A 144179-nucleotide genomic window follows, 5' to 3' on the forward strand; every position below is an offset into this window, starting at 1 on the left:
GGTGACAGACACACCCACGAGTACATTAAGGGCGTGCATGAGTTTCTCGATGCGGCTGAGGCAAACAAGCAGAATGGTTTTATGTGTTGTCCATGCACTGAATGTGGGAATACGAGGTCTTACTCTAACCGGAAAATCCTTCATTCCCACCTGCTTTACAAGGGTTTCATGCCACACTATAATGTTTGGACGAGGCATGGAGAAATAGGGGTTATGATGGAAGACGTCGAAGAAGAAGAGTACGATTACAACTATGTGCCCCCTGAATACGGTGATGCTGCAACGGGGGGAGCTGGTGAAGATCAAGAGGAACCAGACGATGTGCCCAATGATGCTGCCACGGGTGAAGCTGCTGAAGATCAAGAGGAACCAGATGATGCGCCCGATGATGATGATCTCCGCCGGGTCATTGTCGATGCAAGGACGCAATGCATTAGTCAAAAGGAGAAGCTGAAGTTCGATCGCATGTTAGAGGATCACAAAAAAGGGTTATACCCCAATTGCGAAGATGGCAACACAAAGCTCGGTACCGTACTGGAATTGCTGCAGTGGAAGACAGAGAATGCTGTGGCTGACAAAGGATTTGAGAAACTACTGAAAATATTGAAGAAGAAGCTTCCAAAGGATAACGAATTGCCCGACAGTACATACGCAGCAAAGAAGGTCGTATGCCCTCTAGGATTGGAGGTGGAGAAGATACATGCATGCCCTAATGACTGCATCCTCTACCACGGTGCATACAAGGATCTGAACGCATGCCCGGTATGCGGTGCGTTGCGGTATAAGATCATACGAGATGACCCTGGTGATGTTGACGGCGAGCCCCTCAGGAAGAGGGTTCCTGCGAAGGTGATGTGGTATGCTCCTATAATACCATGGTTGAAACGTCTGTTCAGAAACGAAGAGCATGCCAAGTTGATGCGATGGCACAGTGAGAACTGAAAGAAAGATGGGAAGTTGAGAGCACCCGCTGACGGGTCGCAGTGGAGAAAAATCGAGAGAAAGTACTGGGATGAGTTTGCAAAGGACCCAAGGAATGTATGGTTTGCTTTAAGCGCGGATGGCATTAATCCTTTCGGGGAACAGAGCAGCAATCACAGCACCTGGCCCGTGACTCTATGTATGTATAACCTTCCTCCTTGGATGTGCATGAAGCGGAAGTTCATTATGATGCCAGTTCTCATCCAAGGCCCTAAGCAACCCGGCAACGAAATTGATGTGTACCTAAGGCCATTCGTTGAAGAACTTTTACAGCTGTGGAATGGAAACGGTGTACGTACGTGGGATGAGCACAGACATGAGGAATTTAACCTTAAGGCGTTGCTGTTCGTGACCATCAACGATTGGCCCGCTCTCAGTAACCTTTCAGGACAGACAAACAAAGGATACCACGCATGCACGCACTGTTTAGATGACACTGAAAGTATATACCTGGACAAATGCAGGAAGAATGTGTACCTGGGCCATCGTCGATTTCTTCCGACCAACCATCAATGTCGAAATAAAGGCAAGCATTTCAAAGGCGAGGCAGATCACCGGAAGAAGCCCGCCATGCGCACCGGTGATCACGTGCTTGCTATGGTCAATGATTTACACTACGTAATCTTTGGAAAGGGTCCCGGTGGACTAGCTGTTCCGAATGACGCTGAGGGACACGCACCCATGTGGAAGAAGAAATCTATATTTTGGGACCTACCCTACTGGAAAGACCTAGAGGTCCGCTCCTCAATCGACGTGATGCATGTGACGAAGAACCTTTGCGTGAACGTGCTAGGCTTCTTGGGCATGTATGGGAAGACAAAAGATACACCTGAGGCACGAGAGAACCTGCAACATTTGCACGAAAAAGACGGCATGCCTCCGAAGCAGTATAAAGGTCCTGCCAGCTATGCTCTTACGAAAGAAGAGAAAGAAATCTTCTTTGAATGCCTGCCCAGTATGAAGGTCACGACTGGCTTCTCGTCGAATATAAAGGGAATAATAAATATGCCAGAGAAAAAGTTTCAGAACCTTAAGTCTCATGACTGCCACGTGATTATGACGCAACTGCTTTCGGTTGCATTGAGGGGGCTTCTACCGGAAAACGTTCGATTAGCCATTGTGAAGCTATGTGCATTCCTCAATGCAATCTCCCAGAAGGTGATCGATCCAGAAATCGTACCAAGGCTAAGGAGTGATGTGGCGCAATGTCTTGTCAGTTTTGAGCTGGTGTTCCCACCATCCTTCTTCAATATCATGACGCACGTCCTAGTTCATCTAGTCGACGAGATTGTCATCCCGGGGCCCGTATTTCTACACAATATGTTCCCCTTTGAGAGGTTCATGGGAGTCCTAAAGAAATATGTCCGTAACCGCGCTAGGCCAGAAGGAAGCATCTCCATGGGCCATCAAACAGAGGATGTTATCGGGTTTTGTGTTGACTTCATTCCTGGCCTTAACAAGATAGGTCTCCTTAAATCGCGGTATGAGGGGAGACTGACTGGAAAAGGCATTCTTGGAAGAGACTCAATAATATGCAGGGACGGATATTCTTGGTCTCAAGCACACTACACAGTTCTACAGAACTCTACCTTGGTGACCCCGTATGTCGATGAACACAAGAACAGTCTGTGCTCCAAACACCCGGAGCAGTGCGACGACTGGATTACATGTGAACACATCAGGACTTCCAGCAGTTGGTTGGAAACACGTCTCAGAGGTGACGACACTGTTTGTGATGAGTTGTACTTGTTGTCCAGGGGACCATCTTTGACTGTATTGACTTACAAAGGATACGAGATAAATGGGAATACATTTTACATGGTCGCCCAAGATCAAAAGAGCACCAACCAAAACAGCAGTGTCCGCTTTGATGCAGCAACCGAGAGCGGAAAGGACACATATTATGGTTACATAGTGGACATATGGGAACTTGACTACGGACCTGATTTTAAGGTCCCTTTGTTTAAGTGCAAATGGGTCAATCTGTTAGGCGGCGGGGTACAGGTAGACCCACAGTACGGAATGACAACAGTGGATCTGAAAAATCTTGGGTACACTGACGAACCGTTCGTCCTAGCCAATGATGTGGCACAGGTTATCTATGTGAAGGACATGTCTACCAAATCGAGAAAAAGAAAAGATAAGGAAGCGAATACATCATACGATGAGCCAAAGCGCCACATAGTTCTTTCAGGAAAAAGGGACATCCTGGGAGTGGACGGCAAGACAGACATGTCTGAAGATTATGAAAAGTTTCATGAAATTCCTCCCTTCAATGTCAAGGCTGACCCAAGCATCCTGATAAACAATGAAGATTATCCATGGTTACGGCGCAATAAGCAAATGACACAAGCGAAGAAAAAGTGAAGACTTTCTCCCGCAACTATTATGATGATACCATGCCAAATTTGTAACAGACGAACATGCTACCATTGTCCGTTTTGTACATGCACATGCTATGTGGGTGAAATTATGATACCATCCCAACTTCCAACTTTTTCAGAGTTCATTTGAAATGCTTTCATGTCTTATGGTTCGAAACTTTGATACTTCAAAAGTGATTGTCCATTTTGTACACGAAGTGCATCAAGTTTTTTTCGTAACCCTCTCTACTTTTTGGAACATGCTATGTGGGTGAAATGATGATACCATGCCAACTTTCAACCTTTTCAGAGTTCATTTTGAAATGCTTTCCAATTTCAGAGTCATTTAGCTCAAAGAATGAATTAATAGCAAACAGAATGAACTACAAAACTTTTATGAAAATAAAACAATCAATTAAAATATTATGTTATGATTAACTAAAATAAAACTATAATATTCTTCAATAGCAAAAAGAATATAATTTTTGTGACCTAAAATCAAACTATAAGTATTTAATTGTAAGTATAAATAAAAAATAAATAGCAAAGAAGAAAAAAAAAATTCTATTTTTATAGTAAAGTTATTCATAAACTAGTGATTCCAACAAATTTTTAAAAATTCAAATTTAAACTATTCAAAATTTAAAACTAATGGCACTAACAGAAAGTTTATAATTTTTGTGACCTAAAAGCAAAAAGAAATCACTAAAAAACTATAAGTATTTAGTTGTAAGTTGAAATAAAAAATAAATAGAAAAAAATTCTATTTTTATAGTAAAGTTATTCATAAACTAGTGATTCACACAAATTTTTAAAAATTCAAATTTAAACTATTCAAAATTTAAAACTAATGGCACTAACAGAAAGTTTATAATTTTTGTGACCTAAAAGCAAAAAGAAATCACTAAAAAACTGTAAGTATTTAGTTGTAAGTAGAAATAAAAAAATAAAAAACCAAAAAATGTAGAAATAAAAAAGAAAAACCAAAAAAAATGCCTCCTACTGGGCCTCCACGGCCTGAATACGACTAGAAACCCTACATGGGCCAGAATTCAGGCCCGCAGAAGGCCCAATAGGCCCACGGGCAGTAGCAAGTTTAGGCCCGAAAGCCTGCATTAGAGAGGAGCTCGAATGGGGAGGCACACCAGCGCTTATAAACCAGTGCCGGCGCCCTTCAGCTAGCGATGTGGGACTAAACTTTTGGGCGCGGGGCAGCACAAGGCCATTGGTCCCGGTTGGTGCCAGCAACCGGGACTAAAGGGGGCATTGGTCACGGTTCGTGGCACCAACCGTGACCATTGCCCCCCTTTAGTCCCGGTTGGTGCCACCAACCGGGACCAAAGGCCAATTTTTGGCAGCCCAAAGGGCGAGAAGCGGCGGCCTTTGGTCCCGGTTGGTGGCACCAACCGGGACTAAAGGGGGGCACTGGTCCCGGTTTGTGCCACGAACCGGGACCAATGCTCTTGCTATATATACAGCACTTGTCAAAAATTTCATTCAGTTCCTCATTCTCGTCCTCGTCGCCCGCGCACGTCGTCGCAGCCCCCGTCGTCGCCCGCGCCCCGCGCCGCCCCGTCGTCGCCCGCGCCGCCCCGACGTCGCCCGCGCCGCCCCCGCCGTCACCCGCCCCCGTCGTCGCCCGCGCCGCCCCCGCCGTCGCCCGAGCCCCGCGCTGCCCCGAGCCCGCCGTCCTCGTCGCCCCTGCCCCGTCGCCGCCAGGCGCTGCCCCGACGCCGCCCGCCCCCGCCAACGCCGTGGTCGTCGCCGCCGCCGCCGCTGTCGCCCTCGCCGGCCGCCCCCGTTGTGAGCCGCCGCCGTCGAGGCTCTGTTTATATATGCAAAAATTTATACATATATGCAAGTATATATGTATTTTATATATGCAAAAATTTATATATCTAGCTAGGAAGAAGGAAGAAAGGAAGAAGAAAAAAACTTATATATGAGAAATGTATGTATTTATATATGAGAAATGTATGTATGTATAGATGTATGTATGTGGATACATGAGGGGGGTCGATATACCCCCTCTTCGATAGCATTTTTGTGCATTTTAGGTTAGTGCATATATATATATGTTGATGTATATATGCAAAAGTTTTTCATATATGCATTTTTTCATATATGTATTAATTTTTTTAAGTTGTTAGTAGATATCGATTTTAGGTTAGTGCATTTTATCACTGATTTTAGGTTAGTTGAGCCTCTTTAGTGCATTTTATGTTTGTTGCATTTTAGGTTAGTGCATTTTATGTTAGTGGAGAGGAAAAAGTAAAATAAGGAAAAGGAAAATAAGTAGAGAAAGAAGGAGAAGAAGAAGGAGATGACAAGGAGAGGAAGAAAAGGAAGAGGAGAAGAAGAAAGGAATAGAGGAGGAGAAGAAAAAATAGAAAAAAAATTCTATTTTTTCTTCTCCTCCTCTATTCCTTTCTTCTTCTCCTCTTTTTTTTTCTTCTTTTTTTTCTTCGATCTTCTCCCCCTCCCGATAGGAAAGTTTTATATAGAAAGTTACAATTTTAGAAAAGTTTTATATATGCAAAAATTACAATTTTAGAAAAAGAAGGATAGGAAAGAAGAAAATAAGAAGAGGAAAGAAAGAAGAAGAGGAGAGGAAAAGAAGAGGAGAAATAAATAAGAAGAAGAAAAAAGAAGAAAAAGAAGAGGAGAAGGAAGAAAGGAATAGTGGAGAAGTCCCTAAACCCTAAACCCTAAACCCTAAACCCTAAACCCTAAAACCTCCTGATTTTCTCTACTTCTCCACTATTCCTTTCTTCCTTCTCCTCTTCTTTTTCTTCTTTTTTCTTCTTCTTATTTATTTCTCCTCTTCGAGGGGTCGAGGGTCGTCGAGGGTTCAAGGGGTCGAGGATCGCCGAGGGGTCGAGAGAGGTTTCCTAGTGTCAAAGTATTGAAGAAATCCATGCCTTCATCATTAGCCGGAAGTAACCAGGGCATGTTGGTACGAAGTTCTGCAAAGTTGTTCTGGAATGGAGTCCCGGATAGAATAATCCGCCTTTTGATACGAATTCAGCAAAGGCCTTCCAAATAGCGATATTCGGAAGGCTCTTGCTGAACTTTGTACCAAAAAGCGAATTATCCTATCTGGGACTCCGTTCCAGAACAACTTTGAAGAGCTTCGTACCATCATGCACATGTTACTAGGCAACCTCCCGACCCCTCGGCGATCCTCTCGAACATGAGAGGAAGAAGAGGGTCGTCTAGGGGTCGAGGGTTCGAGGGTTCTTCTCCTCTATTCTTTCTTCTCCTCTTTTTTTCTTCTTCTTCCTCTTTTTTTATCGGGAACGAGGGTCGTCGAGGGACATAGATGTAGTGTCATCGTTGTCGATATATACCCCCTCCCGATAGCTTACTATGATTAGGTAGCTAGTTCTACGTTTGGCACTAATATATCCATCTGTCATGTTTGAATAATAATTGCCATGTTGTAAATATTTGTAGAAACTATGGACACCGCCCTAAACGAAGCAACAAAAGAAGCGTTGTTGAGGGACATAATCGCAGAAGGAAGTGATGCCATCTCGTTGTTTCTCAACGAAACCGATGGTCTGGAAGGAGAGGGTGAACAAGCTGGCTACGGTGACCTAATGCCGGTGCAAGAAGAAGAACATGAGGACGGCTCCGGTGACCCAATGCCGGTGCAAGAAGGAGACCGTGATGACGGCTCCGGTGACCGAACCGAGTCCGGCCAGGTATATATATTAGTTAAGCCTATGCTGACTAGCTGATTGATGCATTCATTGTTTTGGTATGCACACATATTAATTAAGTCTTTGTTCTTTTTTCTAGCCCTCCGGATCGAGCACAACTTCGGTAAAGAGACGAGGCCCGAAGAAAAAGTTGAGCTCGGATGAAAAGTTTGAGATCATAGCAATCGCGCCCGACGGCCAACCTATTGAACCCCTCCGGACAAAGAGCGCATTTGTTGCTCAGTGCGGGGTTCTGGTTAGGGACAAGATCCCGATAAGCATCCAGCAATGGTTTAAGCCGGCTACAGAAGACCCTGAGGTCTCTTATGTCAATGATATGCAGAAAAATGATCTTTGGACTGAGCTGAAGTCAAATTTCACCCTACCGCCTGAGGATAATCTAGAGAACCCAGTTAAAGAGAAATTAATCAAGTCTTTTGCTGTGAAGAGGATGGTAGAACTATTCAGGAGGTGGAAGAAAGAGCTGAATAAGTTTGTCGAAAATAATGAGACACTAGAATTCAAGGGCAGATATGAGAAGATCAGAGATCACTGGCCCGCATTTGTGGCCCACAAGACATCGGAAAAGAGTCAGAAGATGTCGGCGACAAACAAGCAAAATGCTGCGAAGAAGAAGCTTCACCATCGCATGGGGTCAGGTGGCTACCTCGTAGCCCGGCCTAAGTGGTCCAAGACTGAGAATGATCTGGTTCATAAAGGGATCGAACCAGAGACAAATAACTGGCCAGACCGTTGCCGGACTTGGTTCTTCGGGGCTGGCGGAACCCTGGACCCTGAAACAGGGAAGTGCATTTGGACGAACGATCAAACGGACATACCAGTCAGTAAGCTTAAGTAGTATATCGAAGCAGCGCAGGAAGGGACGTTCTTTCCAGACAGAGAGAACGACGAGCTCACAATGGCCCTCGGGAATCCTGAGCACCCTGGACAGACACGAGGCACGCCAGGCTCCATTCCGTGGAAGGTTGGGTTTCCGGACGCAGGCGGTTACAAATCCCATGAGAGGAGGAAAAAAGTGCAGCAGACCCAAATGCAGGCGCTGCAAGCAAGGGTAGACGCGATAGAGGAACGAGAAGCAAATCGCAGCAAACGTACTGCCGAAGCCTCCCCCGAAACTACCCCACCATCTCAGCGCAGAAGCAGCGTGGCTTCCACCGAGCTACTTCAGCCGGAGCATGCCTTGACGGCTCCTGCCAGCTATCCCGTGGATGCTATAACGGAGTCTCAGAATTGTCACCTTATGATGCAATGGATGAATTTGAAGGTCAAGGCGGCTGTTGGCTCTGTTTATCCTACTGAACCCGGCGCAACTTTTCACTGCTGGCCGATTCCAGAAGGATATGCTAGGGTGATGGTGGATGAGATAACGGAGGGATTTGAGGACCTCCAGCTTGACCACCCTACCGGTGAAGGGGAGACTCGGCTGGGGTCTGCTCTGAAGACTCCATGCCTATGGCGGAAGGAGCTCATCAACCTTCCGAACTGGACGCCACCGCCTCCTCCTCCTCCTCCGGTGAGTCAGGGCACTCCGCCTCCACCGCCTCCTCCTCCGGCGAGTGACGATCAGGGCCCTCGGCCGGCTCCTTCTCCGGCGCGTGGCGGCACTCCGCCTCCTTCTCCGCCTGCGCCGACGCGCCCGAGCAGCCAGCCTCCTCCTTCTCCGCCTCGTCAGCAAGGGCGGAAGAGACCTGCTGCCGCTCTAGCTGCTCCGGCGCGTCGTAGTCCTTCTCCTCCGCCTCTTAAGCAAGTAAAGAAGACAACCGCTACGTCTGCTCGGTCGGCGTCTAGCAGTACAACCAGAGGCGGGAGGACATACAGATTCGGTCCTTCTCTGAAGACTCCAGAGAAGTTACCATATGAGAGGACCCTGGAGGAGAACGCCGAGATCGCGCGAGAAGAAGTGAGGAACTTCTTTGAAGGGGTGAAAGCAAAGAAACATCCACCTCCAGAGGAGAAGGTAGATCGGGTGAAAGTGAAGCGCACTCTGGCTGCCCTGACAAAACCACCGAAGTCTGATCCGCCGAAAGGAAACTATGACCGCATTATTGGAAAGGAATTTGCCGAAGCGGAGCGGTCGGGAAGTACTGTCAGTGATCAAAGGCTGAAAGAACGACGAGCTGGGAAACAAATTGCCCAGCTCGGCGAACAAGCGAAGCAATCGTGCCCCCCGCTCAAGGTGCCTAGCCACAACGTTGCTAATGATCCGAGGATGGTGCCCGGTTATAGCAATCTTGCAGATTACCTGCCCGACGAAGTACATTATGAACCCATGGACGTGCAGATACAAAGATACGAGTACGGGAAGCCTCTCGTCAAAGATGAAAGATCTCTATCAACGATGATGCGAAGATTGCATGATTGGTACTTGAAAATCTGCAGAGACTCTGGGGGGAGGAGTACTTTGTATGTGAAAGTTAAAAAGGAGCATGACCTCGTTGGAATTGATCTGTTGCCTGTTCCATTTGAGGAGTTCTATCAGTTTTTCAATCAATTGGCCCTCGATAAAACAACGGTCGCCTGCTACTGTATGTAAGTAGTACTACTTCTATCATTAAGTTTCTCTATATAGCTTAGCTCTTTCATTGCATGTATTTATAATCATCCTCACTATATTATGCAGATTGAAGATCGCCGAATTGAAGAAAAGACAAGTCGGTGATATTGGGTTCATTAACACATATCTCATAGATGCAACTGAGGTTAAACTTCATGCCGCAGCTACCGAGGCCAACTTGCTACGATCGTTCGTAATAAATCAAAACAAAGATATAATACTCTTTCCTTACAACTTCAGGTGAGTGTTACTGTCTTGTGCGTATTCGGTTTCCCTTATATATGTCAAGGTTATAGTAATGTAATTGATGAGTTATGCATGTGTGTGCAGTTTTCACTATATTCTCCTAGAGATTAAGCTTGAGCAGGGAGTAGTAACCGTCTTAGACTCTAAACGAAAAGATCCCCAGGACTATGCAGACATGACTCAAATACTCCAGAAGTAAGTTAAATCGATCATTATCCACCATATCAGCAACTTTGTTCATTTCCTGATATCAAGTAATTGTTTTCTTTGTCCGGTAGGGTTTGGAGAAAATTCACCAAAACGGTTCCGGGACTGCCGAAGGAGCTGGAATTTAGACACCCGAAAGTAAGTACTATAGTAGCATGTTCCGCGCATCTCCTAGTGATTCAAGCGCTAGTTTCATCAATACCATTTAGCATTCTTGCTTATCAGTTTGATTGACCTCTATTTCTTGTAAAGTGGTTGTGGCAGGAACAAGGGAATGATTTCTGTGGATACTACATCTGCGAGTCCATCCGCCACACGACCTGTGAGCGGGGCGGGTACTCTAACGAACAATATGAAGTACGTAAATAACAACATTCACAATTTTATTTTATTACCATTATTTGTGTTGAGTTTCATTCATTTATATATATATATATATATGTATAATGACCCCCTTCTTCAAATTAGATGTTTCGGAAGCGGGATGAACTCCTAGCACCAGCTCGCATGCGAGCAATTCAAGAGGAATTGGCGGCATTCTTTCTTGACCACGTGATCCCTGAAGACGGAGAATTCTATGTGGACCCTGAGTCCATATGATTATATTTGTAAGAGATAATTATTGTATATATGTAGCCGGTAGTGTCAGATAGATATACGAGAACTTGTTGTTCGACCAATCTCTCGGAGAAGGAGAGGTGGTCGATATCACTTCTCTCTGTATGCATATATGTTCATGACGATCTTCTGTTTCCTTCGTTTGCTTACTAGCTAGCCAGCGTGTCTAGTCCTCTCTATACGTATGTATAGTACGTAGCGTCGACCAAGCACGGACATAAGAGAGGACACTTCTCTCTATTAATTATAGCTAGCTAACACAATATATGAAACACCTAAATTAACCCCCCAAAACCCCCAACCCCCCCCCCTTTCAAAAAAAAAAACAAAAACCCCAGCCACAGAAATGCTGACGCGTGGATGCCTATTGGTCCCGGTTGTTGCCACCAACCGGGACCAAAGGGTCTCCTGACTGGGCTCGGCGCACTGCCCACGTGGAGGGCCTTTAGTCCCGGTTCTGGATTGAACCGGGACTAATGGGGGAGGTATTAGTACCGACACTTTAGTCCCGGTTCCCGAACCGGGACTAAAGGCCCTTACGAACCGGGACTATAGGCCCTTTTTCTACCAGTGGTAGCACATAGGATTGAGAGAGCAGTTTCCATCACTTGAAAATCAAAGAAATGAAATGTTAATGCGCTCAAACGCACATGATGACATCACACACAGGAAATGTTGTAGTACAATGTGGTTTAATACAGTAGAGTACATGTGAATGAACAGACGCAAATCCATATATCAAAAGAAAAAAGCCTGACACAAATCCATGGCAAATAATCTAGCTTGTTTGCACTGAGAGAGCTAGTTATCTGGCTCTATCTCTGAGTCTTGGTGCTTCATTTCTCTGTGGAGTTGCCGTGCTTTCTTCACGAGGGAATCAAGGGTGTCGGCAGTGGCAGGTACCGCCATCGTGATCTCAGTGGCGAAAACCATGCTGCCCTCGAGATCCAGCATGGTCTCTGAAGCGCTGGACAGCGAGTCCATGAGGCTCTCGAGATTAATTCGGGCGCCATGGCCCCTGAGTTTCTGCATTTCTGCTATCACCATCCTAGTGGTAAGCCTCATCGCTGTCAGGCTATCGGTGGTGATGATACCCCTGTTTAACTGCACCATCTTTGTCGCAAGGCTGAACATGGTATATTCTTCTGGATCTGTAGCTTGGTCTCTTACCTCTCTCAAAATTGTGTCGAGATCAAGGTGATATTTGTTACATGCCGTCACACAGAGGGATAGCAGGGCAGGATGCAACTTGTGATGTTGGTTTTGGCCAGGAGAGGATGAAGTCTTCTTGCTCGTTGTCTTCTTCTTCTTCTTCTTCTTCTTCTTCTTCCTCCTCTTCTTCATTTTGCTTTGGCTTTCGACGTCAGTATCTAATTTGGCATACCCGGGAATTCCTTCTCCTATTGACGCATGGTGATAGAGTATTTCTTTGAGCACCTACAACGGTAATAACCAGAGAGAGAGAGAGAGAGAGAGAGTTGTTGCGACTACTTTATAATTGGAAAAGAATGAAATGTTCTAGAAACGCAAAGAAGGAAATGTGGCAATTGTCATCAAAGGGGAATGAATGAATGGCTTAGCTGGAGGAATATTCACCTTGCATGCTTGAAGAAAGAAAGACAAAAAGGAAGAAATAACAGACATATAATAAAGAAACAATTATCTATGTATGTACCTGTGGCATAATATCTATAATGTATTCCTTGAGTGTACTATTATCCTCAGTGTTCTCAGTGTAATGAACACATAGATGCTCCAGAATTTCTGCTGCAATTTTTCTGCATATGTTGTCGTCCTGTACAAGTATCTTCGCGAGTTGACCAACAAACACATCGTTTTCTTTCTTGGGGAGGAGGGTGGCAGTACTTTTGCTGCCGAGAAACAACGCCAACAGTGTTTTCCCTGCAGTCTTTCTGATGGAGCCATTGTCACCACGAATGAAGACGTTTATGAGCGTCTTAGTTAGATTATCTCTGCTGGCATTTTCGTCCATCGATAGTTGCGAGAGTATCTGCATGCCCTTCATCTTCAGCTCATATTTACATTCTTCGCAGGTAACAATTCTTTCAATGGTGGCGACTGCTCCCTCATTCTTTGACAACCGTTGACGCAAGTCTTACCTTGTGTTTTCCTTGCTAGTCACAATCAGCTGAAGCATCACCCCCAGAGATCTCTCTACTGCCATAGTCGACCATGCACTATGACCTGAGCGGTGCACTAGGTCGTAGCTGACAGGTGCCATGATCTTGTAGACAACATGTTTGGCGTTGATTATGATTTCACAGTTGACCTCATTGCCCGCAAGGCTCCAAAGGAGACTCAGTCCAGTCAGTACCAGCTCTTTGTAGCAAGCGAGCACCTTAGATGATGGTTGCTGATCAACATCGCTGTCCGACTCCGAGTCCAACTCCAGTGGTGAAGTGTTGTGTGCCTGGAGTAGGTGATATTCTTCGAAAGTGTTGATGAGTGAAGATATGCATTGGATCCATCGTGGGAACTGCTCCAAACGGATCTCGCCAGCAAGCTGCTCCAATATCCTCATAGCAGCCTCTCTCATCTTTCTGTTGTATGAGTCTCTGGAATCTAACGTCTGAAGGAGTTTCTCTAGAATGTGGGAGGAGGATGCAGACCCAAATATGAGCCGCTTGATCAGCCTACTTTGCTGTATAATAATCCTCTCCTCCTTTTGCTGATGCTGCGGCCTCTTCTTCCACTCCTCCCTCTTCCTCTTCATTTCTTCTCTCTTATTCTTCTCATCCATTCTAACCAATGGAGCTCCAGTCCTGTTCTCTAATTCTAATTGCTGCTTGTGCTCTTCTTGTTGGACCAAATGCTGCCGGGTGAGTAGTCTCTCCAGTATCAGTGTCCCAGAAAGGAAGTTACGAGGCGAGTTGGACTCCATGAGTTGTACAGCATATGTGATGAGGTTCCTTCGTCTGACGGAGGATGCCTTCTGGAAGCATTCCTTCCTGATTTCATTCAAGTAGCCTGAAACTGCAGGGTCCCCATCTTGGAAGCCGTATGATTGGCTCACTTGTTTCACTATCCTCTTCTCCGTAAGCAGCAAGATGATTCTATAAAGGAACAATGCACCTTGGACCATACACATAACGTACAAGAGATTATGCGCCGGATCCATGTTTGTTCTGCCCTCGACCGTGTCGCCATAGTAGTCGTGCTCCAATAGACCGAATATCGAGATCCAAGCGGTGATGATCATCCCAAAGAGCACGAGACACGGCGCAGAGACAACACAAAGGTACACCATCACACTGTGAAGCTGCACTAGAACCCATCCAGCCACCACAAACACGACTGCAAAAACTCTCTTAACCACTGCCAGTTCCTGGTGATCATTTCGTGTATTATCAGCCAACTCCCAGTTGGTGGTCAATAGATTCTTCACCGTCCTCAAGCTCGAGATCAGATCACCAGCAGAGCCTATCCTTTCAATGAAAGAGGCATTGATGCTGTTGTATATAGAGTCAAGTTAGATACATGCTGGCTCTATATATAAGCGTGCGGCAAGAAACAATATTAAGCAACAAGAAATATCTCAGATATACTCTCTCCGTCCGGGCTTACAAGACCCGTACGTATTTTAAGATTTATGTTGTTCATCATCCATGAATTACACCAATAATGTACACATTGTGTACCATACAAGTACTACTATGAAGTTTGCTCGAATGGGAATCCAATCCTATACTCTTTGTGCATCTGTCATATATTTTGTTGCACAAATAAATGGTCAATGCTGTTAGAATTTACATGTGGCAAGTAGAATACGGCCTAAAGCCTCCCCTTTATGCCTTGCAGTAATGATTTGCCTGGAATTACGATTTACGACCTTTACCACAACGGTGCCATCCAGGCATCAAACTATTTTCTGGATTAGGTTTGATTGCTACTTATGCGAGCCCTTTTAGATTAGGAAGTCCTCAGAGAGGGCTACTTTACTAAATTAACATTTCAAATAGTGTACAAAGGAGATCTTTCTGAACGAAAGGGCCTAAGATTATAATGAGAAGCTTTGTTGCAGAGATAAGAGCAGCTAGAGGAAAATCTGGACAAGAACGCTCTCTTGAAGAATGAGCTTTTGACGGAGTAACATATTTTGGGTTGAAGCTAAAGCAAACATGATTTGAGCAGCTGTGAGGCCACGACCCGAAACAGTTTATTGTGTAACGTGCTGAAGCGGTGAGCAACTTTTCCGCCAAAGCTGTCGTGCATGATCACACTGCTCCGGGAACTTTATGGGAGAATCCTCTATTTCTAAATAGCTAGAACCAACCATTTAATTTTTCCTCTACGTGCAACACTTTCAAATCAACATGTCATGCATGTCTCCCATGTCACCAGCAAGCAGAAAGTCCACCGGTGAGCATTAATAATTTTTTTTGCGCAATTTTTTTTATTCACACAATGACGATAATTCTCATGTATCCTCGGGAGTGCTTTACTTTATATAAGAGTTTGTCTAGACTTGTCCTTTGCTACCAAAAGGATTGGGCCATCTTGCTGCACCTTATTTACTTTTATTACTTGCTACTCGTTACAATTTACCTTATCACAAAACTATCTGTTACCGATAATTTCAGTGCTTGCAGAGAATACCTTACTGAAAACTGCTTATCATTTCCTTCTGCTCTTCGTTGGGTTCGACACTCTTACTTATCGAAAGGACTAGGATAGATCCTCTATACTTGTGGGTCATCGGGGTCATAAGAGTCATCAAAGTCCTAGTAGTAGTAGGACTCCCTCTTTCCTAGTCCAACTAGGAGGAGGAAGGGGGAAGGAAGGAGAGGGAGAGAAGAGAAGGAAAGGGGGGCGCTGCCCGCCCTTCCCTAGTCCAATTCCCTGGCCCTCTCTCTCTCCACTAAGGCCCATGTTGGGCCATTAGTTTCCCCGGGGGTTTCGATAACCCCCCGGCACTCCAATAATTATCCGGTGACCCCCGGAACTCATCCGGTGTCTGAATATAGTCATCCAATATATTAATCTTTATGTCTCGACCATTTCGAGACTCCTCGTCATGTCCGTGATCATATCCGGCACTCCGAACTACCTTCGGTACATCAAAACACATAAACTCATAATACTGATCGTCACCAAACGTTAAGTGTGCGGACCCTACGGGTTCAAGAACTATGTAGACATGACCGAGACACGACTCCGGTCAATAACCAATAGCGGAACCTGGATGTTCATATTGGCTCCCACATATTCTACGAAGATCTTTATCGGTCAAACCGCATAACGATATACGTTGTTCCCTTTGTCATCGGTATGTTAGTTGCCTGAGATTCGGTTGTCGGTATCTCAATACCTAGTTCAATCTCGTTACCGGCAAGTCTCTTTACTCATTCCGTAATGCATCATCCCGTAACTAACTCATTATTCACATTCCTTGCAAGGCTTATAGTGATGTGCATTACCGAGAGGGCGCAGAGATACCTCTACGATACTCGGAGTGACAAATCCTAATATCGATCTATTCCAACTCAAGAAACACCATCGGAGACACCTGTAGAGCATCTTTATAGTTACCCAGTTACGTTGTGATGTTTGATAGCACACTAAGTGTTCCTTCGGTATTCGGGAGTTGCATGATCTCATAGTCATAGGAATATGTATAAGTTATGAAGAAAGCAATAGCAATAAACTAAACGATCATAATGCTAAGCTAACGGATGGGTCAAGTCAATCACATCATTCTCTAATGATGTGATCCCATTCATCAAATGACAACTCATGTCTATGGCTAGGAAACTTAACCATATTTGATTAGCGAGCTAGTCAAGTAGAGGCATACTAGTGACACTCTGTTTGTCTATGTATTCACACATGTACTAAGTTTCCGGTTAATATAATTCTAGCATGAATAATAAATATTTATCACGATATAAGGAAATATAAATAACAACTTTATTATTGCCTTGAGGGCATATTTTCTTCAGCAGCGGCTGAGTGCCGGACAGTGCAACCGCGGGGACGGCCTCGGGGCGGCGGCGGGGACTATGTTGATCCAAAGTATGTAAAGATGCAAGAGGTTATGATTCTTATCATTGTAGTTTTCTGTATGATGTGCTAATAAACTATTTGTGTTAAACAAAGCACCCCATCTTATTTCATAGAACTAATGATGTGGTTATGCACACCTTTTAAAACCTACACACGTGGTCCCCAAATTATACCATATTTTTCGTGAAGATCTTTGGTTTATGTTCTTTGCTTCATCTTCTCACATCTCCATTTAGAGCTCCTTTCTCTACTTCTAATCAATCTGCATAGATACTACTTTGTTAGGCTTCTGTGCAATAACATAATTAATTGTTGGCTGCTCTGTTATGTCGTTTTTATCTTTATGATGATCTGATCGATCAGAGCAACAGAGAATCATGAATTTTTTTATCATACTTTGCACCGAAGAGTTCAAGGTGTTTCTACTATGTTTTATGATTTACGGCAAATACATGTTAGTCTAAAATATGTTATTTAGTGTTGATGGGAAATGTTTATATTTTACAAAAAAAATGTGTGCTCGTTGACTATCGCCTTCTTCTTGCAGCGACTTGGGAAGGAGGAGCACGATCGTGCTTGTGGGGTAAAATTCTTCTCCTCTAAATTTTTTGATCAAATTCATCCACAAATGACCGAAGCACTCCCTCTGCTCAGCATGTGGGAAAATATTTTTCACTGAATTTTCAAGCCCCTTACATGCATATGTATGTATAGCCAAAGGTGACACTGCCCTAGGCATCTTTTCAACTGGATCATGAACCATGTTCATGAAGCCTCTGTTTCTGACTGAAACAAGCCAACAACAATAGGAAACATCCAGTTGTGTCCATCTAGAGCATTGCATGCTGTCAACTGACCATTCCACTTGCCTGTCAAAAATGATGAGTCTATGCTCAAATATGGACGACACCCTGCTTTGAACCCATCGATGCAAGGCTTCAAAGCTATAAAAAACTTGGAGAACTTGACTTCACCTTCGGCTGATACCTCTGTATCTATCTCCACAACACTGCCAGGTGACCTCTTTTCCACCTATGCTTTGAAATTGTAAAGCATCCTAAATGTATTTGCCCAATCACCATATAAATTTTTCATTGCCCTTTGTTTTGCCTTCCACACTATGGTATATTTCAGTTTAATGGGGTACATATTTTCCAAGTCTACTTTGAGTTTCTTCGCAGTAGTGTTTGGTGTTTTGGCTAAAATTGGGGTGCTCTTTTCTGCAACCCAAAGTTGTGATGTCATGGTTGATACTCTCTGTGAACTTGTAATACAAGTATGTTGATTGGGGATTTGGTTAACCCTGACAGTACTACCATCAGGTTGTAGTCTAGCAGATATGTACCACTTGCAAGGCTTCACACTACCATCAAATCCTCTGCACCTCGCATAAAAATTATTTCTATCAGTCCAAACAGTCTTGGCATCAAACTCATGTTTCACTGCATAAGTCTTGAAACACATCCTAAACTCCTTCATGCTTGGGAACAATTTGCCTACTTCAATGACAGGGTTTTCTTTGTCATACACATGCACCAGCTCATCATCATGTGCATCATCTACTTCATCTGCAGCTTGTTCCATCAACTGTCCATCTACTTCTTCATTAGCATTAGCAGGCAAACTAGATTCGCCCCTCTCCTGCTTATCTCTGTCATCGACTGGAATGCCAAAAAGTTTGGCCATCTCAATGTCAGGCATTGGTGCAATGACCAAATCAGTAGGCTCATCTAATTCAACTACATTCCAATCAACAGTTGTTGCAGTTTCAGTTTTAGTTCCAGTCACCTGTCCCTCTTCGGCTATTACTGTAAGTTCAGTACACATGGGAATCAATGGCCTCTGTGTAGCCCAATCATCATCTACCATCTGCGCAACCAATTGTGATGGCACATATCCAACCTTCGAAAAAATGTTCAGATCAACGAGCTTAGCAAAAAAATTAGCCCGTTTGCTTGTCCAACCGTTTTGCCGATCGATTTCTTCAACAATTTGTTCACCATCTTCTATTCCCACATACTCTCCTTTCCAATCATCAAACCGCAACAGTGATACTTCTTGCTCTGGACCCCAAACAATATTCTCCCCAATTTTTCCACCCATGCCGTCTCTCCCATGTTTTGTAGAACTTGTGGATCAATCTCTGTAAACTCAACCTCCCATTTAACAATTGTCTCTCTCAATGTTCTGTATGCTACCATCAACTAATTTTTCCTTTGATGGAAAGAAATTGACTGTCAATTCGAAGGTCCGAGCGGCAGCATCCCCTCTGTCAGTGGCGGACAGTGTGAGCCCGTGAGAAAGAGCAGACGAGGCCCTAATTGCATGCAAATTGGATCGGAGAGAGGCGCATTACCTATTCGAAGTTGAATCTGGCGGCTCCATCTCAGTATGCCCACGGGCTCCCCTCACAACCTATCGATTCAACAAGCGAAAACAGAGGAAACAAGCTGAGATCTACGGGTCCGAGAGAGGAACGGGAGGGCGACTAGGGTTCAAATTCACTCACCATTTTCTGAGGACGAAGGCTCCGTCGCCGTTGAGAACGAGGGCTCCGCCGCCGCCATTGAGAATGCAAGATCCGCCGCCGCCGGAGAAGAGGGGGCGGGGGGCAGAGTGGCGAGCCCGGCACGGTCGGGCGGCAGGGCACGGTCAGCTGTTTTGAGGAACAATTAAGTTGGACCCACATGTCCTAACATATAAACGGACGGGCTTGGTTGACGACCAATTTAACCACATTTAACACCCCATGTGGCCAGTGGCGTAGCCAGCCCAATAAATCAGGGTGGTCCATCAATAGAAATATTTACATAAGTTTATTTATTTTCAAAGAAATATTTTTTACTACACTATATACAAGCTATGGGGAAATTCCAGGGTGGTCCATGGACCACCCTGGCCACCCGCTAGCTACGCCACTGCATGTGGCCCTGGGCTATTTACACGCTCAAATGTGTCGCATCACAGCCATTCATTCCAACAACGTCGCACTCCTTCCAATTCGCATCAAAAATGTCGCACAGGAGCTATTGGCCCATATCAACTCATTGCTAGTCATCCAGGCGTACCCTCATGGAGATCACATCAAAGGAAAAATGGTGGCTGCGCCTTTGTACAACAGGAAATTGTTATCACATGTAGAGCGTGAGAAGCCATCAGCACTTGGATGGGTGACACCACCGGCCGGCTGGGCTGCGCTCAACATCGATGGGTCCTTTTCTACCAAGGACGGAACTGCAGGAGCTGGCATGGTCCTTCGGGATGAACATGGAGATATTATTTTTTTCGTCTTGTCGTGAGTTAAGGCAGTGTGCATCACCACTAGAATCTGAACTTGCTGCATGTTCAGAAGGCATCTCCCTGGCTACCCAGTGGTCTGAGCTGCCTTTTGTGATTCAAACGGACTGCGCAGAAGTGGTAAAACTAATTGAAGGAGGTATTGGCGACCGATCGGAGCATATGATGTTGATCCGCGAGATTACTTCACGTTTTCGGGAATATGGTGAATTCTTAGTTAAGCTTGTGAGGCGTGAACGAAACGTTGTTAGTCATTTTTTAGCGAACTTTGGTTGAATAAAAAAGCGCACTGCGGTGTGGCTTCATTCTGGGCCGGACGAGATTCCGGACCTATGTAATGCAAACATGGCTGCCACTTAATTAGTGAATTCCCCTTTTTCCTCGCAAAAAATGTTCACAATAGCGTATTTGTATAAGGAGCCCCTTAGTTGACGAGCATTCACCAATTGCCAGGAGGGGGTGGCATTTGTGACCAATTTCACTGGCATTTTTATTTGTGAAGGGACAATTTATTTAGAGCTGAGATGACAGTTTCTATGAGAGAAGACACCTTTTCATTTAAAACTGCCACCGTTTGATCTCGTTTTAGAACTAAAATTGCCATTAGTAGAGGTTTGTTTGCCACCCCTCTTCCGGTCGCCAGATAGGATTTCCATTATAAAATGTCTGTTTGCATGTACTTCCTCCGTTGGGCCATCTTCTATTTTGAAACGGAGGAAGTATTTTATACGGGTGTTCACACTTTTTTTTGGTACATGAAAAGCTAAAGAAAACTGAATCATTTTTTTTTGAAAGACAAAGAAAACTGAACCATAAAAAATGAAACTGAAGGGGAAAAAGAGAGCACAAGAAAACAAGAAAACGAGGGAAACCGCGTCTGTTCCGCGCGTTGGACGCGGAACAGAGAATCTGCCAGGAACGCGGCCGCAGGTCGTCACCCCGACGACCCAGTTCAGGTCAAGCCACTGCTCCGTCGCCGTCGGTCACTCCAACCAAGAAACCATCCCCAAATCTACAAAGCTCCGCTCCGCCCATGGATCCACCTCCACCCCTCCACCCCTCCCCCGCTCGCCGTTCCTCTGCCTCGTGCAGTCCTGCCTTCTTCCCCCTAGTCACCACTCCCTGCCGCCCAGGCGACCAGACCGGCGACGGTCTGGCGGCGGCGGCGGCTACAGTTGAACCGAGAAGGTGGCCGCGGCGACTGCAGCTGAAGCAGAGGGTGGCCGGCGGCTTGACGGCCGGGAGGCAGACCGCGGGCGGACTCCGACGGAGCTCGGTTCAGAACTGCAGAGCAGATTGCGTGGTAACCAGCCTCCATCAACTGCTCCTCATATATGTCGTCGTTGCTGCAGCCTTGCACGCTGATTTGGGTCCATCAACCATCGGATGGTGGTGAACCATCAGAGGACAGGTTTTCCACCAATCTGTGCCAAGCACTAGTAGTCTAGTGACTAATATAGATGATGTTTCTTCACTCATTTTTGTGTGTGTGTTACTGAGTGGAATTGCTATGCCCTGTAGAACCGTAAGGTGGCTTTATGCTCTCCTTGAATTTTGGGGTCTTTCTTTAGTGGTTATCCTGTGATCTGATGGAAAGAGATCTCGCACAATCTAGTATCATGGTTGTGTGCAACACCGCATGGTCCATCTAGTAATGAAAGAATAATTATTGTATAAAGATTTAGATCATAAAACTCATGATGAGTAGTAACCTCATTGAAATGAGGCAACTTCTGTATATTGCAGTTGTGATATTAAATTTAAAGCATGCCTACTATCATCAGAGATTTCAGTTTTTCTGGATAAGGTTACTGTGTGTACTCTGTACTGTGCCCACTGGTCACATGGAGGATGGCGTGATGTGTAAAAAGCTATGTTCTTTGTGTGGAAAGGAAATCACATCCATCTTTCGGTTTGTCCCTCTATGGTTAGCATGGTTAAACAAAAGCACAGTGGAGGAGAATAATTCTGTTGGCTGTATGACCATATTGGTTTTCAGTGAAATGAAAGCTGGGAGCCATGCTCTTTTTTGTCGAGAATAAAAGAGAGTACAATAGAGGTTGTTGCCGGACATGTTATGAGCAGAAGATAATTAAGCTCAGTTCATCAAATTGGCTAAAACGATTTAAATACTAAGCAACAATATTGTGGTGTTTAGCCTTCTTTATAAACACAATCTGACACGTTTTGTCCAATATGCCACATTATGCCCAAGCTGAAACTGATATTACTTGTTTGGTGTTGCTGTTTTTTCAGAACTGAATGGCTGAGGCTATACTTCTCGCTGTGTCAAAGATTGGGACAGTCGTTTTGAATGAAGCTGTCTTGGCTGTCATTGACAAGCTGTCGACGAAGGTTGATAATCTGAAGGAATTGCCAGCAAAGATTAAAAGAATCGACATAGAACTGAAGACGATGAATGATGTAATTCAAGATTTGGGTACAACACATCTCAGCAACAATGTCGTCAGGGGTTGGATTGGACATGTGAGGAAGCTGGCCTACCATGTCGAGGATGTGATTGACAAGTACTCTTATGAGGCTCTTAAGCTCAAGGATGAAGGCTTCCTACATCGGTACATCTTCAGAGGTTCACGCCATATAAAGGTCTTCAGTAAAATTGCTGAGGAAGTTATACGGATAGAGGATGAGATCAGGCAGGTCAAAGGACTGCCTACTTATTGGAGCTACACAGTCCAACCCATAAGAAATGAGCATGTAGAGATTGATAGGCAGAGATGTGGAGGCTGCTTCCCGGAACGTGTTAGTGATGAGGATCTTGTCGGAATTGATGAAAACAGGAGCAAGTTGACCGAATGGCTGGCCACCGATGAGAAAGAAAACACAGTGATTACAGTTTCTGGTATGGGAGGCTTGGGGAAAACAACTCTTGTGAAAAATGTGTATGATCGGGAGAAAGCCAACTTCCCTGATGCTCATGCTTGGATTGTGGTGTCACGGGCATATAATGTAGGTGATTTGTTGAAGACATTGCTCACGAAGATACAACAACACACACAAGAGTCACCGCCGCCGTCACCTCTTAGGACGGACGCCAAACCTGATGTTTTTGAGCTAAAAGAGGCGATAAAGAAGATACTGCAAGATAGGAAGTGCTTGATCGTGCTTGATGATGTGTGGAATCCAGAAGCATATAGTCTGATGTGCAGTGCATTTCAGGGTCTCCAAGGAAGCCGTGTTATGATCACGACACGGAGGGAAGATGTTGCGGCTCTTGCTCTAGTGAGCCGTCGCCTACAACTCCAGCCATTGGGTAGAGACGAGTCATTTAAGCTATTCTGCTCAAGGGCTTTCCACAACACCCCAGACCGCAAGTGCCCTCCGGAACTTGAGAAGGTGGCTGGTAATGTAGTTAAGAGGTGTCATGGCCTGCCATTGACCATTGTATCTTCTGGCAGCCTATTGTCCACGAAGCAGCCGACACAGCATGCCTGGAATCACATGTACAATCATCTCCGGAGCGAACTACAGGCAAATAACCATGTCCAAGCTATACTTAATCTGAGCTACCATGACTTGCCAGGTGATCTCAGGAACTGCTTCCTGTACTGCAGCTTGTTCCCTGAAGACTATGCAATGTCACGGGAGAACCTTGTGCGGTTGTGGGTTGCTGAAGGGTTTGCGATGAAGAAAGATAACAGCACGCCGGAGGAAGTGGCTGAGGGGAATCTCATGGAACTCATCGGTCGGAATATGTTGGAAGTTGTGGAGAGGGATGAGCTCTTCAGGGTTAGTAAATGTAAGATGCATGACATTGTCCGAGACCTGGCCCTGGTTATTGCTAAAGAGGAGAGGTTTGGTTCCGCGAATGATCAAGGCGAAATGATGCGTGTGGATAAAGAAGTTCGCCGGTTTTCAACATGTGGTTGGAGAGACAGTAACACAGTTGCTACAGAAGTGGAATTTCCACGACTCCGGACCGTCATCTCGCTTGGGGCAACTTCATCCTCCACCAGCATGATTTCCTCAGTTTTGTCTGGATCCAGCTACCTTACTGTTCTCGAGCTTCAAGACTCTGCAATCAACCAACTGCCAGTATCCATTGGGAATCTGTTCAATCTCCGCTACATTGGCTTAAGGCGCACAAATGTTCAGTCACTGCCAGACACTATTGAAAAACTCTCAAACCTGGAGACATTGGACGTCAAGCAAACAAGAATAGAAAAGCTACCACCTGGAATTGTGAAGGTTGCCAAGCTACAGCACCTTTTAGCTGACAGATTTGCTGATGAGAAGCAGGCGCAGTTCAGGTACTTTGTTGGAGTGGAAGCACCGAAAATGATTTCCAACTTTAAAGAACTGCAAACTCTTGAGACCGTCCATGCCAGCAAAGACTTGTCGCTAGAGCTGAAGAAAATGAGCAAGTTGCAGACTGTTTGGATTGATGACATCAATGCATCTAACTGTGATGACCTTTTCAAGACCCTCTCAGATATGCCTCTACTTTCCAGCTTACTTCTCTGTGCATGTGATGAGAAGGAGACACTTTCTTTCCAAGCACTCAAGCCAACGTCTGAAAAGCTTCATAGACTGATCATCAGAGGCGGCTGGGCTGCTGGGACACTCAAGTGCCCAATATTTAAGGACCATGGAAAGAATCTCAAGTATCTGGCTCTAAGCTGGTGCAATCTGGGGACGGAAGACCCGCTGCAGCTGTTGTCATCTCATCTGTCAGCGCTCACTTATCTCAGTCTTAACAGGGTGAGCAGTGCAGGTACATTGGTCCTTTCTGCTGGGTGCTTCTCTGAGCTGAAGACACTTGTCTTGAAGAACATGCCTGATGTCAAGCAACTGGAGATTAAAGAGGGCGCCATTCCATGCATTGATGGGATCTACATCGTGTCACTCTCGGAGCTGAGTATGGTCCCTCGTGGCATCGAAGCCCTTGGATCTCTCAAGAAGCTCTGGATGTTGTACCTCCACAAGGGCTTCAAGGATGACTGGGATCAGAAGGAGATGCACAACAAGATGAAGCATGTCCTAGAGCTCCGTGCCTAGTCTTGCTCTTTTCGTGTCCTCCCGTTGTCTTCTGCTGCTGGAGGTCTGTACTTTGTTGTAATCTTTAATTTTTCTGTCATGCTGCTCTAGACTCTTTTGGGTAGTGCTAATAGGTTTTTGCCCCGTAGTGGGTGCTCGAGAGCAGCACTCAGCAGCGGGTTTCCTATTAGTGCCCAAACTTGCTATCTTCATTTCCATTCCCTCTATTGTTGTATTGTAAATTTGTAATGAACTGGTTATTTTGATCAATTAATGAAAACGGGCTTAGCCCAGTTGGCAAAAGTATCGGCAACCTCCTTCGGTAATTAAATATCATATTAATTTCTTATACATTGTAAGTGTGCACGCTTCTAATTATTTGTAGTGAGTCCTATGGTACTGTGATGGTATCAGCAGCTCTTAATTTCTTTGCAACTGCATCTTATCATTCATTGTTTGTTGTTTCTGTAATAACTCGTGAAAAACACCAATTCCTTGCTGCCAGGAACTAAAATGATTGAGTTTGCTTGATGTTTCATACTCCCTCCGTTCCAAAATACTTGTCGTGGTTTTAGTTCAAACCCACGACAAGTATTTTCAGTGAGGGAGTAGTATGTATGTACTCTGCCATCTCTCTGTTTCCTAGATACTGCAATGCATTACTCACTACAAGAAATTAGCCACGCAGCATTTTGCCACCAAGCGTTGGCTGCGGCGTCTACAGCTGGGCAGCGTTGCAGCACCTGCAGCGGTGGTTGTGGCCCGATTTGGTTGGTTTTCTACCAAATTTGGTTTGCAGGCAGGCAGGGCTGTTTCGTCCAGGGCTATAGTTATGTGTAACTAGTTCAGTTCAGTTCAGCAGCTCTGTCTGTTTATGATAAACTGATAATGGATTCGATCTATGCAAAATTGTTTCAAAATCATTTGTTCAGTAATTCTATAGACAAGATAACCACATTATTATCTAAAAAGAATATAGACAAGGTGACCAGCAAGCTGATCTGAATTTCATTTTCTTTTGTAAAGCAACCTGTAAACGCGTGTTCTTACTATCGTGCAAATTATTTATTGGTATTTATGCACATATAGTTCCCCATTTCAGTACTTCAGTCTTGAACCCTGCTTTACTATGTGATTTTTTTGGGTGTAACCAAGTACATTATCATGATACTCAAGTCTTGAAACCTTATCTAGTTTAGTTCCTTACTCTTTTACAGTATAGTCTTATCTCCTTTATCATTGATACTATGTCTCTTCCTGGTTTGCTCCTAGTAAAAAGAGATGTTAGAAACTAGCACTATGATTCCTTCCTTTAATCTGGTCTGCTGCAACCACTTTCTGTCAGAGATGGTATGATCAGTTTACCTCAGATGGAAACAGTAAATATTCTGTTTGATTTGATACATTTATTCATGAGATTCAACTTGATGGTTCAAATTTACAGATCATAGGCCCTCCTGGCCTCAGATGGAGAAGCAATTTTGAGAGGTACACTCTGCTTCTGCTCTGTTATTACGTGTTCTTGTCCATTCTTGTCTGTCTGAAATTGTTCCTGGTTCATTCGATGCATTTAAAATTCAGTTTACGGACAGAAGTAAGTAGAGACTCGGCCGGGGGAACAGGGAGCTGTTGCTCGAGACGAATTCCTGGAAATCTGTATGAGGAAAATACACTAAAATTGTAGTGGACAGCATAAAAAGTAGTCTGGGAACTAGATTGATTCGGCACACGGAGCGGTGGTTGTGGTTTACATAGCACTCCCTCTCTTCATTAAAACCATTAAGCTACGCGTGAAGGGCGGCCAACCAGCTATGCTATGTGGCCACGGTGAGAAATCTTTTGCAAATCTTTGTATTTTTGTTACCAATTTGGTTCACTTTCTGAATATGCATATGCCTTCTTTTAATGTTTTCCGGTGCCAGCCTTCCTGCACCTTTGGTTCATCAAACGAAAGGTGGAAGATCTGAAGCCAAAGGTAGAACATGGGAAGGTAAAGGCAGGCCCATAAAAATTGGTTGGCTCAGGCATCTTGCGCCATTCTGAAGATGGAAACAGATAGAGCTGCTGAACTGAACTAGTTAACATGTGCATATGACTACATATTGATAGTGCAGTTTTTGAGAAAAGACATATAGTGCTGTTAATGGATATTGTTCATGATAAATTGGTGATGGATTCGGTCTGTACAAAATTGTTTTGAAATAATTTGTTCAGTAATTTTATATACAAGATAATCACACTATTATCTAAAAAAGTACATAGACAAGGTGACCAGCAAGCTCACCTTGAGTTCGTTTTAATTTGTAAAGGTATTGTAACGCCCCGGATGTAACTTACCCAATTTGTATTCCAACTCTTACAGTTTCCGGCGTTAAGTTATTTTATTTTCTCGGGTTCGGGTTTTTGTCTCCGTGTGTTGTTATCGTTGTCATGCATCTCATATCATGTCATCATGTGCATTTCATTTGCATACGTGTTCATCTCATGCATTCGAGCATTTTCCCCGTAGTCCGTTTTGCATTTCGGCAATTCGTTCTCCTCCGATAGTCATTTCTAGATTTCTTTCGTGTGTGGGGATTAAACATTTTCGGATTGGACCGAGACTTGCCAAGCGGCCTTGGTTTACTATCGGTAGACCGCCTGTCAAGTTTCGTATCATTTGGACTTCGTTTGATACTCCAACGGTTAACCAAGGGACCGAAAAGGCCTCGTGTGTGTTGCAACCCAACACCCCCCAATTTGGCCCAAAACCCACCTAAACCTGCTCCATCATCTAGAGCGTTCGATAACGATCGCGTGGCCGAAAACCGCACCTCATTTGGACTCTTCTACCTCCTTCTACCTATAAAAAGGCATCCCCTCCCGAAATTCCGGATCAAATCCACCCTAACCTAGCCCCCTTTGTCTCTCCGCGCTCCGGACGTGTCCAGACGCGCCGGACATCGCCGCCGCCCCAACCGGGAGCTGCCATGTGGCGCCCCCGGACCACATCATCGCCCCGCGCCGCCAGGCCCGCTCGGGCCCGTCCCCGGCCCTCCCCGGCCCAGACTGCCGCCGACCGCCGCCCGCGCCCGCTCCGCTTCTCCTCCCGAGCCGGCGCCGCGCTCCGCCGCCTCCGCCGCGGCTCCGCCACTCCGGCCGCCACCACCATCGCCGTGGCCGCCCCGCCCGACCACCGCTCCGGTCCCGCGCCGCCCGCCACCACCGGCGCCGCCCCGGCCTCTCCTCCCCGCGGCCTCCTCTTCCTCCCTCTACTCCGGCCGCCGCACGGCCATCGACGCCGGCAAGACCCCGACGAACCTCGGGGCACGTGCAAACCCTAGATCTGGGAGGTGGTTTTTCTTCTAAGTCCTAAAAATCCTAGATCTGTGTGCTCCTGTTCATCATGCTATATCTCCGTATCCGTAGCTCCGATTTGGGCATATAGCATATCAAATTGTTCGTCTCAGAGAGCACATCATTTCATTCCATTGCATCATTTTCATTTGAGTTCATCTTGATGCCCGAAATGCTGTTAGAAGAGGGCTACTTGAGTTATTTGTCAGATCTGCTACTCCATTTAGACATTTGTCATTTTTGCCATGATTATTGTGTGCATGATATGCCCTGATTCTCTACATATGTTTTGTTAAGGGTTTTGTCATCTTTCCAGAGGTGCAACCCATGTATTTTTGTGATGTGTGTGGTGACTAGCACAAGCTTGCCAAGTGAGGCACTTGGTAATTCTGATTTCAGGGACTTAGCATTTCCACTAAGTCCTTGAGTTGTTTACCTCATGTTGTCATATGTTTATGTTGTTTCCTAGAGATCCGTGCCTCTTTTGAGGATGATCAGTAAGGATGTTTTGTTAATCTTGTAGTGCTCTATCCATCCATGTCTTTGCTTTCAATTATGGAGCACCCTAGCTTGAGTCAATCGAGCTCTACTTTTGCTACTTCGTGAATCTGGGCAGATTGTCAACTTGTTTACAATTTTGCCGATAATGTTGTAGCTGATCCGTGCATGCTATGCTATTGTTCTTGCTATGTCTAGCTTGCATTTTGTGTGTTCTTGATAGATGTATGCTTAGCTTTTCATGACTTGCACCGTAGTGAGTGCATCGAGCTCGTTAACATGCCTACTTGAGTTATGTTTCAGCATGTGCCAGTTTTCACTATAGTCTGAAAACTGATTATGCTTTTGCTATGTTCACATGCTTGCAAATGTGTTTTCTTATCCCTTTTGGCTCAAGGTCACTAAGGGACTTTTGTTAAGCTTTTTGAGTAGCTCCATGCCATGTCTTACTTTGCCTTGTTCAGGTCCTGTAGCATGTAGTTTCGTTGCTCCGAAGAGTGCTACCTGATCTGAAATTCCAGACAAGTGTTAATTTCACTAAGTCTGAGATCTGTTTACCATATGCATTTTTGCCATGCTTGTTTGAACCTGTTAATGGATGAATTGGCCGTAGCTCAGTGCTAGACTTTTGTTAAGCATCTTGTATGCATCCCTGCCATGTATTTTGTTGCCATGTTTGGGTGCTGTAGCATGTTCATCTCATTGCATTTAGATGGCTACTTGCTGTAAATCGCAGACCGGTGTCATATTTGAATCGCTTGCCATTTCCAAACCGTAACTCTGATTCCGGCGTTCTTTATATCGTTTTCAAGAGATTTCATCTCATCTTTCTAGTGGCACACTTGGATTCCCAATTTGAGGCCAGGTTCATGTATTCCTTGTCAAATCTTGCATATGCATCCCGCATCGCATCCCGCATAGCATATCATCTTTGCATCATATTGTTTGATCTTTGCACGTGGTTGATTGTGTCCTTGTTGCTTGTTGTCTTGTTTGGGTAGAGCCGGGAGACGAGTTCGCTAACGAGGAGCCCGTTGAGTTTGCTTTCGAGGATCCAGTCAACTCTGACAACTTTGCAAGCAAGATGATCATACCCTCGAAATCACTACTATCTTTGCTATGCTAGATTGCTCGCTCTTTTGCTATGCCAATGCTACGATGCCTACCATTTGCTTTCAAGCCTCCCAAATTGCCATGTCAAACCTCTAACCCACCATGTCCTAGCAAACCGTTGATTGGCTATGTTACCGCTTTGTTCAGCCCCTCTTATAGCGTTGCTAGTTGCAGGTGAAGATTGGAGACCGTTCCTTGTTGGAACATTATTTTACTTGTTGGGATATCATTATATTGTCATGTTATCTTAATGCATCTATATACTTGGTAAAGGGTGGAAGGCTCGGCCTCTCGCCTAGTGTTTTGTTCCACTCTTGCCGCCCTAGTTTCCGTCATATCGGTGTTATGTTCCCGTTTTTTTGCGTTCCTTACGTGGTTGGGTTATAATGGGAACCCTTGATAGTTCGCCTTGATTAAAGCTTTTCCAGCAATGCCCAACCTTGGTTTTACCATTTGCCACCTAGCCTCTTTTTCCCTTGGGTTTCCGGAGCCCGAGGGTCATCTTATTTAAACCCCCCCGGGCCAGTGCTCCTCAGAGTGTTGGTCCAACTGAGCGATGTCCGGGGCTACCAGGGGCAACTCTGGGCTGGCCTACCCGACGTCTGGCTCATCTGAGTGTGCCCTGAGAACGAGATATGTGCAGCTCCTATCGGGATTTGTCGGCACATTCGGGAGGTGTTGCTGGTCTTGTTTTAACCTGTCGAAGTGTCTTGAAGAACCGAAATACCGAGTCTGATTGAAACGTCTCGGGAGGAGGTCTATTCCTTCGTTGACCGTGAGAGCTTGTCATGGGCTAAGTTGGGACTCCCCTGCAGGGATTTGAACTTTCGAAAGCCGTGCCCGTGGTTATGGGCAGATGGGAATTTGTTAATGTCCGGTTGTAGATAACTTGAACCGTAACTTAATTAAAATGAATCAACCGAGTGTGTTACCGTGATGGCCTCTTCTCGGCGGAGTCCGGGAAGTGGACACGGTGTTGGAGTAATGCTTGCGCAGGTTGTCCTCTAGTTTCTCGCTCGCGCTTTGCCTCCTCTTCTCGCTCTCTTTTGCGAATAGGTTAGCCACCATATATGCTAGTCGCTTGCTGCAGCTCCACTTATATTTACCTTACCTTACCTATAAGCTTAAATAGTATTGATCGCGAGGGTGCGAGATTGCTGAGTCCCTATGGCTCATAGATTACTATTACACCAGATGCAGGGCCTGATGATTCCGCTCCAGGTGACGCGCTTGAGCTCAAGTGGGAGTTCGACGAGGACTCTCAACATTACTATGTTTCCTTTCCTGATGATCAGTAGTGGTGCCCTGTTGGGGGTGATCGGGACCGTGTCGCATGTTGGGTTATCTTTTATTTTGGCGTCGTAGTCGGGCCATGAGTGTTTGGATGATGTAATGTTATTTATGTACTTGATTGACGTGGCGAGTGTAAGCCAACTATGTTATCCCTTTTATTATCTATATTACATGGGATGTTTGTGATGATTGCCTGACTTGCGACATATGCCTTCAATGCGATTATGCCTCTAAGTCGTGCCTCGACACGTGGGAGATATAGTCGCATCGAGGGTGTTACAAGTTGGTAATCAGAGCCTTCCCCGACCTTAGGAGCCCCATTGCTTGATCGTTTTTAGCAGCCGAGTTGTGTCTAGAAAAATGTTTTGAGTCATTTAGGAATTATATATCGGAGAGTTTAGGAATTCTTTTTACTTCCCAGTCTCCTCATCGCTCCGGTAAGGCATCCTGACGTAGAGTTTTGACTCTTCTCTTCTCAAATTTCACTAAAAATTTTTTTAGGATCACGCGGGTATCTTGGAATCGTTCCGATGGTTTTATGATGAGAACATTGTCTTGGTGCCTCCTGTCAGGGGTTTAGTGGAAGTGTCCCGGGGAGTTGAGCTCTGAGGTGTTGTCGTCATAATTTTATCGTTGCAGTTCTAGAATACCTGAGTTTAGTACGCCGACATCGAAAATCTCTTTTATGCAGTTCGTTGGTGAGATAACCTCGACGCCACCCAGTACAGGGGCGGGAGTTCGGGAGTATCGCCATAACTTGTATAACGGATGCTTTTCGAAGGTTGAGGTAGATGGTTTCCGAAGTTTTTTCTCGGTTATGTGTTGAAGGATGGATACAGCTGGATGTAGGATTTGCTAGATTTGGGTGAGATATTATGCTTCCCCTGTATCCCCAACACCTGATTGCATAACCGGAAAGGTTCAGGAGTTTCATAGGTGGGAATTCTTGTAGCTCTAGTTCTTCTTCCACGGATATTGGTTTGAGATTGGGATTTCTTACTGATTATTCGTTCTTGATCCGTACCTTGTTGATTTATTTCTCTACCGTAATTCTACGTGGCTTCTCAATTTATGGATATGTGACCATTTCAAGAGGAATGCATTCGTTCATTTTGTTCGGATGTGGAGACTATTTGTTGCAATTTTCATTCCGTTGGATTCAGCTTCAATATTTGTCTACCAATGTGCTAATGGATGTCAACCTCTTCAGGATGGCTCCTCCAACGCGCATGACTCCGAATCCTGATCCGCCACCACCTCCACCTCCTCCGGAGGCATGGCAAGCTGTGATGGCCGCAACCAATGCAAACACACAGTTGATCATGCAAATTCTTCAAGAGCGCAATCAAGGCAACAATCAGAATCACTTTGCTACACTCAACCAGTTCCTTGCTAACGGGCCAAAGACTTTCAGCAATTGTGTTGAGGCAACCGATGCTGACGATTGGCTCGTGGATCTGTGCAAGCATTTCGAGTGCAGTAACGTCAGGCCTGAGGATTTCGTCAAGTTCGCTTCTTTCCAACTCAAAGATCAAGCTGCAGAATGGTTCCAGCAGTGTAAGGATTCCAGAGGTGGACGTGTGATCTCTTGGGATGAATTCCGTCAAGATTTCCGAGCTCATCATATTCCTCAGAGCGTGGTTGAAAGCAAGCGTGAGGAATTCCGCAACCTGAAGCAAGGCTCTTTGTCTGTCTATGACTACAACAAGTTGTTTCAGAAGCTCGCCCGCTTTGCCAAGCAGGACGTCCCTGATGAGAAGAGCATGATATACCAGTTCAGGGGTGGTCTCAGAGAAGAAATTCAGCTAGCTCTTGTCCTTTTTGAGCCCTTGAGGTACGATGAGTTCTACAACATGGCACTGAAGCAAGAGGCCGCCCAATTGAGGTGTGATGCTTCCAAGAAGCAAGTCAGAGATGTTACTCCTTCTTCCTCTACTCAAGTGGCCAAGCAGTAGAAGTATTGGCTTCCTCCTTATCTGCCAATGTTATGTTCACTTTGCTATAAACACTAGTAAAGTACACATCAATAACATGTATATCAAATATACTTATGTTCACTTTGCCATCCTTCTTATCTGCCAATCACTTGGGGTAGTTCCGCTTCCAGTGACCAGTCCCTTTGCAGTAGAAACACTTAGTCTCAGGCTTAGGACCAGACTTGGGCTTCTTCACTTGAGCATCAACTTGCTTGCCGTTCTTCTTGAAGTTCCCCTTCTTCCCTTTGTCCTTTTATTGAAACTAGTGGTCTTGTCTACCATTAACACTTGATGCTCTTTCTTGATTTCTACCTTCGTCGATTTCAACATCACGAAGAGCTTGGGAATTACTTTAGTCATCCCTTGCATATTATAGTTCATCACGAAGTTCTACTAACTTGGTGATGGTGACTAGAGAATTCTGTCAATCACTATCTTATCTGGAAGATTAACTCCCACTTGATTCAAGCGATTGTAGTACCCAGACAATCTGAGCACATGCTCACTAGTTGAGCGATTCTCCTCCATCTTTTAGCTATAGAACTTGTTGGAGACCTCATATCTCTCAACTCGGGTATTTGCTTGAAATATTAACTTCAACTCCAGGAACATCTCATATGGTCCATGACGTTCAAAACGTCTTTGAAGTCCCGATTCTAAGCCGTTAAGCATGGTGCACTAAACTATCAAGTAGTCATCATATTGAGCCAGCCAAACGTTCATAACGTCTGCATCTGCTCCTGCAATAGGTCTGTCACCTAGCGGTGCATCAAGGACATAATTCTTCTGTGCAGCAATGAGGATAAACCTCAGATCACGGATCCAATCCGCATCATTGCTAGTAACATCTTTCAACACAATTTTCTCTAGGAACATATCAAAATAAACACAGGGAAGCAACAACGCGAGCTATTGATCTACAACATAATTTGCAAAATACTATCAGGACTAAGTTCATGATAAATTAAAGTTCAATTAATCATATTACTTAAAGAACTCCCACTTAGATAGACATCCCTCTAATCCTCTAAGTGATTACGTGATCCAAATCAACTAAACCATGTCCGATCATCACGTGAGATGGAGTAGTTTCAATGGTGAACATCACTATGTTGATCATATCTACTATATGATTCACTCTCGACCTTTCGGTCTCCGTGTTCCGAGGCCATATCTGTATATGCTTGGCTCGTCAAGTATAACCTGAGTATTCCACGTGTGCAACTGTTTTGCACCCGTTGTATTTGAACGTAGAGCCTATCACACCCGATCATCACGTGGTGTCTCAGCACGAAGAACTTTGGCAACGGTGCATACTCAGGGAGAACACTTCTTGATAATTAGTGAGAGATCATCTTATAATGCTACCGTCAATCAAAGCAAGATAAGATGCATAAAAGATAAACATCACATGCAATCAATATAAGTGATATGATATGGCCATCATCATCTTGTGCTTGTGATCTCCATCTCCGAAGCACCGTCATGATCACCATTGTCACCGGCGCGACACCTTGATCTCCATCGTAGCATCGTTGTCGTCTCGCCAATCTTATGCTTCTACGACTATCACTACCGCTTAGTAATAAAGTAAAGCATTACATCGCGATTGCATTGCATACAATAAAGCGACAACCATATGGCTCCTGCCAGTTGCCGATAACTCGGTTACAAAACATGATCATCTCATACAATAAAATTTAGCATCATGCCTTGACCATATCACATCACAACATGCCCTGCAAAAACAAGTTAGACGTCCTCTACTTTGTTGTTGCAAGTTTTATGTGGCTGCTACAGGCTTAAGTAAGAACCAATCTCACCTACGCATCAAAACCACAACGATAGTTTATCAAATAGACTCCGTTTTAACCTTCGCAAGGACCGGGCGTAGCCATACTCGGTTCAACTAAAGTTGGAGAGACAGTCGCCCGCAAGCCACCTATGTGCAAAGCACGTCGGGGGAACCGGTCTCGCGTAAGCGTATGCGTAATGTTGGTCCGGGTCGTCTCGTCCAACAATGCCGCCAAACCGAAGTATGACATGCTGGTAGGCAGTAAGACTTATATCGCCCAATACTCACTTCTGTTCTACTCGTGCATATAACATCAACATAAATAACCTAGGCTCGGATGCCACTGTTGGGTTTCGTAGTAATTTCAAAAAAAAATTCCTATGCACACGCAAGATCATGTGATGCATAGCAACGAGAGGGGAGAGTGTTGTCTACGTACCCACGCAGACCGACTGCGGAAGCGTTGACGCAACGTAGATGAAGTAGTCGTACGTCTTCACGATCCAACCGATCAAGTACCGAAACTACAGCACCTCCGAGTTCGAGCACACGTTCAGCTCGATGACGATCCCCGGACTCCGATCCAGCAAAGTGTCGGGGAAGAGTTCCGTCAGCACGACGGCGTGGTGACGGTCTTGATGCACTACAGCAGCAGGGCTTCGCCTAAACTCCGCTACAGTATTATCGAGGAATATGGTGGCTGGGGGCCCCGCACACGGCTAAGGAATAGATCACGTGGATCAACTTGTGTGTTCTAGGATGCCTCTACCTCAGTATATAAAGGACTAGTGGGGGGGGAGGCTGGCCGGCCAAGCTTGGCGCGCCAGGAGAGTCCTACTCCCTCTGGGAGTAGGATTCCCCCCCCCCCCCCCCAATCCTAGTTGGAATAGGATTCGCGGAGGGGGAAAAGAGGAGGAGGGGGCCGGCCACCTCTCCTAGTCCTAATAGGACTAGGGGAAGGGGGAGGCGCGCAGCCCATCTAGGGCAGCCCCTTCTATTTTCCACTAAGGCCCACTATGGCCCATATAGCTCCCGGGGGGTTCCGGTAACCCTCCCGGTACTCCGGTAAAATCCCGATTTCACCCGGAACACTTCCGATATCCATACATAGGCTTCCAATATATCAATCTTTATGTCTCGACCATTTCGAGACTCCTCGTCATGTCCGTGATCACATCCGGGACTCCGAACAACCTTCGGTACATCAAAATGCATAAACTCATAATATAACTGTCATCGTAACCTTAAGCGTGCGGACCCTACGGGTTCGAGAACAATGTAGACATGACCGAGACATGTCTCCGGTCAATAACCAATAGCGGGACCTGGATGCCCATATTGGCTCCTACATATTCTACGAAGATCTTTGTCGGTTAGACCGCATAACAACATACGTTGTTCCCTTTGTCATCGGTATGTTACTTGCCCGAGATTCGATCGTCGGTATTCCTATACCTAGTTCAATCTCGTTACCGGCAAGTCTCTTTACTCGTTCTGTAATACATCATCCCGCAACTAACTCATTTAGTTGCAATGCTTGCAAGGCTTAAGTGATGTGCATTACCGAGAGGGCCCAGAGATACCTCTCCGACAATCGGAGTGACAAATCCTAATCTCAAAATACGCCAACCCAACATCTACCTTTGGAGACACCTGTAATGCTCCTTTATAATCGCCCAGTTACGTTGTGATGTTTGGTAGCACCCAAAGTGTTCCTCTGGCAAACGGGAGTTGCATAATCTCATAGTCATAGGAACATGTATAAGTCATGAAGAAAGCAATAGCAACATACTAAACGATCGGGTGCTAATCTAATGGAATGGGTCATGTCAATCAGATCATTCAACTAATGATGTGACCTCGTTAATCAAATAACAACTCATTGTTCATGGTTAGGAAACATAACCATCTTTGATTAACGAGCTAGTCCAGTAGAGGCATACTAGTGACACTTTGTTTGTCTATGTATTCACACATGTATTATGTTTCCGGTTAATACAATTCTAGCATGAATAATAAACATTTATCATGATTATAAGGAAATAAATAATAACTTTATTATTGCCTCTAGGGCATATTTCCTTCAGTCTCCCACTTGCACTAGAGTCAATAATCTAGTTCACATCGCCATGTGATTTATTAGCAATAGTTCACATCACCATGTGATTAACACCCATAGTCCACATCGATATGTGACCAACACCCAAAGGGTTTACTAGAGTCAGTAATCTAGTTCACATCGCTATGTGATTAACACCCAAAGAGCACTAAGGTGTGATCATGTTTTGCTTGTGAGATAATTTTAGTCACCGGGTCTGTTATATTCAGATCCGTAAGTATTTTGCAAATCTTTATGTCAACAATGCTCTGCACGGAGCTAATCTAGCTAATTGCTCCCACTTTCAATATGTATCTAGATTGAGACTTAGATTCATCTAGATTAGTGTCAAAACTTGTATCGGCGTAACTTTTTACGACGAACCTTTTTGTCACGTCCATAATCAAGAAACATATCCTTATTTCACTAAGGATAATTCTGACTGCTGTCCAGTGATCTACTCCTAGATCACTATTGTACTCCCTTGCCAAATCAGTGCAGGGTATACAATAGATCTGGTATACAGCATGACATACTTTATAGAACCTATGGCCAAGGCATAGGGAATGACTTTCATTCTCTTTCTATCTTCTGCTGTGGTCGGGCTTTGAGTCTTACTCAACTTCACACCTTGTAATACAGGCAAGAACTCTTTCTTTGACTGCTCCATTTTGAACTATTTCAAAATTTTGTCAAGGTATGTACTTATTGAAAAAACTTATCAAGTGTCTTGATCTATCTCTATAGATCTTGAAGCTCAATATGTAAGCATATTTACCGAAGTCTTTCTTTGAAAAACTCCTTTCAAACACTCCTTTAGGCTTTACAGAATAATTCTACATTATTTCCGATCAACAATATGTCATTCACATATACTTATCAGAAATGCTGTAGTGCTCCCACTCACTTTCTCGTAAATACAGGCTTCACCGCAAGTCTGTATGAAACTATATGCTTTGATCAACTCATCAAAGCGTATATTCCAACTCCGAGATGCTTGCACCAGTCCACAGATGGATCGCTGGAGCTTGCACATTTTGTTAGCACCTTTCGGATTGACAAAACCTTCTGGTTGCATCATATACAACTCTTCTTTAGTAAATCCATTAAGGAATGCAGTTTTGTTTATCCATTTGCCAGATTTAATAAAAATGCGGCAATTGCTAACATGATTCGGACAGACTTAAGCATAGGTACGAGTGAGAAAATCTCATCGTAGTCAACACCTTGAACTTGTCGAAAACCTTTTGCGACAATTCTAGCTTTGTAGATAGTAACACTACTATCAGCGTCCGTCTTCCTCTTGAAGATCCATTTATTTTCTATGGCTTGCCGATCATCGGGCAAGTCAACCAAAGTCCATACTTTGTTCTCATACATGGATCATCTCTCAGATTTCATGGCCTCAAACCATTTCGTGGAATCTGGGCTCATCATCGCTTCCTCATGGTTCGCAAGTTCGTCATGGTCTAGTAACATGACTTCCAGAACAGGATTACCGTACCACTCTGGTGCGGATCTCACTCGGGTTTACCTACGAGATTTGGTAGTAACTTGATCTGAAGTTACATGATCATTATCATTAGCTTCCTCACTAATTGGTGTAGTAGTCACAGGAACAGATTTCTGTGATGAACTACTTCCAAAATCTGGAAGTCACAATTACCTTATCAAGTTCTACTTTCCTCCCACTCACTTCTTTCGAGAGAAACTCCTTCTCTAGAAAAACTCTGAATTTAGCAACAAAAGTCTTGCCTTCGGATTTGTGATAGAAGGTGTACCCAACAGTCTCCTTTGGGTATCCTATGAAGACATATTTCTCCGATTTGGGTTTGAGCTTATTAGGATGAAACTTTTTCATATAAGCATCACAACCCCAAACTTTAAGAAACAACAACTTTGGTTTCTTGCCAAACCACATTTCAGATTGTGTCGTCTCAACGGACTTAGATGATGCCCTATTTAACGTGAATGCAGCTGTCTCTAATGCATAACCCCAAAACGATAGTGGTAGATCGGTAAGAGACATCATAGATCACACCATATCTAATAAAGTACGGTTATGATATTCGGACACACCATTATGCTGTGGTGTTCCAGGTGGCATGAGTTTGTGAAACTATTCCACATTGTTTTAATTGAAGACCAAACTCGTAACTCAAATATTTTACTTCTGCGATCATATCGTAGAAATTTTTCATTTTGTTACGATGATTTTCCACTTCACTCTGAAATTCTTTAAACTTTTCAAATGTTTTAGACCTTTGTTTCATCAAGTAGATATACTCATATCTGCTCAAATCATCTGTGAAGATCAGAAAATAATGATACCTATCGCGAGCCTCAATATTCATCGGACCACATACATCAGTATGTATGATTTCCAACAAATCTGTTGCTCACTCCATTGTTCCGGAGAACGGCGTTTTAGTCATCTTGCCCATAAGGCATGGTTCGCAAGCATCAAGTGATTCATAATCAAGTGATTCCAAAATCCCATCAGCATGGAGTTTCTTCATGCGCTTTACACCAATATGACCTAAACGGCAGTGCCACAAATAAGTTGCACTATCATTATTAACTTCGCATCTTTTGGTTTCAATATTATAAATATGTGTATCATTAAGATCGAGATCCAATGAACTATTTTCATTTGGTGTGTAACCATATAAGGTTTTATTCATGTAAACAGAACAACAATTTATTCTTTTACTTAAATGAATAACCGTATTACAATAAATATGATCAAATCATATTCATGCTCAACGCAAACACCAAATAACACTTATTTAGGTTCAACACTAATCCCGAAAGTATAGGGAGTGTGCGATGATGATCATATCAATCTTGGAACCACTTCCAACACACATCGTCACTTCACCCTTAACTAGTCTCTGTTCATTCTGCAACTCCCGTTTCGAGTTACTACTCTTAGCAACTGATCGAGTATCAAATACTGAGGGGTTGCTATAAACACTAGTAAAGTACACATCAATAACATGTATATCAAATATACTTATGTTCACTTTGCCATCCTTCTTATCCGCCAATCACTTGGGATAGTTCCGCTTCCAGTGACCAGTCCCTTTGCAGTAGAAGCACTTAGTCTCAGGCTTAGGATCAGACTTGGGCTTCTTCACTTGAGCAGCAACATGCTTGCCGTTCTTCTTGAAGTTCCCCTTCTTCCCTTTGCCCTTTTATTGAAACTAGTGGTCTTGTCAACCATCAACACTTGATGTTTTTCTTGATTTCTACCTTTGTTAGTCTCAGCATCACGAAGAGCTTGGGAGTTGTTTCCGTTATCCCTTGCATATTATAGTTCATCACAAAGTTCTACTAACTTGGTGATGGTGACTAGAGAATTCTGTCAATCACTATCTTATCTGGAAGATTAACTCCCACTTGATTCAAGCGATTGTAGTACCCAGACAATCTGAGCACATGCTCACTAGTTGAGCGATTCTCCTCCATCTTTTAGCTATAGAACTTGTTGGAGACTTCATATCTCTCAACTCGGGTATTTGCTTGAAATATTAACTTCAACTCCAGGAACATCTCATATGGTCCATGACGTTCAAAACGTCTTTGAAGTCCCGATTCTAAGCCGTTAAGCATGGTGCACTAAACTATCAAGTAGTCATCATATTGAGCCAGCCAAACGTTCATAACGTCTGCATCTGCTCCTGCAATAGGTCTGTCACCTAGCGGTGCATCAAGGACATAATTCTTCTGTGCAGCAATGAGGATAAACCTCAGATCACGGATCCAATCCGCATCATTGCTACTAACATCTTTCAACACAATTTTCTCTAGGAACATATCAAAATAAACACAGGGAAGCAATAACGCGAGCTATTGATCTACAACATAATTTGCAAAATACTATCAGGACTAAGTTCATGATAAATTAAAGTTCAATTAATCATATTACTTAAAGAACTCCCACTTAGATAGACATCCCTCTAATCCTCTAAGTGATTACGTGATCCAAATCAACTAAACCATGTCCGATCATCACGTGAGATGGAGTAGTTTCATTGGTGAACATCACTATGTTGATCAGATCTACTATATGATTCACGCTCGACCTTTCGGTCTCCGTGTTCCGAGGCCATATCTGCATATGCTAGGCTCGTCAAGTATAACCCGAGTATTCTGCGTGTGCAAAACTGGCTTGCACCCGTTGTAGATGGACGTAGAGCTTATCACACCCAATCATCACGTGGTGTCTGGGCACGACGAACTTTGGCAACGGTGCATACTCAGGGAGAACACTTCTTGATAATTTAGTGAGAGATCATCTTATAATGCTACCGTCAATCAAAGCAAGATAAGATGCATAAAAGATAAACATCACATGCAATCAATATAAGTGATATGATATGGCCATCATCATCTTGTGCTTGTGATCTCCATCTCCGAAGCACCGTCATGATCACCATTGTCACCGGCGCGACACCTTGATCTCCATCGTAGCATCGTTGTCGTCTCGCCAATCTTATGCTTCTACGACTATCACTACCGCTTAGTAATAAAGTAAAGCATTACATCGCGATTGCATTGCATACAATAAAGCGACAACCATATGGCTCCTGCCAGTTGCCGATAACTCGGTTACAAAACATGATCATCTCATACAATAAAATTTAGCATCATGCCTTGACCATATCACATCACAACATGCCCTGCAAAAACAAGTTAGACGTCCTCTACTTTGTTGTTGCAAGTTTTACGTGGCTGCTACGGGCTTAAGTAAGAACCAATCTCACCTACGCATCAAAACCACAACGATAGTTTGTCAAATAGACTCCGTTTTAACCTTCGCAAGGACCGGGCGTAGCCATACTCGGTTCAACTAAAGTTGGAGAGACAGTCGCCCGCAAGCCACCTATGTGCAAAGCACGTCGGGGGAACCGGTCTCGCGTAAGCGTACGCGTAATGTTGGTCCGGGTCGTCTCGTCCAACAATGCCGCCAAACCGAAGTATGACATGCTGGTAGGCAGTAAGACTTATATCGCCCACAACTCACTTGTGTTCTTCTCGTGCATATAACATCAACATAAATAACCTAGGCTCGGATGCCACTGTTGGGTTTCGTAGTCATTTCAAAAAAAATTCCTACGCACACGCAAGATCATGTGATGCATAGCAATGAGAGGGGAGAGTGTTGTCTACGTACCCACGCAGACCGACTGCGGAAGCGTTGACGCAACGTAGATGAAGTAGTCGTACGTCTTCACGATCCAACCGATCAAGTACCGAAACTACGGCACCTCCGAGTTCGAGCACACGTTCAGCTCGATGACGATCCCCGGACTCCGATCCAGCAAAGTGTCGGGGAAGAGTTCCGTCAGCACGACGGCGTGGTGCGATCTTGATGCACTACAGCAGCAGGGCTTCGCCTAAACTCCGCTATAGTATTATCGAGGAATATGGTGGCTGGGGGCACCGCACACGGCTAAGGAATAGATCACGTGGATCAACTTGTGTGTTCTAGGGTGCCTCTACCTCAGTATATAAAGGACTAGAGGGGGGAGGCTGGCCGGCCAATCTTGGCGCGCCAGGAGAGTCCTACTCTCTCTGGGAGTAGGATCCCCCCCCCCCCAATCCTAGTTGGAATAGGATTCGCGGAGGGGAAAAGAGGAGGAGGGGGCCGGCCACCTCTCCTAGTCCTAATAGGACTAGGGGAAGGGGGAGGCGCGCAGCCCATCTAGGGCAGCCCCTTCTCTTTCCACTAAGGCCCACTATGGCCCATATAGCTCCCGGGGGGTTCCGGTAACCCTCCCGGTACTCCGGTAAAATCCCGATTCACCCGGAACACTTCCGATATCCATACATAGGCTTCGAATATATCAATCTTTATGTCTCGACCATTTCGAGACTCCTCGTCATGTCCGTGATCACATCCGGGACTCCGAACAACCTTCGGGTACATCAAAATGCATAAACTCATAATATAACTGTCATCGTAACCTTAAGCGTGCGGACCCTACGGGTTCGAGAACAATGTAGACATGACCGAGACATGTCTCCGATCAATAACCAATAGCGGGACCTGGATGCCCATATTGGCTCCTACATATTCTACGAAGATCTTTATCGGTCAGACCGCATAACAACATACGTTGTTCCCTTTGTCATCGGTATGTTACTTGCCCGAGATTCGATCGTCGGTATTCCTATACCTAGTTCAATCTCGTTACCGGCAAGTCTCTTTACTCGTTCTGTAATAAATCATCCCGCAACTAACTCATTTAGTTGCAATGCTTGCAAGGCTTAAGTGATGTGCATTACCGAGAGGGCCCAGAGATACCTCTCCGACAATCGGAGTGACAAATCCTAATCTCGAAATACGCCAACCCAACATCTACCTTTGGAGACACCTGTAATGCTCCTTTATAATCACCCAGTTACGTTGTGACGTTTGGTAGCACCCAAAGTGTTCCTCTGGCAAACGGGAGTTGCATAATCTCATAGTCATAGGAACATGTATAAGTCATGAAGAAAGCAATAGCAACATACTAAACGATCGGGTGCTAAGCTAATGGAATGGGTCATGTCAACTAGATCATTCAACTAATGATGTGACCTCGTTAATCAAATAACAACTCATTGTTCATGGTTAGGAAACATAACCATCTTTGATTAACGAGCTAGTCCAGTAGAGGCATACTAGTGACACTTTGTTTGTCTATGTATTCACACATGTATTATGTTTCCGGTTAATACAATTCTAGCATGAATAATAAACATTTATCATGATTATAAGGAAATAAATAATAACTTTATTGTTGCCTCTAGGGCATATTTCCTTCACTCGACTCGTACCGCTACGCACCATAGCTGCGGGGTGTCTCTTCTGTGATTGCTGAGGCGGCGGAGACGGCTGACGGGGCTGAGTTGGACGAGGAGGAGTGGCCTGAAGCTGTGCCGGACTTGGAGGAGGAGTGGCCTGAGGTTGTGCCGGACTTGGAGGAGGAGTGGACGTCTGACGCTGTGTCGGACTTGGAGGAGGAGTGGCCTGACACTTTGCCGGACTTGGAGGAGGAGGAGTGGCCTCACGCGTTGGTGGACTTGGAGGAGCGGGAGTCTGCTGAATCAGTGGCGGACTTCGACGAGGAGTCGGGTGACGCGGTGTTGGTGGCCTTCGAAAGATGATGCAATCCTTTCTCCATAGGATGATACGATGTTTGGCCTCTCCGAGTGTGTGGTCCTTGTCACCTCCAGGAATGTCAAGCTCTAGCCCCGAATATTGGTCCACCACCTCATCAACCACGACACGAACATAGCTTGCTGGAATCGAGTTGCAATGGAAGGTTGCATCGGGGGAATTTGTATAAGCAACGCCGTCCGCCACCTTCAAGGATATGTTCTTAATTTTGAAGTGTAGCTCGCAGTTAGTGTTCTCCGTGATGTCATCCACGGGGTATCTATCCAGCATTGCGTCAAATGGGGCGGAACCCACGCTACTTCTCGGCATGGATGGGGCGGTAGTATCCAATGCTGGATCATCCGCTAGCTGCTGCAGCTGTTGAGACCCCCTTTGCTGGCTAAGTGAGTCGATCTGCTCCTGCTGCCGCTGGAATTTGACTGCCAAGTCCGCATGTGCTGATTCTAGGCCTTGAAGGCGTTCATAGTCCAGCTTCCTCTTCTCCTCCTCCATCTTCCTCTGCTTCTCCTCCGCAATCTTCCTTCTCGCACGGGTTCTGTAGTCGGCGTTCCAGTCCGAAAACCCCTCATACCACGGAATAGCGCCCTTGCCTCATGTTCTTCCCGGGTGTTCAGGATTTCCCAGGGCACGCGTAAGCTCATCGTTCTCTCTGTTGGGCTGGAACACCCCCGTTCGAGCCTCTTCTATTGCAGCAAGTATATTATCGTCGGCTCCGTTCAGACATGCCTTCGTCGAAACTTTGCCTGTCTTTGGGTCCAACTCCCCCCCATGCGCATAGAACCAACTCCTGCACCTGGGGGGCCAGCTCTTAGTAACCGGAGTGACACCTGCATCCTCCATCACTTTCTCAGACTTATCCCACTTAGGCATTGCCACCGCGTAGCCACCTGGCCCCAGCTTATGGAACTTATCCTTTTTTCGACATTCTTCTTGTTTATTCTCGACCGTTCCTTAGCTAATTCTGAATCCTTGAATTTCACGAAATCGTCCCAATGAGCACTTTGATTCTCTAGTGTTCCCTCGAATACTGGAGTCTTCCTTCGATCCTTGATGTACTTGTCCCATACTTTGTTCTTGTGGTTCTTGAATGCAACCGCCATCTTCCTAAGAGCGGCGTCCTTGACTTTCTCCACATCTGCATCTGTGAAATGATCTGGTAGGGTGAAATGTTCCATGAGAGTATCCCAAAGCAGTTTTTTTTGTCTGTCGTCGACAAAAGTAACATTTGGACGTGGCTTTGCTGGCTCTCTCCATTCTTGAAGGGAGATCGGGAGTTGGTCCTTCACAAGAACTCCGCACTGACGAACGAACTTGTTCGCAATCTTCTTAGGCGCTAATGGTTCGCCATTAGGTCTGATTGCCTCGATATTGTACTTTACGCCCTCCTTCAACTTTTTGTTCGTGCCTCGTTTCGTCCTGTTGTCTGAAGATTTGCTTGATCCGGATGGCTGAAAGAAGAAAGATTGATTCGTTAATATATCTTCAACTCATTTAAAACATGTGATGATCACCAGATGCTTGCTTATATAAATATATATACCTCGCCGGTCTTTGTTGTTTCAGGATCAACATGTTCTTCGTCATCGTCATAATCGTAGTTCATGACTTCATCAATTCGGTCGTCGCGATTGAATATCATATCACCCTCTCCGGTGTTGTTTAGAAATTCGGAGCCGTCATAATCTTCTTCATTCTGATCATCATCTGGCCCGCGTATCATATCGAACATGGTCTGTTCTCCCTCTCTGTCGGTATTGTCCGCCATAGATTTTATTTAACTAATCCAAAAGAAATATAAAACAATTTAGTATTCAAATTACATCGTCTCGAATAATAGATATAATCTCGAATACATCGTCTCGAATAATAGATATAATCTCGAATACATCGTCTTGAATAATATATAATATTGAATAGTACATCACTGGCTTGGTAGCTAATTAAAGATCGAATACTACAGAAGAATCTAGGACACTTGCAATTCCTGCGGCGCGGGCGGTGGACACCCAAAGAGAAGGAACCCTCACAGGATCATAGCTGAAGTGAGATCCCTGAAGAAACTGCCAGGTATTGGAGAACCTGCCGCCCTCTAACGCAACCATGTAGCGATGGACGTGCTCGTCCTCCTCCCTGACACGGCGATGTACCACCTCCGGCAGGGCCGGCTCCCTCCACACCGAAACTGGCCCACGCGAACGCCACCAAACTAGATCAGGGTCGACGACGGGACCCGGGGCCAGGTTCCTCATCAAGCGGCGCGCCCCTCCAGGCAGCACCTTCCAGTGCCAGCCCGGCGGAGCCCAGTCCCGGACATGGGTCAGCAGGACGTCGTCGCAAACGGGTCGACGGCGAGGATGCGGGCCGGGCATCGTTGAGAACAAATACTAGCTATATGCCCGCAAAAAGTAACATTTTTTTAATGATTGGATTTTGATAACTAAAATTTCTAACATTTCTATATAACTAACATTTTTATAACATTTCTAACAATGCTATATATAACTAACATTTCTATAACATTTCTAATATTTCTATAACTAAAAAAAGACAAATTTCTAACTTTTTTATAACTTTTTCTATAACTAAAAAACAGAAAAAATTTCTAACAGTTCTAACTTTTTTATAACTATTTCTATAACTAAAAAACAGAAAAATTTCTAACAATTCTAACATTTCTAACTATTCTAACAATTCTAACATTTCTAACTATTTCTAAAAAACAGAAAAATTTCTAACAATTTCTAAAAACCAGAAATGTATGTGTGTGTGTGCGCGCGCTCACCGGCGAGGCGAGAGGCGATGGGGGGTGGCGACGGGGGGCGCGCGGCGACGGGGACGGCGACGGGCGCGGCGATGACAGGGATGACGACGACGGGGTGGCGACGATGGGGACGGGAACGTACGGGCCGGGGCGGCGACGACGACGGGAACGGGGACGACGCGGGACGGGCCGGGACGGGGCGGCGGTGACGACGGGGACAACAGGGACGGGGACGACGGGGCGGCGACGACGGGGACGGGGCGGCGACAGGGGCGGCGACGAGGGATCGATGGAGTACGGGGGCGGCGGGCGTCGACGGTGAAGAGGAGAAGAACCAGATGAGAAACTGAAATTTTTGTAAGTGTTGCTTATATAGGAGGCACCTTTAGTACCGGTTGGAGCCACCAACCGGTACTAAAGGCCTGTTTTGGCCAGGCCAAGCGGCGGGAAGCGACCCCCTTTAGTACCGGTTGGTGGCTCCAACCGGTACTAAGGGCCCCCCCTTTAGTACCGGTTGGTGCCACGAACCGGTACTAAAGGGGGTGCGCTGGCACAGGTGCGGTGCGGCAAGTTTAGTCCCACCTCGCTAGCCGAGGGGCGACCGCATTGGTTTATAAACCCCCGTGCGGTAGCCCTCTCGAGCTCCTCTCCAAAGCAGGCCTACTAGGCCTACATGTTCTGTCTTGCCCTGTGGGCCTACTCGGCCTTTGCGGGCCTGCATCCTGGCCCAACAACAGGTTGGGTTTCTAGTCGTACGCAGTCCGCTCTGGCCTAGTAGGCGGGCTTTTTTTAATTTTTTTGCTTTATTTATTTTTGAGTTGTTTTTTTTGTGTATTTAGAGTTTCTTTGTGAATATTTTTGCTTTAGGTACAAAAAATTACAAACTTTCTGTTAGTGCCCGTAGTTTTCAAATTTGAATAGTTTAAATTTTGAATTATTTGAAATCAGTAAAGGCATGAAAGAATTTGTTTGCACATAAAATTTCTTCGCGTTTCAAATGCCAAAACACATAATTAACTACCCTAACTATTACAGAGATTCCCTTTTGGGTGTGAAACACAGAAGAAAGTGATGATAGTGAAGCCGATCACATCCCAGATCTTTGGGTGTGAAACTTTTTCTTCGCGTGTGTCCCTTTGCGCCGTAACCATGGAAAATCTTCATCATTTAACGGGATGCTCGGGTCAATATTCACTGTGAATGGAGCAATTTCATCAAACTTTTCATAATCTTCTGACTTGTCTGTCTTGTCATCCACTCCCACGATGTTTCTCTTCCCAGAAAGAACTATGTGCCGCTTTGGCTCATCGTACGATGCATTCGCTTCCTTATCTTTTCTTTTTCTTGGCTTGGTAGACATGTCCTTCACATAGAAAACCTGTGCCACATCATTGGCTAGGACGAATGGTTCGTCTGCATACGCAAGATTGTTGAGATCCACTGTTGTCATTCCGTACTGCGGGTCTTCCGTTACCCAGCCTCGTGTCATATTGACCCATTTGCACCGAAACAAAGGGACCTTCAAACCACGTCGATAGTCAAGTTCCCATATGTCCTGTATATAACCATAATATGTTTCCTTTCCCGTCTTGGTTTCTGCATCAAAGCGGACACCACTGTTTTGGTTGGTGCTCTTCTTATCTTGGGCGATCATGTAAAATGTATTACCATTTATCTCGTACCCTTTGAAAGTCATTATATTCGAAGATGGTAACTGGGACAGCAAGTACAGGTCATCTTCAATAGAGGTGTCATGCATGGTACGTGTCTGCAACCAGCTGGTGAAACTCCTGGTTTGTTCACGTGTAATCCAGTCATCAGACCGCTCCGGGTGTTTGGAGCGTAGCAAATTCTTGTGTGCATCAATATACGGAGCCACCAAGGCGGAATTCTGTAGAACTGTGTAGTGTGCTTCAGTGAGAGAATGTCCGTCCATACATATTATTTGTTCCCCTCCTAGCGTGCCTTTTCCATCCAGTCTGCCCTTATGCCGCGATTCAGGAACACCAATCGGCTTAAGGTCAGGAATAAAGTCAATACAAAACTCAATGACCTCCTCATTTTGACGACCCTTGGAGATGCTTCCTTCTGGCCTAGCACGGTTATGAACATATTTCTTTAAGACTCCCATGAACCTCTCAAAGGGAACATATTGTGTAGAAATACAGGACCCAAAACGTTAATCTCTTCGCATAGGTGAACTAGGACGTGTGTCATGATGTTGAAGAAGGATGGTGGGAACACCAACTCGAAACTGACAAGCATTGCACCAAATCATTCTCTAACCTTGGTATGATTTCTGGATCGATTACCTTCTGAGAGATTGCATTGAGAAATGCACATAGCTTCACAATGGCTAATCGAACGTTTTCCGGTAGAAGCCCCCTCAATGCAACCGGAAGCAGTTGCGTCATAATCACGTGGCAGTCATGAGACTTTAGGTTTTGGAACTTTTTCTCTGCCATGTTTATTATTCCCTTTATATTAGACGAGAAGCCAGACGGTACCTTAATACTGAGCAGGCATTCAAAGAAGATTTCCTTCTCTTCTTTGGTAAGAGCGTAGCTTGCATGACCCTGATGTATGCCGTCTTTTCCGTGCATACATTGCTGGTCCTCCCGTGCCTCAGGTGTATCTTTTGTCTTCCCATACACGCCCAAGAAGCCAAGCAGGGTCACACAAAGATTCTTCATCACGTGCATCACGTCGATTGCGGAGCGGACCTCTAGGTCTTTCCAATAGGGAAGGTCCCAAAATATAGATTTCTTCTTCCACATGGGTGCGCGTCCGTCAGCGTCATTCGGAACAGGTTGTCCACCAGGACCCTTTCCAAAGACCACCTTCAAATCCTTGACCATATCATGTACATCAGCACCAGTACGGTGGCGAGGCTTCGTCCGGTGATCCGCCTCACCTTTGAAATGCTTGCCTTTCTTTCTTACGGGATGCCTGCTCGGAACAAATTGGCAATGTCCTAGGTACACATTCTTCTTACAATTAGCCAAATATATACTGTCGGTATCGTCCAAACAGTGCGTGCATGCGCGGTATCCCTTGTTTGTCTGTCCTGAAAGGTTACTGAGAGCAGGCCAATCATTGATGGTCACAAACAACAACGCCTTTAGGTCAAATTCTTCCCCATGTGCTCATCCCACACACGTACACCTGTTCCATTCCACAGTTGTAAGAGTTCTTCAACTAATGGCCTTAGGTACACATCAATGTCGTTGCCGGGTTGCTTAGGGCCTTGGATGAGCACTGGCATCATAATGAACTTCCGCTTCATGCACAACCAAGGAGGAAGGTTATACAAACATAGAGTCACAGGCCAGGTGCTATGGTTGCTGCTCTACTCCCCAAAAGGATTAATGCCATCTGCGCTTAGACCAAACCATACGCTCCTTGCGTCATCTGCAAACTCCTTCCCGTACTTTCTTTCGATTTTTCTCCACTGTGACCCGTCAGTGGGTACTCTCAACTTTCCGTCTTTCTTACGGTCTTCTTTGTGCCATCGCATCGCCTTGGCATGCTCTTTGTTTTGGAACAAACGTTTCAACCGTGGTATTATAGGAGCATACCACATCACCTTGGCAGGAATCTTCTTCCTGGGGCGCTCGCCCTCGACATCACCAGGGTCATAGCGGCTGATCTTATAGCGCAATGCACCACATACCGGGCAAGCGTTCAAATCCTCGTACTCACCGTGGTAGAGGATGCAATCATTAGGGCATGCATGTATCTTCTGCACCTCTAACCCTAGAGGGCAGACAGCCTTCTTTGCTTCGTACGTACTCTCGGGCAATTCATTGTCCTTTGGAAGCATATCCTTTATCATTACCAGCAACTTTCCAAATCCCTTGTCAGATACACCATTCTCTGCCTTCCATTGCAGCAATTCCAGTGTGGTGCCCAGCTTTTTCTTGTCACCTACGCAATTCGGGTACAACAATTTTTTGTGATCCTCTAACATGCACTGCAACTTCTTCTTCTCCAAATCACTTGCGTAGTTTCTCTTTGCATCGGCAATGGCCCGACCTAGATCATCAACGGGCTCATCTGATGCATCTTCTTCAGCTTCTTCCCGCATTGCCGGCTCAGCTTCTTCCCGCATTACCGGCTCAGCTTCTTCCCCCATTGTTGTATCATCGTATTCAGGGAACCCATGGCCAGGATAGCTATCGTCGTCCTCTTCTTCCTTATTGTCTTCCATCATAACCCCTCTTTCTCCGTGCTTGGTCCAAACATTATAGTGGGGCATGAAACCGGACTTAAACAGGTGGACGTGAATGGTTCTTGACGTAGAGTAATTGTGACCATTCTTACAGCCAGCACATGGACAAGGCATAAAACCATCCGCCCACTTGTTTGCCTCAGCCGCAAGCAGAAAAGTATGCACGCCCTCAACGAACTGGGGAGAGCATCGGTCATCGTACATCCATTGCCGGCTCATCTTCATTACACAACACCGAATAGACCAAATTAATACAAGTTCATACATAAAGTTCATACAACACTTAAATGCAACAAACAAATAACTCTCTAGCTAAAGCATTTAAATGCAACAACAAATGCGATCAAGATCGCAACTAAGGTAACAATTGATCCAACAACATAATGATACCAAGCCTCACTATCGATGGCATATTTTCTAATCTTTCTAATCTTCAAGCGCATTTTCTCCATCTTGATCTTGTGATCATCGACGACATCGGCAACATGAAACTCCAATTCCATCTTCTCCCCCTCAATTCTTTTCAATTTTTCTTTCAAGTACTCGTTTTCTCTTTCAACTAAATTTAACCTCTCGACAATAGGGTCGGTTGGAATTTCCGGTTCACATACCTCCTAGAAAAAATTTCTATGTCAACTTGATGGGCATAATTTGTCATAAACATGAAATGCAACTAGTTTTAAAATAGAATACATATACCACATCCGAATAATAACAAGGACGAGGGCCGACGGGGACGGATATCAAAACCATGGCACTATATGTATAACAAACAACGTACGGGTAAGATTATTATACGAGTAACTACATATCCAAATCACACAAACATCAATTTTTATATAAAATTTCATGAACAAGAGGCTCACCACAAGGTGGTGCCGGCGACGGGACGGTGCGGGCGATCGACGGTGGTTACGACGGAGATTTAGAAGGCACTAAGTAAACCACACCTACATATGCAAACTAAGTGTTATTTTTGACCTCAAATTGCATATAAATCAAATACTAGCACATGGACAAGGCACTAAGTAAACTCACAAATTAATCACTATATAAAGCATTGCAAGAGCTAATCTAGCAATGAGAGATGAAAGGACAAAGTTGCTAACCTTTGTGATCATTTGAATGGATGGGGGCCTTGAAATCTTGACAAATTTTGGGCAAAATGTGTGATGAGCTCAAGAGGAATAGGGGAAGAACAGAGAGGAGAGGGGAAAGGGGAAGAACAGAGCGAGCTCGGGTGGACGAAGGGTTTATGTAGGATGACCTTTAGTACTGGTTCGTGCCAAGAACCGGTACTAAAGGGGCTGGAGGGGCCCCAGTCTGACAACATCCTGCCACCACTCTCATTAGTACCGGTTTGTGGCACGAACCGGTGCTAAAGGTTCGCCACGAACCAGTACTAATGAAAGCGGCCCGGCTAGCCGTTGGAACCTGCACTAATGTATACATTAGTGCCGGCTCAAATACAAACCGGCACTAATGTGCTTCACATTTGACCCTTTTTCTACTAGTGGTCACCGCTTCTCCCCGCGCTGCCAGGTGCGGGATCTACAACAGGCGTCGCCGCTGGCGAGAGCCTCATCTTCTTGGCGCTGGGGTCAGCCGACTCCATTTTCCTCGAGGGCGTCGCGTCGCGCTCATGGATTTGTGTAGAGTAACGAATGACGAGCCTAGTTGTAGTGCGAGCGAAGAAGAAGGGGAGCTGGGGGTTTTCTGTAGGAGTGAGGAAGAAGGGGAGCTGGGGTTTTCTCTAGGAGTGAGGTGAGGAATTTGGGGGTACGAGTGGAGCGAGCTGACGTGAGGTGGGTGGGAGCGAGGAGGAAGAAGAGCACCCAGGTTTTTTTTTGGTTGGGGGGGAGGGGGCGGTGTGCTGGGTGTGGGTAGCGCATCTCATTCAGTAAATATATGGGCTTTTGAATTGATTTTACTATTTATTAGTGTGGATGGGCTATTTTGTCTTGGGACCCGAGAAACAATTACTACTAGTACAGTGGAGACACTGTACAGCTACCCAGAAAAACAATTACTACTAGTACAGTGGAGACACTTTACCGCTTCTGGCTCCTCCTAGGTCATTGAAACGTCTCCCTCTACTAAATGCCATTATACTTTTGTTCACCGACATGCGGGCCATGCAGCGCGCGGGCCCAAATTCCATCCACCAAATTAGAAGGTAGTATGCAGGCGGAGAGTCACCCCGGTCGTAGCACGACAGTAACGAGCCGTCGTATCACAAAACCCCACCTCCCCGCAGTCTAAGTTTGACGGACGAAGCAACCATCATTTCACTCTTCGTTGAATCCCCTTCTCCCTCACCGTCTTCAAGAAAGGCAACACTTGCATCTGCCACTGTTCTTCTCTCCGAACGAAGGGAAGGTAAGCGGATCCGTGATGTTGGTATATTTTCATTCAGAGGAAAAAAAGAACTTTTGCAAAGCAGTAACCGATCCTCACTCTCTTTTTTGTTTCATTGTCATTGCGATTGTGTTTTCCTTTCAGTGGTCTCCTAGTATTCGTCAGTTTCATGATGGACCAAGGAGAACCAGGCAAAGATCTGCCGATATTGGAGCAGACGCGGGAGGCTGATCCCCACGAGACAGAGAGCTCCAAGAAGATGGAGGCAACCACCGAGGCGACCCCAGATACTGAGATGGTCAATGCCCCGTTTGAGGTTACAGCCCCCGTGGCACTGCAGGAGCAGTTTTCCCCTTCGAGGATGTGTTCCCCCCGCTGAGCTGCCCAAGGTGATTTCCTTCTTTGCCGATCTTGATTGTGGTTTTTCATCTAAGTATGTGGTGATTTTTTTTAGAAAAGGAAGTATGTGGTGATTAATAATGCAAAATTTTATTAGCTTCGATGCCATGGTATACGTAGTAGTTTAAATAACTTGTGTTTCTTATACTGAAAAGTAATTCAGAACTTGTTTCTGTTTCAATTAGAGCCCTGATGCAGACAAGGATTGTGTGGTTGTACATGTCACTCGCTATGAGGCGGACGACCTGAATATACGCACTGGGAAAATAGAGTTCTTAGGTTGTTGGATCCTGGAAGCCATTTGCGGTTATACCAATGAAGAGTTGTATTCCAGCCTCACTGTTGTCAGGCGTGTTGTCCAGGGTGTACTGAAGCACAAGAAGTTGAAAGCTACTCCTTCATTTGTGAGGAATACTGTTCTTGTCAAGCTTACGCAGGAAGATGACATGGCATGCCTCCACAAACAAGTTTATCAGTGGCAAGGCCACAAGGTTGTCTTCATGAAGGTTCACAGGATTGAGCTGCTGCGGGACGTCCTCGATGATGTTCATGGCAAGGTCCGTCTTGTGTCCAGCCCAAATTAGATCGAGGCATGAAATAGTTGCCCCAGCTAGTGTTTAATAGTAGTTTGGATTGTGTCTAATTATCCGAACCTTGCCTGTTATCGAACCCTCTGGGGCTAGTACTCTGTTTGAATCCGTCTATGGGAACTGCTGCTACTTTTGTGTGCTCGTGAATCATGTGAGAACCATCGTAATTGTTGCCGAAACAGATGTTCCTCACTAGTTTTTTCATGAATATGGCATGGTAAGGCATAAGTTGTCACGGTTTATCATACGAGCAGTGTGTGTTTTGATGAAATAGAGCACTCGTTCAAGAACCGTGTGCCGACTTATACATAAGTACACGTAAACACTGTTGGTGCTACCCCACTTGTAAGCAGTTGTGCAAAACACGGCACATTGGCTCAGCTCGCTTCAACACTAGGCTATCGACCAGCTAACAATCAACAATCTGTTGTCTGACATATAAGCAACTATGTATCTTGTTACAGTGGTTCATGCAGTTAATTGAAGCCACAATGAAATAAATTCCAAACGTTCACACGCTAGTCCAGCGCTCATGTGGAACACTCACATTAAACTCGTCTTCATAAAAAACTTGAAAAGCATAATCTAAGCAATTTTATACATCTCAATGATTCATAGAACATATCAAACATATACTAGTTCACAACAAAAGACAAAGTTGTGAGAAGGTTTACAAATCAGGAAAAAACAAGCAAGGCTTCTCTCTGAGCAAAGGGCCTCCCGGCAGGCTTAAATTTCTTGGAGTTCACTTTGGTTTTTTCTTGTTGCCACCATTCAGGGTTAGGTTCTCTCATTCCAGAATAACCAATTATAATTGTGGTCTCAGCTGGAATGCTGAACTGAACCATGCAGTGTACTGACCAGGTGAAATTCTTGTGCATTCCACTAAATTTAAGCACCGCTATTTGTAGAAATAAGCAGACCACAATGCATCTTGTCCGCGCACCTGTCCAAAAAACCGCCGTGCAGCCGTGCCAGCTAGTCCTCGGTCTGTGGATGAACTGGTAGAAAGTGCATTCCGGACTAGGATGCAGTTGTTTTCGCTCGTCCCTGCACTGCAATCAGGAAGTAAAACGTACGAATCAACTTCTTTTAGATTGCGTTGGTCATTCTACCTTAGTTACTACCAATGTAGGGATACCTGGAAGACGGGAGGTTAGACGAGGCAACGAGGGATAGCCATCTCATTTTGCGTAGTTGTACTAAAACTGAGGTGTGTGTTTTGATTGCGCGGATAGAAACGATACGGAGACAGACATCCCTGTTTGCGCAAATAAGAAATACGGTTATTTAAACAGTGACAGATATTACTACTTTCCCCCGTTTCCTCTTAGAACCAAGTCCTAGATTCATGCTACAACTTTCCCAGTTTCTTCCCTGTTTGAACCAACGCTTTGAGTCGACTATATGAAATAGCTTTACTTCTAATAATAGTAGAAGTCTAGGTGGCTTTGGAACAGCAGACGGAAGTAGAAAAGGAACCACACGAAGGGAGCTGGGGCAGTAGAGCAAGGCAGGTTTCGAAGGAATATATACCTGAGGGTCGTCGGCATGTCGCAAAGACGGCGTCGGGAGGCCACATCTTGGCCACTATACCGCAGGGAGGAAGAAGGGGTCGGAGGCCCTCCCGATCCGGCGCTCTCTCGGAGAGAACGGCACGGCCGCCGATCGGGACGCGCGGGCAGCCGTTGGTCTCCTCCCTCGCCGCCGACGACAGCGTGAACGATGCACCTACACCCCTGCCCCGGTCGAGGTTGTCCGGCCGGATTTGTGACCAGCCGTGAGCTGAGAGAGTGTGTGGCCAGCTATGTGTTGCTTAGAGCTGGAGAGCATGAGAGAGTGAATGAGAGGAACCCTAGTAAAGCAAGCGCTAAGGCTCCTGCTTTTATATATAGTGGAGTGATTTTGTTGTACCAACTTCAAAAAAATGCGCTCCTACGTGTACCCGCGAGTGGGTGTGAGAGAACTAGTGTGTGCGTGCACCGCTTCTCTTCGTGAGAGTACAATATACTATGCCCAAAGAACGTTCGCCGCAAGAGTAATAGTACAGGTGTGTGACGTGTGAGCTAAAATAAAATGTGCACGCCGTCTTTTGTTTTTTAGAAGTTCTGAGGGTAGGGTGTGAAGAGCACATATGTGCGTGACGTCTACCTGCAGATAGACGGTGGGTGCGACGTGCGAGTCTGCGAGAGGACTCGGGAGAGTCGTGACTCGTGAGGGTGCGTGTGCGTGAGAGAGAGGGGGCACGTATCAATGCAATGCATGTGTCCGTAAATCATTATCCGACAACCGTTCGCCACAAGCCTTTTCCTAATGAACACCGTAAGAACCGTTAGATCGGCATCCGACAGTGTCAGTTTTGCCATGTCATTTAACAGAACAGCCACTCCTCCTACACACAAATCTTTCACGTGAGTGTTAGCAACTGACGTATGCTCCCTCCGTTCCGAAATGCAGTGCATATAGCTTTATTGAAAATTCGAACCTCGCAAACTTTTACCGAGTTTTCGTGTACCAAATTGCACATGTAGAATACCATGTATATGTCATTTCATTCATCTTCGAGAGGTAACTATAAAGTTGGGTGAGGAGTCTACAAAGAAAGACCATCGTATCACCTGCAGCAATTTCAAGCATCCTTTAGTGTCGAGGAATATCATAGGAACTCTATATGATATGATTTTTATAGGATTTTTTCCTTTAGAGCCAATTGGTTCATAGGAATAGATTCATATACTCCACATTTCAAAGGAAATAAACATGATATCATTTCTATAGCTTTAGAGCCACTTGGTTCATATGAATGGATTCCTATACTCCCTTAATTTCAAAGAAAAATAAACATTAGCGTATATTCAATAGAAAAGTGCCTATGATATGAACCAAATTACATCTCTTTTCTAATCCCTCCTCATAGGAATTGAGATACATGTCATCTCTAGATTCAATAGAAAAGTTTCTATGATGTGAACCAAATGACATCTCTTTTCCAATCCCTACTCATAGGAATTGAGATGCTCCATGTCATCTCTTTTCCTACAACTTCCATGTATACATCTTCTATTCCTAAATAGATAGTACAACCCACTAGTAGCTTTTTTTCCAAAACATGCAACTATGGCACAAGAACTATATAGTGTGCCAATAACTTTGAAAGATGGTCGCTGGATGAAGCTAACCTGACAGTGCAGAGATAGGCAAATCCGAGCACTACTGGCCATTGGATATCATCAACATTCCACCAGATCTGCCACATGTACAATCTAGAAGACTCCATGGTTGAACTTAAGCATAATGCACAAACCTCAAAACACAAGCACTTCTCCTTTGTTCTAGAATCTTCTATATCATAATTGATTTTTTTTCTAAATGAATTGCCATTATTTGTTTTTTACTTTATGATTTACTCCCTCCGTTCCAAAATAGATGACCCAACTTTGCACTAACTTTGTACAAAGGTAGTGCAAAGTTGGGTCATCTATTTTGGAACGGAGGGAGTACAATGCACAACCCTATGAATCTTAACATGTTTATAAAACTTATTGATTTAGAATGAGATGAACTATAAGAACTAAACGAACATCTACATCATGCATATATGACTCAAAGCTTTACATGCTATAGTGTGTATTTATTCATAATTTGGTTTCGAAATCTCATGCGTTCAATACATGTGTACCATACTAGTTTTGAGTAGAGTAGCAAATTTCACGCGGCCCCGGGTATATCAAAATGCAGGGCCCATGCATCATTGCCTTTCGGTCGAACCTATGTCCACAATTTTTTGTACGTGCTATATCTCCACTGGTCCCCGAACCCAAAATGCTGCCTCATTCCCGTAAAACCAAGCGGCCCACACATATTTAAGGCGTCGGCTCGAACCCGTTTACTATGACATGGCCCCGCACACCGTAGTACTCCTACAAACCCTACCGCCGCACTCATCATCGGTTTTCTTCAAGAGGACGAGGGAGAAGCCGATTTGTAGTGGAGGCGCTTTTAAAAAAAGGATCTGTAGTGGAGACCCCTACCCTAGGGTGCCCTAGGTAGCTGCCGCACGCATCATTGTTTTCTCTTTTCTTTATGCTCTTGCGCCCTAGAGTGAAATGATGGTTGCTTCGTCCATGCAGCTTAATGCGGGAAAGGTGGAGCTTTGTGATTTGACCCCTCGTCGCTCATTTTCTACTACTGCGGCGCTACGACCGGGGTGCCTCCAATTCCAACCGCTGCTCCGAACTGTAATTTGGTGCATCGCACGTGGAACAAGACGGTGGACGAGCCACATGTCGGCCAAAGGGGTCCTGTTAAGTGTGTCGCCATTTCGTGTGCGGACTAACCCTACTTGAGTTGCTACGCCAACACGACAGGAGCAGCCTACCACTTGGTTTTGCTCCTTGGTGAATCCCGACTATATTGATCTAAAAAGATACGTGCTGAACTACCTTCTCCGTCTCGGTTTTTTTATTTTTAGGCGTCTCGGTTTATAGGGCCTGCACATAGTTCTAGGTCATCCATTTGACTAACTAAATATGAGTTACTATGTCACAAAAAGTATATCATATCATATTCTTAAGCGGATGTAGTTGTATTTAAAAGTCGAGGGCGGGGCTTTTCCTGCGCGGTAGGCGACGGGGCAGTTCCGCCTAGTCGGTTCGACAGAGACGCGAGAAGACGAGGGAGTAGCTGCTGCAAACGTAGGGCTGTGTGATTTGACAGCGAGTTACTGCTGGACAGGTGGGGCCCCGTGATTTGACTTTTTTTGCGGGGTCCCGTGATTTGACTTGCCATTATCATTTTAACTGCGGCGCTACGACCGGCGTGAGTCTCCCAGATTCCTGACCACCTCCATACTGGTGACTCTCCCAATGCTCCAGCATGTAGTAGAGGCTGGCTCTTGCATGAGATCCCACTTCTCCACTTTTTCCTTGCCTCTATTTCCTCCACATATGCAAAAATGCCATGTAAAGCGCACTATTGTACTTACTTTTACTTGCTCCTACAGGTGCTTAAGCTTGCCACATAGGCATAAAGTCTGATGTGGCAAGTTAATCAAGAAGAGAGAGACTAGTTTGGTGACCCAAGGAAGAAACGGTGCTAAGCGCGTGTACCTAGGTGAAAAGACAATTTTGAGTCTATAGCTAATTAAATGAAGCAAACTTAGCAACACCATTTCATTGGAAGAGGTCACTCCTTGGCAAATGCAATAAATACACGCGCTTACTAGCACCGTTTCTTCCTTGAGTACGAAGAAAGAGATAGAGAGGAGTAACAAAAAATACACTTATAGCCAACCTTGTTGTAGTATGAGTGACTAAGTGATGACTATGTATGACATGCCAACATCAGATAGCCTAACGCACCGTGTTAAATCTCCAAGGGCGCGACCGCGCGAGCGACGCGACGGTCGTGGTAGGCGCAACCATGATACGAGCTGCTGGCAGCCCTTGGATCTGAGATCAAACAGTCGCATGCTAAGTTGCTGAAAATTTCCAGAATAACCCTCCAGGATAGGACATTCATCCATAGGTCTAGAATCACGCCATGCAACCGTTCGATCTCAGATCCAAGGGCTCTCGGAAGCCCGTATCATAGGAGAATGGGAAGCCACTACCCTGCCGTTCGCACGCTGGCAGTTCGCTCCTACTCGTCCCCGCACGTCCTTCAATACTACGGCGGTTCGCTCCTAGTCGTCCCGTCCATTCACATTATGGCAGTTCCACTAATCCTAACCCTCCTCCCAAATCCATGGCGTCCCAAATCTCCAGGATCGGCGGTGAGTACAAGGTTAGAACCATCACCGGCGATGAGTTCGACATCATCTACACCCGTTCTTCCGCGACGGTGAAAGGATGCCTTTCTCGCTTCAGACGCATGTTCGAAAACTCAGATGATGAGTGGGTCGCTGGGCTAGATGTTGAGTACACCACAGTCCTGGGACGAGAGAAGGACCTAAAGGACGAAGAGAGGAAGAAGCCCGCCGTGATCTAGGTTTGCATGCGTGACTTATGCTTGGTCTACCACATATGCCTTGCCGACGTTGAGTGCCAGGATTTTAAGGACTTCCTCAGGAGCAACCTAGTCAAATTCGTTACTGTAGACTTTACGAACGACGAAGAAGTCCTGGGTCGGATAGGCCTCGTTGTAGGCAACCCCTTCGACCTCCAGAAGAATCGTCTGGTGCCCTCTCGTCAGCCTTCAATGCTGACCCTGGCAGGAGCCATGGTTCATCCTTCGTACGATAAACTGGAGAAACCTGCACACACGTTTCATCATCATGCATGGTAGCGGAATGTACTAGATATAGACCACATCCACTACGCTGCAATGGATGGCTACCTTTCCTTCAATATCTACAAGGGTTGGATGAAGAGCAGCAGCCAATTGTGCGGTTCAAGCAAAGAAGTATCAGCCAAGAGGAAGAGGGACAAGGACAAAGTCGAGGACGTGGACGAGGACTCCGAGTAAGGTGGCAGTGTCGTTACTCATGGTGGTTCTAATGCAGTGTCTACTGGAATAGTTGCAAAGTTTAATTTCAGGTGTGCTTAATTTAGTTTGAGGGGTGTGTTGTGCTGAGCCCCCAGCAGAACTATGTTATGTTTCTTCTCGTTACTTTAACTCTTCAGTACGTACATACTAGTATTTCTTACATTTCATCTTTTAGTTGGTATAGTACTACCACTCGTTTCTTCACATTATATACGTACAATATATATGGCCAACATCATATAGCCAGCAGTTTAGTTGTCAAAGAATTTCAGGGTGCTTAGTTTTGTCAAAGAATTCCAGGATGCTTAGAGGGTGCTTGGATCCAAGCGACTTATTTCAGTTTGACTAAAAATAGTCTCTTTAAGAGGCTAAAGTTCCAAGCACCCCTGACTAAAGAGGGGCTAAAACTAGTCTTGAGACTAAAATTTTTTAGTCAGGGGTACCCCTACTAAAATATGGATTAGTCCTCTCTCTACTCATTTAACTCCTCTCCTTTAACACAGGCGAGTTCTGGATTGGAGGGTTTGGGGGATAATAAATGCTCATTAACTTGATTTTAGCCTTTTTAGTATTTGGATCCAAGCATGGGTGAGGCTAGCATGTTTTAGTCCCACTACTTTTAGTCATGGGACTAAAACGTATCCAAGCACCCTCTTAGTTTTATTTGAGGGGTGGGTTGTACTGGACACCATTATTGTGACTAGCCTTTTTAATAGTACTATATGCATAATTTGGTGACGAGCACTCTCTATATGTACCACCTTTTTTTTAATTTCAAGTTTTGCTGCATGGCGCAATCCATCGATACTACTGTTGTACAAAAGTATACATTTTTTAAAAGGCTAGAGGGTGGGGCAGTCTAGCTTGGTCGGTTTCACGAGAGGCGAGGGCCTTTGTGATTTGACGGCTCATTACTGCTGGAAGGCGGGGCCTTGTGATTTGACTGCTCGTATAAATGCGCCGACGACCTGGTCGAGGAGGAGCAAAGAACCGTGCGCTATACTCAAGTTTTCCACTGGAGTAGTACTGCGATGGAGGAGCACGAAACACGGCAGCCCAGTGCCATATGGCGATAAAAATGATCTAATTTGCTAGTCATCCCATTGTTAGCATTGTTCTATTCATTCCTTCAAAAAACATTGTTCTATTCATGCCTCGCAGAGAACGTGACACGTGCGGCAAAACACCCGAAGCAAAAGATGAAACACAGGAGCAAAAGAAGAAGGAAGATTATCACCCCAAATGATCTAATTCGCCGCGGAGTCGTAACTGCTTCTTCATCGCCTCCATGACCTCCATCTCCTTGCGCGTCTCCTCTGCCATCTTCATCATTGTGTCCATGACGCGGCATTTCTCGACGCGAGCCTTCGTCATCTGTTCCACGGCCATATTACGTACCTTGACAGCAGCCGGGTGCTCGATGCGGAGCTTTGCCAACTCTTCCTTCTGTTCCATGGCGAGGGCCTCCAGCATCTTCATCGAGGAACTACTATTCCCATGCAGCTTCTTCCAACCGGCGTTCTTCTCCTTCAACAGGTCGATCTCGTGGCAGAGCTTCGCATTGTCCTCCCGAAGTCGCAGGATTTCGCCGGTCGCCTTCTTCTCCGAGGAAATGCTCTTCTTCAGCAGCATCACCAAGCCGGCGGTCAACTCCCCCTACTGATTGAGCTCAGCGGGCATGTCGTCGAGGCTCTCCTTCAGCAACTCCATCAAGCCTTGGATGAACTCCTTCTGCTTATTGAGCTGATCGGGCATGCCGTCGAGGGATAACGACACTAGCTCCGCCGGCTCGGCATGTTAGCCTCCACGGCTAGGGCGCTCCTGGGAGCCATCGCCTGCCCGTGAGAAATCTTTCGAGGTCCCTGCGTGGCGGCGAGCCCTCTCTTTTTTTTCCGCAGCCTTGGTTGCCGCTCCCTTGTTACGAGTAGTTCTCGACCTAGAGCTCTGCTCACCGGCCATGGCAACGACGGACGAAGAAGAAGCACTTATGAGGAGGAAAGGTAGAGTGATTTTCGACTAGGTAGTTCCCCTTTTTATAATCTAAGTACTAGCACTAGTACTAATACCTGCATAGTGGGAACACGTTCAGGTTTGGTACGTACTACTAGTAGGTGTAAGCAGGCCGGCTTTCGAATGTGATGGGAACAAGGTAAAGATTAATTGATGGTTTTGTTTTCGAGGCCCGAAACGGCTCCCGATGAGTTTAGCGGAACATAAATTTCAAGTACTACACTGCTCATAAGCGTAAATATTATGTTACTGTCAAAAATTGGCACAAAATACGAAGGAGACCAATGAAAGTACTACCAGCAACCCACGATTTAACTAGTACTCGCATGCGCGAAGTGGAGTAATAATGTCTTTCTTCCTCCCTCATCGTCCACTCAATTTGCATGCACTGTATTAATTGGCCATCAATGAAGTGAACGACTTTACACGCGTCAAATTATCACATGGGGTGGATCTTTGTACAAAATTGCGTCCGCCCATGTACCCGCATGTGCGTGCGAGGAATGAGTGCATGCATGGCGTGCGTGCACATCTTCGCTTCGTGCATGTACCGCCAGTATGGCTCAGGGAGGACGAGTACATTCTTCTGGAACCAGCAGCACGTCACTGTGATCAATCCACGCAAGGAGATCGCGACAACGCCTACACATGTGCCACGTGGCTTCATGAACTGTAAGAGAGACAATGTGTAGCGTGCCATTGGAATTCTAATTTACGTGTTTTGCACAAACTCGAAGTACTAGTAAGGTACACGTGCATTGCACGCATCAGATTTTGCAACCAAATTATAAATAAATACCACACTATAGCATGTAAGCTCTGAGTCATATATGCCTGATGTAGCCCTTCGTGTAATTCTTACAGTTCATCTCATTCAAAATCAATTACTCCCTCTGTAAAGAAATATAAGAACGTTTAGATCACTAAAGTAGTGATATAAACGCTCTTATATTTCTTTACAGAGGGAGTAGTTTTTATAAAAAAGCTAAGAACGCGGGAATAGGAAAAACATGGGATTATAGTGGAATGTCGTCTTGAATCCTACAGGATTGTATGAGTGTTTGATTGTGCATAGAAAAAACGCAGAATTCTTTCAAAGAGGTTTGAGTGGATGGGATGTTTCCTATGAAATCTAGTGCAAATGAATCATATGGAAAAATTCCTATGGTTTACAATCCTACAAATCAAACAACCAAGATAGGAAAAATTCCTAATGATTAGAACCCTCCAAAATTCCTTTGAGAATCCTTTGAATCAAAGAAGCCCTTAATCTATTTTATGATTCGTGGAATTGTGCGTTGTAAAGCATAAAGTAAAAACAAATAATGGCAATTCAACTAGAAAAAAAAGTTTGGGCAGTTATGATACGGAAGATTCTAGAACAAAAGAGAACTACTGTTGTTTTGAGGTTTGTGCATTATGCTTAAGTTCAACCATGGAGTGCTAGATTGTACATGTGGCAAAATCCGGTGGGGAGCTAGAAGATGGTGCGAGGGGCCGAGTGGAGGGAGACTATGAAGGAATGCACAAGTGCGAGATCGATATTTAGAGAGAGGGGGCGAACACGTGCGCTGATGCGCGCAGTGGCAGAGCCATGAAAAATAAATGAGCTAGGGGGCCAAGCATTGCCAATCCTTTACGAGGAGGGTCAATTCATGAACTTAAACCATTTTAGCAGCAATTGTCTAATGATCACATTCATATTAGCCTTGATATATAGTGATGTTAGGGGGGGAGGGGGGCAGGGCCCTTACTGCCCCCTGTCTTCGCCATTGTGCACGCGTCTGAGAGATGAAGCGGAAGGCATGGATGATGAGAGGGGGACGTTGGATACATAATTAATATGGGTGTATTAGCTATATATGTTAATCCTATATAGAGAGGTATAGATTGATCGATGTGGACGTGGGAAAGAGGGTGAGACCTCACTGGATATATCGATTGATCGATTTGTGTGGAAAACTATGAAAGACCTAGCTATATACACACATACATAGAGGAACATCGGTCGTTGCGCATGCACGCGTGAGAGATAAAAATGCCCGATATGATGGAGAGGGGGATGTGTGTTGGTGTGTGCCTTCATGGGAGACCGACCTAAAGAAAAAGATTGCATGCGTGCGATGGATAATGCCGACTGGTAGTCTGTGTGCATGCATGCACGAGAGAAAGTTAGTGGTACAATTATAAAGAGAAGACTATTGTGTGGGTGTAAAAGAATAGCTGAATAGGTGAGGTCACAATCAATGTAAAGTTGAATTCAAATATTTGAATAAGAGATCCTGATGTTTGAAACCCATGCATGCATGAATATAACGGAGATCTGCGCGGTGTGGTTTGGAAACGAGCATGTTGTAATGTATACACATTGAACAAGGTCAGAGTGATTTGAATTTGAGATACCGATGGCAGACATCATTTGGCCACGTCGCATCCGTGCATGGACACACTATTCTAATTGGAGATGATGGGTGGCTTTTGCATCACATATCTATATCTATACCCCTATATATATATTATATTATATTTTTTTATATTGTGTGCAGGTAACTTTAACTTTGAAAGATGGTCGTTGGATGAGGCGAATCCGATGGTCCAAAGATGGCAAATTTGAGCACTACTAGCCGTTGGATATCATCTAGATTCCACCAGATTTCGCCACATGTATAATCTAGAAGACTCCATGGTTGAACTTAAGCATAATGCACAAACATCAAAACACAAGCACTTCTTATTTGTTCTAGAATCTTCCGTATCAGAATTGCCCAAATGTTTTTCTACATGATTTGCCATTATTTGTTTTTACTTTATGTCTTACGACGCACAATTCCATGAATCTTAAAATAGATTAGCTTTCTTATAAAAACTAAATAATTTTGAATGAAATGAACTATAAGAATTAAACGAACATCTACATCATGCATATATGACTCAAAGCTTGCATGCTATATTGTGGTATTTATTCATAATTTGGTTGCCAAATCTCATGCGTGCAATGCACGTGTACCTTACTCTAGTCTAAATGGTGTTTGTGTGTGTGTTGTGCGTGTTGAGGTGCAAATTGTCTTTTTTTGGGTACACGTTAAGCTTGTTCTTCCGAAATTTCAAGCCGCGCCTTGTTATGCCAAAAATTCAAGCTAGCGTCTCTGTCTATCGTGCTGCGAAACTCCCGCCTCTTCAACCCGCGCCTTGTTAGCCCGAAATATTTAAGATATATCTTTGTCTCGTTGTGCTCTGACAACTCCCTCCATCTCAACCCGCGCCTTGCTATTCCGAAATTACAACGTGCGCGAAAACTCCCACCTCCTGTAAAATCCCGACACGCGAAATGCCCGTGGTACCCCTGAACCAAAAGAACCGCCTCAAATCGGTGGGGGTACTTTCATAACTTACCCCACATTTCGGACAAGCGCGTCTCTAAGCCATGGTTCCCCACTGCCATCCCATCCACCCACCCATTCGTACACCGAGGCCGCAAAAACCCGCGACGAAACCCCACACCCTGCTCCGTCCGCCACCCAGCCGGAGCCTCTTCCCCGACGACGTCGTCCACAGCAACACCTCGACGTCCCTCATCCACCGTACCGGATGAGGATCCGTCGTCGATCTCATCGTCCCGCCGGTTCAGCCACCCCGTCCTCCACCTCCAAGGAGCTGCCCCGACGTTCCCCTCGTCTTTCGCGCCACCTCCATTCCCACACCGCCGTCTTCACCTACACCACTGGAAGAGCATCATCATCACCATTTCCTCGAATGAAGCTGCGGCCTAATCGGCGCCACCAATGAGGTTGTACACTAATCGCCGCATTTTATTCTTGATTCGATCTCACGGTGCTGCCGGCGCTCGGCCCCGAGCTGACACGGCGCGGCTCCATCCACAGCGGCGTCGCCGGCCACTTCCTCCACGGCGTCGCTCCCTCGGCGACGACGTCCACATCAGTAGGACATGCTGCTGCTTTAGCTCTCGCTCGCGCTGCTGCTCTGCTCTTGCTCTCGGTCCCCTGCCTGCTCTGCTCTTGCTATTGCTCTTGCTCGCGCTGCTACTCTCGCTCTTGCTCTTGCTTGCGATGCTGCTCCGATTTAGCTACACTTCAGTCGACTGAATCGACTTTTGGGTCAGTCGATTTTCAGGGGGTGGGGGGGGGGGCTCGCCGGGGTGAAGGAAGAACCAGACGCAGCGGGGAGGGGGGCTCGCCGGAGAGGTACCCCACTATCTATCTTAGGTTTTAGTATGGGGGCGGTGGTCGCCGGCGGTGGCGGGGCGTTGGCGGGGCGGTGGCGTGGGGATCGCCGGAGAAAAAGCTCGGCATGGGGGGGCCCAGAGGGATGGCCGGGGCGGCGGCGGACCGGCGGTGGGGAGTGTTTTCGGGGCGGGCGGGGCGGCGCACCGCCGGCCGCGAGCGGCGGGGGCCTGCTGTTTGGCCAGCTCAGGGGGGTGGAGGTTGAAGATGAACCGCAGGCCCTTGATTTCGTATCCAACGGCTGCAAAATCGACTGACCAGAGATGAAAAAGTCAGTCGACCAACGTGTAGCCTCACCTTGCTAGTGCGTTCGGTTTCGACAGTTAAGTTCAGTTTCGACAGTTAAGTTCAGTTTCGACAGTTAAGTTCAGAGATGAGCGGCTGATGTATTTTACATCTAGCACTTTGTGGTTATGTATTTTATGTCATGTATTGGAGATGCTATTAGAATTCCACTCAAGTTAACGTTGTTCGTTGTCTCTCTTGTCCTGCTTCAGCCTCGGTGTCGTACAACTCAACGGAGCTGCTCCAATGACGAAACCCTCCATCACAGCGGAGCAGTACCTCGGGCTCCATCTCCAGACGCCTAAGATCTTCTTCCCCTCCTCCAACAGCCAAGTCAGCCGGAGCATCCTCACCGGCCAACCCAATCACGCTGAGATCAACAAGGCTTCGCCAAAGAGGTTCTACACTTGTTGCATCTCTTTTTTACTCTACATATTATATATATTGTCCACTGAGCACTCGTAGTAACGGCAAGTACGATTATTTTATCCTACTATATGACAAGCAGTGAGGTACCAGGCAACTTAGCTATCCGTGATGCACTCTCTTGAATGCCATCATTATTTATCTCTGCGCGTTTCAGCTGTGCGTTTGTCAATGGACCTGGGAGTTGAGCTAGTATGGCAGTGGCCTGGGTCCAAAGTAATAGAAGTAGCACAAAAACATTTTTTTAGTGTAGGATTTTCCTTGCTCAAGCCTGCCTACTAGAGTCGCCAGTGCTTGAAAGGAAAAGTGAATGAAAAACATCGGAATTGGAAAGTTTCCTATGGTACTACTTTTCATGAATTTGGTGCAAAGGAATGGAGCAAAGGAAAACTGTAGGATTTTCTCCTTTAGTGTCTCCTTGAAAGAAAAACCATAGGAATTCTAATTTCCACTTCTGCTCCTTTTCATATTCCTATTCATCAAGCACAAGACTAAGAGATAGTAGCATAATAGCATTATAACCGTACATTTTCTTGTGGTTTGACTTAATCTCACCATGCTTTTTTGCATCCTGTGATCTTCCAATTGTTGTGAATCAAACACCCAGATTGGCAGAAATCCTGTGTTTTTAAATTCTTTGTTTTGCACGTGCATTCCTATCCTATTCTTGTCTATTTCCTATCCCTGCATTGTTAGAATCATCAAATTCAAACAAGCCCTTACTCAATTACTTCTGTTACAGATATGTGTCAAAGAAAACCTTGTGTGGTTTGTCCTGCTCCTGCGGCGCTGTGTTCCACCCCAGCTCAGCTGCTCCAATGACGGAAGGGTTCACCACAGTAGGGATCCGCTCTCCAGACTGTCTTTCGCCGCCTCAGATCTTCTTCCCCGCTGCCGGCAGCCACGGCAACTGCATTACCATCATCAACTGAGCAGATGACCTTGAGGACTACACGGGTCCGCAAGAGAGGTCACACTCTTCCATGTCTGCTTACGTTATGCGTCGCTTAATATGATGACATGCTACATTATCAACGTGTTCACCTATAGACTCCGAGTCAGGTCCAAACTAATGCTGAAACTTGAGTTTTTAAATGGTTGTGGGGTACATATTGGGGCAACAATCAATACTATCTGTCTACTATCTGGTTAATCTCCGGTGTCTACTATGAGTTTCATGTTGGGTGCAAACAAACATTAAAGGAGCCATTATCTGTATATTTTAACTAAAGCTATTATCTGCCTGCTATCATTGGTTTTGGGTCTATCCATAGTTTGCTACCATCACTCTGGATTTGTGCATGCACTCCTTACATAATCTCACTATGTTTTATTCCTATGCATGCCAGTTATTGTACACAATGGAACTGATCATGTAGAGCAAAAGAGACGAGCCTTGCATGGCAATAAAATTTTATGCAGACGTCGTTCCATGCTGGGCGCAAAGGCAGCCCCCCTCCACCCATTTCGGATCGTAATCAAGAGGAAGATAACTATTATGAGGGGGATTCAGAAGGAGAAGACCACTCCTATTTACCCCATGAGGTCTTCGCTCTAACATGGCATGCTGATGTTGGTAATATCATGCATATGGTGCCTTGCATTGCTTACTGTATACATTAAAGATGTCATCTGCTTAGTTTAGACATGCTTTGTGTCAATGCCATCTGTTTAGTTTCTTTATCGTATATGTGAATCATGCAATGCCATCTTGTCTAGCCAGGCATCATATATGTGAATTTTGCAATGCCACCCTGGTTAGCCAGTCATCTTATATGTGAATTATATCATGCCATCATTTTTTTATTACGTGTTAAATTTTTCAACAATTTTAGTACATTCAATTACTCTTCCTGTGCATCAGCCATTTGGCACGGTCATGGAAAAATCTGGAGTGGAAACAAGGTCTTCAGAGCAGACAATGCTATCTGACGAAGCGCATGTCTTGCTGGTTACCGATAGCTCCTCAGAGGAGGATTCAGAGACAGATGACCAGTCATATTCCTCCCCCCCCCCCCCGAGGTGCATGCCCTAACATGGCAGGGTTATGTTGCTCATATCGTGCGTATGGTATCTTGCATTGCTATGTCATTTGCTTAGTTTAGACATGCTTTGTGTGAATGCCAACTGTTTAGTGTCTAATTACCATATATGTGAATTATGCAATGACATCTTGTTGCAAGACATTATATATGTGAATTATGCAATGTTATCTTGTCGCAAGGCATTATGTATGTGAATTATGCAATGCCATGCTGTTTAGGCAAGCGTCATATATGTGAATTATATCATGCCATCCTTTTTTTGTATTTCTCATTGCTTTTGTCGACAATGTTTGTATATTCAACTGCTCTTCCTGTGCATCAGCCATTTGAATTGGTGATGGAGAAATCTGGAGTGAAAACAAGGTCTTCAGAGCAGACAATGCTACCTGCCGAAGCAGATATCTTGCTGGTTACAGATAGCTCTTTAGAGGAGGATTCAGAGGTAGATGACCAGTCCTATTATCCCCCTGAGGTCTATGCTCAAACTTGGCAGGGTTATATTACTCATATAATGCATATGTTGTGTTGCAATGCTTAGTTTTTACATCATATACACAATATTGAATGCCATCTCCTTAGTTGATACATCATATATGCGATTGCCCTCTGCTCACTTCCTTAGTATATAAATCATATATTTAAATTATGTCATGCCATGATGTTTACATAGACAACATGTATCTAAATTATGGCATGCCAACCCATTTTCTAAAGACATAATATAGTTATATCATCTCATCCTGTTTACATAGTCATCATATTTAAATTATGTCATTCTATCCGTGAATTATATCATGCCATCATGTTTCCATCAACATCATGTTTGTGATTTATGGCATGCCAACCACTTTAATAGACACATCGTATACTTATATCATGTCATCCTGTTTACATAGTCATCATATTTTGAAGTATGTCATTCTATCATGTTTAGTTAGCCATCATACATTTGAAATTGTGTCATGCTATCCTGTTTAATTAGCCATCTTATATATGAAATTATGTCCTGCTATTCTGTTTGCTTAGACAACATAAATGTGAATTATTTCATGCCCTGTTTTCTTCCCTACTATCCATTGCACCTGTCTATCTTACAATGTCTGTACATTCAATTACTTTTCTTGTTTATCAGCCATTTCAATTGGAGGGAGTGATGGCAGTATCTGTGGGAGTAAAAACATGGTCTTCAGAAAAGATCGTGCTACCTGTCGATGCAGATAGAACCACGGTTGTACTTGCCCAAGAACCAGCCCCACCACACATAACCCACACTCATGCAGATTGTACCCCTACCCAGTTGGACAGAGAACCAGCTACACCCCTTCTAACCCCAACCCCAGCAGATAGACACCCAGTTCCCGTTGACACAGCACCGTCTCCACCACAGAGCAACCAAACACGAGCAGTTAGTAAGGCAACTATAGTGCCCAAATCACGAGGACCACCACTCCGAACCTGAAGTCAACGCTTAAAGCAGAAGAAGAATTGTTCTTAGGTCAGGTTCCATAGCTATGGTTCATACTACTTTGCTCTTGCATCACTGTATTTACTGATACCAACTAATTTCAAATTTGAAGGATGCAATTGAAACTCCAATGGCGCAACAGGTATGTTTTAAACCTGTTTCTTCAACGTGTTTGGCAGTTTGCTGTTGTAACTTGCTCTATGTTGATTTCAGTTTCAATTGAATAAACAGTTATGTTCTCATGCCATGCACATTACAAGTGTTGTTATTGATGTGTAGGCTCCCACACTTATATTCTGTCTATGCTGCTTTGTCTTAAATAGATATGATTCGGACTGTATCTATCTTGATTTGGCAACATAAACTAGAATGATATAGACCATACAGTGACCATACTACATAGATATATGTTTGTTTCATGCTGTTATCCCGTCGACCTTACTACTGAACTGGTTTACCAAAATGAGTTTCATATACTACATTGTAAACCTGAGATGTGTTTGTTTGTTTCTCTTTTAGAACGCGGATAAAATATTGGAGAAGAGTACCGTGTTATGCAATGGTAAAGGAAGTAATGCAGATAAGGTTCAAGATAGTGAGACATCCCTGTTGGTCTCCAAGAAAGCTGATAAAAACTATATTGAAGACACTGAGACAACCCCAAAGTCCTGTCTTGATGTAGTGTTCGAGTTACTAGCTACCACTGCTGGCACCAGCTCTTCGAACTCATTACCTGAATCAGTTCGGCTTCTTGAGTCTCAACTTCAAGTTGAAAGACATCAATCAGATGTTATGCGACAGGAAGCTGAAGGACTAAGGAAGTCCCTGCAGAATTCAGATGCATACTTTCTGGTGCAACAGCAAGCGCTGGAGGACTTAAGTGCCAAACAAGAGAAAGTTAATAAGCTTGCTAAGCATCTTGCCAGCATTATGGATACCCAGGATATTGTTTCTTGAGCTCTTCTGAAGTGGTTTCAGTTCTGGACTTATTTTGCTGCAGCGTTTATATGCTGCTGTGTTCCCTATATTTGCACTGGTGGCGAACTTTGATGCCCAGTGGATGTAATATGTGTAATAGCCGTGATAGCTTAGCATAAGTTGCTTGCTTATTTATTTCCTTGTTGTGTTGTTTATTTGTTTGCTTGTAGTCAGTGCAGTTCTTTTTCCGCGGTTTGCTAGTGGCTGCAATAATCTATTTTTTAAAACAAGGCCACAATAACCATGGGCTAATATTTACTGTAGTGACACTGGGCCTCCTACGGGCCGTAGAAACAGTGGGTCTTCTACGGGCCGTAGAAACAGTGGGCCTTCTATGGGCCGTAGAAACAATGGGCCTTCTACGGGCCGTAGAAACAATGGGCCTTCTATGAGCCGTATCATCAATGGGCCTTATACGGGCCGTATGATCGATTGGCCAAACATGGGCCAATAACAGGCCGCATTATGGCCGTAAATGGGCTAGAGTTGGAATTGTCCGTTCATGGGCCGACCATAACGGGCCATCGTTAATAGGCCGTATTTGATGACGCTATGAAAACGGCCCAATGAATTAACGGACCACAAACAGGCCGACTGTAACCACGGGCTGAATTTGACCCACAAGCAAAAAATGACAGTAACAGGTCGTAAGTAAATGAATGCTGGAAATGAGCCCAAGAATAAATGGGCTCTGAGAAGGCCGAAAGATAACATGGGCTAGAAACGGCCCAACGGAATAACGGGCCGTTAATGGGTATAAAGTTATACACTGTTCATTACGGGCCAGTTTCACCACGGGCCGTTAATGGGTGTAAAGTGATACACTTTTCATTACAGGCCAGTTTCACCACGGGCCGTTAATAGGCCAAGAGTTACATAAGGCCTCATATGGGCCGAAAGACGTCATGGGCTATACATGGGCCAGAAGTGAAAACGGGCTGGAATCATATTGGATGGCCCAGATGACGCTACTGGGCCTAATTCGGATAGGGCGTAATGGGCCTTGGGTTAGCGGGCTGTAAATGGGCTATATTCGACCAGGCTGTTAACAGGCTTTCCATGGGCCGGCCCGCCAGCTTTTGACCAAGTCAAACGGGCCGGCCTTTTCACAGGAATGGGCCTCTGCTGGGCCGTGCCACGTGTCGACGTATCATAGGCGCCTTCCGTCCAATGAGTGGTTGACATCTGTCCCAACGATGGGCCGACACGTGTTTCCTCCAGCCAATGATGATTTTACACGTGGAAAATCCCCATTGGTCGGGGCTGTTAACGGGTTATCGGATCCAAAACCCGACCCGATAGCTTAACGGCGTTCCGTTACGGTGGATGCCACGTGTCAGTCACCCTTGATGAAAGCACTTCTGTGACGCGTGATTTATCGTCATGGAAGTGGACACTTCCATGATGATAATTTTGGTAATGTCATGGAACACTTCTACGACAGCACAGGTATGACTATCTTGATTCTGTCATAAATTTGTCATGGATGTACATGCATGACAAAAAAAGCGACCTACTGTGACAAACACGTATCATCACGAAAGTGTATTTTTTTGTAGTGCACCACGACGCCCTTTGGAGTTACCAGAGCGTCCGCCTCCGCGTGAGTTGTTGGAGTAGCCACCACCGCCGGAGCCAAACTTCCCCTTGTCACGGGAAGATGAGCGCGAGCGAGAGCCACCACCGCGGCCTCTGGATGCAGAGTTGGCCGATGATTTGAAGCCACCGCCGGAGCCATGATACTGCGCCATGCGTTGATCAAAGTTACTGAGCATGGCAAAAAGTTCATCGAGGGTTACCGGGGTGACACGGGCATCTAGTACGGAGACGAGGGGCTGATACTCTTGGTCCAGCCTGTGGATGATGTAGGAGATGAGCTCGTCGTCCTGGATGGTTTTTCCCGCCGCGACGAGTTCATCGGCGAGACCCCTCATGGCGGCGAAGAAGGTGGCCACCGATTGATTGCCCTTCTGCGCATTGATCAGCGCTATGTGGATGTTGTTGACGCTGCTGAGTGACTGCGACGAGAACATGCTCGCCAGCGCCACCCAGAGTTCGCGCGCCGTGGTGATCGTGTTCACCGTGACGAGCACCTCCTTGAAGAGGTGTTGGAGCAGATATCCAAGGACCTGCTGATCCTCCCTCACCCAAAGCGGACGAAGGGGATTCGGCCCAGTGGTCTCCTTGCCAGCGGCGTCCTTGGTGGTGAGGACTTTGGCCGGCTCGGTTGCCGTGCCGTCGACGTAGTGGAAGACGCTGGCGCCCCGCAACTGCGGCGTGATCTGTGTCCGCCACAGGACGTAGTTGGTGCGGGTGAGCTTCTCCGGGGCTCCACCGCCGAGCGTCGACTGGAAGGAGGCGGAGGAGGAAGACATGGCTGCGCGCAGTGCAGACAGTTGGCTAGGCATGCGTGAGTCAAAATCACAGAGATGTATAGGAGGCACCCAGCGTTCGCCCAAGAGATCCATCAGTTCAAGAGAATTTTCTTCAGAATTGCAATTAATACTTAGACTTTCAATGTGATGTAGGTTCCCCAGAGACTTCACGAAACCTTCATACAAATCCAAACTACCATCCTTGAAGTAAATCTGAAGCTCCCTCAGCCTTGCCAGGTTGCCAAGCTCTTGTGCAATAATGTTTAGAGAGACCAAGATCCCCCGCAACACTTCTATGGATGTCAGACTCTGCAACAGACCTGGAATTGCAACCACCATACTAGGAAAAACATTTAGGTAGATTAATCTTCTCAACTTCCGAACAGTGGAAGGCAATTCCTGTAGCTCAAAATTGCCTCTAAGATCCAACACCTCCAAAAACTGCAGGTTTCCTATCTCAGCCGAGAGTTCCCTAATTCCAGTACCTGCTAGACCAAGGTACCTCAAGTGAACTAAGTGTCCAACACCCTTGAGGTTAAGTTGCAGGGTGCTACTTTTCCCCAGATAATAGTGAGACAAATCAATTACACGCAAAACTTCAAACCTTGATAGGGCTGGTAAGATATTAATAGCAGATGTAAAGATAGTAATGGACCTCACTCGTGATATATCCGTGATACTTCTAAGAGGTGTGCCTTGATGATCTTTATTTCTATCTTGAAAGGACAAACGACGAACATTGCCATGTAAAGACATACTATCCCTAGTACCATCCAATACATTAACAAACTTTGCTTCATGTGACAAGTTGCAGATAAGATCAAGAACCATATCATGTACACGGCAAGCATGTACCTGGCCTAGATCATCATATATTGGCTGGATCATACTTCTATTAATGAGCTGGTTGAAGTAACTTAATCCGAGCAAAAACAGGCTTGTCCCTTGATTTCCATGGTGGACAAATCCTTCGGCCACCCACTTCCATATCAGTCTATCTCTATAAATCTCACTATCTTCTGGATATATACATAGGTACAATAGACAAGTTTTCAGATGAGAGGGTAGATTATAATAGCTGAAAGATAGTATACTCTGCATCTCCTCTAAATTGTTATCTTCTGTTAGTCCAGAGCCAAGGGACTGGAGTAGAATATCCCACTCATGCTTTGGTTTCACGTGATGGCCACTAGCCAAAGCACTAGCAATAGTAATGATGGCTAGTGGTACCCCACCACATTTTTTCAATATATCTTTAGACACTTGTTCAAATTCATTTGGACAACCACTCTTGTCAGGAAATATTCTCTTATGGAGGAGCCTTCTGGAATCATCAGTAGAAAGAGGTTTCATTTGATAAACTGAATCATTAGCCGACGAGCAACATGAATTGGAGACACTAACAATTCGGGCTTGGTGACTAGCCGACTGCCTAGATTATTCCTGTTAGAGAAAGCCAAGTTGATGCCTTCCCACAATTTTTCATCCCATATATCATCAATTATGACGAGATACCTACATTAGTTCAGAGTATAAGTGTAAGGTCTATAGACATCACAAAGCTGAGTGCCATATGAATATATGGGTGGAACTATATATACATCTATAAGTGCACATATTCAAAAACAAACTAATCAGATTCAGGCGTCTCAATCTTGACAATCTGATTTCAATAATTGTGCATTATGAACTGCCAATCAGATAATGAATAAAATGAATACAAATTTAAGATTCAAGGGAGTAAAACACAAAGAGCAAATTGCTGCATCAATGACATAGATAGAAGTACAATTAATTTGTTACACCGTCTGATCCAAAATATTGTGTGAACTAAAACCACGACACTTATTTTGGATCGGAGCGAGTACAACATTTCAATTATTACAATGGTTAGGTAGATTTATTGGAATGATCGGAGCACTGATTTGCCCACTAATATACTGTATGGCCGTTGATGAACTTCCCGGAGACTCAAATTTTACATGACATTATCCTTTCGAGTATATTCTGCTGATAGTAGGTTTCTAAACAAGGCGAAAAGGGGGAATAGAATGTGATATCGAAGAGCAAATTTAACTTCTTGGTGTATCAAGAGCAAAAGGGTAGCCTTTGGTGCATGATGCACCGTTTAGATCTTTGTTTTAATGGGGTGGGTAGGGATAAAGAAAGAACTAAGTGTGTTCTTTCCTTTACATTTTGGTGTATTATTTGGTACAAGTGTTATTATGCTCATTATTTATAACTTTGATGAAATGTACAACGCCGAGATGAATTTCTTAGACCAATTGCAATAAATTTAAGCCACTGTAATTACTGCAATGAGAAGTATTTTACTTTCTTCAGATAAAGGAGGGGGGATCAAACATATATACTCATACAGTCTTGAAACTTAGTACCTATAACTTTGCGGTTTACTGACCTTAATGAAAAATTATTCTGAACCGGCCTTCTATGTGATGGTTACAATGTATTTGTACATTATTAGTTAGACAACTAGCATAGGAAGCGGACATATCATAGTAGTATCATTTTTGCTGCAAGTGATGCATACCTCTTGTTCTCAAGAAATTCATGAAGCTTGTTGATAAGCTGCCTTTCATCCAACATAACAACATCTGAGTGGGATTTTCCGAGATGTTGTTATGTTGGATGAAAGGCAGCTTATCAACAAGCTTCATGAATTTCTTGAGAACAAGAGGTATGCATCACTTGCAGCAAAAATGATACTACTATGATATGTCCGCTTCCTATGCTAGTTGTCAAAACCCTAAAAACCTTCCTGACATCAGGGTTTTGACCGACGGGGACAAATGCCTGACAATCAAAATCACCTTTAATCTTCTCGTATACTGCTCTAGCAAGAGTGGTCTTTCCCAACCCTCCAAATCCAACAATGGAGATCTTCTTCAGTTTCTTGTTAGATGCATCGTCGCCCTCAATGGAGAGCAAACTCAAGAGGTCTTGATCCCTCTTCCCATAAATGCCCACCAGCTCTATCGCTTCTGTGTACAAAGCCCGAAGACGAGGATCGATAGCAATTGCTTCTGTGGGATTAAAAGCAATACCATCGAGCTTGTTCCTGCCACGCCTAGCAGCCACCTCCTGGAGGTGCTCCTTAATTTCCTTGATGGCGCCAGCTATTCGATGGTGATTCTTGCCCTTCTTGAACAAGTAGATCATCTTGTTCTTGAGCTCCTTGAATCTGCTGGTGTTGTCGTGAGGCTGCTGAATACCTTCGACACCTACGAGGAACTTGTCGACGACATCCTCCATGTTATAGGAGAGCTCTCTGACCTCGTCGGCCCAAAGCTTGACTTGCCTGGACATGAGCTGCTCTCCTCCCCCCGCGTCGCCTCCCCGAGCGGGGCGACCGGGGGCTCTCGTCGCCCCTCCCAGCCCCCCCTCCCCCTCCTCCCCTTCCGCCGCCGTCGGCCTGGGCCACCGGGCCTTTCTCGCATGGTGCCGGCGGCGGCGGCCCCGGCCTTTCCCCCTCGCATGGCGCCTCGGCTCGGGCGGACGGCGGCCGTCGGGGGTGCTCCTCGGCGACAATGGATCCGGTGGCGGCGCGGCTCCCTGGGCGGCGCCGTGCTGGGTGGCGTGCGGGCGGTGGCGCGGCCGCTTGGCGGCGGGGCGACGCGGTGGCTAGCGGCGGGCCTTCCCGGCCCAGATCTGGGCCCTTTTGGGCTCGATCTGGGTCTGGGCGGGCCTGGCCTGGTCTGCTTGCGGCGTCTCCGGCGGGTCGGGGGCGTGACTTGTGCGGGGGGTGGTAGCGACGGTGGCTCGCGTTCTGCAGCGCGGCGACAGGGGCTTCGCGAGCCCGTTTCGGGCTCGGCTGGGCCGGGGGTGGCCCGGTTTGCCCCTGTGCTGCGTCCGGCCGGATCCCGCCGGGGGCGGTGGAGGATGTCCCCTCCCGCGAGGCTGCTGATGTTGCCGCTCCTGGTTCCCGGTTGCGTCGTCTTGTTTCTGTCGGTCCTGTTTCGTTTGCCATGGTGAGACGGCGATGGAGAATGCTCGACCGTGGTGGCGCAAGTTGGTGGGCGGTGTGTGTGTGGTGGCGCGTGATGGATCGTCCGGGGTCGTGGTTGGTTGGTGGTCGGGAGAAATCCTTGTCGGCAGGGCCGGCACCGACGCGGTGACGCTCGTGGGCGCCGCCGTGCCTTCCTGAAGGGCGTCGGGCTTACCCCTTCCACCTCACCCCTCGCATACCGGGGGAAACCCTAGGACATGTCCGGGCAACAGCGTCGTCATCGTCACGATCCTTCTTGAGGGTGTTGTTTGGTATGCGGCGGTCCGGAGTGCTAGGAGCGTGGTGGTTATCCGGTGGGCGCAGCGGTTGCGGGTCCTCATCGTTTTCGTTGATCCGTCGTTGTTGGCATTCTTTTCTCTTCATTTATTTTTCTGTTTTTTTTGGGCTTGTTGTGCTGTTCGCCCCAGCGTTCCTGTATCGGTGTTAGTTGCTTTGGAATATAAAGCGGGGGGAAACCCTTTTTTGGAAAAAAAAAAAGCTTGACTTGCCTGTCGAGCTGGTCCCGCGGCACCTCGCCAACCTTGATGAGGGCAGCGTGCATGCTCTCAAGCTCCTTCCAGAGGAACTCGACATCTTTTTTGACGCGCTTGTGCAAGTTGTACTCATCCATGAGCGGCTGGCCTAGCTTGGGGAGTAGGCAGCCCATGGCACCTGTGACGACCTCCATGACCGATCAGCTGGAAACCTGCAAATCGATGAATGCGGGGAGCTGTAATGCAATCCAAGCTCTAGAACCGAGTTGCCAAGCCAAAACTTTAGCTAGATTTGGACCAAGCTCACCTTTGGTGCTTCACGGCAGAGCAGAACACAGCGGGGGCGCCCTCGTCGGAGGTGACAAGGAAGCGGAAGCGGCGGCAGCGGCACACCAGAGGCCAGATGCGTCACTGGCTCGCTGCTCCCGGGTTGGAAGAAGACGAATTTATAATCTAGCAAAGCAGCAGATTAACAAGAAGGTGCAGATTAACAAGAAGGTGTGGATGTGAGTAGAGCAGAACAGCAAGAAAGGTGAGACGAAGTTACCAGGTCGATCAGTGGATTCGATGCATCCTGCTCTGATTGACAGGGAACTTCATGATTCTTGCTACCCTGGATTCAAGATTCAACCAGCACAAATGGATGAGACTCTGAAGCAGGAGAATTGATCAGTTTTTAGATCCAAGCATTGCTACCTTAGCAGGAAACAAATCGACAGGAAACATACCTCCGCGGTAAACAAGGTCTCCCGGCAGGGGCGGAGCACTCACTGGAGGTTGGATGCATGCGGATGTATACCAGGCGACGCGACACAATGGACGAGATGAGGAGATGAGAATGAGGGGAAGGGGAGACGGAGGAGCAGAGGAAGAGCAACAACAGCAGTCAAGATAGATACGAATCCATCGGAATAGTACGTAATGCTTTTGGCTCATGTGTTTGTTCATCAGTGGACGATGCGTTGGATGTGGGACAAGGTAAAGAAGAAGGAAAGGGAGTGCTTTGGGTGGGTGGGTGGGCGTGGAAAGAAATGCAACGCTTGGTGGCCAGCATCATCGTCAATCACAAAGCACTACTGTACTAGAAGATGCACCGCTTGTGTTCTTTGGAATGCATTGCACGGATTTGGTTCATTTTTTGTTTGTTTGGGTCGACAAGATGTCGAAAATGTCAGGTTCTGTTCGGTTTGCCGTAGATGCGCCTAATGCAGGAACATTACATGAATACCATTTTGTTGGTAGCGGAAATATGTAGTTCAAACATAAAATTCATTTTACACGCACTATTTAAACATTAGCTCTTTTATTATCATTGTGGGTCCATGTATGGTCCACAAGATTAGTGGGTAGCTACGTGTTCACCTAATGATCTCGAAGATTCTGATGTCTCTGAAAAAAATCATAAATTGATCTGCATCTTTATGTTCTGGGATGTGGACTTGTTCTCCTGGCTTGCCAAAATCATAGCTCTCGCGTACCCCATCATATTTGTTCTCGATAATCATATTGTGCAAAATGACACAACATGTCATAAGGTGCCACAAAGTCTCTGATTCCCACATTATTTAGGGGTTGAATCGCCACATTGTTGCCGTTTGGATGATGCAAAGTAATCGGCATGTAGCGAATCAATCGCTAAGGGTAACTCCAATAGACCGATACATTTTGTCCGCCCGCATTTGTTTGTGTTCCTGCGGACAAAAAACATAGACGGGTGGGTGTCCGTTTTTTTGTCCATTTCGATCCATTTTCGGCCCAAATTTAGGCCAGGTTTGGGTCTGTCCGGACATGTTGTGGATGCCCGCAAAGTCCTTCCCTTGTCCTTCCCTGCCTGCCAGTCGCTCGCACACCATCGCCATTCCCACCATTCCTATCCCAAAAACCCTCCCTCCTAGAGTCATGGCTAACAGCCTGACGCGCCCAACCCTGCCGCCGCCGCCTCGTCCCCGCCGTGGCCCCGAAGAAGCCGAAGAAGGAGATCACCCCGAAGTATAGATCATCCGAAACGACGATGCGGGCCAACCGGAGGAGGAAGGAGAAGGCAAAAGAAGACCCCTCCACCACCACCGCTGCCACTGCCACTGAGGACACCGACGCCATCGCCGTTAAGGCCGCACAAACCGCCCTCCTCCTGCTGGGGTTCCTTGAGCCGGCCCTTCTCGGCACCGCCACGACGGGAGCTGGCACGTCAACATCACTGTCGATGTATGCTTACCTTCCCAGACACGACCCGACGACGCTTCTCCATCTCACCTCGGCACGGCTTGCCGGAAATGGGTAATGATGTGTTGGTCATCCCCGTGGTGTCCCCCATTGATATCAACGCCACACCTGTGACCAGGCGGTCTACCGGGACACTTGGGAAGCGCTCACGGGTTGTCTCCCCAGCCAACTTAACCGATGCCCGCAACTTGTATGGTGGAATGCCGACCCCGACGCCGGACAACCCAAACTACTACTATGATCTCATGGAGGAGATGATCAATGTGGGCGGCCAGGGGATTGAGCTAAAGAAACTCAAGGACAATAGACCAAAGTCCAAGACAATGTTGACATCGAGGAAGAACCATTGTTTGGGGAGGAGTTATCTCATCAAGCCTGGTCACAAAGAACAAAATATGAAATGACTTTTCACTAGTCCCGCCTCATTGGATAGATTTTTACATGGATGCCAAGATAACTTCATAGAGCAAAATAATAAAAATATACAAATATTCCACTACAGTAAGAGCATATCCAACATCAGATTAAAAAATGAGTTCAATACCTAAAAATTGAATCTCTTGGATTCTTTTTGCCACAAAAGGCTCCAATACCAGATCGGAAACTCCATGGCGACCAAAAATTTAAGTCACCTAAATTTGGTTATCCGATCTCTACCTAATGATAAAGATCTATTGACTGTGGCGGTACGTCATGAAAATTGCACCAAAAATTGCAAAATATTAGCGCCGCAGCGTGCCCGTTTTGTCTGGCCCATGTCCGGGCAGCCTGTTTTTTAAATTTCATTTTCTATTTCTATTTTTATTTTCCATTTTTCTTTCTTTCTAATTTAAATAATTTGGGACTTCAAAAAGGTTCCAATTTTTTTAAAATAAGGATCTTAAAATATTTTTTAAATAAATCATAAAATGTTTGTGAATTCAAAAAATGTTCGTGATTTTGTAAAAAAAATTGTTTGCTTATTCAAAAAATGTTTGAAATTTTGAAAACAAATGTTCGGGAAATAAAAAAATTTCATGATTTTTTTCAAAAGTTTGTGTATTAGAAACTGTTAATGGAATTTACAAAATTTCGCGAATTCAACAGGAATGGAAAATATCCTAAAAACTAAAAAATTGTTGATTTATAAAATATTCGCTGATTCAAAAATGATCATGCATTTCAAAAATTACTTCTTAAATCTAATAAATATTCGTGAATTTCAAGAATTTTTCCACCAATTTCCAAAAAAATGTTTGTCAAATCTAGAAATGTTCGCCAATTCAAGAAACAGGTTCAGAATTTTCAAAAAATGTTTGCAAATAGTATAAAATGTTCATGAATCGTAAAAATTATTCTTGATTTTAGAAAATGTAAAAAAACATGTAAAAAGTGTTCATGAATTTGATTTTTTTCATGATTTCAAATATGTGCATGAGTTTTAAAAAATATTCATGATTTCAAAAACTGTTTATGATTTAATGAAATGGAGAGTGAAAGTAAAGGGTAGAGGATAGAGGGTAGTAGTGGGCGGTATTACCGCGCTGCTCTACTCTACTACCGCTGTTTCACCTATGCATGCAATACCTAGCGGTAGTACCGCTGGTGGGAGTGATAGTACTGCCCCAGCTAGAGAACCATGGGCGAGAGGTCACAAGTGCCCAGACAAAGTGCCCATACATGTCATGGAAGAACTCCTGGAGGTCTTGCAGCTGGATGATCCGCCTGATCCGCAACACTTGTCGGATTCTAGCTCGGACGATGAAGTCATGCTACTGGCAAGTGACAGCCCCAACAAAACAGCAGTGAGACATCGGTCTATGCGGGTCGATGGACTAATTGGCAAGTGTAGCATTCTTGTGTAGATTGACTCCAGAGCAAATTGTTCCTTGTGGATGCAGCCCTGGTCCAAGAATTGCAGATTCCAACTCAGCCAATGCCCAATGCATCGTATGTGATTGCAGGTGGTGATACCCTGACCAGCTCGACAATGGCACCGAAATTGACCTGGTGGGCACAAGGGCATACTTTTGTGCAAGATATGAAGGTACTTCCCCTAGGCTGCTACGACCTAATTGTTGGTGTTGATTGGTTGGAAGAGCACAACCCCATGTGGGTGCATTGGCACAAGAAATGGATGAAATTCACACATGATTGGTGCCGGATCACTTTGCGTGGAGTGCGAGATAAACCAGTGAAGTGTAAGCAAGTGTCACCACGGAAACTCAAAGGACTGTTGCCAAGAGGAGCTATTCAACACGGTGTGCAGATTCAGCAAATTCACCAGGAGCAAGACTTCATGTCACTTCAGCTCCAAAAGGCAGAGGGTACCCCTTTGCCACCAGAAATTAAGTCTCTGTTGCACGAATTTGATGATCGTTTTCAACCTCCAATGAAGTTACCACCACGCCGTCCGGAGGACCATACCATCCCTCTCATACCAGGGGCCCAACCTGTCAGTGCTCGGCCGTATCGCTATACACCTCAACAAAAAGACGAGATCCAACGACTGATTAGAGAGATGCTATGCATGGGGATCATTCGTCCCAGTACCAGTCCATTTGCGTCTCCCGTGATGTTGGTGCGCAAGAAAGACGGGTCTTGACAATTTTGTGTTGATTATCGACAGCTCAATGCCGTCACTATTAAGAACAAGCACCCGATGCCCATTGTGGATGAGTTGTTAGATGAACTTTCTGGGGCCAAGTGGTTCACAAAGCTTGATTTGTTATCCGGGTACCATCAAATCAAAGTGGCATATGGTGAGGAGTTCAAGACATCATTTCGCACCCACCAAGGGCTCTACGAGTTTCTGGTTATGCCCTGTGGACTCTCACGGGCACCAGGGACGTTCCAAGGGGTGATGAACTTTTTTTTGACCCTCTGTCGAGACATGGAGTGCTGGTCTTTATGGATGACATCTTGGTGCACAGTGCTACCCTATCTGAGCATGTCCGCCTCCTGCACGCCGTTCTGCAAACGCTCCGAGAAAATTCCCTAGTGGTCAAGCGCTCCAAGTGTGCTTTTGCCTAGCCGTCAATTGAATACCTGGGTCATGTGATCAGCGCAGATGGAGTGGCTACAGATCCTACGAAAGTGGAAGCGGTCCAGACGTGGCCTACTCCTACATCTGTTCGTGCGCTCCGTGGATTTCTTGGGCTCACTGGATATTACCGCAAGTTCATCCAGAACTACAGTATTATTAGTCGACCTCTGACAGAATTACTGAAGAAAGGGGTCATCTTCTAGTGGACCCCAACAACAGACATGGCCTTCCGGCTGTTGAAGCAAGCAATGATTGAAGCGCCAGTTTTGGCTATCCCTAACTTTCATCAGTAGTTTATACTGGAGACAAACGCTTGTAAAGATGGGATCGGGGCTGTTCTTATGTAGCAAGGTCACCCGGTGGCTTATCTGAGTAAAGGTCTCTGTCCTAAGAACCAAGCCCTCAGCACGTATAAAAAAGAGTGTTTAGCCATTCTCATGGCCGTGGACAAATGGAGGCCTTACTTGCAGCACCAGCCTTTCATCATTCGCACTGACCAGCAGGCCCTGCTACACCTGTCAGATCAAAGGCTTAACACTTGAATCCAACACAAAGCCTTTGTGAAACTCATGGGTTTGGAATATACCATACAGTACAAGTGAGGCATCACCAATGTAGCAGCCGATGCCCTCTCGAGGAGGGAGCACAATCAGTCTCAGCTAGACATATCTTCTGCAGTGCCGACATGGATGGAAAATGTGGTTGCAGGTTACGAGATGACGCAATGACTAAGCAAATCTGGACAGAATTGTCACTGTCAGGCACACATGATAAGGGTTATACATTGGAAAATGGCATGATTCGTTATAAAGGGCGCATCTGGGTGGGTCACAATTCCCTAGCTCAACAACACATACTGCAATCTCTTCACAACAGTGCTCTTGGGGGTCATTCTGGAGTGCTTGCAACATACCCGCGAGTTAAGAAATTGTTTGCATGGCCCAAAATGAGGTGCTCTGTCACAGAGTTTGTGCAAGCGTGTTAAAAAATCATAAATTGATCTGCATCTTGATGGTCTGGGATGTGGACTTGTTCTCCTGGCTTGCCAAAATCATAGCTCTCGCGTACCCCATCATATTTGTTCTCGATAATCATATTGTGCCAAATGACACAACATGTCATAAGGTGCCACAAAGTCTCTGATTCCCACATCATTTAGGGGTTGAACCACCACATTGTTGCCGTTTGGATGATGCAAAGTAATCGACATGTAGCGGATCAATCGCTAAGGGTAACTCCAATGGGCCGACATATTTCGTCCGCCCGCGTTTATTTGTGTTCCTGCGGACAAAAAACATAGATGGATGGGTGTCCGTTTTTTGTCCATTTCGATCCATTTTCGTCCCAAATTTAGGCCGGGTTTGCATCTGTCCGGACATGTTGTGGATACCCGCAAAGTCCTTCCCTTGTCCTTCCCAGCCTGCCAGTCGATGGCACACCATCGCCACTCCCACCATTCCTATCCCCAAAACCCTCTCTCCTAGAGTCATGGCTGACGCCCTGACGTGCCCAACCCCGCCGCCGCCTCGTCCCCGCCGTGGCCCCGAAGAAGCCAAAGATGGAGATCACCCCGAAGTACAAATCATCCGAAACGACGAAGCAGGCCAACCGGAGGAGGAAGGAGAAGGCAAAAGAAGACCCCTCCACCACCACCGCTGCCACTGCCACTGAGGACACCGACGCCATCGCCGTCAAGGCCGCACAAACTGCCCTCCTCCTGGTGGGGTTCCTTGAGCTGGCCCTTCTCGCCACCGCCACGACGGCAGCCGGCACGTCAACATCATCGTCGATGTATGCTTACCTTTCCAGACACGACCCGACGACCTCTCGCTTCTCCATCTCACCTCGGCACGGCTTGGCGGAAATGGGTAATGATGTGTCGGTCATCCCCTTGGTGCCCCCCATTGATCTCAACGCCACACCTGTGACCAGACAGTATACCGGGACACTTGGGAAGTGCTCACGGGTTGTCTCCCCAGCCAACTTACCCGATGCCCGCAACTTGTTTGGTGGAATGCCGACCCCGACGCCAGATGATCCAAACTACTACGATGATCTCATGGAGGAGATCATCAATGTGGGCGGCCAAGGGATTGAGCTAAAGAAACGCAAGGACAATAGACGAAAGTCCAGGAGAATGTTGACATCGAGGAAGAACTACTGTTTGGGGAGGAGTTATCTCATCAAGCTTGGTCACAAAGGAGGCAGCAAAGCGTGAGGACCGAAACATACATGGAGGATGAGGACAAGTTGCTTTGCGAGGCTTGGATGGAAATTGGACAAGATCCCCAAATGGGCGCCGAACAAAAAGGTTCAACATTTCGAAAGAGGGGCCATGCTTTCTTCCATGAATATAAAAAGTTTGAGCCCTACAAATTTGAGAGTGACCGGGTGATGTGTCACTTAAAAAGAGGTGGAGCTTCATCCTATTGGAGTGCAACAAATTTTGTGGCTCCTATGAACATGTGGTTTGCCGCCCGTGAGTGGCATTGGTGTCAAGGACTTGGTATGTCTTCTATTCCACTCTTCACATGAGCATATGGGCATTGGTTTTTTCTCTCTTTTTCCTGTGTTTTTCTCTACAGCTTTCTTTTATTTTCAATAGTTTTCTTATTTTCTTCTTTTTTGTGTTTTCTTTTTCTTTTTATTGGTTTTCTTTGTTATCATTTTGTTTTGTATGGGGGTTTTCTATGGTTTTTATAGGGTTTTTTTTTTCTCTTTTGTCCTTTGTGTTTTTATTGTTTTCTTCATTGCTTTTCATAGGAATTTTTCTTTTCCTTTTCTCTTCTTGATGTGTTCTTTTTGGCTGTCCTTTTGGGTTTCAATTGTATGTGTTTCTATATCGGTTTTTTTTGGATTTATATTTTGTTTCTTTCATTTTCAACAGATGTATACTTTTATTCATACAAATTATATATTTTCGTTTACATCAAGAACATTTTTAATATATGTTTTAATATTTTTGAAAATATATATGTCCTTGATGCCTAATTTTTTCATACACATGTAACATATTTTGAATACATGATTAATTTTTCAAAATATATACGTATTGATGTCTAAATTTTTTCATTCATTTTTGTACATTTTCCCTACATTTTTGTTCTAACATATGTTTTGATGTCTAATTTTTTTACGTATTGTACATTTTTTATACGGCTGAAACATTTTTGTATACACATTTAAGAATTTTCTAATATATGATGGGGAGGTGTGGGGAAGAGTTGGATGGGAAGCACTATCACCATGGACGACTTCACCCCCTCCAAGATCAGCATCAGCCATGGATGGAGGGGACGATGACGCCCAACAGCAGCAACCATGGCTGGAATTTTTTTTAATTCCTAATTAGTTAGTAGTAGCGAGGGTCCAGACACACGCTACTACTAACGGATGTAGCACCCGTGCTACTACTATCAGTTAGCTGTAGCACCCTAGTAGTAGCGTGGGCACCTACTAGTCCTTTACCCCGCGCCGCTATAGGCTTTTTCCTAGTAGTGTGTGTGCGTGTGTTGTAATGGCGTGCGTTTATGCGGGGTTGTGGATGATCGTTGCTTTATACATAAAGCGGGGCGAAATTCATTTTTTGTAAAAAAAGAAGGGGGGGAGGAGGGGGGCATGTAATACTAGGCAATGTCGATAACAAGCTGAGCTAGTCAATGTATCCATCAATTTTGAAATCTTCATGCCCCTATTGGCCCCCGCGTTGCGTCTACCGCACACCTGTTGCTTCTGTCACAGTTATTTAGTCTAAAAGTGACCTAGGTTATGCTTGTAAATAGATGCTAGTTTAGACATAAACATGCGGCCGTTAAAATTGTGATGTCATGAAATCAAATCATTACAAATTTGATAATACTAGGTTAAGATGATGTAACTAAGTAAGTTTTGATATAATCTGAGAAAAATTAGGACATGTTCTTTATATATAAGAGGGGTATTTCCTATGTTGTAGATTTTTCTTTTGCATTTAAAGCAGTATTTGCAATTTGGAACGCACTGAATTATAAAACATATCCATATTAGATAGTACAACATTGCTTAGTATTATATCGACTTTTAGAGCAACTCCAACGCGTCGACCGAAACGGACGCGCGCTTTGTCCGCTTTTCGTCCGTTTGGATCGCCCAGACGGACATGCGCGTTCGCTTTTCGATATGGGTCGGCAGGTGTGCCCAACAGGAGGCATGCCCATTTTTAGCCCGCATGACCGAAATAAATTTAGAAAACTTAATTAAACATAAGTGGCTGGTCAACGCTAGCCAAAGTCCACTTAAACAGTAATTAAACATAAAAAACGACTGCAGGATGCCCTAGTCATCGACGTTGCCCATGCCCTTGCCGTCGTCGTCGCCGCCGATGAGGTCGATGACGACGGGAGGCAGCCCAGCCCAGCCGAACGTGGCTTCATAGGCCGCCAGGATTGCCTCCTCCAGCGACTGATGCGGCAATGAGGCGAGGCGGGCGCGCTGCTCCTCCTTCTGGTGGCGGTCCTCCTCCTCCCAGTGCCACCGCGCTTGGTGCCACCGGGATGTGCAGCCACTGCCTCGTGGGGGGGGGGGGAGGGGGGTAGGCGCCAGCGGCGGCGGAGAAGGAAGAGCGCGGGAGGAGGAAGCGCCGGGGGCGAACTTTCTCTTGTTCTTGCCAGAGCCGCTGAATAAACCCATGGCTAGAATTTGGTTGTCGCCGGCGAGGAAGCAGGAGGGGCGATTAGATGTGGACGGGCAGTAGAAGTAGATGAGGCCACCCCCCCCCCCCCCCCCGGGCACACATGGATTAAAAGATGACGGCCTCGTGACGCTTCCATTGGCAGACGTGTGGGCTGGGTGTTGGTGGCCGCTATTAATATGACCGCATTCGATCATTTGCCGGCTGCCATGTGGGACCGTGAAGGACACCAAGGGAACGCGCGGCGCATCCGCTTCATGTCCGCTCCGACGCATTTCAGGCCCAAATTTAAGGCTGAAATGGATTGGCGTGAACATCAAGCATACGCTTTTGGCGATTTCCTATTTGACTCTCTCTGCGTCAAACTGTCGAGGTAACGCACACATCGACGACACTAATCTAACGACTAGACCGGCCCATCTACGATAGCTAATGACTAGATCGCATCTGGTTTTGGGAACCCTCTCGAAGGCTCCAGCACTGGTTTCTACCGGTTTTACGAACCTTCTAGAAGGTTCCTGAACCTCTTTTGGACTGCTTTTTTGGTTTCTTTTCTTTTTATTTTTTGTTTTTCTTTACCCATTTCTTTTCTTTTTTCATTTTTATTTCTTTTCTTTATGTTTTCTTAAAAATTTCACAACTTTACAGAACTTGTTCAGGAATTTCAAAACTTTCCATTCAAAAAATTTCTCACAAAATTTTAGAAAGAGGTCTTTTAAATTTTTAAAGTAGTTCATCTTTTAAAATTTTGTTCGCGGGTTTCAAAAAATGTTCCCGTTTCAAAATTTGTTCACAATTTTTTTTAAAATGTTCTTGTTTCACATTTTTTTCACGAGTTTCGTTAAATATTCCCAGTTTCAAGAATTGTTGAAAAATTTCAATTAATGTCTATGTTTCAAATTTTGTTTGGGACTTTTAAAAAATGTCCGCAATTTTTTAAAACAAATTTTGGTTTTCAAATTCTGTTCACGAGATTAAAAAAATACTCCCATTTTTCAAGAATGTTCATGTATCCAAAAATTGTTTAGGAATTTTAAAATTGTTCCAATTTTTTTAAAAAAATGTTCGCGTTTTCAATACATTTAGGGGGTTTAAAACAATGTTCCCGTTTCCAAAAATTGTTTGCATTTTTTCAATTTTTTGAGTTTTTCAAATTTTATTCAGAATTTTTAAAAGTGCCCACGGTGCCATAAAACATCACGTTTTTTTATAGTTTATACCATGCAAAGCCATTGTTCTTTGCATTTTACTGGTTCACAACAAAGGCCACTTTTACGGTTTATACAAGTTCAGAACAAAGGCGTTGTTGCTAGCTCACCGTTTAACAGTAGTTTCCAATTTGGTAGCATAATAAATATATAATTCACTTAATATTATAAATAGGGAAAAGTATATATTCCGTTCTTGAACTTTCTCGAAAGTATAGAAATGGTCCCTCAACTTTAAAACCGGCAAACCTTAGTCCCTCAGCTTCTCAAACCAGATTAGTTCAGTCCCTTGTATCGCTTCGGGTGGTTTTTGTCCAATGTGGATACGGTTTTAACCAAAACTTGTCATGTCGCCTGGGTTTGACCGCCATGTCATAGTCCACATCGTTTTTTCTTCGAAACTGGCCCCAAATCCAACCCAGGTATGTGTAAACGGCGTCGTCCATGACTGTCTTGAAAACAGAAAGGGTGAAATTATGTGAGTAATCACAAAAAATGAAGCATGCATATATACATACAAAAAAAATAAAAGAACATGTTAATTAGGTGTAGCAGAGTGCACACTATAACCAAGTACTTTTCTGTTCCTATTCTAATTGCCATAAACGTATATATTTTTATTCAACCCTTTTTGCAAGGGATTTATTAACGAACCTTGTCTGAGGACATGATGTTCCCACATTTCATACACAGAGAAAATGAAAAACTAGGAGATTGGTCCGGTTAATTCGGCACAAATATATAGCCCTGTCCTGGCTTTGCAACGATGCTTTTGAAAATACAAAAATAATTTGCTACCATGGGGTACACATGCATTTGTATAAAATACTAGTCCACCTGTTAGTTGGAAGCACACTTTCCATTTGTATGTAACAGAACCATGTTGGTAGAACTAGTAAATATTTTCTTAAGTAGAAAATCCCAACCGTAAGCCGCAGTTTTTATTCAAATTAAGGAGCTCAGGTGCGCCCCCCATTTACCAAAAAGCTTTTTTTTACCGAAAAAGGAGCCCCCCATTTCATTTATCACGAAACTGAAAATATACCTTAAGGTTCTCTGGTTCAGCTTAAAAACAAAAAACAGAGCAAAACAGAGCAGCAACGATGGCCCTCAACTGAAGCAAAGCAAGCTATCCTTGTAAGGATCAATTCACTACAACACTCTTACTTATTCATTACAAAACCAAGCAATATCTCTTTCTGCAAGCAGCTGCCATTTAAAAGAACCACATCACACAACTTCCAGCGAAGCTCGAAACTTTCCCATCTTCAATTCTTCGCACGGCCGGTGCCCACCAGCAGTAACCCCACGCCCCTGCTACCTGCACATCGTGCAATTCTTTTCTCTGTAAGCTACAAACATCCAATATGCAACTTTGCAACCTACACACAGATGGGATCCATAGGAAAAATATTTTTCAAGCAATTATCATTGCTTGTTTTCCAAATAGACCAAATAACAGCCGCCGCCCTAGCAAAATTCAGATTCCCATCTTTACCCCTGAAATTCATCACCCAATCACAAAATCCCTCCATGCTAACAGGACTATATCAAAATAAAAAGCAAATATAACAAGCAACCAAACAATTACAGAAGATATAATCCACTGACTCTTTTCTACTGCAAAAAAGACAGTTCCCTGTACCACACTACCTCTATGATTCACATTATCTCTGCTGATACTATTTCTGAATGCTAACCACAAAAATACTATAATCTTAAGCGGAACTTTTACATACCAAAATTTTCTTTATGGCCATTTCACTTGTTGAGCTTTCAAAGCTATAAACATAGGACGCACAGAAAATACTCCATTCTTCTCTAAAAGCCATTACATGAATATTTATTTTGTGGGGTCATCTACATGAATCTTGCTCATTCCGCAAGACTAAAACCTTCACGATTAGCAAGCAATCGATGTGATAGCTCAGCAGTTTCACCATATAGATCCCCTCTAAATTTTAGAGCAGTGAAATTAGCATGTAGCACGACACAGATATGCTTACATAAAGATAAATTATATAACCTGGACTAGTCACCTAAAACAGTAACCCCCCCCCCCCCCCCCCCCCAGTCCATAAATGTTCCTAAATTCTAGTTCTATCCCCAATTCCCCTTTACTAACTATCCTTCTACAAATTTGTTCATCAGCCCTTGCCAGAAAAGAGTCGGGCAAGTTCCACACTAAACTGCCAAGTTCAATTTTCTGATCAGATACTTATGTCTAGCAATTTTTGTAAATACATTAATCTGTTTCTAATTTCCATACAGCCGTTATAGCATAGTTGATCAATAGGATGACAAGATGAGCTCTAGACGATGGAGAAAGATGGAAAACATAATAGGCAAATATCTGCTACATACCTGAGAGCACATCTGATGCAATGTGAGACGCTCTGGATCAGAAATCAGTTCTCCTCGTCCTCACACAAATCGTCATCATGAGCATCTTGGTAGATTCAGAGATCAAAATCAATGCAGAAAGTAATAAGGTCAGTCCGTCATTGAGAAAAAAAACATGTACTTAATCGGGGGATGATTGGGATGGGAGTTGAGCGTGAGTAGTTAGGTGCAGCGTGAGTACCTTCTGCTATACGCGGCCACATGTCAATATAAATCCTGGGATGGTTGGGATGGGCTTCGAGGGCGCGCCTCACCGCAGCCTCCGCTTCCTTTGCCTCCCCAACCCTCGCTCCACCACAATACATACGAACCCAGACCTGCAGGCCGCCCCAGACACCCCGCCGAAGGGAGAGCAGGTTCCCCTGCAGGCCCAAGTCGAAACCACAGTTTCCATCTTCTTTCGCCACGCGCACACCCAGGCTGAAGCAAACTCGTTCCACCCTAGGCAAAGCTCCTGGTTCAAACTTAATTTGCGCTGCTGATCCACAATCCAACTCAAACTCTACCATACAGCGGAACCCATCTGCACGGATGACTAGCAGCCGTTGTGTTTGGTGGGTGCTCGTTATCCAGAGACGGCGAAGGGACAACAACCCCCCAATGATTTCCACGTCCTCCTGCTGCACTTCCCTCACTGAATGGAGGATTAAATCAGAGAGGTTCGAGAGATGTGAGGGGTCTCTCTTTATCCACCCTCGCAGTGCAGAGAGTTGGCTGGGCATGTATGACGCAAATTCGCGGAGATGTACAGGAGGCACCCAGCGTTCTCCCAAGAGATCCATCAGTTCAAAAGATGTTTCTTCGGAATTGCAACTAATACTTAGGCTTTCGATATGATGTAGGTTGCACAGAGACTTCACGAAACATTCATACAAATCCAAACTACCATCCTTGATGCAAATCTGAAGCTCCCTCAGCCTTGCCAGTTTGCCAAGCTCTTGTGCAATAATGTTCAGAGAGACCAAGACTCCCCTCAACACTTCAATGGATGTCAGATTCTGCAACACACCAGGAGTTGGAACCACCTTACTGGAAAAAACATTTAGGTAGATTAATCTTCGCAAATTAAAAACAGTGGAAGGCAATTCATGTAGCCCATAATTCCTTTCAAGATCCAACACCTCCAAAAACTGCAGGTTTCCTATCTCAGCCGGAAGCTTACTGATTTTGGTACCTGATAGACCAAGGTACCTTAGGTGAATTAAGTGTCCAACACCCTTGAGGTTAAGCTGCAGGCTGCTACTTTCTCCCAGATTACAATGCGACAGATCAAGTACACGCAGAACTTCAAACATTGACAGACTTGGCATGATACTAACAGCAGGTGGAAAGATGGTAATTGACCTCACTTGTGACATGCTCATGATATTTGTGAGAGGCTTGGCTTGATGGTCTTCATTTTTATTCTGAAGAGACAAACGACGAATATTACTTTGTGAAGACATGATGTGATTCCCAGTGCCATCCAATAGATTAACAAACTTTGCTTCATGTGACAAGTTGCAGATAAGGTCCAGAACCATATCATGTACACGGCAAGCATATACCTGGCCGAGAGGATCATATATTGGCTGGATCATACTTCTATTAATGAGCTGGTTGAAGTAGTTCAATCCGACCAAAAACAGGCTGGTCCCTTGATCTCCATGGTGGACAAATCCTTCGGCCACCCACTTCCATATCAGTCCATCTCTATCAATCGTGCTATCTTCTGGATATATACATAGGTATAGTAGACAAGTTTTCAGATGGGACGGTAGATTATAATAGCTGAAAGAGAGTATTCTCCGCATCTCCTCTAAACCATTATCTTCTGTTAGTCCAGAGCCAAGGGATTGGAGCACAACATCCCACTCACACTTTGGTTTCACCTTCTGGCCACCAGCCAAAGCACTAGCAATAGTAATGATGGCTAGTGGTACCCCACCACATTTCTTCAGAATATCTGTAGACACTTGTTCAAATTCATTTGGACATCCACTCTCGAATGGAAATATTCTTTTGTAGAAGAGTCTTCTGGAGTCATCAACAGAAAGTGGTTCCATTTGATAAACCGAATCATGGTCCAACGAGCAACAGGAATTGGAGACACTGACAATGCGGGTTGTCGTAATTAGTCGACTGCCTAGATTATTCCTGTTGGAGAAAGCAAAGTTGATGTGTTCCCACAATTTTTCATCCCATATATCATCAATTATGACAAGATACCTACATTAGTTCAGAGTATCAGTGTAAGGTATATACATATCACAAAGTTGAGAATCATATGAATATATGGGTAGAAATATACAACTATAAGGGCATATATTTAGAAACAAACTAGTAAGAAGGATGCATCTCAAACTCGATAATCTGATTCTCATGAAGCATGCATTATGAGCCTCCAATCAGATGATGAACAAAATGAACAAATATTTAAGATTCTAGGGAGTAAAACACAAATGGCAAGTTGTTGGATCAATGACCATACGTAAAATACAACCAACTTCAGAAATTCAAATGGTCGGGTAGATATATCAAAAAGTCCCTGGTACAGATTGGCCCACTAATTTAATATGTGACAGCTAATGAACTTCTTGGAGACTTAGATTGTGTGGCATTATCCTTTCGTCTATATTTTGCTGATATCAAGTTTCAGAAAGGCATGCATGGAAATATAATGTGATAATGAAGAGACAATTTAACTTGTTTGGTCATCAATATTCAATAAAATGTAAATATTTTAGGAACTTTCAAGGGCAGCATTTGCGCACATTGCCACCCTTTAAAATATGTGCTTTAAATGGGTGGGGTAAGGAGAAATATAGAAATAAGTTTGATTTAAATGTTTGTAACATTTATCTTCCTCTTTTCGTCCTTTCCTTTTGGTGTATTATTTGTTACAGTTGTCACTACACTCACTTGGTGAAATGTAAAATGTTCAGATGGATTGCTTCGACTGATGCCAGTAAGTTCAGCCATTGCAATGAATACAACAAGAAGTACTTGCCAACTATTTTTATAAAGGATGGAAAAATCTAGCCTATATATTGTAATGAATGCAACAAGAAGTACTTGCTTATTATTTTGACAATGGAGGGAAGAATATATATAAGGTTTACAGTCTAGTGCAAACTGCATATGTCGGTAAGGGTGACCTTGATGAAAAAAGTATTCTGAACCCTTCCGCGTGTGACATCAAATATATTTATACACTATTACAATATTACTTGTACAACTAGCATAGGAAACAAAATTGATAATAGTTTTAATTTTTTCTGTAAGTGATGCATACCTCTTGTTCTCCAGGAATTGATGAAGCTTTTTAATAAGATGATTAACATCCAGTATTGAAAGATCTGACTGAGGGTTGCCGTCGCTGAGATCAATGAGGATATCCCTTAAAACCTTCTTCATGTCAGGGTTCTGACCGACGGGAACAAATGCCCGACAATCGAAATCACCTTTAATCTTCTCGTATACTGCTCTAGCAAGAGTGGTTTTGCCCAATCCTCCAAATCCAACAATGGAGACCTTCTTTAGTCTGTTCTTAGAGGCATCATCACCCTCCATGGAGAGCAACCTCATGAGCTCCTCATCCCTCTTCCCATATATGCCAACTAGCTCTGTCGCTTCTGCGTACAAAGCTCGAAGACAAGGATCAATAGTAATTGGTTCCGTAGGATTAGAAACAACTACCTTGTTCCTGTCACGCCTAGCGGCCACCTTCTGGAGTTGCTCCTGGATGTCCTTGATTGCGTGAGCTATCCCATACTTATCCTTGACTTTCTTCAGCAACTTGGTCGTCCTCTTCATGAGCCCCTTGAATTTGTTTGTGGCGTCGTCAGGCTGAATATGGTCGACTCGTACGAGGAACTTGTCAACGACATCCTCGATGACGTAGGAGAGCTCTCTGACATCATCGGCCCAGAGCTTGTCTTGTTTGTCGAGCTGGTCCCGCGGCACCTCACCAATCTTGATGAGGGCAACGTTCATGCTCTCAAGCTCCTTCAGGAGGTCCTCGATATTTTTCTTGACGTTCTTGTGCAGCTTGTACTCCCCCACAAGTAGGTCGGCCAGCTTGGGGATCAGCTTGGCAATGGCACCCGTGACAATATCCATGAGAGCTCGCTGGATCAATCAGCTGGAAACCTGCAAATCAATTAATTTAGGGATCTGTAACACAATCCGAGCTCTAGAACTGAGTTGCTAAGCCAAATGGGTGAATGTAAGGATCTGGACCAAGCCCACCCACCTTTGATGCTTCACAGGAGAGCAGAACACAAACGGCCGACGGTCGCGCTGTGGGCACCAAATATCTTATAAGAACTTATAGCCGGGTCAGTGGATTCTATGCATGGTGCTCTGATTAATGACCGGAAACCTGCAAAATAGATGAATAAGGGGAGCTGTAACCCAATCCAAACTTAATTTCAACGAGCTCCTCTAGAACTGAGTTGCCAATCCAAACTGCGAGATTCGGACCTTTGATGCTTCACGGCAGAGCAGAAAACAGTCGCGGCGTCAGCGTCGGATGGCAGAGCAGAGCAGAATAAGTAAGAACTGGCCGCTTCACTCGATCTGGATGAATAAGTAAGAACTTACAATCTAGCAAATCAGCAGATTAATAAGAAGAGAATAGCAAGAGAGATGGGAGGGAAATTTTTACCAGGCCGCTATCATGGTGCTCTGAATAATCACTGGAAACTAGCACCCTGGATTCAACCAACGCAAATCGATGAGACTCGTCAAGCAGGAGAAGCAATAACATTTCAGACCCAAGCATTGCTACTTTACTGGAAACAAATCGACAAGAAACATACCCGGAGGTTGGATGAGATCAGCAACAAGGCGGATGGATCTGTTCAACAGCGGTCAAGAGAGTAAACTGCTTAATACATTGGTACTCCGTACTAGATAGATACAGAGCCCCACGACCCCACCCTGGAATCTTACTGGAAACTCCGCGGTTCTTGCTTGCTGTTCCACTGACACCCCGGAACCAGGCAACACAAATCAGACATTCAAGCATGAGAACTCCCTTTTTAGATCCAATAACTTGTAAAAAAACGGTCAGAGCGCCGCCGATGGAGAAAGAGCAGAGGAAGACTCCACCTTTTTGTGCTTCACGGCAGAGCAGAACACAGCGGCGGTGGCCTCGTCGGACAACGAAGCGAAAGCGGCGGCTGGGCACCAGAGGCCAGATCCGTGACGGCGCTTCGTGGAGGTCGCTTCACTCAGTCTGCAAGTATAATCTGGGAAATCAGCAGATGAACAAGGAAGGTCGGGATGTGGAAGATTTCAGTAGCAAGAAAGATGAGACAAAGTTACCAGGTCAGTGGATTCGATGTGTGGTGCTCTGAATAATGACCGGAAACTCAGTGGTTCTTGCTAGCTGTTCCACTGCCACCCCAAATGATTCAACCAACACAAATCGATCAGACTCCCAAGCAAGCAGTGAAGCAGGAGAAGTAAGTTTTTAGATCCAAGCGTACTTTACTTCAGCTGGAAAGAAATATACCTCTGCTCCACAGGTGTCAGGGGCGGAGATTAGATGAGCTCACCAAACAACAAGGCGGATCGATCTTATTCCAGGCAGCGCAATGGAGAAGAGGAGGACTGAGATGAGAGGAAGGGAGCACTCTGTCGGTGGTGGAGATGAGGACTGAGATACAGAGGAAGACCAGCAACAGACCAGCAACAGCAAGTCAAGAGATACACTTTTGGCCCCCAAGATGCCTCTGAATAGTACTGCTTTTGGCTCATGTAATCATTCAGTGCAGTGGGTCATACAGGGACAGTGATTGAGAGAAAATAATTGTATATGGTCCTCTCATTTCTCTGAATCTCCCTCGTGCACCTCCCAGGCATTTACCATCTCTCTCTCATTTCTCTGAATCTCCCTCATGCATCTACCATCTCTCCATCCTTCATGCATTTCTCAGGCTATGACACTATTAATTTTACTCACTAGCGTCTAGCGTTCATCTTTGCAACCGGTAAATAATTGGGTCCCTCCGTTCAGTTTGAAATTTTTGGTTTGGTAGTGAAATACTCAATGCCTTTGGGTACTGCTCCTACTAGGGAAAGCATAGTTTCAGTTCATGAGCATACGTTAAACTGTAACAGAACCTGAAACCATACCTACAAAACTGATAGATCATGAACATAGGCTAAACTGTAACAATAATTAAACACATAGTTTCAGTTAATAAACTGTAACAATAAACTGAGAGATCATGAATTGAAGAGGACTGATAGGAGAATAAGGGAGCACTCAGTGGAAGGCAGCAGTCACTCAAGAGAGAAAATTACTAGCAGTACGCTTTTCGAATAAAGGAGATTACTAGTACTAGCACTAGCGAGATACAGAGCCCCCACGACCCCTCTGAACAGTAGTGCTTTTGGCAGATGTGTTTATTCAGCGAGTCATAGAGACATAGGGATTCAGAGAAAATAATTATATACCACTGTATATGGTCTGTCCAGCAGCCACCAGCCATGCTTCACTGCATTTACTCTCCTCTCATTGATTCTGCGAGCACACCCCAACCCCCCCCCCCCCCCCCCCCCCCCAAGCCGGGCGACCCTCCCCAGCCCCCCAGCCCTTCGGCACCGCTTCCCTTCATGAAGGCGTCATCGGGAAGCTACCTTGCCCGCTCATTCATGTGCCCCGGGCGAAAGCCTCAGATCCATCTCTGGATCGGACAGCGATGGCATCTTGATGTCATTTATCCCCCTTGGGGGCGTTGTTTTTGGAGCCACAATTCTGTTGTTGGTAGCTTGATGTCTGGGTTGGAGTGCTTGTTGGGTTGTTGGAGTGTAGGGTGGTGGCGGTGGAAGTGATCTATGGCAGCGACAATTCCTTGGTCATCCTGGTGCTGTTGGTTGACCTATCTCCTGGGGGCTCATGGCGGCGGTAAGGTCTCGGAGTTCGGTGCCCTTCGACGACGCCTGAGTTTGGTTGCCTTGCATAGTGTTCTGGTTCCCTCTATTTGTGATGGTGGCCGTGGTGTGGCCCAGAGGAGGTGCAGTGCTGTCTCGATGGAACATGGCCTTTCGGCACGATCTGCGACTCTCTCCGTCTCGTTGTGGCTGGGTAGTGGGAAGCCCTTCGACAGTGGCTGCGACTCTCCTAGTTCTTCAAGGTACAGGGTGATTGCAGGGCAGCAGGCGACTTCTTCTCTACGTCTTCTCGGTGACGTATCTCTTTTCGACTGATCCAAAAATACTTGTCCCCGCTCTTCTTGGTCTGACTAGTGGTGATGAGTGCTAAGCTCTTGGTGTTGGCTGCTTGCCAAAGTTCATTTCTTGTTCTTCTCTGTTGTTCCTTGTGCCTTCTCTTTTGTTCTCTGTATCCTTTGACATGTGTCGGGTGCTATTTTTGTAGCCGTTGTGTTGTATCTCAATCTCATCTATGATAATGAAAATGGTTCAGGCCGACGTAAGCCCGCCGTAGCACCATCAAAAAAAAAACTCTCCTCTCATTTCTCTGAATCTCTCTCAGTTACTTTGTCAGTCCAAATCATGCATTTACCCCCTCTCACTCCTTCATGAAGGCATTTGTCAGGTGGTAAATTACTCCTATGCAGTACTCAAAAGCAATCTATACCGAAAATACCTAATGGATGTCGGATCCCAATGCACCTGAATTGAAAAAATAATTAAGAAATTGCAAAAAATTCAAAAATTTCTTGAAACATTTTGGAAACATATGTGGTCTAGTGTTATACTCGTATAAAAAGTTTCGCGAAAGAATGACTTCAAGGTAAAAAATAAAATTTGTGAGTATAAAAGCGTGAATAGTAACTTTTATATAGTGTCGATTTTGGTTTCTTTTGCGCATAATACCATGAAAGTCATTGCTTCGTGAATCTTTTCACATGAGTATAACACAATATCATGTTTGTTTAAAAAAAATCATGAATTTTGGATTTTTCTTTTGCAATTTCTAAATTAATTTTTCAGTTTAGATGCACTGGCATCCACGTCCCAATCTCAATCTGCACAGAGGAACTCAATTATTACCAGTTGAAAAGAGGAACGCTAATAAGTAAATACTTTCGGCTGGGTTTATAAGTCAGGATTTAGATCTTTGATTTGATTAATAAAACATTTATAATATGCCAGAACAATTATATAGTTAGAAACTTTGTTTGACGATAAACTTAGAGCAACTCCAATGGACGGACCCAAACGGACGGCGATTTGGTCCACTTTTTGTCCTTTTGGGTCGGCCAGACGGATACGGATGTTCGCTTCCGCACTTGGGTCGGCACGTGCGCCCAACGCTGGCCCGAGCCCATTTTTGACGGCGAAAAAAAATGAACGCATGCATATTAAAAAAGAAAAACAGCATTAATTAAACATTAAAGCCGGCCATGAAGCCGGCAAGAGTCCACGCGTCCACATTTGCATTTAAAAAAAATAAAAACAGCCTAAACTACGAGGCGGCACGCTGCCCTAGGCGTCCTCGTCGTCGTCCTCGGGGTCCGTGAGGTCGATGAGTGTCGGCGCCAGCCCGGCCCAGGCGAACGCCGTGTACCAGAGCGCCGTCATGTCGGGCAGTGCTGGCGCAGGCAGTGCCGGCGCGGGGGGTTGTGCGGCCGCTTGTGCAGCCGCGGCCTGGCGCGCCTCCTCCTCGGCCTCGCGTTGCTCCTCCTCGAGGTTGCGCTTGAGCATCTCGAGGTACTCGCCGTCGTGGCGCTCCTCGGCCACCCTGATGCTGCGCCAGTGCTCGAGGTACGCCTGCTCCTGCGCCGGCGTCGCTCCCATCCAGACCGGCGGCGCGCGTACTCACTCGCGCACTACTCCCGTCCAGGAGTAGCGCTCGATGGGGGACGGCTTGGGCTCCGCCTCCGAATTGATGGGGGACGGCGGGGCAACCGGAGGCACCACGCTGTCGCCCGCCGCGGAGAGGTTAAGGGCCTGCGCCATTGCCGCCTCGTACTGAGCCTCCTCTTCCGCCTCCGCCCTGCGCCGCTCGTTCTCCTCGCTCTCCCGGAAGACGGCCGCAAGTGCCGCCTGGTAGGCGTCCTCCGCCACCTGGTCCTCCTCGCGGACGACGAGCGTCGGTGGCGGCAACCTCCGGTCGACCTCGCGCACGCCCCGTCGCCTCGCCTCCTCGTGCTCGAAGGCAAACCACCTCGCCCAGTTGGGCGAGTCGGTTGCGTAGGTGGCCTCGCGGCGCTGCTCCGGCGTCAGCAGCGCCGCACCTCCTCCGCGTGAGCACGAGCCGACCGCGGCGCCGCCGGCACTGGGATCCTCTCTGGATCCAGATGCCAGTCGTGCGGCAGCGTCACGTCGGGATACGGCAGAGGCTGGCGGTGCTGCCAGTGCACTCCGCCTGGTGCACTGGCACGTTCACGCGCTGCCTCTGCCGGCGCGCGGCGGAGGCGGGAGGAAAGGGGTGTCGGGGGACTTGCCCTTGGCATTGCTACCGCTGGCGCCGGAGAAGAGGCCCATCTCGTTGTGGTTTGTGGTGGCTAGGGTTTGCCAGCGACGAGGGAGCAAAGGACGGCAGATGGGGACGGCGAGTTTGGATGAGGACGGCCCCGCCGCATGGTCGGCTTAGAAAAGAACGAGCGCCGTTGCTGACGCGTGGGCCCGTCGTCATAAATTAGGCTGACCGCGTGGGCAGCGGGTAGTTGGACGGCCGCCATGTGGGGACGCGGCGAACAGCGGGAAGGCGCGCGAAGCGTCCGTTCGGCGTCCGCGCCGACGCATTTGGAGCGCAAATTTTGCCTGCAAATGCGTCGGCGCGGACGCGACACAGACGTGATTTGGGTTTGGGTCGGCGCGTTGGGCCGTCACTTTTGTCCGTGCCGACCTAAACATACGCAGGCGGACGAAATGGGTCGGCCCTTTGGAGTTTCTCTTAAAGATATAATTTTTTCTATTAAATTTCGGACAAAAAAACGTGTGCTCGATTTATAAACCCAACCACTAATGTAATTATTCAGTGGGTCATATAGAGACAATAATTATTCAGTTGGTGGGTCAGTGCACTATTTTCTCTGAATAAGTATAGAGTATTGTATATGGTCTATCATTTCTCTGAATCTCTCTCAGTTGGTCAGTGCAGTGCACCTGCCAGTCTTCATGCATTCATCACTTCTCTCCTCTATGCATTTATGCGTGAATAGTAATTTTTATAGTGTCGATTTTGGTTTTTTTGCCAACAATACCATGAAAGTCATTCCTTCGCGAATCTTTTCACATGATTATAACACAATATCATGTTCATTTAAAAAAATCATGAATTCTCAATTATTATTTTTTGCAATTTCTAAATTATTTTTTCAATTTTGATGCACTGGCATCCGCGTCCTAATCTCAATCTGGACAGAGGAACTCAATTATTACCGGTTGCAAAGAGGAACGCTAATAAGTAAATACTTTCGGTTGGGTTTATAAGTCGGGGTTTAGATCTTAGATTTGACTAATAAAACATATATAATATGACAGAACAATTATATAGTTAGAAACTTCGTCTGACGACAAATTTAAAGATATATTTTTTCTATTAAATTTCGAACATAAAAATGCGTGCCCGACTTATAAACCCAATCAAGAATGTAGTTATTCAGTGGGTCATACAGAGGCAATAATTACTCAGTTGGTGGGTCAGTGCACTATTTTCTCTGAATAGTTACAGAGTACTGTATATGGTCCTCTCATTTCTCTGAATCTCTCTCAGTTGGTCAGTGCAGTGCACCTGCCAGTCTTCATGCATTCATCACCTCTCTTCTCCATGCATTTATGAGCTAATGACACTAGTAATTATACTCATCAGCGTTCATCTTTGCAACTGGTAAAGAATTGAGTCCTTCCCTCCAGTCTGAAAATTCCGGTTTGGTAGTGAATATCCATCGCCTTTGAGTACTACAACTAGGGAAAGCTTGTGGGGCCAATAATGTATAACATAATTCATAGAAGCCATAATTTGAAATATATAATTTGGACCCATCGCAACCATTTATGTATAACAGAAACATGTTGCAACAAACAATGACAACCGAAGTTACAAAGTAACAACACACTGAATTTGGATTCATATCAGTCATGATTCAGATAGTTCATAAATCAATGAGTATTCTTCATTTTTTTTAGAAAAGGAAACAAGTATTCTTCATAGCACATACTCATATCAGCCATCAATCCAAAAAGGCTAGCTTAATTTATAAGTTGCTAAATGGTAAAGGACGTCAATCGATGTGTGCAATCTTCTGTAGATCAGACCACTAATCAACCAGAGTTGCTAAACCAAAACACTTACTAGAGTAATCAGCATATCAGTTAACTACACATGCAACACAATGTTGGGCTTTCAGAGGAACATCTGAGCTCATGCATTAGGTTGCCTATCTAAATCTTGAGAGGAACATCTGAGCTCACCCCATGAGGCTAAAAACAATGGTCACAAGTTTAGCACTTTTTTTAATAAAATATCAAAAGAATTTTTGGGCAGCAAGCATCAAAACACAAAATTGCGCACCATATTGAAGGTAGCACAAGAATCATGAATATGTAGAGCTAACGAATCCCCAGCACAAACCCCCAATATAATCACATCAGTGTATGGAAATAGACCTTAAATCAGGGTTTGGAAGTTCAGAACCTGAAACCTTGCCTGCAAAATTGGGCGATCATGAACATTCGCTAAACTGTAACAATAAACACATAGTTTCAGATCACAAGTTCAACCCTATCTTCAAAGTTGAGCAGTCATTGACATACAAAAAACTATGACAATAAAATTCAGTTCACAAATCACAACCAAAGTAACAGAATCATGTTAACACACAAACACGAATAGTGCAGAAAAGATATGATCCATGAACAGTACACACATGTACTTGAGATTAAATCTAGAGATCTTCGAGGGCGGTAATAACAAGCCATTGAAGAGAGCAGGTTATCCATGGGGCTTCCCTGGAGAGCAGACATTTAGAGCTTATTAGTTAGCCACAGATAATGGCTATTGATAATACTAGTATATGTGAGAAATTACAATAAGCAATACCCCGCTGAAACTTACAGAGGTTGATCCAGTGACAACTATAGCAAGAAACCTGCTCTTTTGCATTTAATTCACAACTAGAGTAGTTGCTTAAATATGGTAGACTTGAGCAAGAAAATTAAGAGAACCAACCAACACTATACTTGTGCCCTCAATGGTGAATAAAATTGACTAGTGACTATCACTCGGTCACTCTGTTGGAGTTAAACACGAAGCAACAGGAGCGACACGCCCCTGCGGCCATCAAACAATCTGAGTACTGCATCGCTGAGTGCTTGATCGATCAAAGTATAGATCGATTGGCTGGTTGTCTACGTGCCTGTATTGTGTGTTGTTCCGGCCAGAAGTACTAGTATTAGTACTACACGTCCACGGAAGGATAGATTGCTAGCTTGAGGCTAGCCTTACACTGAGGGTGGTCTATCACAAGCCAGCGTTGCTTTGTCGTCGTCTGTCGTCGGTCGCCGCCTGTCGCCGGAAAGTACTCGGCGACGTGGTCTGGGCCAACAATTGGTATCTAGAGCAAGGTTGATCTTCTAGTAACGGAGGATCATGTCGGACGACGAGAAGACCAAGTAGCTGGCGGATTACTCCGGTGTGGCTAAAGTAATTGCTGCTCCGGCGAGATCGGAGTATCCACGATTCGACCGTGGGAACTTCGTGGTGTGGGCGACCATGATGGAGTGGGTGCTCGAGGCCAATGAGCTCTGGGAAGCCGTCGACCCCGGCAGTGAGGAGTACCTGAAGGGTGGTGCCTTGTATCGAAAGGATCGCCAGGCTATCACGGCCATCTGCTCGGTGATGCCGGTGGACGTGCAGCAGCATCTAATCTCGAAGAAATCAGCGAAGGAAGCATGGGACACGCTCAAGACTTTGCATCTAGGGCACTCGCGTGTGCGCGAGGCGAACTTGCAAACTTTGCTGAAAAGTTACAAGAATCTGAGGATGGGAGAAGATGAGACGGTGGATGCCTTCGCAGCAAGGGTCGCCTCGATGGTAAACGAGATTCGCAGTCTCGGAGAGAAGTTGGAGGACATCTCCGTGGTTCGGTGTTTCCTACGTGCCGCTCCACCGCGCTACATGCCAATTGTGTCAGCGATCGAGCAGTGTGTTGATCTCAAGACTCTCACTTTGGATGATCTGGCTGGTCGCTTCAAGGCCCATGATGAGCGGATGAAGTTGAGTTACGGCGACGCGAAACAGGATGAGTACCTGATGCTTACGCGTGCTCAGTGGCAGGCATTGGTTTCCAAGGAGAACAATTTCGACAAGGCGTTCGGTAGCGGCGGAAAGTACCGTCCCGCAAAGGACACCGACGAACAGTCGGAGAAGCCAAGAAAGAAAAAGTTCGACAAGAGGAAGATCCGTTGTCACAACTGTAATCTGCTCGGACACTTCAAGTCGGAGTGTAAGAATCCCCAGAAGGAGAAGGCGCTCATGGCCCAGCTAGGAGATGAAGGTGACATGATGTTGATGTGTGAACTCGTGGACAAGGAGGATACAATTCTTCAAGTGTCGGCTAAAGAAATTGTCGCACTCCGTGAAGAAAAAGTTCACTATCAAGACCGTGGTTCGGAAACTCGTGTCGATGCTACGGACACGGAGGGTGATTCCGAAACCTACATCGATGTTACGGGCATAAGTGCTAATTTCGCTGGATCGGATGCAGCAATTGCCACGTGTGCTCGACCATGGAGAAGCAGTCTTCGTGCGACGCGTATAGAAAAATCGAAGGCATACGTGGCGCCAAAATTCCACGAAGAAACAATAGACGTAAATGCTACGGACACAGGAGAAAATTCTAAAGCTCGCATTGAAGATACTGACGCGGGTGTTACATCTTCAAGCACTGATGTGAAGGCAGACACTGAAGCTGGTGATGTTGATGCAAAGGCACACCAACGTACAACATTGAAAGAAGTCTCGGTCACTGATGCAGCAAGCTCGATGGTTTCTGCCAGCAAGCAAAGACCGGTGTTGTGTACTAGCCATGGAAGTCCAGCTAGAGGCGTAATGAACGGGGCAAGTTGCAGCCCTGGAACAGACCATGACAGAAGTCCAGCCAAAGGTTACAGTCCATGTGTTACACCAGTGACAGGAAGCCTAGCTACAGAAGCTTGGGATGGTATTTCTGCTTCGTCAAAAGGAATGCATGAAGCAGAAAACTCTGTATCGTCTCCAAAAGTACAGGAGAAAAGGACACCATCATCTACACCTATGCATCTCGGACTGGTGTTCGACATACATCCGGAGAAGTCTCTTCGGACAATTGACCCGGAAAAGATGAAAAGGTGTGAGAGATGGTGTCTAGGAAGCGCCAAGGAACCGACGAAATTTGAGGACGCAAATACGAAGGAGTGTTGGCGTCGGGCTATGGAAGAGGAGTTTAGGTCAATCCACGACAACAATGTATGTGAGATTGTGGATCTTCCCAAAAATGAAGAAGTCATGGATCTCAAGTGGGAGTTTAGGATCAAGAATGACGCCGAAGGGTGCGTGAAGCACAAAGCGAGGCTAGTAGCCAAAGAGTACGTGCAAGAGAAAGGTGTGGACTTCGAAGAAGTGTTCGTTCCCGTTGCAAAGATGGAATCAATGAGACTACTCATCGCTCTCGCGCTTCAGGAATCATGGAAGATACATCACATGGATGTAAAATCCGCGCTTTTGAATTGTGAGTTAGAAGGAGATGTGTATGTGAATCAGTCACCGGGATTCATCAAAGAGGGAGAGGAACACAAGGTAGTTAAGCTACACAAAGTCTTGTACGGGCTACGACAAGGCTCTCGGGCGTGGAACATCAAACTTGACCAGACGATGATTTCTTTTGGATTTGAGAAAGCCCCACTAGAACATACGATGTACAAGAGAGGTGAAGGAAGGGATCGTCTACTAGTTGGCATCTACGTCGACGACCTGTTGATAACTGGAGCAGATGAAGAGGTGATTGCAACGTTCAAGCTACAAATGAAGGAGCTTTTCAAGATGGATGATCTAGGTTTATTGAGTTGCAACATCGGGATCGAGGTAAATCAAAAACCAGAGGGGATCACACTATGCCAGGAGGCATACACAAGGAAGGTACTTGAAAGCCGTGGCATGAAAGATTGCAATCACATTCTCGCTTCAATGGAACCTCGTCTTGAGCTGAGCAAGAAGGAGATGGTGAGACTACTTGGCTATAGTGGTAGTGACAATGAAGGGATTGTTGACAACCGTAAGAGTACCTCGGACGTGACATATTTCCTTGGTGGAAGCATAGTAAGCTGGCTATCACGGAAGCATAAAGTGATGCCATCGACTTCAAGTGAAGCAATGTGTCAAGGTGTGTGGCTAGGGAGACTACACTGTGAACTCATGGAGCGAGATCCAGAACAAGTGGTGCTCAACATTGACAATGAGTCTATAATTTTTCCATCCGAGGATCCAGTGCGGCATGAAAGGAGCAAGCATATTGATACGGTGTATCACTATATAAAGGACTGCGTGGAAGAAGGAAAGACGAAGGTCAACTACAACTGCACCGATCATCAGCTTGCGGACATCCAGACCAAGGCTTTAGATTGAGAGAAGTTCTTGGAAATGTGAAGAAGAATCGGCGTTCGAGCTGTAATGTAACGGCGTCGTGTTTAGGGGGGTGATTGTTGGAGTTAAACACGAATAGTATGTCACGTGTCCGATTCCGTGTACGATACACGAGTCCGTGTTGGCTTCAAAATCATTACCGAGTAGGATTGCCAGTAGACATAGGTTAGCTACTAGTATATATACTTGACTACCCCTGTAAACTTTGTACCACCGTGGAATAAAGAAAAGCAACAGGAGCGACACGCCCCTGCGGCCATCAAACAATCTGAGTACGTGCATCGCTAAGTGCTTGATCGATCAAAGTATAGATCGATTGGCTGGTTGCACTACCAGAAAAACTGGGGTTGCCGACGGCCAAATCTATGCCGACGGCCCCCGTCGGCATCGCCGAACATATGCCGACGGCCAAGGATAGGCCGTAGGCGTAGAAAAGCCGTCGGCATACATCCATCTATGCCGACGGGGCCGTCGGCATAGACGAGGCCGTTGGGACCGCCTGAGATACGCCTACGGGGCCCGTCGGCATAGGTCAAGCCGTCGGCATAGCACGGTCCCACCTGCCCGGTCAGCGCTGACCATTTGACGGCATTGAACCTACGCCGACGGGTGGTAACGGCGGTCGTCGGCATATCTGTGGCAGAGGTATGCCTACGGCATAGCCGTCGGCATAGGCCCCTCTGCCACGTCAACGATCCGTGTGCCACGCCACGTCATCGATCCGTGTGTGCGTAGGTATGCCGACGGCCTTGCCGTCGGCATATGTTTACTTTACTTAATTTTTAAATTTATCTATGGCAGAGGTATGCCTACGGCACAGCCGTCGGCATAGGCCCCTTCGCCACGTCATCGATCGTTGTGCCACGCCACGTCACCGATCCATGGGACAACCTCCGTGTGTGCACATATATGCCGACGGCCTTGCCGTCGGCACACGTGGGCATTACTTTATTTTTTTATTTTTACTTTGTTTTGTTATTTTTACTTTATTTTAGTTTTTGCTTTTGCATAAGATAATTATGCCTTATCTAAAAAAACAAACCCGATGGTATATCAATTGCCCCCCGTTACGAACGTCGCTATCGCCGTGTCACGGAGGGGGGAAACGGTCGACACGGAAGGAATTCTGGTTGGTGGGGGGGTTCGAGGTGTACCTATGTCACCGAAACATTGCACAGGTCCCGATGCATATGTGAAAGTGTTCATGCATGCGTAGACGCCCGTCTTGGGGCTCCGGGGTGTGCCCCCCCTCACGGACGGCGCCGCCGCCGGCACCTGGAGGGGGGAAACGGACGCGTGGGGTCTACAGGGAGGGGATCTTGCTGTGGGTCTGGCCCGGATGTTGCTCCAAAGTGTTCCTATGGGCTGACCTAACACAACCGGGTGGGGAGGTCCACTGGTCAAAGCCTGTCCGTGCAAAGTCAAAGGGCTAGATCCCGTGGTCAAACGCTATAGGGTTAGGCGGGACGGGGGCACTGGGGGTAGCAATGCCACCGGAGCGTCGCACCGGGCCCTCATACATGCGGGGTGGTGTGGTGGCATGTCTGAAGAGGCAGGACGCATCTCCGGGGCGTGGCCCCCCCTCACGGACGGCGATGACACGGTAGTAGACGTTCTGCGGTAACGATGCGGCGTCAATATTACTAAATACTCGGAGTGCGATAAAATCATGAGTTTTTTTGCACGACGCGGGCACATGTGCTATAGGAACGATGCTATTTTTTCATAATTTTTGGTGATGGAGAAGTATCTGAAAAATTCCCTCTACGCGGATTGCCCTTCGCGCGTCTATGGCTGTGGCCGGCGGCCTCCGGGGGCTAGCATGCCGCCAAATCTTGCGTAGGCAGCCTCTCACAAGTCTGGAAGTGTTGTGGCGGTTGCAAACGCCCGGCACGCGTGTCCGGGGTGTGCCCCCCCTCACGGACGGCGCCGCCGCCGGCACCTGGAGGGGGCAAACGGACGCGTGGGGTCTACACGGATGGGATCTTGCTGTGGGTCTGGCCCGGATGTTGCTCCAAAGTGTTCCTATGGGCTGACCTAACACAACCGGGTGGGGAGGTCCACTGGTCAAAGCCCGTACATGCAAAGTCAAAGGGCTAGATCCCGTGGTCAAACGCTACAGGGTTAGGCGGGACAGGGGCACTAGGGGGGGGGGGGGGTAGCAATGCCACCGGAGCGTCGCACCGGGCCCTCATACATGCGGGGTGGTGTGGTGGCATGTCCGAAGAGGCGGGACGCGTCTCCGGGGCGTGGCCCCCCCTCACGGACGACGATGACACGGTAGAAGACATTCTACGGTTACGATGCGGCGTCAATATTACTAAATACTCGGAGCGCGATAAAATCATGAGTTTTTTGCACGACGCGGGCACATGTGCTATAGGAACGATGCTATTTTTTCATAATTTTTGGTGATGGAGAAGTATCCGAAAAATTCCCTCTACGCGGATTGCCCTTCGCGCGTCTACGGCTGTGGCCGGCAGCCTCCAGGGGCTAGCATGCCGCCAAATCTTGCGTAGGCGGCCTCTCACAAGTCTGGAAGTGTTGTGGCGGTTGCAAACGCCCAGCACGCGTGTCCGGGGTGTGCCCCCCCTCACGGACGGCGCCGCCGCCGGCACCTGGAGGGGGGAAACGGACGCGTGGGGTCTACACGGAGGGGATCTTGCTGTGGGTCTGGCCCGGATGTTGCTCCAGAGTGTTGCTATGGGCTGACCTAACACAACCGGGTGGGGAAGTCCACTGGTCAAAGCCCGTCCGTGCAAAGTCAAAGGGCTAGATCCCGTGGTCAAACGCTACAGGGTTAGGCGGGACAGGGGCACTTGGGGGGGGGGGGGTAGCAATGCCACCGGAGCGTCGCACCGGGCCCTCATACATGCGGGGTGGTGTGGTGGCATGTCCGAAGAGGCGGGACGCGTCTCCGGGGCGTGGCCCCCCCTCACGGACGGCGATGACACGGTAGTAGACGTTCTGCGGTAACGATGCGGCGTCAATATTACTAAATACTCGGAGCGCGATAAAATCATGAGTTTTTTTGCACGACGCAGGCACATGTGCTATAGGAACGATGGTATTTTTTCATAATTTTTGGTGATGGAGAAGTATCCGAAAAATTCCCTCTACGCGGATTGCCCTTCGCGCGTCTACGGCTGTGACCGGCGGCCTCCGGGGCTAGCATGCCGCCAAATCTTGCGTAGGCGGCCTCTCACAAGTCTGGAAGTGTTGTGGCGGTTGCAAACGCCCGGCACGCGTGTCCGGGGTGTGCCCCCCTCACGGACGGCGCCGCCGCCGGCACCTGGAGGGGGGAAACGGACGCGTGGGGTCTACACGGAGGGGATCTTGCTGTGGGTCTGGCTCGGATGTTGCTCCAAAGTGTTCCTATGGGCTGACTATTGGAAATATGCCCTAGAGGCAATAATAAATTAGTTATTATTATATTTCCTTGTTCATGATAATCGTTTATTATCCATGCTAGAATTGTATTGATAGGAAACTCAGATACATGTGTGGATACATAGACAACACCATGTCCCTAGTAAGCCTCTAGTTGACTAGCTCGTTGATCAATAGATGGTTGCGGTTTCCTGACCATGGACATTGGATGTCGTTGATAACGGGATCACATCATTAGGAGAATGATGTGATGGACAAGACCCAATCCTAAGCCTAGCACAAGATCATGTAGTTCGTATGCTAAAGCTTTTCTAATGTCAAGTATCATTTCCTTAGACCATGAGATTGTGCAACTCCCGGATACCGTAGGAGTGCTTTGGGTGTGCCAAACGTCACAACGTAACTGGGTGACTATAAAGGTGCACTACAGGTATCTCCGAAAGTGTCTGTTGGGTTGGCACGAATCGAGACTGGGATTTGTCACTCCGTGTAAACGGAGAGGTATCTCTGGGCCCACTCGGTAGGACATCATCATAATGTGCACAATGTGATCAAGGAGTTGATCACGGGATGATGTGTTACGGAACGAGTAAAGAGACTTGCCGGTAACGAGATTGAACAAGGTATCGGGATACTGACGATCGAATCTCGGGCAAGTATCGTACCGATAGACAAAGGGAATTGTATACGGGATTGATTAAGTCCTTGACATCGTGGTTCATCCGATGAGATCATCGTGGAACATGTGGGAGCCAACATGGGTATCCAGATCCCGCTGTTGGTTATTGACCGGAGAACGTCTCGGTCATGTCTGCATGTCTCCCAAACCCGTAGGGTCTACACACTTAAGGTTCGATGACGCTAGGGTTGTAAAGGAAGTTTGTATGTGGTTACCGAATGTTGTTCGGAGTCTCGGATGAGATCCCGGACGTCACGAGGAGTTCCGGAATGGTCCGGAGGTAAAGATTTATATATGGGAAGTCCTATTTTGGTCACCGGAAGAGCTTCGGGGTTTATCGGTAACGTACCGGGACCACCGGGAGGGTCCCGGGGTCCACCAAGTGGGGCCACCAGCCCCGGGGGGCCACATGGGCTGTAGGGAGTGTTCCTTGGCCTACATGGGCCAAGGGCACCAGCCCCACTAAGGCCCATGCGCCTAAGAGATGGAGAGGGGGCAAACCCTAATGGGATATGGGCCTTAGGGCCCATATTGGTGCGCCTCCCTCTCCCATCCCCTCTTGGCCGCCCCCCTTGCTCCCCATCTAGGGCTGGCCCCCCCCTAGGGGTGGGAACCCTAGAGGGGGCGCAGCCCCTCCCCTTCCCTATATATATGAGGCATAGGGCTGCCCATAACACACGTGATTCGGTCTCTCGTTGGTGCAGCCCTGCATCTCTTCTTCCTCCTCTTCTGTGGTGCTTGGCGAAGCCCTGCAGGATTGCCACGCTCCTCCATCACCACCACGCCGTTGTGCTGCTGCTGGATGGAGTCTTCCTCAACCTCTCCCTCTCTCCTTGCTGGATCAAGGCGTGGGAGACGTCACCGGGCTGTACGTGTGTTGAACGCGGAGGTGCCGTGCGTTCGGCACTTGGTCATCGGTGATTTGAATCACGACGACTACGACTCCATCAACCCCGTTCACTTGAACGCTTCCGCTTAGCGATCTACAAGGGTATGTAGATGCACTCTCCTTCCCCTCGTTGGTAGTCTCTCCATAGATAGATCTTGGTGACACGTAGGAAAATTTTGAATTTCTGCTACGTTCCCCGACAACGGCATCATGAGCCAGGTCTATTGCGTAGATTCTATGCACGAGTAGAACACAAAGTAGTTGTGGGCGTTGATTTTGTTCAATATGCTTGCCGTTACTAGTCTTATCTTGATTCGGCGGCATCGTGGGATGAAGCGGCCCGGACCAACCTTACACGTACTCTTACGTGAGACCGGTTCCACCGACAAACATGCACTAGTTGCATAAGGTGGCTGGCGGGTGTCTGTCTCTCCCACTTTAGTCGGATCGGATTCGATGAAAAGGGTCCTTATGAAGGGTAAATAGCAATTGGCATATCACGTTGTGGTTTTGCGTAGGTAAGAAACGTTCTTGCTAGAAACCCATAGCAGCCACGTAAAAACATGCAAACAACAATTAGGGGACGTCTAACTTGTTTTTGCAGGGTATGCTATGTGATGTGATATGGCCCAAAGGATGTGATGAATGATATATGTGATGTATGAGATTGATCATGTTCTTGTAATAGGAATCACGACTTGCATGTCGATGAGTATGACAACCGGCAGGAGCCATAGGAGTTGTCTTTATTTATTTATGACCTGCGTGTCAACATAAACGTCATGTAATTACTTTACTTTATTGCTAACCGTTAGCTGTAGTAGTACAAGTAATAGATGACGTGACAACTTCATGGAGACACGATGATGGAGATCATGGTGTCATGCCGGTGACGATGATGATCATGGAGCCCCAAGATGGAGATCAAAGGAGCTATATGATATTGGCCATATCATGTCACTATTATTTGATTGCATGTGATGTTTATCATGTTTATACATCTTATTTGCTTAGAACGATGGTAGTAAATAAGATGATCCCTCATTAAAATTTCAAGAAAGTGTTCCCCCTAACTGTGCACCGTTGCGACAGTTCGCTGTTTCAAAACACCACGTGATGATCGGGTGTTTTATTCAGACGTTCACATACAACGGGTGTAAGACAGATTTACACATGCAAACACTTAGGTTAACTTGACGAGCCTAACATGTACAGACATGGCCTCGGAACACAGAAGACCGAAAGGTCGAGCATGAGTCGTATGGTAGATACGATCAACATGAAGATGTTCACCGACGTTGGATAGTCCGTCTCACGTGATGATCGGACACGGCCTAGTTGACTCGGATCATGTAATCACTTAGACGACTAGAGGGATGTCTATCTGAGTGGGAGTTCATAAGATGAACTTAATTATCCTGAACATAGTCAAAAGGATTTTGCAAATTATGTCGTAGCTCGCGCTTTAGTTCTACTGTTTAGATATGTTCCTAGAGAAAAATTAGTTGAAAGTTGATAGTAGCAATTGTGCGGACTAGGTTCGTAAACTGAGGATTGTCCTCATTGCTTCATAGAAGGCTTATGTCCTTAATGCACCGCTTAGTGTGCTGAACCTCGAACGTAGTCTATGGATGTTGCGAACATCTGACATACACATTTTGATAACTACGTGATAGTTCAGTTAAACGGTTTAGAATTGAGGCACCGAAGACATTTTGAAATGTCGCGAAACATATGAGATGTTTTGAGGGCTGAAATTGGGATTTCAGGCTCGTGCCCACGTCAAGAGGTATAAGACCTCCGATGATTTTCTTAGCCTGCAAACTAAGGGAGAAAAGCTCAATTGTTGAGCTTGTGCTCAGATTGTCTGAGTACAACAATCATTTGAATCGAGTGGGAGTTGATCTTCCAGATGAGATAGTGATGTTTCTCCGAAGTCATTACCACCAAGCTGCTAGAGCTTCGTGATGAACTATAACATATCAGGGACATATATGATGATCCTTGAGATATTCGCGATGTTTGACACCACGAAAGTAGAAATCAAGAAGGAGCATCAATTGTTGATGGTTGATGAAACCACTAGTTTCAAGAAGGGCAAGGGCAAGAAGGGATACTTCATGAAACGGCAATTCAGCTGCTGCTCTAGTGAAGAAACCCAAGGTTGAACCCAAACCCGAGACTAAGTGCTTCTGTAATAAGGGGAACAACCACTGGAGCAGAATTACCCTAGATACTTGGTAGATGAGAAGGCTATCGATAGAAGTATATTGGATATACATTATGTTAATGTGTACTTTACTAGTACTCCTAGTAGCACCAGGGTATTAGATACCGGTTCGGTTGCTAAGTGTTAGTAACTCAAAATAAAAGCTACGGAATAAACGGAGACTAGCTAAAGGTGAGCTGACGATATGTGTTGGAAGTGTTTCCAATGTTGATATGATCAAGCATCGCACGCTCCCTCTACCATCGAGATTGGTGTTTGCGTTGAGCATAGACATGATTGGATTATGTCTATCGCGATATGGTTATTCATTTAAGGAGAATAATGGTTACTCTGTTTATTTGAATAATACCTTCAATGGTATTACACCTAAAATGAATGGTTTATTGAATCTCGATCGTAGTGATACACATGTTCATGCCAAAAGATAGTAATGATAGTACCACCTACTTGTGGCACAGCCACGTAAGTCATATCGGTATAAAACGCATGAAGAAGCTCCATGTTGATGGATCTTTGGACTCACTCATTTTTGAAAAGTTTGAGACATGCGAACCATGTCTATTGGTGTGTATGCATGAAGAAACTCCATGCAAATGGACCGTTTGGACTCACTTGATTTTGAATCACTTGAGGCATGCAAATCATACCACATGGGCAAGATGACTGAAAGCCTCGGTTTCAGTAAAATGGAACTAGAAAGAAAATTGTTGGAAGTAATACATTTTGATGTGTGCAGTCCAATGAGTGCTGAGGCATGTAGTGGATATCGTTATGTTCTTTCTTCACAGATGATTTGAGTAGATGTTGAGTACATTTACTTGATGAATCATGAGTCTGAATTATTGAAAGGTTCAAGTAATTTCAGTGTGAAGTTGAAAGATCGTCGTGACAAGAGGATAAAAGATCTATGATATGATCATAGAGATGAATATCTGAATTACGAGTCTGGCACAAAATTAAGACATTGTGGAAATCGTTTCACAACTAATACAGCCTGGAACACCATAGTGTGATGGTGTGTCCGAACATCATAACTGCACCCTATTGGATATGATGCATACCATGATGTCTCTTATCGAATTACCACAATAGTTTATTGGTTAAGCATTAGAGACAACCACATTCACTTTAAATAGGGCACCACATAATTCCGATGAGATGACACCGTATGAACTATGGTTTAGAGAAACCTAAGCTGTCATTTCTTAAAAGTTTGGGGCTGCGACGCTTATGTGGAAAAGTTTCAGGCCGATAAGCTCGAACCCAAAGCGGATGAATGCATCTTCATAGGACAACCCAAAAACAGTTGGGTATACCTCCTGTCTCAGATCCGAAAGCAATAAAGGATTGTTTCTAGAATCGGGTCCTTTCTCGAGGAAAAGTTTCTCTCGAAAGAATTGAGTGGGAGGATGGTGGAGACTTGATGAGGTTATTGAACCGTCACTTCAACTAGTGTATAGCAGGGCACAAAGAGTTGTTCCTGTGGCACCTACACCAATTGAAGTGGAAGCTTATGATATTGATCATGAGGCTTCGGATCAAGTCACTCCCAAACCTCGTGGGATGACAAGGATGCGTACTACTTCAGAGTGGTACGTAATCCTTTCTTGGAAGTCATGTTGCTAGACAACAATGAACCTACGAGCTATGGAGAAGCGATGGTGGGCCTGGATTCCGATAAATGGCTTGAGGCCATATAATCCGAGAGAGGATCCATGTATGAAAACAAAGTGTAGACTTTGGAAGAACTACTTGATGGTCGTAAGGCTGTTGAGTGTAGATGGATTTTAAAACGAAGACGGACAATGATGGTAAATGTCACCATTAAGAAAGCTCGACTTGTCGTTAAGATGTTTTCTGACAAGTTCAAGGAGTTGACTACGGTGAGATTTTCTCACTCGTAGCAATGCTAAGAGTCTGTTGGAATTATATTAGCAGTCACTGCATTATGTATGAAATCTTGCAGATAGGATGTCAAAACATTGTTTCCTCGACGATTTTCTTGAGGAAAGGTTGTATGTGATACAACCGAAAGGTTTTGTCAATCCTGAAAAGATGCTAATAAGGATGCAAAGCTCCAACAATCCTTCTGAGGACTGGAGTGAGCATCTCGGAGTTGGAATGTACACTTTGATGAGATGATCAAAGATTTTGGGTTTATACAAAGTTTATGAGAAACTTGTATTTCCAAAGAAGTGAGTGGGAGCACTATAGAATTTCTGATGAGTATATGTTTTAACATATTGTTGATCGGAAATGACGTAGAATTTCTGGAAAGCATATAGGGTTATTTGGAAAGTGTTTTCAATGGAAAACCTGGATTAAGCTACTTGAGCATTGAGCATTAAGATCTATAAGGATAGATCAAAAACGCTTAATGGTACTTTCAAATGAGCACATACCTTGACATGATCTTGAAGTTGTTCAAGATGGATCAGTCAAAGAAGGAGTTCTTGCCTGAGTTGTAAGGTATGAAGTTAAGACTTAAAGCTCGACCACGGCAGAATAGAGAGAAAGGACGAAGGTCGTCCCCTATGCTTAAGACATAGGCTCTACAGTATGCTATGCTGTGTGCCGCACCTGAAGTGTGCCTTGCCATGAGTCAGTCAAGGGGTACAAGAGTGATCCAAGAACGGATCACAGGACAGTGGTCAAAGTTATCCTTAGTAACTAGTGGACTAAGGAATTTTCTCGATTATGGAGGTGGTAAAAGAGTTCGTCGTAAAGGGTTACGCCGATGCAAACTTTGACACTAATCCAGATTATTCTGAGTAGTAAACTGGATTCGTATAGTAGAACAGTTATTTGGAATAGCTCCAAATAGAACGTGGTAGCTGCATCTAGAGATGACATAGAGATTTGTGAAGCACACACGGATCTGAAAGGTTCAGACCCGTTGACTAAAACTTCTCTCACAAGCAACATGATCAAACCCAGAACTCTTTGGGTGTTAGTCACATGGCGATGTGACCTATGAGTGTTAATTACATGGCGATGTGAACTAGATTATTGACTCTAGTGCAAGTGGGAGACTGTTGGAAATATGCCCTAGAGGAAATAATAAATTAGTTATTATTATATTTCCTTGTTCATGATAATCGTTTATTATCCATGCTAGAATTGTATTGATAGGAAACTCAGATACATGTGTGGATACATAGACAACACCATGTCCCTAGTAAGCCTCTAGTTGACTAGCTCGTTGATCAATAGATGGTTGCGGTTTCCTGACCATGGACATTGGATGTCGTTGATAACGGGATCACATCATTAGGAGAATGATGTGATGGACAAGACCCAATCCTAAGCCTAGCACAAGATCATGTAGTTCGTATGCTAAAGCTTTTCTAATGTCAAGTATCATTTCCTTAGACCATGAGATTGTGCAACTCCCGGATACCGTAGGAGTGCTTTGGGTGTGCCAAACGTCACAACGTAACTGGGTGACTATAAAGGTGCACTACAGGTATCTCCGAAAGTGTCTGTTGGGTTGGCACGAATCGAGACTGGGATTTGTCACTCCGTGTAAACGGAGAGGTATCTCTGGGCCCACTCGGTAGGACATCATCAAAATGTGCACAATGTGATCAAGGAGTTGATCACGGGATGATGTGTTACGGAACGAGTAAAGAGACTTGCCGGTAACGAGATTGAACAAGGTATCGGGATACCGACGATCGAATCTCGGGCAAGTATCGTACCGATAGACAAAGGGAATTGTATACGGGATTGATTAAGTCCTTGACATCGTGGTTCATCCGATGAGATCATCATGGAACATGTGGGAGCCAACATGGGTATCCAGATCCCGCTGTTGGTTATTGACCGGAGAACGTCTCAGTCATGTCTGCATGTCTCCCGAACCCGTAGGGTCTACACACTTAAGGTTCGATGACGCTAGGGTTGTAAAGGAAGTTTGTATGTGGTTACCGAATGTTGTTCGGAGTCTCGGATGAGATCCGGGACGTCACGAGGAGTTCCGGAATGGTCCGGAGGTAAAGATTTATATATGGGAAGTCCTATTTTGGTCACCGGAAGAGCTTCGGGGTTTATCGGTTACGTACCGGGACCACCGGGAGGGTCTCGGGGTCCACCAAGTGGGGCCACCAGCCCCGGGGGGCCACATGGGCTGTAGGGAGTGTTCCTTGGCCTACATGGGCCAAGGGCACCAGCCCCACTAAGGCCCATGCGCCTAAGAGATGGAGAGGGGGCAAACCCTAATGGGATATGGGCCTTAGGGCCAATATTGGTGCGCCTCCCTCTCCCATCCCCTCTTGGCCGCCCCCCTTGCTCCCCATCTAGGGCTGCCGCCCCCTAGGGGTGGGAACCCTAGAGGGGGCGCAGCCCCTCCCCTTCCCTATATATATGAGGCATAGGGCTGCCCATAACACACGTGATTCGGTCTCTCGTTGGTGCAGCCCTGCATCTCTTCTTCCTCCTCTTCTGTGGTGCTTGGCAAAGCCCTGCAGGATTGCCACGCTCCTCCATCACCACCACGCCGTTGTGCTGCTGCTGGATGGAGTCTTCCTCAACCTCTCCCTCTCTCCTTGCTGGATCAAGGCGTGGGAGACGTCACCGGGCTGTACGTGTGTTGAACGCGGAGGTGCCGTGCGTTCGGCACTTGGTCATCGGTGATTTGAATCACGACGACTACGACTCCATCAACCCCGTTCACTTGAACGCTTCCGCTTAGCGATCTACAAGGGTATGTAGATGCACTCTCCTTCCCCTCATTGGTAGTCTCTCCATAGATAGATCTTGGTGACACGTAGGAAAATTTTGAATTTCTTCTACGTTCCCCAACACTGAGCTAACACAACCGGGTGGGGAGGTCCACTGGTCAAAGCCCGTCCGTGCAAAGCCAAAGGGCTAGATCCCGTGGTCAAACGCTACAGGGTTAGGCGGGACAGGGGCACTGGGGGGGGGGGTAGCAATGCCACCGGAGCGTCGCACCGGGCCCTCATACATGCGGGGTGGTGTGGTGGCATGTCCGAAGAGGCGGGACGCGTCTCCGGGGCGTGCCCCCCCCTCACGGACGGCGATGACACGGTAGTAGACGTTCTGCGGTAACGATGCGGCGTCAATATTACTAAATACTCGGAGCGCGATAAAATCATGAGTTTTTTTGCACGACGCAGGCACATGTGCTATAGGAACGATGGTATTTTTTCATAATTTTTGGTGATGGAGAAGTATCCGAAAAATTCCCTCTACGCGGATTGCCCTTCGCGCGTCTACGGTTGTGGCCGGCGGCCTCCGGGGCTAGCATGCCGCCAAATCTTGCGTATGCGGCCTCTCACTAGTCTGGAAGTGTTGTGGCGGTTGCAAACGCCCGGCACGCGTGTCCGGGGTGTGCCTCCCCTCACGGACGGCGACGCCGCCGGCACCTGGAGGGGGGAAACGGACGCGTGGGGTCTACACGGAGGGGATCTTGCTGTGGGTCTGGCTCGGATGTTGCTCCAAAGTGTTCCTATGGGCTGACCTAACACAACCGGGTGGGGAGGTCCACTGGTCAAAGCCCGTCCGTGCAAAGTCAAAGGGCTAGATCCCGTGGTCAAACGCTACAGGGTTAGGCCGGACAGGGGCACTTGGGGGGGGGGGGGGTAGCAATGCCACCGGAGCGTCGCACCGGGCCCTCATACATGCGGGGTGGTGTGGTGGCATGTCCGAAGAGGCGGGACGCGTCTCCGGGGCGTGGCCCCCCCTCACGGACGGCGATGATACGGTAGTAGACGTTCTGCGGTAACGATGCGGCGTCAATATTACTAAATACTCGGAGCGCGATAAAATCATGAGTTTTTTGCATGACGCGGGCACATGTGCTATAGGAACGATGGTATTTTTTCATAATTTTTGGTGATGGAGAAGTATCCGAAAAATTCCGTCTACGCGGATTGCCCTTCGCGCGTCTACGGCTGTGGCCGGCGGCCTCCGGGGGCTAGCATGCCGCCAAATCTTGCGTAGGCGCCCTCTCACTAGTCTGGAAGTGTTGTGGCGGTTGCAAACGCCCGGCACGCGTGTCCGGGCTGTGCCCCCCCTCACGGACGGCGCCGCCGCCGGCACCTGGAGGGGGGAAACGGACGCGTGGGGTCTACACGGAGGGGATCTTGCTATGGGTCTGGCCCGGATGTTGCTCCAAAGTGTTCCTATGGGCTGACCTAACACAACCAGGTGGGGAGGTCCACTGGTCAAAGCCCGTCCATGCAAAGTCAAAGGGCTAGATCCCGTGGTCAAACGCTACAGGGTTAGGTGGGACAGGGGCACTGGGGGGGGGGGGGGTAGCAATGCCACCGAAGCGTCGCACCGGGCCCTCATACATGCGGGGTGGTGTGGTGGCATGTCCGAAGAGGCGGGACGCGTCTCCGGGGCGTGGCCCCCCCTCACGGACGGCGATGACACGGTAGTAGACGTTCTACGGTAACGATGCGGTGTCAATATTACTAAATACTCGGAGCGCGATAAAATCATGAGTTTTTTGCACGACGCGGGCACATGTGCTATAGGAACGATGGTATTTTTTTCATAATTTTTGGTGATGGAGAAGTATCCGAAAAATTCCCTCTACGCGGATTGCCCTTCGCGCGTCTACGGCTGTGGCCGGCGGCCTCTGGGGGCTAGCGTGCCGCCAAATCTTGCGTAGGCGGCCTCTCACAAGTCTGGAAGTGTTGTGGCGGTTGCAAACGCCCGGCACGCGTGTCCGGGGTGTGCCCCCCCTCACGTACGGCGCCGCCGCCGGCACCTGGAGGGGGGAAACGGACGCGTGGGGTCTACACGGAGGGGATCTTGCTATGGGTCTGGCCCGGATGTTGCTCCAAAGTGTTCCTATGGGCTGACCAAACACAACCGGGTGGGGAGGTCCACTGGTCAAAGCCCGTCCGTGCAAAGTCAAAGGGCTAGATCCCGTGGTCAAACGCTACAGGGTTAGGCGGGACAGGGGCACTGGGTGGGGGGGGAGGGTAGCAATGCCACCGGAGCGTCGCACCGGGCCCTCATACATGCGGGGTGGTGTGGTGGCATGTCCGAAGAGGCGGGACGCGTCTCCGGGGCGTGGCCCCCCCTCACAGACGGCGATGACACGGTAGTAGACGTTCTGCGGTAACGATGCGGCGTCAATATTACTAAATACTCGGAGCGCGATAAAATCATGAGTTTTTTTGCACGACGCAGGCACATGTGCTATAGGAACGATGGTATTTTTTCATAATTTTTGGTGATGGAGAAGTATCCGAAAAATTCCCTCTACGCGGATTGCCCTTCGCGCGTCTACGGTTGTGGCCGGCGGCCTCCGGGGCTAGCATGCCGCCAAATCTTGCGTAGGCGGCCTCTCACAAGTCTGGAAGTGTTGTGGCGGTTGCAAACGCCCGGCACACGTGTCCGGGGTGTGCCCCCCTCACGGACGGCGCCGTCGCCGGCACCTGGAGGTGGGAAACGGACGCGTGGGGTCTACACGGAGGGGATCTTGCTGTGGGTCTAGCTCGGATGTTGCTCCAAAGTGTTCCTATGGGCTGACCTAACACAACCGGGTTGGGAGGTCCACTGGTTAAAGCCCGTCCGTGCAAAGTCAAAGGGCTAGATCCCGTGGTCAAAGGCTACAGGGTTAGGCGGGACAGGGGCACTGGGGGGCGGGGGGTAGCAATGCCACCGGAGCGTCGCACCGGGCCCTCATACATGCGGGGTGGTGTGGTGGCATGTCCGAAGAGGCGGGACGCGTCTCCGGGGCGTGGCCCCCCCTCACGGACGGCGATGACACGGTAGTAGACGTTCTGCGGTAACGATGCGGCGTCAATATTACTAAATACTCAGAGCGCGATAAAATCATGAGTTTTTTGCACGACGCGGGCACATGTGCTATAGGAACGATGGTATTTTTTCATAATTTTTGGTGATGGAGAAGTATCCGAAAAATTCCCTCTATGCGGATTGCCCTTCGCGCGTCTACGGCTGTGGCCAGCGGCCTCCGGGGGCTAGCATGCCGCCAAATCTTGCGTAGGCGGCCTCTCACTAGTCTGGAAGTGTTGTGGCGGTTGCAAACGCCCGACACGCGTGTCCGGGGTGTGCCCCCCCTCACGGACGGCGCCGCCGCCGGCACCTGGAGGGGGGAAACGGACGCATGGGGTCTACACGGAGGGGATCTTGCTGTGGGTCTGGCCCGGATGTTGCTCCAGAGTGTTCCTATGGGCTGACCTAACACAACCGGGTGGGGAAGTCCACTGGTCAAAGCCCGTCCATGCAAAGTCAAAGGGCTAGATCCCGTGGTCAAACGCTACAGGGTTAGGCGGGACAGGGGCACTTGGGGGGGGGGGGTAGCAATGCCACCGGAGCGTCGCACCGGGCCCTCATACATGCGGGGTGGTGTGGTGGCATGTCCGAAGAGGCGGGACGCGTCTCCGGGGCGTGGCCCCCCCTCACGGACGGCGATGATACGGTAGTAGACGTTCTGCGGTAACGATGCGGCGTCAATATTACTAAATACTCGGAGCGCGATAAAATCATGAGTTTTTTGCACGACGCGGGCACATGTGCTATAGGAACGATGGTATTTTTTCATAATTTTTGGTGATGGAGAAGTATCCGAAAAATTCCCTCTACGCGGATTGCCCTTCGCGCGTCTACGGTTGTGGCCGGCGGCCTCCGGGGGCTAGCATGCCGCCAAATCTTGCGTAGGCGGCCTCTCACTAGTCTGGAAGTGTTGTGGCGGTTGCAAACGCCCGGCACGCGTGTCCGGGGTGTGCCCCCCTCACGGACGGCGCCGCCGCCGGCACCTGGAGGGGGGAAACGGACGCGTGGGGTCTACACGGAGGGGATCTTGCTGTGGGTCTGGCCCGGATGTTACTCCAAAGTGTTCCTATGGGCTCACCTAACACAACCGGGTGGGGAGGTCCACTGGTTAAAGCCCGTCCGTGCAAAGTCAAAGGGCTAGATCCCGTGGTCAAACGCTACAGGGTTAGGCGGGACAGGGGCACTAGGGGGGTAGCAATGCCACCGGAGCGTCACACCGGGCCGTCATACATGCGGGGTGGTGTGGTGGCATGTCCGAAGAAGCGGGACGCGTCTCCGGGGCGTGGCCCCCCCTCACGGACGGCGATGACACGGTAGTAGACGTTCTGCGGTAACGATGCCGCGTCAATATTACTAAATACTCGGAGCGCGATAAAATCATGAGTTTTTTTGCACGACGCGGGCACATGTGCTATAGGAACGATGGTATTTTTTCATAATTTTTGGTGATGGAGAAGTATCCGAAAAATTCCCTCTATGCGGATTGCCCTTCGCGCGTCTACGGCTGTGGCCGGCGGCCTCCGGGGGCTAGCATGCCGCCAAATCTTGCGTAGGCGGCCTCTCACTAGTCTGGAAGTGTTGTGGCGGTTGCAAACGCCCGGCACGCGTGTCCGGGGTGTGCCCCCCCTCACGGACGGCGCCGCCGCCGGCACCTGGAGGGGGGAAACGGACGCATGGGGTCTACACGGAGGGGATCTTGCTGTGGGTCTGGACCGGATGTTGCTCCAGAGTGTTCCTATGGGCTGACCTAACACAACCGGGTGGGGAGGTCCACTGGTCAAAGCCCGTCCGTGCAAAGTCAAAGGGCTAGATCCCGTGGTCAAACGCTACAGGGTTAGGCGGGACAGGGGCACTTGGGGGGTGGGGGTAGCAATGCCACCGGAGCATCGCACCGGGCCCTCATACATGCGGGGTGGTGTGGTGGCATGTCCGAAGAGGCGGGACGCGTCTCCGGGGCGTGGCCCCCCCTCACGGACGGCGATGATACGGTAGTAGACGTTCTGCGGTGACGATGCGGCGTCAATATTACTAAATACTCGGAGCGCGATAAAATCATGAGTTTTTTGCACGACGCGGGCACATGTGCTATAGGAACGATGGTATTTTTTCATAATTTTTGGTGATGGAGAAGTATCCGAAAAATTCCCTCTACACGGATTGCCCTTCGCGCGTCTACGGCTGTGGCCGGCGGCCTCCGGGGGCTAGCATGCCGCCAAATCTTGCGTAGGCGGCCTCTCACTAGTCTGGAAGTGTTGTGGCGGTTGCAAACGCCCGGCACGCGTGTCCGGGGTGTGCCCCCCCTCACGGACGGCGCCGCCGCCGGCACCTGGAGGGGGGAAACGGACGCGTGGGGTCTACACGGAGGGGATCTTGCTGTGGGTCTGGCCCGGATGTTGCTCCAAAGTGTTCCTATGGGCTCACCTAACACAACCGGGTGGGGAGGTCCACTGGTCAAAGCCCGTCCATGCAAAGTCAAAGGGCTAGATCCCGTGGTCAAACGCTACAGGGTTAGGCGGGACAGGGGCACTAGGGGGGTAGCAATGCCACCGGAGCGTCACACCGGGCCGTCATACATGCGGGGTGGTGTGGTGGCATGTCCGAAGAGGCGGGACGCGTCTCCGGGGCGTGGCTCCCCCTCACGGACGGCGATGACACGGTAGTAGACGTTCTACGGTAACGATGCGGCGTCAATATTACTAAATACTCGGAGCGCGATAAAATCATGAGTTTTTTGCACGACGCGGGCACATGTGCTATAGGAACGACGGTATTTTTTCATAATTTTTGGTGATGGAGAAGTATCCGAAAAATTCCCTCTATGCGGATTGCCCTTCGCGCGTCAACGGCTGTGGCCGGCGGCCTCCGGGGGCTAGCATGCCGCCAAATCTTGCGTAGGCGGCCTCTCACTAGTCTGGAAGTGTTGTGGCGGTTGCTAACGCCCGACACGCGTGTCCGGGGTGTGCCCCCCCTCACGGACGGCGCCGCCGCCGGCACCTGGAGGGGGGAAACGGACGCATGGGGTCTACACGGAGGGGATCTTGCTGTGGGTCTGGCCCGGATGTTGCTCCAGAGTGCTCCTATGGGATGACCTAAGACAACCGGGTGGGGAAGTCCACTGGTCAAAGCCCGTCCGTGCAAAGTCAAAGGGCTAGATCCCGTGGTCAAACGCTACAGGGTTAGGCGGGACAGGGGCACTTGGGGGGGGGTAGCAATGCCACCGGAGCGTCGCACCGGGCCCTCATACATGCGGGGTGGTGTGGTGGCATGTCCGAAGAGGCGGGACGCGTCTCCGGGGCGTGGCCCCCCCTCACGGACGGCGATGATACGGTAGTAGACGTTCTGCGGTAACGATGCGGCGTCAATATTACTAAATACTCGGAGCGCGATAAAATCATGAGTTTTTTGCACGACGCGGGCACATGTGCTATAGGAACGATGGTATTTTTTCATAATTTTTGGTGATGGAGAAGTATCCGAAAAATTCCCTCTACGCGGATTGCCCTTCGCGCGTCTACGTCTGTGGCCGGCGGCCTCCGGGGGCTAGCATGCCGCCAAATCTTGCGTAGGCGGCCTCTCACTAGTCTGGAAGTGTTGTGGCGGTTGCAAACGCCCGGCACGCGTGTCCGGGGTGTGGCCCCCCTCACGGACGGCGCCGCCGCCGGCACCTGGAGGGGGGAAACGGACGCGTGGGGTCTACACGGAGGGGATCTTGCTATGGGTCTGGCCCGGATGTTGCTCCAATGTGTTCCTATGGGCTGACCTAACACAACCGGGTGGGGAGGTCCACTGGTCAAAGCCCGTCCGTGCAAAGTCAAAGGGCTAGATCCCGTGGTCAAACGCTACAAGGTTAGGCGGGACAGGGGCACTGGGGGGGGGGGTAGCAATGCCACCGGAGCATCGCACCGGGCCCTCATACATGCGGGGTGGTGTGGTGGCATGTCCGAAGAGGCGGGACGCGTCTCCGGGGCATGGCCCCCCCCTCACGGACGGCGATGACATGGTAGTAGACGTTCTGCGGTAACGATGCGGTGTCAATATTACTAAATACTCGGAGCGCGATAAAATCATGAGTTTTTTGCACGACGCGGGCACATGTGCTATAGGAACGATTGTATTTTTTCATAATTTTTGGTGATGGAGAAGTATCCGAAAAATTCCCTCTACGCGGATTGCCCTTCGCGTGTCTACGGCTGTGGCCGGCGGCCTCTGGGGCTAGCATGCCGCCAAATCTTGTGTAGGCGGCCTCTCACAAGTCTGGAAGTGTTGTGGCGGTTGCAAACGCCCGGCACGCGTGTCCGGGGTGTGCCCCCCCTCACGGACGGCGCCGCCGCCGGCACCTGGAGGGGGGAAACGGACGCGTGGGGTCTACACAGAGGGGATCTTGCTGTGGGTCTGGCTCGGATGTTGCTCCAAAGTGTTCCTATGGGCTGACCTAACACAACCGGGTGGGGAGGTCCATTGGTCAAAGCCCGTCCATGCAAAGTCAAAGAGCTAGATCCCGTGGTCAAACGCTACAGGGTTAGGCGGGACAGGGGCACTAGGGGGGTAGCAATGCCACCGGAGCGTCGCACCGGGCCGTCATACATGCGGGGTGGTGTGGTGGCATGTCCGAAGAGGCGGGACGCGTCTCCGGGGCGTGGCCCCCCCTCACGGACGGCGATGATACGGTAGTAGACGTTCTGCGGTAACGATGCGGCGTCAATATTACTAAATACTCGGAGCGCGATAAAATCATGAGTTTTTTGCACGACGCGGGCACATGTGCTATAGGAACGATGGTATTTTTTAATAATTTTTGGTGATGGAGAAGTATCCGAAAAATTCCCTCTACGCGGATTGCCCTTCGCGCGTCTACGGCTGTGGCCGGCGGCCTCCGGGGGCTAGCATGCCGCCAAATCTTGCGTAGGAAGCCTCTCACTAGTCTGGAAGTGTTGTGGCGGTTGCAAACGCCCGGCACGCGTGTCCGGGGTGTGCCCCCCTCACGGACGGCGCCGCCGGCACCTGGAGGGGGGAAACGGACGCGTGGGGTCTACACGGAGGGGATCTTGCTGTGGGTCTGGCCCGGATGTTGCTCCAAAGTGTTCCTATGGGCTGACCTAACACAACCGGGTGGGGGGGTCCACTGGTCAAAGCCCGTCCGTGCAAAGTCAAAGGGCTAGATCCCGTGGTCAAACGCTACAGGGTTAGGCGGGACAGGGGCACTGGGGGGGGGGGTAGCAATGCCACCGGAGCATCGCACCGGGCCCTCATACATGCGGGGTGGTGTGGTGGCATGTCCGAAGAGGCGGGACGCGTCTCCGGGGCATGGCCCCCCCTCACGGACGGCGATGACACGGTAGTAGACGTTCTGCGGTAACGATGCGGCGTCAATATTACTAAATACTCGGAGCGCGATAAAATCATGAGTTTTTTTGCACGACGCAGGCACATGTGCTGTAGGAACGATGGTATTTTTTCATAATTTTTGGTGATGGAGAAGTATCCGAAAAATTCCCTCTACGCGGATTGCCCTTTGCGCGTCTACGGTTGTGGCCGGCGGCCTCCGGGGCTAGCATGCCGCCAAATCTTGCGTAGGCGTCCTCTCACAAGTCTGGAAGTGTTGTGGCGGTTGCAAACGCCCGGCACACGTGTCCGGGGTGTGTCCCCCTCACGGACGGCGCCGTCGCCGGCACCTGGAGGTGGGAAACGGACGCGTGGGGTCTACACGGAGGGGATCTTGCTGTGGGTCTAGCTCGGATGTTGCTCCAAAGTGTTCCTATGGGCTGACCTAACACAACCGGGTTGGGAGGTCCACTGGTTAAAGCCCGTCCGTGCAAAGTCAAAGGGCTAGATCCCGTGGTCAAAGGCTACAGGGTTAGGCGGGACAGGGGCACTGGGGGCGGGGGGTAGCAATGCCACCGGAGCGTCGCACCGGGCCCTCATACATGCGGGGTGGTGTGGTGGCATGTCCGAAGAGGCGGGACGCATCTCCGGGGCGTGGCCCTCCCTCACGGACGGCGATGACACTGTAGTAGACGTTCTGCGGTAACGATGCGGCGTCAATATTACTAAATACTTGGAGCGCGATAAAATCATGAGTTTTTTTGCACGACGCAGGCACATGTGCTATAGGAACGATGGTATTTTTTCATAATTTTTGGTGATGGAGAAGTATCCGAAAAATTCCCTCTACGCGGATTGCCCTTCGCGCGTCTACGGTTGTGGCCGACGGCCTCCGGGGGCTAGCATGCCGCCAAATCTTGCGTAGGCGACCTCTCACAAGTCTGGAAGTGTTGTGCCGGTTGCAAACGCCCGGCACGCGTGTCCGGGGTGTGCCCCCCCTCACGGACGGCGCCGTCGCCGGCACCAGGAGGGGGGAAACGGACGCGTGGGGTCTACACGGAGGGGATCTTGCTGTGGGTCTGGCTCGGATGTTGCTCCAAAGTGTTCCTATGGGCTGACCTAACACAACCGGGTGGGGAGGTCCACTGGTCAAAGCCCGTCCGTGCAAAGTCAAAGGGCTAGATCCCGTGGTCAAACGCTACAGGGTTAGGCGGGACAGGGGCACTGGGGGGGGGGGGGGGTAGCAATGCCACTGGAGCGTCGCACCGGGCCCTCATACATGCGGGGTGGTGTGGTGGCATGTCCGAAGAGGCGGGACGCGTCTCTGGGGTGTGGCCCCCCCTCACGGATGGCGATGACACGGTAGTAGACGTTCTGCGGTAACGATGCGGCGTCAATATTACTAAATACTCGGAGCGCGATAAAATCATGAGTTTTTTTGCACGACGCGGGCACATGTGCTATAGGAACGATGGTATTTTTTCATAATTTTTGGTGATGGAGAAGTATCCGAAAAATTCCCTCTATGCGGATTGCCCTTCGCGCGTCTAGGGCTGTGGCCGGCGGCCTCCGGGGGTTAGCATGCCGCCAAATCTTGCGTAGGCGGCCTCTCACTAGTCTGGAAGTGTTGTGGCGGTTGCAAACGCCCGACACGCGTGTCCGGGGTGTGCCCCCCCTCACGGACGGCGCCGCCGGCACCTGGAGGGGGGAAACAAACGCGTGGGGTCTACACAGAGAGGATCTTGCTGTGGGTCTGGCCCGGATGTTGCTCCAGAGTGTTCCTATGGGCTGACCTAACACAACCGGGTGGGGAGGTCCACTGGTCAAAGCCCGTCCGTGCAAAGTCAAAGGGCTAGATCCCGTGGTCAAACGCTACAGGGTTAGGCGGGACAGGGGCACTTGGGGGGGGGGGGGGTAGCAATGCCACCGGAGCGTCGCACCGGGCCCTCATACATGCGAGGTGGTGTGGTGGCATGTCCGAAGAGGCGGGACGCGTCTCCGGGGCATGGCCCCCCCTCACGGACGGCGATGATACAGTAGTAGACGTTCTGCGGTAACGATGCGGCGTCAATATTACTAAATACTCGGAGCGCGATAAAATCATGAGTTTTTTGCACGACGCGGGCACATGTGCTATAGGAACGATGGTATTTTTTCATAATTTTTGGTGATGGAGAAGTATCCGAAAAATTCCCTCTACGCGGATTGCCCTTCGCGCGTCTACGGCTGTGGCCGGCGGCCTCCGGGGGCTAGCATGCCGCCAAATCTTGCGTAGGCGGCCTCTCACAAGTCTGGAAGTGTTGTGGCGGTTGCAAACGCCCGGCACGCGTGTCCGGGGTGTGCCCCCCCTCACGGACGGCGCCGCCGCCGGCACCTGGAGGGGGGAAACGGACGCGTGGGGTCTACACGGAGGGGATCTTGCTATTGGTCTGGCCCGGATGTTGCTCCAAAGTGTTCCTATGGGCTGACCTAACACAACCGGGTGGGGAGGTCCATTGGTCAAAGCCCGTCCGTGCAAAGTCAAAGGGCTAGATCCCGTGGTCAAACGCTACAGGGTTAGGCGGGACAGGGGCACTAGGGGGGTAGCAATGCCACCGGAGCGTCGCACCGGGCCCTCATACATGCGGGGTGGTGTGGTGGCATGTCCGAAGAGGCGGGACGCGTCTCCGGGGCGTGGCCCCCCCTCACGGACGGCGATGACACGGTAGTAGACGTTCTGCGGTAACGATGCGGCGTCAATATTACTAAATACTCGGAGCGCGATAAAATCATGAGTTTTTTGCACGACGCGGGCACATGTGCTATAGGAACGATGGTATTTTTTCATAATTTTTGGTGATGGAGAAGTATCCGAAAAATTCCCTCTATGCGGATTGCCCTTCGCGCGTCTACGGCTGTGGCCGGCGGCCTCCGGGGGCTAGTATGCCGCCAAATCTTGCGTAGGCGGCCTCTCACTAGTCTGGAAGTGTTGTGGCGGTTGCAAACGCCCGACACGCGTGTCCGGGGTGTGCCCCCCCTCACGGACGGCGCCGCCGCCGGCACCTGGAGGGGGGAAACGGACGCGTGGGGTCTACACGGAGGGGATCTTGCTATGGGTCTGGCCCGGATGTTGCTCCAAAGTGTTCCTATGGGCTGACCTAACACAACCGGGTGGGGAGGTCCACTGGTCAAAGCCCGTCCATGCAAAGTCAAAGGGCTAGATCCCGTGGTCAAACGCTACAGGGTTAGGCGGGACAGGGGCACTAGGGGGGTAGCAATGCCACCGGAGCGTCGCACCGGGCCCTCATACATGCGGGGTGGTGTGGTGGCATGTCCGAAGAGGCGGGACGCATCTCCGGGGCGTGGCCCTCCCTCACGGACGGCGATGACACTGTAGTAGACGTTCTGCGGTAACGATGCGGCGTCAATATTACTAAATACTCGGAGCGCGATAAAATCATGAGTTTTTTGCACGACGCGGGCACATGTGCTATAGGAACGATGGTATTTTTTCATAATTTTTGGTGATGGAGAAGTATCCGAAAAATTCCCTCTACACGGATTGCCCTTCGCGCGTCTACGGCTGTGGCCGGCGGCCTCCGGGGGCTAGCATGCCGCCAAATCTTGCGTAGGCGGCCTCTCACTAGTCTGGAAGTGTTGTGGCGGTTGCAAACGCCCGGCACGCGTGTCCGGGGTGCGCCCCCCCTCACGGACGGCGCCGCCGTCGGCACCTGGAGGGGGGAAACGGACGCGTGGGGTCTACACGGAGGGGATCTTGCTGTGGGTCTGGCCCGCATGTTGCTCCATAGTGTTCCTATGGGCTCACCTAACACAACTGGGTGGGGAGGTCCACTGGTCAAAGCCCGTCCATGCAAAGTCAAAGGGCTAGATCCCGTGGTCAAACGCTACAGGGTTAGGCGGGACAGGGGCACTAGGGGGGTAGCAATGCCACCGGAGCGTCACACCGGGCCGTCATACATGCGGGGTGGTGTGGTGGCATGTCCGAAGAGGCGGGACGTGTCTCCGAGGCGTGGCCCCCCCTCACGGACGGCGATGACACGGTAGTAGACGTTCTACGGTAACGATGCGGCGTCAATATTACTAAATACTCGGAGCGCGATAAAATCATGAGTTTTTTGCACGACGCGGGCACATGTGCTATAGGAACGATGGTATTTTTTCATAATTTTTGGTGATGGAGAAGTATCCGAAAAATTCCCTCTATGCGGATTGCCCTTCGCGCGTCTACGGCTGTGGCCGGCGGCCTCCGGGGGCTAGCATGCCGCCAAATCTTGCGTAGGCGGCCTCTCACTAGTCTGGAAGTGTTGTGGCGGTTGCTAACGCCCGACACGCGTGTCCGGGGTGTGCCCCCCCTCACGGACGGCGCCGCCGCCGGCACCTGGAGGGGGGAAACGGACGCATGGGGTCTACACGGAGGGGATCTTGCTGTGGGTCTGGCCCGGATGTTGCTCCAGAGTGTTCCTATGGGCTGACCTAAGACAACCGGGTGGGGAAGTCCACTGGTCAAAGCCCGTCCGTGCAAAGTCAAAGGGCTAGATCCCGTGGTCAAACGCTACAGGGTTAGGCGGGACAGGGGCACTTGGGGGGGGGGGGGGTAGCAATGCCACCGGAGCGTCGCACCGGGCCCTCATACATGCGGGGTGGTGTGGTGGCATGTCCGAAGAGGCGGGACGCGTCTCCGGGGCGTGGCCCCCCCTCACGGACGGCGATGATACGGTAGTAGACGTTCTGCGGTAACGATGCGGCGTCAATATTACTAAATACTCGGAGCGCGATAAAATCATGAGTTTTTTGCATGACGCGGGCACATGTGCTATAGGAACGATGGTATTTTTTCATAATTTTTGGTGATGGAGAAGTATCCGAAAAATTCCGTCTACGCGGATTGCCCTTCGCGCGTCTACGGCTGTGGCCGGCGGCCTCCGGGGGCTAGCATGCCGCCAAATCTTGCGTAGGCGGCCTCTCACTAGTCTGGAAGTGTTGTGGCGGTTGCAAACGCCCGGCACGCGTGTCCGGGGTGTGCCCCCCCTCACGGACGGCGCCGCCGCCGGCACCTGGAGGGGGGAAACGGACGCGTGGGGTCTACACGGAGGGGATCTTGCTGTGGGTCTGGCCCGGATGTTGCTCCAAAGTGTTCCTATGGGCTCACCTAACACAACCGGGTGGGGAGGTCCACTGGTCAAAGCCCGTCCATGCAAAGTCAAAGGGCTAGATCCCGTGGTCAAACGCTACAGGGTTAGGCGGGACAGGGGCACTAGGGGGGTAGCAATGCCACCGGAGCGTCGCACCGGGCCGTCATACATGCGGGGTGGTGTGGTGGCATGTCCGAAGAGGCGGGACGCGTCTCCGGGGCGTGGCCCCCCCTCACGGACGGCGATGATACGGTAGTAGACGTTCTGCGGTAACGATGCGGCGTCAATATTACTAAATACTCAGAGCGCGATAAAATCATGAGTTTTTTTGCACGACGCAGGCACATGTGCTATAGGAACGATGGTATTTTTTCATAATTTTTGGTGATGGAGAAGTATCCGAAAAATTCCCTCTACGCGGATTGCCCTTCGCGCGTCTACGGTTGTGGCCGGCGGCCTCCGGGGCTAGCATGCCGCCAAATCTTGCGTAGGCGGCCTCTCACTAGTCTGGAAGTGTTGTGGCGGTTACAAACGCCCGGCACGCGTGTCCGGGGTGTGCCCCCCCTCACGGACGGCGCCGCCGCCGGCACCTGGAGGGGGGAAACGGACGCGTGGGGTCTACACGGAGGGGATCTTGCTGTGGGTCTGGCTCGGATGTTGCTCCAAAGTGTTCCTATGGGCTGACCTAACACAACCGGGTGGGGAGGTCCACTGGTCAAAGCCCGTCCGTGCAAAGTCAAAGGGCTAGATCCCGTGGTCAAACGCTACAGGGTTAGGCGGGACAGGGGCACTGGGGGGGGGTAGCAATGCCACCGGAGCGTCGCACCGGGCCCTCATACATGCGGGGTGGTGTGGTGGCATGTCCGAAGAGGCGGGACGCATCTCCGGGGCATGGCCCCCCCTCACGGACGGCGATGACACGGTAGTAGACGTTCTGCGGTAACGATGCGGTGTCAATATTACTAAATACTCGGAGCGCGATAAAATCATGAGTTTTTTGCACGACGCGGGACATGTGCTATAGGAACGATGGTATTTTTTCATAATTTTTGGTGATGGAGAAGTATCCGAAAAATTCCCTCTACGCGGATTGCCCTTCGCGCGTCTACGGCTGTGGCCGGCGGCCTCTAGGGGCTAGCATGCCGCCAAATCTTGCGTAGGCGGCCTCTCACAATTCTGGAAGTGTTGTGGCGGTTGCAAACGCCTGGCACGCGTGTCCGGGGTGTGCCCCCCCTCACGTACGGCGCCGCCACCGGCACCTGGAAGGGGGAAACGGACGCGTGGGGTCTACACAGAGGGGATCTTGCTATGGGTCTGGCCCGGATGTTGCTCCAAAGTGTTCCTATGGGCTGACCAAACACAACCGGGTGGGGAGGTCCACTGGTCAAAGCCCGTCCGTGCAAAGTCAAAGGGCTAGATCCCGTGGTCAAACGCTACAGGGTTAGGCGGGACAGGGGCACTGGGTGGGGGGGGGGAGGGTAGCAATGCCACCGGAGCGTCGCACCGGGCCCTCATACATGCGGGGTGGTGTGGTGGCATGTCCGAAGAGGCGGGACGCGTCTCCGGGGCATGGCCCCCCCTCACGGACGGCGATGACACGGTAGTAGACGTTCTGCGGTAACGATGCGGCGTCAATATTACTAAATACTCGGAGCGCAATAAAATCATGAGTTTTTTTGCACGACGCAGGCACATGTGCTATAGGAACGATGGTATTTTTTCATAATTTTTGGTGATGGAGAAGTATCCGAAAAATTCCCTCTACGCGGATTGCCCTTCGCGCGTCTACGGTTGTGGCCGGCGGCCTCCGGGGCTAGCATGCCGCCAAATCTTGCGTAGGCGGCCTCTCACAAGTCTGGAAGTGTTGTGGCGGTTGCAAACGCCCGGCACGCGTGTCCGGGGTGTGCCCCCCTCACGGACGGCGCCGCCGCCAGCACCTGGAGGTGGGAAACGGACGCGTGGGGTCTACACGGAGGGGATCTTGCTGTGGGTCTGGCTCGGATGTTGCTCCAAAGTGTTCCTATGGGCTGACCTAACACAACCGGGTTGGGAGGTCCACTGGTTAAAGCCCGTCCGTGCAAAGTCAAAGGGCTAGATCCCGTGGTCAAACGCTACAGGGTTAGGCGGGACAGGGGCACTGGGGGGCGGGGGGTAGCAATGCCACCGGAGCGTCGCACCGGGCCCTCATACATGTGGGGTGGTGTGGTGGCATGTCCGAAGAGGCGGGACGCGTCTCCGGGGCGTGGCCCCCCCTCACGGACGGCGATGACACGGTAGTAGACGTTCTGCGGTAACGATGCGGCGTCAATATTACTAAATACTCGGAGCGCGATAAAATCATGAGTTTTTTTGCACGACGCGGGCACATGTGCTATAGGAACGATGATATTTTTTCATTATTTTTGGTGATGGAGAAGTATCCGAAAAATTCCCTCTATGCGGATTGCCCTTCGCGCGTCTACGGCTGTGGCCGGCGGCCTCCGGGGGCTAGCATGCCGCCAAATCTTGCGTAGGCGGCCTCTCACTAGTCTGGAAGTGTTGTGGCGGTTGAAACGCCCGACACGCGTGTCCGGGGTGTGCCCCCCCCTCACGGACGGCGCCGCCGCCGGCACCTGGAGGGGGGAAACGGACGCATGGGGTCTACACGGAGGGGATCTTGCTGTGGGTCTGGCCCGGATGTTGCTCCAGAGTGTTCCTATGGGCTGACCTAACACAACCGGGTGGGGAAGTCCACTGGTCAAAGCCCGTCCGTGCAAAGTCAAAGGGCTAGATCCCGTGGTCAAACGCTACAGGGTTAGGCGGGACAGGGGCACTTGGGGGGGGGGGTAGCAATGCCACCGGAGCGTCGCACCGGGCCCTCATACATGCGGGGTGGTGTGGTGGCATGTCCGAAGAGGCGGGACGCGTCTCCGGGGCGTGGCCCCCCCTCACGGACGGCGATGATACGGTAGTAGACGTTCTGCGGTAACGATGCGGCGTCAATATTACTAAATACTCGGAGCGCGATAAAATCATGAGTTTTTTGCACGACGCGGGCACATGTGCTATAGGAACGATGGTATTTTTTCATAACTTTTGGTGATGGAGAAGTATCCGAAAAATTCCCTCTACACGGATTGCCCTTCGCGCGTCTCCGGCTGTGGCCGGCGGCCTCCGGGGGCTAGCATGCCGCCAAATCTTGCGTAGGCGGCCTCTCACTAGTCTGGAAGTGTTGTGGCGGTTGCAAACGCCCGGCACGCGTGTCCGGGGTGTGCCCCCCCTCACGGACGGCGCCGCCGCCGGCACCTGGAGGGGGGAAACGGACGCGTGGGGTCTACACGGAGGGGATCTTGCTGTGGGTCTGGCTCGGATGTTGCTCCAAAGTGTTCCTATGGGCTGACCTAACACAACCGGGTGGGGAGGTCCACTGGTCAATGCCCGTCCGTGCAAAGTCAAAGGGCTAGATCCCGTGGTCAAACGCTACAGGGTTAGGCGGGACAGGGGCACTGGGGGGGGGGGGGGGGTAGCAATGCCACCGGAGCGTCGCACCGGGCCCTCATACATGCGGGGTGGTGTGGTGGCATGTCCGAAGAGGCGGGACGCGTCTCCGGGGCGTGGCCCCCCCTCACGGACGGCGATGATACGGTAGTAGACGTTCTGCGGTAACGATGCGGCGTCAATATTACTAAATACTCGGAGCGCGATAAAATCATGAGTTTTTTGCATGACGCGGGCACATGTGCTATAGGAACGATGGTATTTTTTCATAATTTTTGGTGATGGAGAAGTATCCGAAAAATTCCGTCTACGCGGATTGCCCTTCGCGCGTCTACGGCTGTGGCCGGCGGCCTCCGGGGGCTAGCATGCCGCCAAATCTTGCGTAGGCGGCCTCTCACTAGTCTGGAAGTGTTGTGGCGGTTGCAAACGCCCGGCACGCGTGTCCGGGGTGTGCCCCCCCTCACGGACGGCGCCGCCGCCGGCACCTGGAGGGGGGAAACGGACGCGTGGGGTCTACACGGAGGGGATCTTGCTGTGGGTCTGGCCCGGATGTTGCTCCAAAGTGTTCCTATGGGCTCACCTAACACAACCGGGTGGGGAGGTCCACTGGTCAAAGCCCGTCCATGCAAAGTCAAAGGGCTAGATCCCGTGGTCAAACGCTACAGGGTTAGGCGGGACAGGGGCACTAGGGGGGTAGCAATGCCACCGGAGCGTCGCACCGGGCCGTCATACATGCGGGGTGGTGTGGTGGCATGTCCGAAGAGGCGGGACGCGTCTCCGGGGCGTGGCCCCCCCTCACGGACGGCGATGATACGGTAGTAGACGTTCTGCGGTAACGATGCGGCGTCAATATTACTAAATACTCAGAGCGCGATAAAATCATGAGTTTTTTTGCACGACGCAGGCACATGTGCTATAGGAACGATGGTATTTTTTCATAATTTTTGGTGATGGAGAAGTATCCGAAAAATTCCCTCTACGCGGATTGCCCTTCGCGCGTCTACGGTTGTGGCCGGCGGCCTCCGGGGCTAGCATGCCGCCAAATCTTGCGTAGGCGGCCTCTCACTAGTCTGGAAGTGTTGTGGCGGTTACAAACGCCCGGCACGCGTGTCCGGGGTGTGCCCCCCCTCACGGACGGCGCCGCCGCCGGCACCTGGAGGGGGGAAACGGACGCGTGGGGTCTACACGGAGGGGATCTTGCTGTGGGTCTGGCTCGGATGTTGCTCCAAAGTGTTCCTATGGGCTGACCTAACACAACCGGGTGGGGAGGTCCACTGGTCAAAGCCCGTCCGTGCAAAGTCAAAGGGCTAGATCCCGTGGTCAAACGCTACAGGGTTAGGCGGGACAGGGGCACTGGGGGGGGGGGGTAGCAATGCCACCGGAGCGTCGCACCGGGCCCTCATACATGCGGGGTGGTGTGGTGGCATGTCCGAAGAGGCGGGACGCATCTCCGGGGCATGGCCCCCCCTCACGGACGGCGATGACACGGTAGTAGACGTTCTGCGGTAACGATGCGGTGTCAATATTACTAAATACTCGGAGCGCGATAAAATCATGAGTTTTTTGCACGACGCGGGACATGTGCTATAGGAACGATGGTATTTTTTCATAATTTTTGGTGATGGAGAAGTATCCGAAAAATTCCCTCTACGCGGATTGCCCTTCGCGCGTCTACGGCTGTGGCCGGCGGCCTCTAGGGGCTAGCATGCCGCCAAATCTTGCGTAGGCGGCCTCTCACAATTCTGGAAGTGTTGTGGCGGTTGCAAACGCCTGGCACGCGTGTCCGGGGTGTGCCCCCCCTCACGTACGGCGCCGCCACCGGCACCTGGAAGGGGGAAACGGACGCGTGGGGTCTACACAGAGGGGATCTTGCTATGGGTCTGGCCCGGATGTTGCTCCAAAGTGTTCCTATGGGCTGACCAAACACAACCGGGTGGGGAGGTCCACTGGTCAAAGCCCGTCCGTGCAAAGTCAAAGGGCTAGATCCCGTGGTCAAACGCTACAGGGTTAGGCGGGACAGGGGCACTGGGTGGGGGGGGGAGGGTAGCAATGCCACCGGAGCGTCGCACCGGGCCCTCATACATGCGGGGTGGTGTGGTGGCATGTCCGAAGAGGCGGGACGCGTCTCCGGGGCATGGCCCCCCCTCACGGACGGCGATGACACGGTAGTAGACGTTCTGCGGTAACGATGCGGCGTCAATATTACTAAATACTCGGAGCGCAATAAAATCATGAGTTTTTTTGCACGACGCAGGCACATGTGCTATAGGAACGATGGTATTTTTTCATAATTTTTGGTGATGGAGAAGTATCCGAAAAATTCCCTCTACGCGGATTGCCCTTCGCGCGTCTACGGTTGTGGCCGGCGGCCTCCGGGGCTAGCATGCCGCCAAATCTTGCGTAGGCGGCCTCTCACAAGTCTGGAAGTGTTGTGGCGGTTGCAAACGCCCGGCACGCGTGTCCGGGGTGTGCCCCCCTCACGGACGGCGCCGCCGCCGGCACCTGGAGGTGGGAAACGGACGCGTGGGGTCTACACGGAGGGGATCTTGCTGTGGGTCTGGCTCGGATGTTGCTCCAAAGTGTTCCTATGGGCTGACCTAACACAACCGGGTTGGGAGGTCCACTGGTTAAAGCCCGTCCGTGCAAAGTCAAAGGGCTAGATCCCGTGGTCAAACGCTACAGGGTTAGGCGGGACAGGGGCACTGGGGGGCGGGGGGTAGCAATGCCACCGGAGCGTCGCACCGGGCCCTCATACATGTGGGGTGGTGTGGTGGCATGTCCGAAGAGGCGGGACGCGTCTCCGGGGCGTGGCCCCCCCTCACGGACGGCGATGACACGGTAGTAGACGTTCTGCGGTAACGATGCGGCGTCAATATTACTAAATACTCGGAGCGCGATAAAATCATGAGTTTTTTTGCACGACGCGGGCACATGTGCTATAGGAACGATGATATTTTTTCATTATTTTTGGTGATGGAGAAGTATCCGAAAAATTCCCTCTATGCGGATTGCCCTTCGCGCGTCTACGGCTGTGGCCGGCGGCCTCCGGGGGCTAGCATGCCGCCAAATCTTGCGTAGGCGGCCTCTCACTAGTCTGGAAGTGTTGTGGCGGTTGAAACGCCCGACACGCGTGTCCGGGGTGTGCCCCCCCCTCACGGACGGCGCCGCCGCCCGCACCTGGAGGGGGGAAACGGACGCATGGGGTCTACACGGAGGGGATCTTGCTGTGGGTCTGGCCCGGATGTTGCTCCAGAGTGTTCCTATGGGCTGACCTAACACAACCGGGTGGGGAAGTCCACTGGTCAAAGCCCGTCCGTGCAAAGTCAAAGGGCTAGATCCCGTGGTCAAACGCTACAGGGTTAGGCGGGACAGGGGCACTTGGGGGGGGGGTAGCAATGCCACCGGAGCGTCGCACCGGGCCCTCATACATGCGGGGTGGTGTGGTGGCATGTCCGAAGAGGCGGGACGCGTCTCCGGGGCGTGGCCCCCCCTCACGGACGGCGATGATACGGTAGTAGACGTTCTGCGGTAACGATGCGGCGTCAATATTACTAAATACTCGGAGCGCGATAAAATCATGAGTTTTTTGCACGACGCGGGCACATGTGCTATAGGAACGATGGTATTTTTTCATAACTTTTGGTGATGGAGAAGTATCCGAAAAATTCCCTCTACACGGATTGCCCTTCGCGCGTCTCCGGCTGTGGCCGGCGGCCTCCGGGGGCTAGCATGCCGCCAAATCTTGCGTAGGCGGCCTCTCACTAGTCTGGAAGTGTTGTGGCGGTTGCAAACGCCCGGCACGCGTGTCCGGGGTGTGCCCCCCCTCACGGACGGCGCCGCCGCCGGCACCTGGAGGGGGGAAACGGACGCGTGGGGTCTACACGGAGGGGATCTTGCTGTGGGTCTGGCTCGGATGTTGCTCCAAAGTGTTCCTATGGGCTGACCTAACACAACCGGGTGGGGAGGTCCACTGGTCAATGCCCGTCCGTGCAAAGTCAATGGGCTAGATCCCGTGGTCAAACGCTACAGGGTTAGGCGGGACAGGGGCACTGGGGGGGGGGGGTAGCAATGCCACCGGAGCGTCGCACCGGGCCCTCATACATGCGGGGTGGTGTGGTGGCATGTCCGAAGAGGCGGGACGCATCTCCGGGGCATGACCCCCCCTCACGGACGGCGATGACACGGTAGTAGACGTTCTGCGGTAACGATGCGGTGTCAATATTACTAAATACTCGGAGCGCGATAAAATCATGAGTTTTTTGCACGACGCGGGCACATGTGCTATAGGAACGATGGTATTTTTTCATAATTTTTGGTGATGGAGAAGTATCCGAAAAATTCCCTCTACGCGGATTGCCCTTCGCGCGTCTACGGCTGTGGCCGGCGGCCTCTGGGGCTAGCGTGCTGCCAAATCTTGCGTAGGCGGCCTCTCACAAGTCTGGAAGTGTTGTGGCGGTTGCAAACGCCCGGCACGCGTGTCCGGGGTGTGCCCCCCCTCACGTCCGGCGCCGCCGCCGGCACCTGGAGGGGGGAAACGGACGCGTGGGATCTACACGGAGGGGATCTTGCTATGGGTCTGGCCCGGATGTTGCTCCAAAGTGTTCCTATGGGCTGACCAAACACAACCGGGTGGGGAGGTCCACTGGTCAAAGCCCGTCCGTGCAAAGTCAAAGGGCTAGATCCCGTGGTCAAACGCTACAGGGTTAGGCGGGACAGGGGCACTGGGTGGGGGGGGGGGAGGTAGCAATGCCACCGGAGCGTCGCACCGGGCCCTCATACATGCGGGGTGGTGTGGTGGCATGTCCGAAGAGGCGGGACGCGTCTCCGGGGCGTGGCCCCCCCTCACAGACGGCGATGACACGGTAGTAGACGTTCTGCAGTAACGATGCGGCGTCAATATTAATAAATACTCGGAGCGCGATAAAATCATGAGTTTTTTTGCACGACGCAGGCACATGTGCTATAGGAACGATGGTATTTTTTCATAATTTTTGGTGATGGAGAAGTATCCGAAAAATTCCCTCTACGCGGATTGCCCTTCGCACGTCTACGGTTGTGGCCGGCGGCCTCCGGGGCTAGCATGCCGCCAAATCATGCGTAGGCGGCCTCTCACAAGTCTGGAAGTGTTGTGGCGGTTGCAAACGCCCGGCACACGTGTCCGGGGTGTGCCCCCCTCACGGACGGCGCCGTCGCCGGCACCTGGAGGTGGGAAACGGACGCGTGGGGTCTACACGGAGGGGATCTTGCTGTGGGTCTGGCTCGGATGTTGCTCCAAAGTGTTCCTATGGGCTGACCTAACACAACCGGGTTGGGAGGACCACTGGTTAAAGCCCGTCCGTGCAAAGTCAAAGGGCTAGATCCCGTGGTCAAACGCTACAGGGTTAGGCGGGACAGGGGCACTGGGGGGCGGGGGGTAGCAATGCCACCGGAGCATCGCACCGGGCCCTCATACATGCGGGGTGGTGTGGTGGCATGTCCGAAGAGGCGGGACGCGTCTCCGGGGCGTGGCCCCCCCTCACGGACGGCGATGACACGGTAGTAGACGTTCTGCGGTAACGATGCGGCGTCAATATTACTAAATACTCGGAGCGCGATAAAATCATGAGTTTTTTTGCACGACGCGGGCACATGTGCTATAGGAACGATGGTATTTTTTCATAATTTTTGGTGATGGAGAAGTATCCGAAAAATTCCCTCTATGCGGATTGCCCTTCGCGCGTCTACGGCTGTGGCCGGCGGCCTCCGGGGGCTAGCATGCCGCCAAATCTTGCGTAGGCGGCCTCTTACTAGTCTGGAAGTGTTGTGGCGGTTGCAAACGCCCGGCACGCGTGTCCGGGGTGTGCCCCCCCTCACGGACGGCGCCGCCGCCGGCACCTGGAGGGGGGAAACGGACGCGTGGGGTCTACACGGAGGGGATCTTGCTGTGGGTCTGGCCCGGATGTTGCTCCAAAGTGTTCCTATGGGCTAACCTAACACAACCGGGTGGGGAGGTCCACTGGTCAAAGCCCGTCCATGCAAAGTCAAGGGGCTAGATCCCGTGGTCAAACGCTACAGGGTTAGGCGGGACAGGGGCACTAGGGGGGGAGCAATGCCACCGGAGCGTCACACCGGGCCGTCATACATGCGGGGTGGTGTGGTGGCATGTCCGAAGAGGCGGGACGCGTCTCCGGGGCGTGGCTCCCCCTCACGGACGGCGATGACACGGTAGTAGACGTTCTACGGTAACGATGCGGCGTCAATATTACTAAATACTCGGAGCGTGATAAAATCATGAGTTTTTTGCACGACGCGGGCACATGTGCTATAGGAACGACGGTATTTTTTCATAATTTTTGGTGATGGAGAAGTATCCGAAAAATTCCCTCTATGCGGATTGCCCTTCGCGCGTCAACGGCTGTGGCCGGCGGCCTCCGGGGGCTAGCATGCCGCCAAATCTTGCGTAGGCGGCCTCTCACTAGTCTGGAAGTGTTGTGGCGGTTGCTAACGCCCGACACGCGTGTCCGGGGTGTGCCCCCCCTCACGGACGGCGCCGCCGCCGGCACCTGGAGGGGGGAAACGGACGCATGGGGTCTACACGGAGGGGATCTTGCTGTGGGTCTGGCCCAGATGTTGCTCCAAAGTGTTCCTATGGGCTGACCTAACACAACCGGGTGGGGAGGTCCACTGGTCAAAGCCCGTCCATGCAAAGTCAAAGGGCTAGATCCCGTGGTCAAACGCTACAGGGTTA

The 144179-nt window shown here is 48.0% G+C and overlaps 4 protein-coding genes, 1 long non-coding RNA gene and 2 pseudogenes across 6 annotated transcripts; 2 read left to right on the forward strand and 5 right to left on the reverse strand.

Annotated features, from left to right (window-relative positions):
* Window positions 1-11371: 11371 nt before the first annotated feature.
* Window positions 11372-14239, reverse strand: LOC147988522 (uncharacterized; annotated as a pseudogene).
* A 6698-nt stretch (window positions 14240-20937) lies between these two features.
* On the forward strand, window positions 20938-25319 carry LOC125543227 (disease resistance protein RPM1-like). 2 transcript variants are annotated; one of them, XM_048706508.2, is made up of 2 exons: window positions 20938-21426; window positions 22272-25319. In XM_048706508.2, exon 2 carries the CDS (start codon window positions 22278-22280, stop codon window positions 25032-25034), a length of 2757 nt encoding a protein of 918 aa, XP_048562465.2. In that variant the 5' UTR covers window positions 20938-21426; window positions 22272-22277; the 3' UTR covers window positions 25035-25319. The 2 variants fall into 2 exon arrangements, with proteins under 2 accessions (XP_048562465.2, XP_048562455.2); XM_048706498.2 differs by having other exon boundaries at window positions 20939-21318.
* A 1271-nt stretch (window positions 25320-26590) lies between these two features.
* LOC147988523 (disease resistance protein RGA5-like) lies at window positions 26591-78337 on the reverse strand. Its single transcript, XM_087535051.1, has 5 exons — window positions 77680-78337; window positions 77495-77562; window positions 76357-76458; window positions 74154-76267; window positions 26591-26667 (listed from the first exon to the last, which is right to left on the reverse strand). The coding sequence occupies exons 1-5, from the start codon at window positions 78268-78270 to the stop codon at window positions 26591-26593; spliced, it is 2952 nt and encodes a 983-aa protein (XP_087391177.1). The 5' UTR covers window positions 78271-78337.
* A 1417-nt stretch (window positions 78338-79754) lies between these two features.
* Window positions 79755-80445, reverse strand: LOC147988524 (uncharacterized). The gene is made up of 3 exons (XR_015617112.1): window positions 80172-80445; window positions 79991-80056; window positions 79755-79896 (listed from the first exon to the last, which is right to left on the reverse strand). It is a non-coding gene; the product is annotated as an uncharacterized LOC147988524 (long non-coding RNA).
* A 2774-nt stretch (window positions 80446-83219) lies between these two features.
* LOC147988525 (uncharacterized) lies at window positions 83220-84250 on the forward strand. The gene is given in 2 exon segments (XM_087535055.1): window positions 83220-83532; window positions 83535-84250. Coding segments are annotated over 2 exon segments (1029 nt in total).
* A 7307-nt stretch (window positions 84251-91557) lies between these two features.
* Window positions 91558-98658, reverse strand: LOC125543221 (disease resistance protein RGA5-like). Its single transcript, XM_087544566.1, has 11 exons — window positions 98472-98658; window positions 98282-98353; window positions 98066-98192; window positions 97774-97938; window positions 97620-97665; window positions 97436-97531; window positions 97206-97334; window positions 96246-97102; window positions 93153-95179; window positions 92933-93017; window positions 91558-91889 (listed from the first exon to the last, which is right to left on the reverse strand). Exons 8-10 carry the CDS (start codon window positions 97070-97072, stop codon window positions 92977-92979), a joined length of 2895 nt encoding a protein of 964 aa, XP_087400692.1. The 5' UTR covers window positions 97073-97102; window positions 97206-97334; window positions 97436-97531; window positions 97620-97665; window positions 97774-97938; window positions 98066-98192; window positions 98282-98353; window positions 98472-98658; the 3' UTR covers window positions 91558-91889; window positions 92933-92976.
* A 2755-nt stretch (window positions 98659-101413) lies between these two features.
* LOC147988526 (uncharacterized) lies at window positions 101414-102415 on the reverse strand (annotated as a pseudogene).
* Window positions 102416-144179: the final 41764 nt, after the last annotated feature.

This window comes from Triticum urartu, chromosome 1A, assembly GCF_056163025.1.
Source record: "Triticum urartu cultivar PI428250 chromosome 1A, HENAU_Tu73, whole genome shotgun sequence".
In the NCBI taxonomy this organism is placed as follows: Eukaryota; Viridiplantae; Streptophyta; class Magnoliopsida; order Poales; family Poaceae; genus Triticum; species Triticum urartu.

Bases quoted from the DNA above. Each gene is read 5' to 3' on its own strand.
- LOC125543221 (XM_087544566.1), bottom strand. From the start codon at position 97,072: ATGGATATTGTCACGGGTGCCATTGCCAAGCTGATCCCCAAGCTGGCC. The intron at 95,180-96,245 runs GTATGCATCACT...GAACTAATGTAG, and splicing joins CAATTCCTGGAGAACAAGAG to GTATCTTGTCATAATTGATG. The intron at 93,018-93,152 runs GTACTCACGCTG...GAATCTACCAAG, and splicing joins GTGGCCGCGTATAGCAGAAG to ATGCTCATGATGACGATTTG.
- LOC125543227 (XM_048706508.2), top strand. From the start codon at position 22,278: ATGGCTGAGGCTATACTTCTCGCTGTGTCAAAGATTGGGACAGTCGTT.
- LOC147988523 (XM_087535051.1), bottom strand. From the start codon at position 78,270: ATGTCCAGGCAAGTCAAGCTTTGGGCCGACGAGGTCAGAGAGCTCTCC. The intron at 76,268-76,356 runs GCCCGAATTGTT...TGATGATTCCAG, and splicing joins GGCAGTCGGCTAGTCACCAA to AAGGCTCCTCCATAAGAGAA. The intron at 26,668-74,153 runs GTAACTCCAAAG...TTCCTCATACAG, and splicing joins ACGCGGAGGCGGACGCTCTG to ATTTCCAGGAATTCGTCTCG.